Genomic DNA, 144,179 nt, shown 5'->3' with positions numbered 1-144,179 from the left:
CAACGACTGGTTTGCTCGGAGTCAGAAGAATGTGTCTGGTAGGGTGACAGACTGCTAATAAAGTTGCTTAAATCCGCTTCATTTGGACTTTGTTGGATAGTTGTCTCATTGGCAATCATACCACATCTCCTTATTTTATATAGTTATTCAGTCGTCTTCAAAAAGATAAATAACGAAACAGATTCTGAATATTATTTTCTAATTTTCTTGCTCATTACATTGAAAAACGTCACAATTTCATCCCTTAATCGTTTTAATTTTAAGCTTTTCTGTGAATATAAATAACACTGTAAATCAGTATAAGGCCACATTAATATAATTTATCTTTATTTACCTGTACCAATTTTTTCTTGTCTTTCACTAAGAGGTATTCAGATGAAAGGAATTTATACATATTTATGGTATGAATAATATATACAGAATGTATTTATGTATTTCTATAGGGAGACGGCGCAGTATGGAAATATAATCTTGAAAAAGGGAGTTGCTCTTTAAATAGTTTCCTGTCAACAGAAGATGTCCAGTGAAAACCATTTTCTTATAAAGATGCTGCTGACTAAATTCAGAAAGTGTATTCTAGAATATAATTAAATTGGGTGCAATATACTTAAAACAGTTTAAAAAAAATATATATATATATTTATACTTATTTTTTGGGGATGAATTTTAAAATGAAATAATGTAGTAAAGGTGGTATGTTTATTGCTGAATAAACAATAACGTACAATAAACTATGATTACTGACTTTATTAATTTTCTTATGTTGCCCTACCAGAAGATGCGTTAAAAGATATAAAGTTTTAGTTGTACATTCAGTCACTGTCGAACAACGTAGTATTTGAGAAAGAAAAAAGAAAATTCAAGTCATTTAACTTTAGGAGTAATAATTTGATTCTTTATGTTGACAATGCACATTTTCGTAGTATTTTGCCGGCGCCGGCAAATTACCCAATGCCAAAATTAAAAGAATAAGGTATTATCAACAATGGAACATTGCCTTGTCCGAAACTGGACATGAATTATATTGGATTCAGGAAAACTAGAAGTGTTAAAGGGGATAAAATGTCACAGTTACACTGGACTGTCAATTGATACACATGTAACGGAACCCTCGGCAAGGGCTTCAATATAGGATGATGATGGATTAATGTTTAACGTTCAGTGGCAAATCTCATGGACGAGAATAATGTTAATGTCGTATGAATATGAACCGTGCTTTGTACTAGACTGTCACCCTGTGTCGGATTATTAACTTACTAGTTCACAAAGTAATAGTCTGCAGGAAGAAATGTCATCCTACCCAAACACACTATTCTTACTCCGTGAAAACCGGTCTTTGCTCTTTTTCCTTAATCCTGCATGCTTAGCAGAAAAGCAACACATATATCCGCAAAGGGATCGAACCCAGTCTCCAGCTTTCGAGGCGTGATCGCTACCACGAGACCGCCGAGGTGGTTTCTTTATAGTCTTATTGACAGAAAGAACATCCAGCAATTTTTAAATTTCCTAAGAAAAAAAATATTTTTGATTAAATTGGAAGCACTATGCAGGTAGATTAATTCGATAAATGAGGCTTTAAGTCAGTCGTATGTGTTTTCCTCCAAGACAGATAAAGTGTTAAAAACAATGTACTAAGCTTTGGGGACAAGAATTGATAAAAAAATCCTACAAGGTTAGATAGAATTACAATTCAATTACCAAAATGCCCTAAAAAGTCAGAGACGCGTTCCAACACTGAAAGTCCATGTTTGGCCAATTATAAGATTACTCCAAAGAATTGGTGTCAAAACGCAAATATGGTGTCTGTTCGTTGAAAAGCATTGTTATTAAAAATACAATTTTCGCAATGTATTATTGTTTAAGGGGACGACCATTTGATAATCTTTGGGTTGGGTGGTATTTTTATGGGGGGGGGGGGGGGGGGGGGGGGGGTGATAGAAGGAAATTGCAAAGAACGATTATTTATTTTTAGACAATGCTGTATGACTATTTATTTTCATTCTGCACAACAGTCTAACATTTTGAGGGTCAATATAATTTATTTTGCCGGTTGCAGAATTAAGAAAAAAAAGTGTCAAAAAGGACAAAAGACATCTTTCGTTACCCCGAATAATTGTTCAAACTAAGCCATGGTCCTAACTAGGGTATTATATCAACCGAGGCAAGGTTTGGTGTTGCTCATCCGAATGAAGTTCCCACAATCGGAAAATATGTAACATATTTTGCAAATAATGAACAAAAAACGACTATTATGTACCAATACATAATATATTAACCTTTGCAGCGTTATTCTGGGCGACCCCTTGGATGTATAAATACACGTACACGTACGTTGGCTTTGCGACTACACATGCAGCCACCCACTTTTAGGTACATTTACCGAAAGATAGTTATTATAACTGAAATTACGTTTTGTGAAATTGACCACAGGTGCTATGTATTTTTTTTTCAACCTACCATTTCCATTCTTAAGTGCAAGAACCAAGTCAGGAACAAGACAGTCAATCGCCTTTTAAATCGTTTGAAAATATTTTTTTCTGGACTTGCCTGCATACAAAAATATATTTTGTTACGATATATTATGTGTATTGATTACACTTTTGTATTTCCCTATTTATACATATATGCATAGATCAAAGAACACCAAACAACCATTTTGTTCACAAAGTTTTCAAAAGTTTATTTTGAAGTATATATTGTAGCCGTTACATATTATGGATAGTTTATAAATAATTGTAACTGATACTGCTTACGGTATAACAGAAACAAACGGCAATTGTGATACGCTTTCTTTGCTATTATCAATAAACATATATTAATAAAGAGCCTTATTTACGATCATCACATTACTTATGTCTTCAGTGATATGCAAACCATTGTATCACATTGTTTTGCGGTTTGAGGTCTTTGGAATAATTCATTCTTTTATCTATATTTTATATCGTTTGTTTTATACAGTTTCCACTGAGAAGGCCATATCGATAAAATAGGAATATATACGCGTATCTTCTGTGACCCCCTCCCTTGTCCCCTCTACTCAGATACCATTAGATTGTAAAATACAACAAAATAAAATGCTTCGCTGAGCGCATCCTGATACGACCGCAGAGGTCGAACCCTGAACAGTTTGGGCAAATTTGGACACAATATTCAAGCTTGATACTGTCTGAATTTGGATTTGATCAAATTTTTGACATAATATAGGTTTCTGACACAAAATAAATGTGGTCAAAGATCTTACAAATCTATTGCGCAATACTGTGCAATTGAAGATTTCTACTTGAAACTTTTCAAAAATTCGAAATTTGAAAAAAAATAGAAAAAAAAATCCCCCCAACTTTTTGAAACCCCCCTTGGAGCAATAACCCCAAAAACTCAATCACAGCCTTTCCTTTGTAGTATGGAACATTGTAGTACAATTTCAGAGAGATCCATACACTTAAACACAAGTTATTGTCTGGAAACTAGAATGTTTTTGGCCTCTAATTCCTACATACATGTTTGGGACAATTAACCTTAAACTCAATCACAGCCTTCCCTTTGTTATATGGAACCTTGTGGTACAATGTCAGAGAGATCCATACACTTACACACAAGTTATTGTCTGAAAACTAGAAAAAATGCTTGTTTTTGGCCCCTTGTTTGCCCTTAATTCCTAAACTGTTGGCCCCATAATCCCTAAAATGAATCCCAACCTTCTACTTATGGTATTAAACATTGTGGTACAATTTCAGAGCAATCGAAATACTTATACACAAGTTATTATCCTGAAAATAGAAAAATGCTTGTTTTGGGCCCCTTTTGGGCCCCTAATTCCCAAACGGTTGGGACCATCATCCCCAAAATCAATCTTCCTTTTGTGGTATTAAACCTTCTTAAAAATTTCATAGCGATCCATTCACTTAAACTAAAGTTATTGTCCGGAAACCAATGTGTCTTTGGACGATGACGCAGACGAGACAACGCAGACGACGACGACATCATACCATTATAGATCATTATACGATCCCAAAAATTTTTTTTGCCGTCGTATAAAAGCTTTCATCGATGTTACTTTTAATACGCTCGTATTATCAAACACGACCGATCCTTTCTCAAAAGACTGTCGCGATAGTTTGTTTACACGGAAAAATGTATTCAACGTTTAATTAATACCCGCGCTTGAGCGTACTTCTTTTTGGTGTATTATCAATAATTTCTTTAAGAAAGAAATTGTTGGCTATGGGGCTTCCAAATACACAAAATATTCCTTTAAATAACCCGCCTAACTTCACTTGTAAAACATATCTAAAAATAACGATTAACAAGGAAATCCACACTGAAGATGTAACCAATCAGGACATGTTTATAAATAAAGGTTTGTTTTGTTTCAGCATGTTTGTACACACGATCATATGACTAGTATTATTTTAAAATTATTCGGGATACTTGTAAAATGTGATGTCAAAATAAATGGCTGGACATTTATTAGTAATGGTAAGCTTAATTTCTTCCTCGTTCATATTAAAGTACTTTCACTATTGTATTATTTAAATAATTGTGTTTGACCGATAAGAAAGAAAAAAAAAACACCCAGTGGTACATGAAATATTGAATACACTTGAGCTGACAAGTAATAATATTTACAAAGGTCATTTACTATAACCATGATTACAGCTAATATTTATACTTTAAGAAAAGACTACACAAGGAAGAAAACTTGAAAATTTTCACAAACTTTTCAGACATTTTGATTTTACTTTGTGATTTTTACAGATTTCTTAACAAAGTGATGAACATTGCATGACGTGACATATGAGTGAAATACTGTAGGTCTACATAAGCAAAAATATGGCTTCAGAAACTGAAGGAAAAGACACATTCAAAGATAAAGACAGGGCGAGAAAGACAAGGAAATCATACAATCGTGACACTTTTGATGTACCTCCAAATAGTTCGTCACTAAAATTGATCATAATGAATACGGGTGGAAAGAACACTGGAGAGAAACCGACAGAGAGAAGGAAACAAGCAATTTTTGACGTCATTTCCAAATCAGAAGCTAGTTTAGTTTTATTGCAAGAGTTTGGATGGGTCAGTATCCATAGTAGAGCATGGGTTGAATTTGAATGGCCAGATAATCTACAATATAAAGGACACAAGGAAGCAAGCATTATTTTTGATATAAATGAAGTTGTAGTAGTGCAATATTCGCAAAAGTTGTTAGAAAGCACGCTTGGGGAACTGATTCGGATCGGGAAAATTCAACAAGGCTTTACACCTATCCCAAGAATGTGTCTTCTAAATGTCAAGACAAAGGGTGTTCCAATCTTAGAGTTCATGTGTGTTTCGTGGCATGGCAGACATAATAAAGCAAAATTAGAGGACCTGAAGGAAGAATTTAAATATCTATTGGAATATATCCTGAAATTATCAGAGAAAGAATCGCTACCATTTGTCTTAGCCGGGGATTTCAATGTGAAGATAAAAGACATTGAAAAACTTGTACCGTCTACTTTAGCTCTGCACAGATACACACCAACAAAAAGAAGAGACGAAGAAAGCGTTATTGACTTTTACATTTCTTCAACATCTTTAATTATGTCCGACGTCAAAACACTAGAACTAAAGACTGAGACGAAAGTAGAGGGTGTACTTTCTCTTTTAGACCATGATCCAGTCGTGGCTTCGTTGACCACCGCATAAAATTCACCCAAAAGCGTTGAAGACAACTAAACTTCATAAAAACGCACATTATCCATAATTAATTTGACTTTTATTGTTTATTATGATGTTGAAGATTTTAAATATGTTTATTTTTACCTCGGTATTAGCCTACCTAAGCTTATTATGTATGGACGACAATCAGGGATCTTGTTGATCTGATATTATGAATTATTTGTTATATTAAATGTAAACTATTATTATATTAAATATATCATATTTATGAAGAAATATATATTTGACAGTATGTGATAGTTGATTTGTTAAAATTGTTGATTTTTTTTATTAAATTGTTATTTTGCTTTAAAGCAGATTGTTTCTTATATATTTGAAATATATAAATATCAAATAAATGAATGAATAAGAAAAAATAAAGCAAATTAATTCAAACTTTGTAAAGATGGTGACCAATATAACCGCCCAGTTAAGGGATCGAATCTCTGGCGTCTTATTAAATGTTATATCTTTAAATAAAAAAGAATATTTTTATAAAAGGGAGTCGAGAGATACCAAAGGTATATTCAAACTCATAAGAAGCTTAAATCATCTGTTCTGTTCTCAACCGACCCTCAATGTCAATTTCTAGATGCAAGTCAAATTATGAGGCAGACTTAATTGTATCTGTTGTATCCTTTATTTCCCCTTAGCTAGATGGGATAGATGCGTTCAACATAGTCACCAAACTTAAACTTATTTAGTATAAACCACGAATAACATTCTTAAATTGAATTGGAGATGTTTCGACGGATATCGATTATTTTGATTTACGGATGAATTAATTATAAATTAGTTCTGTAGTCTCGTGTAATTAGAATAAATATATGTATAAAATCATAGATATTGATTGATGATGGTTATTGGTTGCTTAACGTCCAGTGTCAAATATTTCATGCATGTTCAGGACCATTTTGAGTTGGCTCTCAAAAAAGTCGATCACCGTCGAAACATCCACCATTCAAGAATGTTCGTAATGGTTATATAAAATCTTTTTTTTTATTTCAAAAATATAACATTTTACATGACGTCAGAGTTATATGCTACCTGTAGAATTTCAACTGACCGAAACTCTTTATTCAGCTGCATCAGTTGACTATATACTGGGATACTATATTTTATAGTATGAATTCAATGGAGAGAAGTAATATCATTGCAAGTTTGGTGTATTACAAGTTTCTAATAGTGTGACGTTTTGTAAAAAGTTACAATATTATGGTATTTGGAGTACTGGAGGTATTGTTTATTTGGAAAGTCGGTTAACGAATTAATGATACTGTAGAATGATTGCTCTACATTCAAATATTTAAAAAAGAACCACTAGAAAAAAACCATGGAGGTGATTTATCAGTTTCTCTCGATCATAAGGTATGTATTGTTAATTTTGATTTCATTTTTGTTTAATCATTAGTTTTAAGCTTGGAATCCATTATCTCTTGTGAAAAAACATTATATTATTTTACTATATATATATGAAAATAAATTTAGTACCAGACAATCAAAATAGTATAATGAAAACGAAATAAAGGAATTGCATTAGACGAAAATAGTTCATTAGTCTACTGTTTTCAAATTATAGTTATTACTACAGGTTATTAAACAAAATTACCCAATTGCATTGCCTGCACATTCACAGGAATCTAATTGGTTGGTATATTTTATAAAAATCAGTCAATACAGAAATTATTTTTAAAAGCTTTATTTCATGTGTTATTGGTTCCGTTTACCTACTGTGTTTTCATTATTTATACATATGAGTTTTTTTATAATAAAAAGCGTGAATAAACTACTTTTGGAAAAAAATACTAAATATGAACAGTACGTATTTTTTGGTATGCTACGTGTTTTCTCTCTTTTCAATCATACATTTTTGAATTCGAAACCTAAATGAACCCCAACGATTGGGGAGGGTGTATTGAAAAAATGTTATTGTACTTTCTCCCGTTCGGCCCACAAGCACTTGTCTCTGAAAAAATTACCTAAATACTTTAGTATAACACATTAAAGTATATGGGTAATTTTGTTTTCAGGGACAAGTGCCTGTGGTTCGACCTTAAAACCAATGCTGATGGGGTCACTGTGTGGGATGTATAAATACGCATCCACTTACGATCGAAATGAAAAGGGAGATTACTACGCACTCTCAATTTTGGTAACCATGCAACAAATCGTTCAACGGGGATATTCAAGTGGACAGATGCAAAACAAAATTCGGATTCTGTCTAACATTCACAGTGACTCAAAATTCCAGTCCTTCATCGCGGTCGGTTTACTTTACGAATCTGATCTGGCCTGTGTACGATGATATTGTCAGCAAGCAAATAGATAAACTAAATGCTCAAAAAGGATAAAGGAATGACAGTATTTCCTCTAAAATGTTAAAATGGGCAAAACCTATAATTATCAGTTCTATTGAAACACTGACCAATAAGAGTTTTAAAGCTTCAGTATTTCCAGAAAAGCTAAAGGTCACCAAGGTTAGACACTATCTCAGAAAAAATGAAATGCTCAACAAAGCCAATTATCGTCAGTTAGTGTTGCCAAGTTTTTTTCTAAATATTACGAACGTGCTATATTTGATCAACTAGCTGTGTTTTTTTTATTAACATTTTAACCCCCTTTTATCAGCATTAAGGTCAAATTGCCCTCCTGAAAGTAATCGCGTATTGGAGAAGGCACTGGACGATAAGAAATTTGTCGCAGCAATATGGATGGACTTATCTAAGGCATTCGACTGTTTGCCGCATGAGTTATTAGTATCGAAATGAAAACTTATGGTTTATAAAATTATTACAGAGCTACTTACAAAACAGAAATAGGGTGTAAAGATTGATAATATTAGTGTAATTTTGAATTATGCGCAAAAGTGTTCTGCAAGGTTCTGCACTAGAACCTATGCTTTTTAAATTTTTATTTAATGTTTTGGTGTAATTGACAATAGTATTATATATAATTAGGCTGATGACAACACCTTATCCTATTCCGATCTGGAAATACAAAAAAGGTATTAAAAACTTAGAAAGTGTAAGTCTCAAAATGCTGGACTGGTTTAATGAAAGGTAACCCAGATATGTTCCAAGATAAAACAAACCTCTTAATCGTGATATTGTTTTTAACCTTAAGGGAAATAGATTCGAGTTGGAAAATAATATCTACCGCTACTGGGAGTTTCACTATATTACAGGTTAAATTGTGATAAACATATATCTGAGATTTTTAAGAAGGCCTCTGTTCTTAAACGTATTGGTACAGATATCTGAATAAACTTGGTCGTTTAACAAGTTATTATTCTTTTATATTTCGTATAATCTGAATCACTACCCAGTCACCTGACATTTTGGCAGTAAACAATACAGTTAAGATGGAAAATAATCCAGAAGATAGCCTTGATATTTGTTTATGAAGATTATAATAGCTTATAAAAGAAGATCTTTTACATATGTCAAAAAATCCGTCTCTTAAAGTCACCGCGGCAAAGATTACGAGCCATAGCTGTAGAATTTTTTTTAAAGATAATAAACAAAAAGGGTCCATCATATTAACATGATTTGATTAATGTTAAAAATCAAAATCTAAATTTATTGTAACATGGAATGATACTCCATGCCAATCGCAGGCAATGCCTATTGTTTTGTTTTAAATGTGCATGTTTAATATACATGTTTTGTTTAAAATAAAACGATATAATAGCTCAATAGATTAATGTTCCCTGTATACTGTCATTGGTTTATGAAAAATGTTTTTGAAATTGAACTTAAACTTTCTTTAGGGAGCTACCGTTTGATTTTTATGGGGTCTAGGATGAAATTTGAAAAAAAAAAAATAGGCAAGACAGGAGTTTTGAGTAAAAAAAAAGGCAGGATGAGACACTTTGCAAAAAAAAAAAGGCGGGATGACAATTTATGTAAAAAAAAGTCAGGATAAACTAAAAAAAAAAGGCAGGACCGAAAAGAGTGAAAAATAAACAGACAGGACAGAGATTACAAATAAAAAAAATGCAGGACAGAATTTTTCATCCTAGACACTTAGACACTTAGACAACTTTCTGTTGAGGTCAAGCGGAACAAAACAAAGGTCACCAGCAATGAGCTGAGGGAAAACAGTTTGGAAAGTGGACATTTTAAAATGTTGATAGTTGAAGAAGCAATTTTTAAAAGAAAAATTAAAGTCATTAAAAATGCTTTGTTTGATGTGTTATCGATGGTTTAAACATGTTTCTATGAAAAGTTTTATGCACAATACATTGTTTGCACAAAGAAGTATTGATAGCTTCAACTGGGTTGGAAAGTTGTGTAATTTTAGAACTTATCCGGATAGGAATACATAGCGATAAGGTGTATTGTAGTTAGTCATATTTGCTTTTCGTCTGTCATATTTGTTTTTTCGTTAATTGTTTTGTTATAAATTACGCCGTTAGTTTTCTCATTTTATTTGTTTCATATTTTCATGTCGGGACCTTTTAGGCTTTTATAGCCGACTATACGGTATTGGTTTTCTCATTGTAGAAGGACATACGATTGCCTATAATTGCTTACATGCACTTCATTTGAACTTTGGTGGATAGTTGTCTCATTGGCAATCATACCACATCTTATTTTTATATTAAATCATTAATATTTCTCCCCAAATTTTTCATATCAAATTAACTCTATGCTGTTCCCCCATTTCATGAGATCAGTTTTGTATATATTAACTAGGCACGTGCTTTGTTCAGATAACCTTTTCTTTTAATAAGTGAGCAACCATCAAGGAGGGGGTATGGTTTTTTGTCTGAGTCAGAAAAAGGTATGGGGAAAATCTGGATTCAGAATATTTTGTTTTGTCATCTGCTTGACCACAATATTTTTTATCATCAAATTGGGGATCAGAATATTTTTTTAGGAAAAAATCATAACCCCCCTACTTGAAGTTAAATGGTCGTTGATACTTCTTTGGGACCCGTGTCCTTTCATTTCCTTGGGTTCATGTTGAATCACTTCCGCAGTCAACCAATGAACTGACAATATGTTGGCAACAAGCAGAATATTCCGACTTTGTACACAATATTCTTTTCAATGTGTCAAAAGAAATGCATTTCATTGTTCATCAGTTCGAAGCGCAAAGGTTGCCGTGGTAAGTACTTTCAATTTAATCGATTTCTGTGTGTATAGTTCATTGTTTATCTTAAGCATGGAGGGCAATTTTTCATGTTGAATATGATCAGATAGCTTTCTCAAAAAGAAAATTTTATCGGGACGAGGCTGTATAAAATCCGGAACGCACGAGAATTCTTTCTCTTCGTTTGTATTAGTTTATATTACCACTATACAAATCCTTGATATTACAAAATAATTTGCTACAGGTATCTTTGAATGAATGCTTTATTTTGCAACAGGATATATTGAAGTTCGTTTTCAAGAACAAAAGTATTCAATATTGTTGTAATTTGTTCATTTGCAAATACTTCATGTATATTGAAGAAGAGAAAAAAACCTATTTGTTTACCATAATTGAGTTACGCCGGTTCTACAAAGGGGTCGATCGGGGCAAATGCGTTCAATATGAACTTACATTTGAAAAGAGGATTATTAGAGAAAGTCAGAAATGACAGGGTGGGAATAATTCTAAGAGAGAATATAGTTAACAACAATATAGCTACCTCAAACATTAACAAAACTAAAATGAATAAATATTATACATTGTAAAAATCTACACTACATACAGTTTGTAAAAAAGAATATTTTAATGAATTATTTTTTTTTATTCATTTAATATTCTGTATATTTTCAAACTATCAACAGTTTCAACATTTTTTTATATACATGTGGTAAACATTCTATAATATTGTGCCTGTATAATGGAAAGTTTTCTTCACAAAATTTGAAAAATTTCTCAAAACGAATAAGTTTCTATTATTTGACGACCTCAAAGAATATTTTGCAGAGTTAGCACATGTATAGTAAAGATGGTGTTGACGTTAGCATGACACACTCCTTCACAGAGTTAGCACATGTATAGTAAAGATGGTGTTGACGTTAGCATGACACACTCCTTCACAGAGTTAGCACATGTATAGTAAATATGGTGTTGAAGTTAGCATGACACACTCCTTCACAGAGTTAGCACATGTATAGTGAAGATGGTGTTGAAGTTAGCATGACACACTCCTTCACAGAGTTAGCACATGTAGAGTGAAGATGGTGTTGAAGTTAGCATGACACACTCCTTCACAGAGTTAGCACATGTATAGTGAAGATGGTGTTGAAGTTAGCATGACACACTCCTTCACAGAGTTAGCACATGTATAGTGAAGATGGTGTTGAAGTTAGCATGACACACTCCTTCACATAGTTAGCACATGTATAGTAAAGATGGTGTTGAAGTTAGCATGACACACTCCTTCACAGAGTTAGCACATGTATAGTAAAGATGGTGTTGAAGTTAGCTTGTCACACTCCTTCACAGATAGTTAAAGAACGTATGTCGATGTATCTAGCTGTCTTTGATGTTAGATTAAATATGTCAATAACAGTGTTTTGGTGTTAAGTTTTTTGGGCTTTGTATGGAGTGGATTTTAAATTAATTACACTCTGATTTGTATTATATGTTTCAGGATATTATCCGAATGGGAAATTTTCAATTAATGAAACACCTATTGTCAGAATATTGTCCTGATGTGGAGTATACACGAATGCCACCCGATAGTATTATCTTGTTCAAGTATTGTTCAGATGAGGATTATTATTTAATATCACACCGACGATGTTATCTTTTTTAAGGTATTGTCCGGATGTGGAGTATACACTATTGCCACCCCTATTGTGTAATCTTTTTCAGGTATTGTCCAGATGTTGAGTATGCACTATTGCCACCCCTATAATGTGATCATTTTCAGGTATTGTCCGGATGTGGAGTATACACTAATGCCACCCCGATAGTGTTATCTTTTTCAGGTATTGTTTGGATGTGGAGTTTACACTAAAGCCACCCATATGGTGTTATCGTTTTCAGGTATTGTCCGGATGTGGAGTTTACACTAATGCCACCCCGATGGTGTTATCTTTTTCAGGTATTGTCCGGATGTGGAGTATACACTAATGCCACCCCGATGGTGTTATCTTTTTTAAGTATTGTCCGGATGTGGACTATACACTAATGCCACCCGGATGGTGTTATCTTTTTCAGATATTGTCCGGATGTGGAGTATACACTATTGCCACACCTATGGGGTTGTCGTCTTCAGGTATTGTTCGGATGTGGAGTATACACTAATGCCACCCCTATGGTGTTACTCTTTTTCAGGTATTGTTCGGATGTGGCGTATACACTAATGCCACCCCGATGGTGTTATGTTTTTCAGGTATTGTTCGGATGTTGAGTTTACACTAAAGCCATCCGTATGGTGTTATCTTTTTAAGGTATTGTTCGGATGTGGAGTATACACTAATGCCACCTCGATGGTGTTATCGTTTTCAGGTATTTTTCGGATGTGGAATATACACTTATGCCACCCCTATGGTGTTATCTTTTTAAGGTTTTGTTCGGATGTGGGGTATACACGACTAATGCCACCCCAATTGTGTTATTTTTCAGGTATTGTCCGGATGTGGAGTATACACTAATGCCACCCCGATTGTGTTATCTTTTCAGGTATTGTCCGGATGTGGAGTATATGATGGAACAGAAGTACACGAGGCCTCAGCGTAAGATAATGTTAAGTTACATTAATATAATATTCGACCCATCATTCACGATAGAATCATTTTACAAATTACACGTTATGTAACGTATAAATTTGATACTGGTGCATCTTTGGCTGGATCCAAAATAAGAATATTAAATGTTGAATTAATTATTTTGATCCATTAAAATGTCCCGAGTCTTTTTTTTTTAATAATCACTCACCACAGTGAGTTTAATATATTTTCTCATGTAAGACATAATCTAATTTTACTTATATTCATAATGTTATCTAGATCTAATATCTATTAGTATCTACCAGGTGTTAGTAACGTGGTTTAACCGTTAAGGTTGGCCACAGTAACCCTAGCCTTGGATTTTGACCAACTTCATCTTCACGCGGTACGAGCACTATGATTGGACCCAAGGCTACAGTAACGAGGACATCTACTAAGATTGATAAATATTTATTATTACCGGCATTTATATTAAGTTTTATTGATATATAATTCAAAACAAAAAAGAATTATACGTCTGTTGGTGACATTTTGATTCTGTTGTTCACCCTGTGTGCTTTACTAAGCCCTGATATTCTTAATAATCTGCTGTCCAAATCTTCATTTAACCAAATGTTGAGATTAAAAAAACAAATAATATGGCCTAAATTTCCAAAGTTCACCAAGAAAAAAAATCTTCTCGGTCCAAAGTTTGTATCAATCCATCATGAAATAGAAATTCATTTTTTTTTTTATATAATATAAAGTGAAACTGTTCTAATATAAATTGTGTTGTTAGTCTAGATCTAAAGTATATGTTCATGCATCCAAATCATTAATTTAATCCAAATTGCTTTCAGCAATGCACTGTTCAATTTAGGCAGTATGACTATCTCGATTTTCCAGTTTAAATATGCCATCAGTTCCAGAAGTATCTATATAAGGTGATACTGTAGGGCCTTGTCCTTTCTTGAAAATCAAAATCACACTTTATGAATTTGATGTGGCCGAATCGCTTTCCCGGATTAACCTTCAACAGGAACGTTCATACCCAAAATTTGAGATCCAAATACACACGTGATGATTTTTATGACCAAAAACGACCTAAGAATAATAGTCAAATACACCTAAGGTCAACTTTGCGTGAGGAAGTTCAACTTGGATCCTTAGTTTTTAATAATTTACAATTTATCAATATTTACATCTATAAGATGCCAGCATTTGACAAGCTTGAAAGCCTAATTAATCTTACACATTTTTTGTACAGATACATTCATTAACTAAAAAATATTTGCAATATCGTACAAAATGATTTTATAAACGAAGTAAGGGATGTATATCATAATAAATCAACCCTGGTATATATAGATTTATTATTGTTTGTTAAACTTAATTTAATATGGGTGGACTCAATTGTTGCAATATCGGTTGACATGAGTTGTTCTTATATTCCCTTTTCCGAAAGCCATTGAAAATGCTGATAAAAATTGCAGATGGTCCAAGAAATATTGTGTAATATAGCATATAATATGTGTGTTTTAGTTCCTATTATTTTAACAATTTATTAAAATGTATGTGAAGTGATATAAACATAGGTATGCCCGTCTGAGAAAATGTATAAATATTTAGATGCCAATTATTATGTTAATTGTACGCACATCCTAAAATACCACAAGGACAGAGCAGTATAGATAACTGGGCTTCTTCCGTCCGGAAGAAAGAACAACGTTGAACACGGCGCTTGGCACGGGATGTGGAAATACACTTTCGCGACCGGTTTCTTGAGGTTTAATTGTATAATGCAAGACACGTGTTGAGAAAATGCTAAATAATGTTCAACTGAGCATTTTCAACACTTAAATGAATTATTCACTCGATAGTATAAGAAGCTGCTATAACACAATACCAGTGAAGTATATGTTTCTTAATTTAACCAAGTTATACAAACATCAAAAGTATGAGCAATCTTGTTTAAGGGTGGTAATGATTTGTTTGTGCAATATATTAGAAGTTGATGTCGATCATTATCGGAATGACTTTTCTTCATATGGGTCCAAATTTAAATAATCAGTCGATGATATAGATGTAGTAAATTCGCTCTCTATTAAATGAGATGTAAACGTTTCTGTCTAAGCCAGATATATTTTAATGACCCTCATATGATAGATTTAAACCTTTTTGAATGGTTAAATTTGTTTCAAACTGTTTTTAAAAGTTTGAAAAAAACATTGCTCAGTTTGCATTTCATTTTTCTGTCGGTCTGATGGTTTTTATATTCTATTCCTTTTTACTTTGTGATATTTATTTGTTTGATTTGGAGTATGTTTCTTAGTATGCATACCAATTTTATGACTATACTTTCAGCGGGATTCTATAAAACTTCGATGGCTTTAGTTCTACAAGACACACAGGCTCAAGTTATATTCTGCGTATGCTATTGTAAATATATTAGGTGAATGTAGCATCTTAGTGTGTGATTTTACTTTCAGGATATTAGTTCATCTTAGTAGAAATAAAGCAGACGTATCCATGTTTGCACCGGACATTGAACAAATGCATGCTATCGACCACACGAAAGGAGAACCAATGCCAACAAATAGGTCAGAATTTACAACTGTTTTAAATGAGTCTCAACGAATAGAAGTTTTTTTTACATTAAGAATGCAATCCATATGTAGAAACTGATCTTTGTGTAAGAAATTGCAATTTATAATGATAATAATCGATTTGTCGTAAAGCATATGAAACGAAGCTTGTAACAAACAAAATACAAATTATAACATATATCTATATACAATGAATATTTACTTTCTTCAGTACGTCCTGGATAATACAAACGCATCTGACCTATAACTTTTAATCACATGTCACCATTCTAATTATAACCTCCCTACGTATAACTTACAGGAATGTCTTAGTAGAATCAGCACGTATCGCCAGAGGCAAAGTGCAAGCACTATCAAATCTTACAGCCAATGATTACGATGCAGTCATATTTCCAGGCGGGTTTGGAGCAGCTAAAAATTTGTAAGTTTGGGATATCATAGGCGGATCCAAGGGGGGGCCTGCCCCCCCTTTTGTGGGAAACATTTGGTTGATTATATAGGGAATCACTGAAGCATGACTGGAGCGGGCCCCCTTATACAAAGTTCTGGATCCGCGACTGGATATGATATTTATGGAATTTATCAACCATTGTGAAGTTTATTTATTCTGGTTTTTTCACGTGACTATCACATTTTGCATTAAGCGTGGAAGTATTTTTAAACAATAAACGTTTGCACGAACAAATTGTAAAAATAATGTTAATTTCTTATATAGGTGGGCGGAACCAATAACTCTATATTGTTGGGTTGCTTTTACATAAATTGAAAACATCTGACGGAACGAGGTGAATAGTCTTTCCGTTTAGTTTGATTTCAAAACATCTCGTCATGCGGTAAATAGATAACATGCCACAGCCATAAGAGAAAACAAATAAGTCAGTTATTAGAAGGTAAGTTGATAGACGTGAAAGTGTAAATCCAACTCTGAAATAGGGGTGTGTCGGCTAGAAATTTTATCTTGTAATTCGCTACCTACGAATTCTCAAAATTTATATTGCAATGGGTCTTTAACGTAAGCAAAACTTTACATTCTGACAACACGGGGAGTCGTTTTTAAACATCTTGCAGAGCCATATGAATCCAGCGCTGATCTTACTTCTGGATGGGATATGTCCAGGTGACCATGTATTTCATTGTATAATCGTTTGTTCTATTGATTGAGAAAATAAATAAGGAAATGGTTAAGTATCCATGAAACTAGTTTAACTTAGTCAAGTTTATGTTTTATTTCAATTCATAAATGTTTTTGAATGGAGTCTATTCTGTCCTTCGATGAAAACCGTATAAGACCTCTAGATGTGTTTTTGTTTTGTTGTTTTATATGGATATCTCCTTTCTTTAGTCTGCGTTACCTTGTTTTTACACTAGATCGCCTTTAGTTGTTAAACAAATGTATCACAGGCTGATAATATTCCGGTTTAAAGTCAGAATTTGAATCATAGCGGATGTTCCTTTCCTAATGAGAAATATTAGCATACTTTAATTTTCCCCATTATTAGATTTATTTTGTCATAATGATTCAAATTCTTAATGTCAGACTTCGTCATTTGTACAAACGAGGGAAAGCGGTTTGAACATATGAAGCAACCATGACAAATACTTTTATCATAGTCATACATTAAATTATTACCATTAATTTTTTGTTATGTATGTATCTATACTTTTATTAACAACTGATAGGTCAAATTTTGCCGTTGATGGTGCTAACATGAAAGTAAACAGTGATGTAGGACGTATTATACAAGAATTTCACAAAGGCAACAAACCTATTGGGTAAGTGTATTGACTTTTTTTTTATGTTGACGCAACAATACCTTTGAGAATTTTTTTGTTAAATGAAGCCTATTATTATTTTGATAAAATAAGACTAACAAATCGTGCATATAATTGGAGAGATGAAAAAAAAAATTAAACAAACAACTGTGTGTCGTCATATGCGTTAGTACTAACATTATTTCTTCCAAAAACATACAAAAACTGTCGAAAATGAAAAACCATGTCTTAGAATGATTGCACGAAGTCATGCAAAAGTCGTTAAAGTCGATTGATATTTGCTACTTGACAAAAATGAAGTTTTCGGGTTTTAACTTGTTTGTTTCAAAGATTCTTAGGAGCACATAACTGATATTTAGAAAGCATTAAGATGTTTTGATTTATGCAAAAATGTTACAGGCCCAGTGCCTCTCATTGTCTGTATATCGGGGAAGAGTTCATGCATTCTTTTTTTGTCCGAAAAATCTATAAAAATACATACGTTTTAGCATAAGGAAGTATATTCCTAAAGTTTTAAAACAGTTTCTCTAAATTATTTTTATTAATCATTTAGTATTTTGCTAAGTTATTCATCTAATTTTATCTAAGGCTGTGTTGCATTGCTCCAGTTTTGGCTGCAAAAGTGATTCCCGGATGTGAAGTTACAGTCGGTTCAGATCAAGAAGAAGGAGGCAAGTGGCCATATGCTGGAACAGCCGCGGCTATTGCAACAATGGGGGCATCACATCAGAAGAAAGATGTCACTGTATCCTTTTAAACCTTACTGTGGTTTGAATATGAATGAAAAGAGATGTGTTTTCATTGGTATCTTCTATCAGTTATGAATTTGATGCAGGTCATGTGCTGCTTCCTTTCCGGTTTTTGGAAATCTTTCCAGCATCTTCAGTTCATGTGCTTTGTTTTTCAATCGTTTTTTTATCTGTGTCATAGATAACATTGTTGGTGATGGGAAATGACGCTGTATCGAAAATATTTTCAAATATGGTCTTTAATATATTATTACAATTGCAAATACATTTTCCAAAGTAAACTTGTATATAGTTTCATTCTGGAGTGATGGTCAGCACCAGACAATTGTATATCACTGTTAACTACATTTTCCCTTTCATTGACTTTGGTTTAGTTTGCGTTTAATTTCATAGCACATTCACTATGATTAGAAAAATCATGTAAACTAGTGTTTTGATGTATTACATTGTATGAGTGAAGTTCATCGTCCAGACAAAAGTAAGTTACTGTGACTTACAGTTGCCATTTCAGATAATGGTAAAGTTGAACGTCCGTGTTTATATCGGAAGTTATTAGTGTACCAGGATCAGATAAACCCTTGTGTGAAGTCATCTAGCCAAAAAATGGAAGATGTACTTGAGTTATTTTTTTTAAGTCCACGTTCATATTTCAGTCACTTAATTTATGAAATAGAATTATGTACACTTGTATATTGGTGCATGCATCAAGAAAAAGAAAGTCATTGTAGCTACATTTTACGCTTTATTGACTTTGATAGTCGTATCCAAGTTTATATCTCAGTCCTTTCAAATGATACCATCATGTAAATTTTTGTATCGATCAATCCCGGAATAGAGTCCAACTTCAAGTAAGATGTGTATTACTCTTGTTACAGTCCGTTAGATGAAAAATGTTAAAATAAGGCTTTTTTTATTTGAGATAGATTTGACATGTATGATCTCTGGTAATGATGAGATTTGACATGTATGATCTCTGGTGATGATGAGATTTGACATGTATGATCTCTGGTGATGATGAGATTTGACATGTATGATCTCTGGTGATGATGACAGGTCTTTTATTGTCTTAGCACTATTTTCTTAGAATCACGGTGATCGAGAGCTTGAAAAATTTATAGACACTTTTGTACTGCTAAATACTTTATTTGATTTGATTGTTTGATGATTTTTATTTGCATGTATGTCTCATCCGATCAATTTCGATGAGGCAACACCATAAAAGGGAAAAAAACTCCAAGCATCTAATGATTTTACAAAATTTAGAACTCCTTAACTTAATAACAAGGATGTACATGTAGATCAGAAAAACAAAATCATAACTACACCTGCCTACATGTGTGAAACTGCACTACACGAAATATTTGATGGTATTGGCAAAATGGTTACTGGTGTTTTAAAACTTACCACGTGATGTTGTTATAAGTATTTGACTATAAAACAGTATTGATGTTGAGAACAAAGAATGTGTTTTCTTTTACACCTGTTATTGAAATAAAGTGACTGTAGAACGTGTGGTATTAAATAACAGATTTCTTAACTTTTTTGTTGATTTGTATTTTAACTTGGTGAACTGTTACAGGTTTATATGACTAGCATGGAATTTTGCATTCATTTAGATAAATATCTATTGCATATTATTTTCTTCTTTAAATTCAAGCTGATATATTGTAAGTCAAAACATCGAACAGACTTTATAGTCAAGTAAACGCGTACACTTTTTGAAACTTTTCAAATCTTTACTTCTCCAAAAAATATCCAATAGTTCCTCCTAACATGCTAACCAAAGTCAAACAAGTTTGCCCAGAATTATAGGGTTGTTGTTTTAAAAATAGCCATATGTAGTTTATGGACGCTATACTATTAAATTGTTTTTGTCTGTTTCTATGTTACTTCATATCCACTAAGACACTGTATGACCATTACCTCAGACAACATCAAACAAATGATATTGACAGAGCTAGCTAGCAAAATGGCCATATCTTTACAATCATATACCGTTGTTCAATGAATAAAGGAATTATTCCCGATGACTGCCAGGCTTATGTTTGCGGTTCACCAGTCTAGTGAACCACAAAAGTTACACACGCATTCAAGAGAGATCAGAAATATAAACCAGCAAACTGAAGCCCAATATTTTTACTTGCATTTTGTTGTAAAATAATAGAAGGAAAGTCACTTGTCCAGTTACGCCATGAAACATTCAGAGAAAAAGACATTGCTTTTCTCATATGAAACACATCTTAATCAATGTATTAATGAAAACGAAACAGATCTGTTAATTCTAGACTACAAAGCTGTTAACATTGTCAAACAGTCTACTCATACATAAACTGTGGTATCAGATGAAAGACAAACAGAAGGATTAGAGAATTTCTTTCCAACAGAGCAACATTGCAGATAAAGCCAACCGAAGCCTTGGTTTCCTACATCGAAGTCTCCTTATCAGACCGAAATCAATCAAAGAGGATGCTTATTAGACACTTGCAAAACCCCAAATGGAAAATGCTACGAAAGTATGGGACCCCTATCAGCAACACCGCGAAGATAAACTCGAAAAAGGTTAAAAGGCGACCTGGAACATATGTCCTTAGAAGACATAGGAATAGATGGTGTTAGCAACATGAGAAGTGATGAAGAATGAAAAAGGCTACAAACAAGGCACAAAGAAGCACGACTTATGTTTTACAAAATACATTTTTTTGACCCAGCCATAAAAGATTGTATTAAGTGATCCTTCTTGGGTAACACTGTCAAGGACTGGAACGAACTGCCTCCAGATATATCGTCACAGCGAAATCAATTTAAATATTCAAGTCTAAAGTGACGAGCACCAGGGGCGGATCGAGAATTTTTAAAGGAGGGGAGGGGGGTAGGCGTAAAAGCCGAAAATTGAATGTATTTTGAAATTATTTTGAACGATTTTAGGGCTTTAGAAAAAGAAATATTTTCCAGTCAAAAAGGGGGTGGGGGGCTTCCGCCCTGTCGCTCCCTCTGAATCCAACACTGAGCACCACTTAATGTCCTTATTACATATTGTTTTAACTACTTTTTCTTTATATACTAGGTTTTTGCTAGTCCGTTAATTTACCCGTCTTAAACAGAGTTTAATGGTTTCCAAACTTTGAACAGGCACTCCAGTCTAACTGAACATGAGTAAATCTTAGGTCTTATAAGATAATCTTTTTAACTGGATATTTGATATTCAGCACATGTATAATTGCACTTTGGTACTGAATTCTTGTAATGTGCGTTTTTTGTCGAGCCTGCGACTTCTGTCGCGGAAAGCTCGACATAGGGATAATGATCCGGCAGCGACGGCGTTAACTAACTGCTTAAAAGCTTTATTTTTTAGAAGGTGGACGACCTGGATGCTTCATACTTTGTATATAGATGCATTATGTTATGAATGTTCCGTCTGTCATATGTCCATTGTCCTTGGCCTCATTTTCATGGTTCAGTGACTACTTGAAAAAAAAGTTAAGATTTTATCTTAATTTCTCTCTTATTATGAGTAATAGGATAACTATATTTAGTATGTTCGTACCTTGCAAGGTCTTCATGCCTGTCAGACAGTTTTCATCTGACCTCAACCTCATTTCATGGACCAGTGAACAAGGTTAACTTTTCGTGGTCAAGTCTATATATCAAATTCTATAAGCAAAAGGTCTACTATATTTGGCGTATGGAATGATTGTAAGGTGTACATGTCCAACTGACAGGTGTCATCTGACCTTGACCTCATTTTCATGATTCAGTGGTTGAAGTTAAGTCTTTGTGTTTTGGTCTTTTTTTCTAATACTATATGCAATAGGTCAACTATATTTGGTGTATGGAAATATTTTACGATGTACATGTCAGTATGACAGGTTTTATTTGACCATGACCTTATTTTCACGGTTCATTGCTCAGTATTAAGTTTTTGTGTTTTGGTCTGTTTTTAGCTCACCTGGCCCAAAGGGCCTAGTGAGCTTTTCTCATCACTTGGCGTCCGTCGTCCGTCGTCCTGCGTCCTGCGTCCGTCGTCCGTAAACTTTTACAAAAATCTTCTCCTCTGAAACTACTGGGCCAAATGTGACCAAACTTGGCCACAATCATCATTAGGGTATCTAGTTTAAAAAATGTGTCCGGTGACCCGGCCAACCAACCAAGATGGCCGCCATGGCTAAAAATAGAACATAGGGGTAAAATGTAGATTTTGGCTTATATCTCTGAAACCAAAGCATTTAGAGCAAATCTGACATGGGGTAAAATTGTTTATCAGGTCAAGATCTATCTGCCCTGAAATTTTCAGATGAATCTGACAACCCGTTGTTGGGTTGCTGTCCCTGAATTGGTAATTTTAAGGAAATTTTGCCGTTTTTGGTTATTATCTTGAATATTATTATAGATAGAGATAAACTGTTAACAGCAATAATGTTCAGCAAAGTAAGATCTACAAATAAGTCAACTTGACCAAAATGGTCAGTTGACCGCTTAAGGAGTTATTGCCCTTTATAGTCAATTTTTAACCATTTTTCGTAAATTTTTGTAATCTTTTACAAAAATCTTCTCCTCTGAAACTACTAAGACAAATTTAACCAAACTTGTCCACAATCATCATTAGGGTATCTAGTTTAAAAAATGTGTCCGATGACCCCGCCCGCGAACCGAGATGGCCGACATGGCTAAAAAATAGTACATAGGGTAAAATGCAGTTTTTGGCTCATATCTCTGAAACCAAAGCATTTAGAGCAAATCTGACAGGATAAAATTGTTCATTAGGTCAAGATCTATCTGCCCTGAAATTTTCAGACCAATCAGGCAACACGTTGTTTGGTTGCTGCCCATGAATTGGTAATTTTAAGAAAATTTTGCAGCTTTTGGTTATTATCTTGAATATTATTATAGATAGAGATAAACAGTACACAGCAATAACGTACATCAAAGTAAGATCTACAAATAAGTCAACATGACCAAAATTGTCAATTGACCCCTTAAGGAGTTATTGCCCTTTATAGTAAATTTTTTACAATTCATAAAGTTTGTAAATTTTTGTAAATTTTTACAAAATATTTTCCACTGTAAATACTGGGCCAAGTTCATTATAGATAGAGATAATTGTAAGCAGCAAGAATGTTCAGTAAAGTAAGATCTACAAACACATCACCATCACCAAAACACAATTTTGTCATGATTCCATCTGTGTCCTTTGTTTAATATGCACATAGACCAAGGTGAGCGACACAGGCTCTTTAGAGCCTCTAGTTCTTAAACTTTAAGCTATAGGTCAACTATATTTGGTGTATGGAATGATTGTAAGGTGTACATGTCCAACTGGCAGGTGTCATCTGACCTTGACCTCATTTTCATGATTCAGTGGTTAAAGTTATGTTTTTGTGTTTTGGTCTTTTTTTCTAATACTATATGCAATAGGCCAACTATATTTGGTGTATGGATATATTTTACGATGTACATGTAACTCTGGCAGGTTTTATTTGACCTTGACCTCATTTTCACGGTTCATTGCTCAGTGTTAAGCTTTTGTGTTTTGGTCTGTTTTTCTTAAACTATAAGCAATAGGTCAACTATATTAAGTGTATGGAATGATTGTAAGGTGTACATAGATATAAGAAGATGTGGTATGTCTGTCTGGCAGGTATCATCTGACCTTGACCTCATTTTCATGGTTCATTGGTCAATGTTAAATTTTCATGGTTAAGTTTGTTTCTTAGATACTATAAGCAATAGGTCAACTATATTTAATACATTGATGTAAGGTGTACATATATTTCCGGTTTGGTTTATCTGACCTTGGCCTCATTTTTTTGGATCATGTTAAGTACTGATATGTGATACTTGTAATAAAGCTTTATATTTAGGACTATCAACATAAAATCAATGATCAGTAATGACATTTCAGCGTGTGCACTCTTGTTGTGTAAAGAAATGAACAATATATCACTTTGGTATGACTAGATATACTATATTTAATACTAAATGGATCAAGTGATCAGCTGCATTAAACGCCAGAAAAAAAACGCAAGAAAACGTCTGTAATATAGTTTAAATTTCATATTTAAAATTTAAATGTTCTCCGTTCATGTTTTCTTTGAGATGAGCATCAAACTGTTCATTTTCAGCAACAGTAAACTGGTTTTTCCAATCACCAACAACACCTAAAATATAGAATTTGTTTAATTCAAAATATTTCCTAAACATTGTAGGTTTTTATTTTTTCAGTAAAAGTCTATAGATTATTTTTGCATACGGAAGACACACACAAGCGAGTGAAAACTAGCGCTACAAACTGATGCTGTTTGAACTGCATATTTATCGAGAGAAATTATTTTAATTTCATGGATTCAAAATACTATTTTGCTTAAAAGGACAAATAAAACATAATATTATTGCTAGTTTATATCACCTTAGACCTGTTGACCCCCAAATCAAAAGGTGACACTTTAATATATAACATAGATCTTTTTATGTAAACATTTTTTTATTGTAACTATAATATTAACCCTGTATGTTTCGATTGTAATTGTAATACATCATTGAAGAAATTCTTGTCTACACTTTGTGTTTTGTTGACTTTTGTAGGTCAGATATTTCTCTGAACTCTAACTATAACATGGACACCGAAAACATTTTTTATAGAACATTAAAGGTTTTTAACAGAGTCCATACCTTTTCTATATAAATCTGATACTTGTTCTGAATTGACAACCGCTGTTCCACTGTCTCTTTCCTTTTCTGCGTCTTTCATTTTATTCAAACTGCATTTTTCCTTTATTTCTTGTAATATCTTTTCATCTCTGGGATATCCAATGAAATTGGCTAGTTTTGAAAGACATGACACTGCATCCTACAAAAAAAAAAAACAGTATAATTAACCTTAGCATAAACATGAAATTGTATCATATATTTATAGTATAAACATGTCTAAGCATTTCATAGCTAACTATACGGTAAGGGTTTTGCTCGTTGTTGACGTTGGCCAAGAGTTGCTTACATGTACAACCTCGTCTTTTTGTCTCGGTGGATAGTTGTCTCATGTACAATCAAAGCACATCTTCTTTTTTTATATATACATATTACGATAAATGCTTTAAGACGTGGACGTTACTAAAAAAAACAATTCAAAAGTTCACCTAGAGGAACTTTGAAAAGGGAAAATACAGGGTTTATAGTATAGGAAAATATAAAAACGATATATGATTTTTAAAAAACATATCTTCTTCATTTAAAACAAACACATTTGCAATCTGCAAAATAAAGTCTGCAATTTTTGCAATGTACTGAAATGCTTTGAATGAAGTTTATATCCAAGAGTAAAAATGGTTTTGAGTTACACACACTGAGCTGACAAATATATTTTGTAGTTTAAGATGTAGATTCATAAACAGTTATTCCTCTTAGTCGTAATGGCTTTATTATGTGCCAACTTAACTTTAAAAATTCATTGACGGTAGTCTACTATTATTCACTTAAATAAAATTGCAATAGACAGTATCTGGATTGGTAAGCCCGTCAGTATCAAATATTACTACGGGGTCTTATAAAAAAAATTATGTATCAGTTCCATGATTGATGAGCTAGGAAATATGAGCAACATTCAGAAAAAATAAAAATACTACCAGGATGGTACAGTGTGGTTCTGACCTTTTCATGCTCTCTACATCATATTATAAAACATCAGAATGGTGTTGTTTAAACTTTAGTTTGAGGAAAACCGAATCAAAGAAAGGAGCCTGGTGATATATTTCATTATTATATACTTAGTAGTAAATACAAGTAAATTGTATGTGTAATACAATCAATGACAATCGTGCTCTATCAGCCATCCGTGATGATATCGATATCAGTCACGGTTGCAAAATTTTTATCACACCCCTAAGTTGTATGACGTCACGTCATCGATATCAGTCACGGTTTCAAAGGCTTTTTCAAACCCCTAATCTATATAACGTCATGTCACGTCTAAAAAACATCTACTTTGGGTATATAATAAAGTGTATATGATATGGCTTTTTCAATATCACACACCGCATCAACCCTCAACCAATATAATCCCTCGAGCAGAGCTCTTGGGATTATATTGGTGTCTCGGATTGATACGGATGTGATATTGAAAAAGCCATATAATATTCTCTATTAATTGTTTAGTTTCTGGAAAATTCGTCACATATATATCATGGTAAACTGTAACTTGTATATTGAAGGGACTTTCTAACTTACTATTTGAAGGTCTTCGTAATTCATAACAAATACATCAAGGTCGTTAGATGATGTAAACTCAGTCCATCTCTTGTTATAAAAGAACCAATTCGAACTCACCTCCCGATCTGAAAAGAATGTGATATAAGTGTGTTTCTCATATAAAACAAAAACCAAACTTCTTCGCCATCAAATGAAACATTACAAAATTTTAAATATTTCTCAGTTCTTTCGTAAAAGCATATACAAAGGAACATCATAAAATTCGCTTCGTCCAGTAAATTGGCTCTTCAACCGAATACGTAATTGAACTTCCAGCCTAACATGGTTATCCAATCAAGTTATTCATCGTGTACGGTGAAAGAAACACCGAATTTTACTAAGTTGAACGTATTCAACATTATTTGTTGCATATATCAGAGGTTGGATTGGGGCTTACAAGTTGATACTGGGCAAAACAAAAAACAAAAAGAAGAAAAAAAAGAGAAAAATAATGATTATAGAGTAATGGGTGCTAAATATTAAGAATACAGATTAATTGGCAAAAATATAAAGAATACAGAATAATTGGCCAAAATATAAAGAATACAGAATAATTGTCCAAAATATAAAGAATAGAGAAATGAAGACTCTCATATATGTGATAGCCACTACAAAAAAACTAGACAAAGTGGTGCCCCCGCACTCAACTCTGAAGTAACTGTTTTATAACAAAGTCAATGTAGGACTTTCTTTGAGATATTATTGTGTCTGGGAGACACAAATGATGCCTCCGCAGATGCAAAGTGTTATTTTAAAATACACAAAAATGAGCATGGGAGCACATAGGTCTATGGTTCACTGTAGGAGGAGTTATCCGGAAACGCTATGCACCTCTTATGCAAGTATATGCTCCAAAAATGACAAAGTTCAACTATCTCCCAAAAGAGCAAATAACAATAAAAATCAAAACCCTGACCACATGCACACCTTCAATATATGTACAAACAGCCAGCAAAGTGAAAACTTTCTAGCATTCCAACTGTAGGAGGAGTTATCTGGAATAGCTATGCACCTCTCATGCAAGTATGAAGTCAAAAATTGACAAAGTTCAGCTATCTCCCAAAAGAGCAAATATCAATAAAAATCAAAACCCTGACCTCATGCACACCTTCAATATATGTACAAACAGCCAGAAAAGTGAAAACTTCCTAGCATTCAAGCTGTAGGAGGAGTTATCTGGAATAGCTATATACCCATAATGGGACGGACAGACAGAAGGACGGAAAGACGGAAGGACAGAGGACGGACAGGGGTAAAACAATATGCCCCCCAACTTTCAGTTGCGGGGGCATAAAAATCCAAAATGATGACACAAGTCTTTCTTAGGAACTAATTATTCAACTATGGAACACGACAATTCACAATGGCAAAGATTTGTGTAAATAAACTAAATATGAGTGTCGAACCTACTACAAAATTGTTCGAGTCATAGGCTGTTTCAACATATCAAGAAATGAAATAAAATTTCCAAACAATTCACAGGGGCTCGTATCAAAGTTATTTCAGGGCTGGAAATATGAGCCAGTCGACTGATGTGCGTTCTAGATTGCGTATTAGACGAAACGCATACGAATCGACTGACATATTTCCGACCAAAAACATCTGTGCAATATTTAGAACAAGCCGCATGTTTAATATGCTTATTAATGAGTTAAACTTTTTTTCAGGAATACAAATCACCCCTCCTGGAAATATTATTCAGACTCCGGCTTGACCATGTTTTCCTTTATCTCTACTAATATACAAGTTTTGGCTTTCATAAAAGCTTCGGAGTGCTTCGCTGTATCATGCTTTCAATTAAGATGTGGTTGAATAAGTATGTGAGAGTACCATATGGTCTGAATGTTTCTGTTTATATATATATTATTTGGTTTCATAACATGGAATACATGTATTTTGACAAAATTCTTGAAGATCATTGTCAGTAATATATGCATTTTCAGTGTTGGTGTATATGCGTATATAGTCAGATGACCACTCAGAAACTTCATCCTAGTCCCTCCTTCTATGTATCAACATGAATTGAACACGACATTATAAAGCTAGGTAAACCAGTCACAGGCAAATGAGGAAGTTCAGTAATGGCCAAATTTGGCTCTGATTATAAAGTTCAATGTTTCAGGATAACACGTGTTTTAAGTTGACGAAAAGACATGTGAGAAAGTTAAATAAAACTATATTTTTGCCAAAGTTTTATTTTCAAGTATTGATTTTTACATCCCAAATAGGTTAAAAATAGAGATTTTTCCGACATTAGACAAAATCGTCCGGATTTCAACCAAATTAAGACCTGGGAAACATAGAGCACAGGCGTCGACATATTCAAGTCAGATATGTAAAGTTTCATAACAAACATTAGGCTAAAATTTCTTTGTTTATGACGCATGCGATCTATGTTTCCTCTCCAAAAAATCAATGTTAATTTACTCGTTTTCATCGAATTTTCGCGGAAAATCAAAATGAGTGTTATTTGTGACGTCATGAATAGAACTCAAAAACATAAATTTTCAACAAAAAGACGTTTTTCCAATTTAGTCATTATATTACCTATGATTCCTTGTGAAATTGGTCGTCAATAAATCCTAATTTCAAATTTCAGCTAGAATTAAGGGCAATTTTAGGGCCTTATCGAACCTACTCCTTTATTCATTGATCGGGTATCGGATCGGATCTTGAATACCCATACTGTAATTATGTCGTATTTAATATCTTCTCCTGTCCGGGATACTTTCCCAATTTTATATCTCATTCTAGCAAATAGGATTTTTCCCACATCATAAGGCAACCAATGGAACCGATATTTGTTACGTAATAATTTCAAGATGGTGTGAATATCGTATGAAACTAATAACTTCGCACCGTGATGCGAAGCAATAAATGTCGCCTGTGCAACTGAGAAGCAAATATACGAATTTTAGTCTGATTTCGCCCGGTCGAAGATCGAAATCACGACCCAGCATTTAAGTCGAGCACAATACCATGTAACAGAGGTTTCAGACAATTAATCAATTTGACTGTGGAATTTCTTATTTCTAATGACAGTAGTAAATCTGCTACGTTTTAGTTACTATATGTAGTTTTCATAAAGGATCGATCAGAAGCAAAAGTCACTTGAATGGTCAAAGAATAAAAACAAATAAACATCTAGCTGCAGAACTTTAAAATTTATGAAAAATGTCAATGTCTTTTAATCAGACAACATTTGTTCTGAAATAATTTAAAGGCTTTTGATGCGAAATCAACCACAGTGTAGCTAATTCAAAATTGAGCGTTTATTTTCGTTATTTTTCAGAATAGACAAAAGTGCGACTTTCTAATTTTCAAATTGTATAACACAAATTTACATGTCATGATATCTTAAACATACCATTATTGAGGATATATTGCAGAAATTGGCTCCATGATGTAGTACTGTCCATATTTATCTTCGTCTTGACCATATGGTGATACAGTGAAGTAACAATGTCCTTTGGATTTCGATGAAGTAAAATGAACTTGGATTTCTTTTCAACGGCTTGTTTTGGAAGACATACTGGTGTAAAGTGAGTGTTGAATATTCTGGGACGTGGGATATCTTTGTATTCCTCTGGCAGGTGAAATTCCACCATACATGATTCTTTAGCTTTTGAGTGGTATTCAGCTTTACCTTTTATTATCATCTGACACATCTCCCAAACCCAATGTGTACCTGAGTATATACATCTTTAAGAATAAATTATTAAACAAATAAAGAATTTTGTAAATCGGCTAATTTAAAAAAAAAAGTGATATTCTTAATAATTAAAAGAAAATGTTTTATACGAGTAAATTTTATTACAAGATTAACTCACACACAAATAAAAGTTTTTTAAAAAACTTTTTACTTAATTTTGAGAGTGCAGCATTTAACTTAACAATACAAAATGCATAATACTACATTGTATATATAAAAAAAATGCAAACATTTTATGACATCAATGTGTAGAACATTTGATAATTAACCTATTCATATCTATACATATATCTGTAATCGTATCATTTCAGGTTTTTCTTTTCTTTTCCTGTCCTTTAGACAGATTTACGCTTGGTTCTTCTAACGTAAGTAAGTTCAGGCCTTGCAGTCATAAAACTTTCGAGCACGATTTTCGTACTCAGACTCAGAAATCAACCAATCAAAATCTTTTTGTTGTTTTGAGCACAAATTTTGTACTCCGAGTACTGAAAAAAGTTTTATGGCCGAGAGCCCTGCTCTCATACTGTGAAGTCGCTGATAACTTCCCCTCACAGACTATGATGTCGATGATAAATTCTGCTCACGTACTCCGTAGCCGTGATACGATAATGAAGCATCCACCATGATCGACTGAGCAGGGAGCTATAGTTACAGATAATCACGATAATATAGAACATGTATATAAATAATGAAAACCGACATAGAGCAATAAAGTAACATACCACATTTTGGATAAGCACAAATAAATATATCGTCATCATAACACTCCATTTCTTTAAACGACGGAATAAGAATTCTTGGATCTGGAATAACCCCTAACCTTTGGAAGGAGAGTCTTATCTCTTGTTCTTCAACAATAAGGACTTCAGTATCAGCATTCCCAGGTTGTTTGATGCTTACGACAATGTCTTTTTCTGTAATCGGTCCTGAGGAAAAAATATAATGTTTTTTTTATCATTTCTATTCTTAATTTTTACTTTCTTCAAACTTTTCTTTAACTATTAAAGTTAATAGTTTCATATATCTGTATCGTTCTACCTTATGACATTGTTTAATTCTCATTTAGTATTTTACGATTTGTCAACACTCACTATAATAAACTAATCTATACGCATTTTGACCCCCCCCCCCCCCCCCCCCCCCACCCCAAAGTTGAAAATACCTTTTATTCAAGTAAAGAAAAAGGGAATAAAGCTAAGTCCTAAATAAAAATACCTCGATACGGAAGTTTATAAGAATTAAATTATCTCAGGTGCATGAACCCTCGGTGAACCACCATGCATGGTTAGCGATTATCTATTGTGTACACAATATATTTGTACTAAAAATACGACTTTGCAATCCGACCTACCAAATTCATACTTTCCTTTCTGTGGCTTCTCCATTTTCTGTGCGAGACAGTTTCAACATGTGCACATAATAAACATGATAAATATAAAAATGAACGATCACATGACTTGTACACAAGTGTGAATATCTATGTACATACCATAAATACTCACATGATCTATATTTAATAAATATTAGTCGATGGTGTTTAACCCGCGTAAATTCAAAATCATAAATTAGATAAATAAATGTGAAGTTCAACTATGACACGTGAAAAAGATGTGTCAATGTTAGAATGTTTACTCAATTCAATAAAAAAAAGTTGTCTCAGATAAAATTAGTTATATGAAAAATCATACATACAGCAGAATTACATGATGCGCGTAGAGGAACACTTTCGGCCACAACTTGCATGGCGACCTAATCTGTACTTTTAAATTTTGAGCCACAAATCCTTGAACTAAGAATACACAAACATGATGGCATTGTTTTAACTAAATAAGTATGAGTTTCTTCAGTTTTGAATTTTTATGAAACAACAAGGAGGATCTTTTGGCAGAAATTTTCAAAAATGATATATTTGAACTGCACACTAATATTACCACATTTTAAATATACTTAATCAGATCATAACCTGCAATCATATCCTATCAACATTTTCATAGATACAATTCGAATGATTGCGGTTTTTCTTTTTGTTCATGGTATTGGTTTTTTTTCGACTTACGGTTTTTGAGTGTCTTCTTTATATTTTCTACCTCTTTTTTCACGAAGGATGTTCTATTTAGATTTGGTAAGTAAAAAAAAACAGTTCTATTTCTAATAAGCTGATATATTTCCCAAATTTAAATGCTAATCAAAGTTTAAATAAACATTATATGGTGGTAAAGTCTTGTTTAGTTTATCATTAACTGAAAATTCTTCTGTTCGTTCTTATTAATCTATATTGCGACCGATTTAGTGAAATGTCAATAGACATGGAATAAAAATATAGGAAACTAGAGAAAACTGACATGTCAACAAGGGCCCCGCTTTCCGATTTTTATGTGAGGCAAAGAGATTGGTGCATACAAAGCAAATTCTCATAAATTTTGACACCAGCAATTAATTTAGGTTGTGTTCTCGATTATTATATGTTTTGTTAAAATCCAAGCACTATGTATTTTTGTGTGCTTTATGGTAAATGTTGGGCAATCGATAATTTTGACACAGAGAGTCATTTCGTAATAGCAACTGATACCTTTTTCATTTACATCCTAGCAAAAAATGTTATTCTCAGAGTTTATCATTTTTTTTAACAAAAACTAAGTTTTTAACACAATTTTGACTCGAGGAAACAATTTGAAATGCATATTATGCCTGTATTATATATCAATTTTTGATGACATCCTACCACAAGAAGATGTTTCTCAAAATTTGTGATTTTTTAACAAAAAGTAAGTTTTGACGTTTTTTCTACCACTTTGAAATAACTTGATACACCTATATGTCAGTTTTTGTTAAAATCCTGTAATAGGAAGACATTTCTCAAAATTTGTGATTTTTTAACAATAACGAAGTTTTATTCCCCAAATTAATGAGCCAAATTCCATCAAAATATAATATGCACATTTACATATGCATGACAACTGTGCAAAATTTCATTTGCCTCCTACCTTTATTTTTGGAGATTTTGCGCTTACAAACATTGTTGACGGACAGAGAGACGGACGGACAGACGGTCAAAGTGAAAACTAGAGCTCCCGCATCCTCGACGCGGAACCCTTATAACACTTTAGATATGATCAACGCATCGGGTACTACTATTGAAACAGGAACTGCTTATCTTTGGGGATCACATGAGTTCACCCTTGCTTGATGGTGGTGGTCATCTTGCTCGTTCTTTAGTTTACTGTGTAGTATTTGGTGGACAGTTGTTATCTCTTTTTTCTTTTGGTTCGGTTCAACATGAAACTATTATCAACTTATAAAACGATATCTTAATCATTTTCTTAAACTTTGTTATTCATACCAATAGCATTTATGATTTCAATTTTCCCATTATAGACTTACTATTTCTGTGTAGCAACATTTCAGCAGCACTTGCATATGTAATATATATATCTAGTATTGCCAAGACTTTAGTTTTCTATGTAGTGTTTTTGGGTTCCTATTTATCTGTTCGTATTTTTTTCTATGACCATGATGATGCCTGTCTTTATTCGACTTACAGTTTCATTACACCTTGTGTATTTTCTCCCTTTTTATTGGAAGTATACTTCATATAAAGTTGTAGTAAAGTTGGTTCATAACGCCTCTATCTTATTCATGGAAGAATAGCTGAGTATTTCCATGTATTGAATTACGAAGGTAGTAATGTCTAAAGTCAAAGATGTGTTATATGTCGTTGGGTTGCTGTATCATTGGACGTTTACCCAACATCTTTTTTATCCACACTAATAGTAAGACACTAAAAAGAACACAAATAGATCCTCAATCATTATTTTTTCAACAAAGTGGATTAAGAAACAGACTTTTAATGAAAAATTAATAGGAAATAGCGCAGTAGAAAACGTCTTTTATAATTCGTATGTATAGTTTACATCTACTCCATTCAGTTTTGTCTTCAACAGAGCTTCAAATTGTTCATTCTGTGCAACTGTAAAATTGTTCTTCCAATCACCAACAACACCTAAAACGAGCAACCATAGATAGTTTTATTACGGGTTAGATGATGTATATTATGGCAAGCCGTTCTCGTCAAAACTATGTTTAAACCATTTTTTCGAAAAAATTACACACTGAGAATTTAAAAAAATCACACTGAGATTTAAGAACCTTAAATAACACACTGAGAAATTGAAATTACACACTGAGAAATCGAAATTACACACTGAGGTTTTATAATAACACACTGAGATTTAAAAATATGAAAAACACACTCTGAGAATTTAAAATTACATACTGAGATTTTAAAAAGACACACTGAGATGAAATAAATTGAAAAACACACACTGAGAATTGTTAATTACACAATGAGATTTCAAAAATACACACTGAGATTAATATGCAAATTACTAATGAATATTCATGAGATAAATAATTCAACAGATTAATATCTTGGTCTCCCCATGGAAGTAATATTTAAAAGGTTTTGAATATTACTTCCATGCTACAACCAACATTCGTAATAAATTTAAAGACTTAACAATTTTTTTTGCTCACTCGTATTCATAAGTTTTTTTGCCTATAATTCAGATTATTACTAACAGTATATCGGAATTTTTGCTTAAAACTTTTAAGCATGGTCCCTTTTCAAAAGTCTTTCAACTGTTACCCTGATTTCGCAAGGTAATTTTTTATATTTTTGTTACGTATATATGCTATAATAGGCACTTGGGGGAAAATCACTGCATTGTTTGTATTTTTGCAGATTGTTCCAATGTTTTCTTATAATTTTAATAAAGTTTTTCACCATTTGGTTATATTTTGTAATGAGAGTGAGTGGTTATTTTTCTTGTTCTATTGGTCTTTAATAACGTAGTTTTTCTATACGTTGTATTTTTAATGTTTTTTATAAAACATTTAGCGCCAAATTGAATGACTAATGAGTTTTGTCCCCTTGTTGTTTTAAGCTTGTAATAGATTCATATTAATTATGCTAATTAGATATGTGCGCATAAAAAGTGCGCACAAATCTCAGTGTGTAATTTCAAATTCTCAGTGTGTGTTTTTCAGTTTATTTCATCTCAGTGTGTCTTTTGGAAATCTCATTATGTAATTTTCAATTCTCAGTATGTGTTTTTCATTTTTTGTAATCTCAGTGCGTTTTTATGAAATCTCAGAGTGTAAATTTTAATTCTCAGTGTGTGTTTTTAGGTTTTTTAATCTCAGTGTGTTTTTTTTTTAATTCTCAGTGTGTAAATATTTCGAAAAATGGTTTAAACATAGTTTTGACGAGAACGGCTTGCCATAGTAAATTGGCTTTATACAATATATTAAAAATGACGAAGATCAACTGTATCCAGAGTCATGCAAGAAAGATTGTACACACATTTGAGAGAGTTTATGAATCATTTTAACACTTATAATACAAAAACGTTTTACTGCCAATCAAAATCCAATTTTGTTATTGAAAGTCTCAAAGAATTATTAGTTATGGCAGATGGTAAGGAGGAATACAAGACTGCTTTTAACAAACTTAACCAGTTCAAGACTGAAATGTGCATATGCTAATGTTTTATAAACATGCTTCACCGAATTTTGTAAATAGCAGTTGAATTAAAAAAAAACACATATCAATATATGGTAAAATGAATTTAATAAACAATGATTTTGAAGGCAATCTTACTTCACATGCACACATGGATTCAAAGATATTTTATTTCAAGTTAGGAATGCGAGTAATTAATAATCGACTCAAGTCAAACTTGGGCATTGGTTTAAGGATAAAAAATTTAACATTTCAATCAAATTGGATCTGGTATTGTATTTTAATGAGACAAATCAGACATAGATTTAGGGGACAAACACTCAGGACATATACGAAATACAATTTAAAAAGAACATTGAAAAATACAGTCACTTAAAGAATAGGCAACTGCTTTAACGAATGTGTGTTTGAACCCAGCTTTTAAGTAGTCACATTGATGAGTTGATTGGTTCACAAAAACATAGTTCTTTGCCAATAGATACAAAGGTGGGCATGTATACCAAGCTTAATTGTCTAAGGCGTCTAGTCAAACCTTTTCTGTACAACTTGGACACCTGATCAGAGTTAACCAACTCAGTTCCACTCTCTCTTAGCTTTTCCATGTCTCGCATTTTTTCCAAACTACATTTCTCTTGTATTTCTTTTAAAAAAGTTTCTTCACGTGGATAACCTAGGAAATCGGCGAGTTTGAACAAACTCGCGAGTGTATTCTGTAAATTCATAAACACATATAGATTATTTATTAATAAAGCACCTTTGAACTGTAATTTTCAAAAGTACATTTGAAATCCAAATCCAAATTTGGGAAGCCATATACAAATGTATGGAAAACATTTATTGGCCTCAAAACCAAACTAGTTTACTGAAAACGTTAATGAGTTAACCTTTAGTTTTGGGAAATTATTGTAAACAAGTGAAAATATTAACGCGTCTACACACTGCATGCATTTACATGCATTACAATAAACCACATTTGAGGTCCATGTAAAGCTTTGTCATTTATATTAATCATGTGAGCAGAGAATGTCATGTATTTTCTAGTATAAGTTTTGAATTTGTATTTCAGTAAGAGACATTGTGCATACAAATAAATGTTAACAAGTTCTTTATTACAATTTATTCATTTCCGTAACTTCCATTCGTTTGATGTGGTTGTGCTTTTGATTTTGCCATTTGATAAGGGACTTTCCATTTTGAATTTTACTTGGAGATCGTTATTTTTGTTAGTTTACTTTTTTCTAGGACTAAAATGTATCAATTCCCCGAGGGTATCACCAGCCCAGTAGTCAGCACTTCGGTGTTGACATGAATATCAATTATATTATGGTCATTTTTTTAAATTTTGAAAAACTAAGGATTTTCTTATCCCAGGAATAGATTACCTTAGCCGTATTTGGCACAACTTTTTGGAATTTTGGTTCCTCAATGCTCTTCACCTTTGTACTTGTTTGGCTTATAACTATTTTGATCTGAGCGTCACTGATGAGTCTTATGTAGACGAAACGCGCGTCTGGCGTATTAAATTATAATCCTGGTACCTTTGATAACTAATTGGACCATATCAGCAATATATTTATATAAAATAAAACAAATGATTGATAAGTCTGATGTTGCTCACACGACAATAGAAATCTGTTATGCAAAAACAGTAATTTTCTAGGCAAAATTGTTTTTGTAAAATTAGAGCAGTTGACGAAAAATACATAGAGATGGTAATAGATGGCACGTTTAATCACTGATTTTGTCATTATGACGTCATTATTGCATATTTTGAATATGAAAATCATAATGTTGACTATTTTTGGGTAGCTTTTGTGTCATTTAACATTTTGACCACCATAATTTTAACATTATTTATAAAAAGAAGATTTCAGACGTACTGACCTTTACAACATTTTTACATTATTTATAAAAAGAAGATTTTGCTCCAAGGGCGTGGCTAAAAGGAAAATGCAATTAAACATAAGATTTTGGAAAAAGTCGAGTAACACCTTACTTTATAGCCTTCTACATTGTTCAATCAAGCAACGAACAAACAGGAACAATGTGTGGTTCATTTTTATTCAAGAAGTCTAAATGACTTAATTTGTTTTATGTCTATATTATATATTATTATATATACTATGTATGTAGTTATTTATTAATAGTTTACATGTCTTTAGCTCTATGAGTTTTTCTTATGTAGGTAATCATCTAAATTTACCTGTTTAATGTCTTCATATTTCAATACTAGGCATGGGTTGTCACTTGATGACAAGAAATCAGACCATTGTTTTCGGTAAAAGAACCAATTGGAACTCACATTCCGATCTGCCAATGAAAAGTTCATAAATTTGCTACTGTTTTAATACAATATCTGAATATCATAGTTCACACGGTAAATCTTAGGATGATGATAAACAATATCGAAAAGATTTCTAAATGAACTTTTTGTGGCTATATTATGATATTTTTTACACAAACAACACTATCATTGTTGTTATAAATCCATTCCCGTCATTTCAGACGTACTGACCTTTAAAGAAATCAATTAAGCATAGTAAAAGAAAGGCGAAAGATACCAAAGGCAACATCAAATAGACAGTCGTAACTCGAGAAGATATGATGTGCTTAATCTAAAATCTCATAACTTACCATTTGTATATACACTTTTAAGGAAGTCTGACCATTGTAGTGAGAATTGAGGGAATAGTTTCCAGTGGTGATACTGAGAAGTAAGAATATCTTTCGGATTTCGTTCAATGATTATCATTTTACACTTTTTCTCAAACGCTTGTTTCGGTAAACATTTTGGTGTAAAATGAGAGTTGAATATTCTTGGCCTCTGTAAATCACTGTATTCATCCGGCAAATGGAATTCCAACATACAACATTCTTTAGCTTTTGAATAGTATTCAGTCTTGCCGTTCACTATCATCTGTACCATTTCCCATACCCAATGAGTTCCTATCAATATAAATATACAGATAAAAGTCCCTTAGATACATCTGAAGGCGAGTACACATGACACATGTATAATATCTTAATAAGTGTTGAATGATTAAGATCCAAGAGTTGTCATGTGCACATTTTTTGGTTTAATTGATCAACCTAGTGTTTCGTTTTTGTCTTTTTTCTCAGTTCGATACGAAATGTGGAAAGCTTAGACGGACGGGCAGACAGGACACACTAACCTTTTTTCGAATTTGCGGTTAATCGAATAACTTAACGAAAAAATACTCGACTTTCAGCTTGAAAAATTAGTAAGAGTTCTTACCACATTTCATATAAGCACAAATGAAGATGTCATCATCGAAGACGTCCATTGTTTGAATTTGTGGTATCATAATTCTTGGATCAGGTAGTATGCCATTCTTTCTGAAGTTTATTCCTGTTTCAAATTCGTCTACAACTAAATTTTCCACTTTCATATCTTCTGATAAAGTAACTGTTACTACTTCATCCTCATCAGTAATTGGTCCTGTAAACATTTGAAGACAGCATTGAAAAACCTGGACAAAACAGTTATGTCAAATAGTATAATAACAATTTCCAAACGGAGTTTGTTTATGGTATCCAAGCCCACCGTCATTTTACATCAAATGTATGAAAATGTAGAAGTCTTTTCGAATAATTCTCAAGAAAATATATCAATGGGGTTCAAAATTTATATTGTAAATATACACAATTAAAGCAGTTATTCATAGATAAATAAAAAAATATATTGTACCCTTTCATCCAATCACAGTGCTCCTAAGTTGACTTCCTTCACTGTCTTGGATACACAAAAGGCCAAACTAAAGCCGGGAAAATGTAATACTACCTTTTCCCCTTTATATAGTCACGGCGATTTAGAAACATCAGTAAAGCACTCTTTAAGAAATGTAGGTTATCAGTTGTAAACTTAGCAGACGATTTTATTTCGTTTAATTGTCGGTAAATTATGCACATAAATCAATCGATCGGCTTCATTTAAAAAAAAAGAAGGAAAAAAAATGAAGTCCCAAAACGCATAGCATAGATCTATATATACGTTCATATAAAAACCAGCTCAATGTATTTATATCTAAATGTGAAATAGGTCATGCACAAACAAATGTATCAAAATCAATAATATTACACTTCTGAATTGAAGAAACAAATGTTAGAATGTAGATTGGCATGGTCAGTGGGTTTCATAGAGTTATTGTTCTTTGCATAGTTTCTTGCATATTATGTTCCGGATACTGTTTTGTAATTAGATTTTAGAACTAGAATAGAAATTTGATGAGAAACGTTTGTTATTGTATGTGCCTCTTAGCCTACCAAGAAAGATGTGAGCAAGCTTCCCTACATGGTGGAGGAACCCTAATTACTTTATTACAACATCGTTATAATAGTATATGAACACGAAGTAAGATTTTCCTACATAAACATTGAAAATAAAATTCGAAAAAAGTAGAGGAAAACTCACCAAAATGATACTTTCCTTTAGCTATCATTTTCCACTTGTAAAAATAAGGATACAAAATATTAATCAATTTGCTGTCATCCACAGTCTACCATGACAACCAGGGTCTTTAACAGCAGTGATGTATGCTGGGTAATTGTACTGCTTCAATTAAAATGAAATTAAACTAACCTCAAATTGTGGGGTAAAATTTAGAACTTGGTCATTAACATTTGACTTGATAATGAAAATAATAAAATCGATCCGACACTTTTTCCTTTTATTTGAATGAATATTGCGCTCTATGATGCTAATTGTTTATAAGGGGAGCAAAAGTTAATTGGGTTTGTCAATTTTCTAACATGATTGAATAACAATTCAACCATGGAAAATAATATTCATTGACAAATATAATTGCTTCCGGTGTATTGATTTGTATCAAACGACAACAAGGAAGTAAGTTTGACTATTAACAATCATTATTACTGATCAGACTTATGTTTTTTGACTAAGCATCTTCTCTTTCTTATTTATATAGAATAAGTTGACAAGAGAGAACATGGAACGGTTTTTTGATTATCTGAGAACAAAGTACTTTATAGATTATGACGATGATGAAATCAAAGATATCTGTAAAGCTATGGATATATTTATGAAAAAACTTCGTGATATTTTCAATGAATTAAGTGAGGTACTAAGCATTGCATGTTTAGTGCCGTGTGGAAGTATGGAAGAAAAAACTACAGTATGGGGAGAAGAAAGCACAACAGTTGAATTTGACCCTTCTTGTGCTATCAACACAATTGAATTTGACTGTTTGGCAGTTCTCAAACCAATTGTATCAGATATCGCAGTACAGTCATCTTGTCCTGGATATAAAAAAATAATATCAAAAACGCTGTCGAACCTTTTGTACGAAAAAACACTTATAGAACAAAGTGAATCGTATAAAAAAGCTTTTACAGATCACACAAACGATGTGATGGACACCTTAAAGTCTCTCTTACTTTCCTCTGATACCGCCGATTCCGGGGCCTCTGAATGTGCTTCTGAAAAGAAACCAATTTCATTTACAACGTTTGTTTCACAACAAATTGAGAAAAAGATTAAAACTGGGGAAAACGTGTCACATTATAAAGATCTGTTAAGACTACATAAGTTTGTAAGTGGAACTAGCAAAGCTGTTTTAAGTGAATTTACTGCAAACATCGATTTGGCAATAGAAGCTATGTGTCAGTCATGTGAAACAGAAAGTAATATTGAGGGAGAAATACTTGTATACGAACTTGATATGCCCACTGGTACTTTGCAGTATGGAAGATGTCTACCAGGATGTCAGCTTGCATTAGTTTGGAAAACCAAAAACAAACCGTCCGTTGATAAGATGATATACGCCGATTTCGTTCCAGCTTTCCAAATTTCAGAACAAACATCTAGTGAAGAGGATGACTCTACCAAGTATCTTGTCGCTAAAGGTTGTGGTAATTCGTTCTGTGATGCTGGATGCTGGAGATTGTCTCATTGTAGTTCAGAGTGTAAAGCTATCCAGACCACTTCGCAATGTCATAGGGATGTATACAAATTTATGAAAATTTTCAATCATAGCAAATTATCAAGACGGGTAGACAATGCACTGAAATCATATCACATTAAAACGGCTCTTTTAAGTCACACTAAACACTGCAAGGGCACATCACACAATATAACAGATTGCCTGTGTAAGACTTTAGATATAATTAACAGTTACGTTGAAAATGGAATGGTACCTCACTGGAAAGATCAAAATTATACATTGGAGCTGAAACAAGACTCTTGCCATAGATTTGTCCCTACACTTTTACAGTTCATATTCAACCAAACTGTGAAGCATTCACCAGTACGACTGTATTTAACCATATGTTGTGAATGGAATAGAGGCAAAGAAATGTACTTTTATAAATGTGGATCAAAGCTTTCAGATCTTGTTTGTCAAATTATTGAAGGAAAAGACTGTTACAGTAACCTTGAAAGTGAAGTTGAAAACACTTTAATTCAAGCTGCAGATTTGCCACCATTACTTCATCAATATAACCTCAGATACTCATTAGTCGTTGAAGATAAAGAAATCACACCTGACACAATTATTTATCAACGATGAGTAAACACGTGATTTTTGAAATTTCATTCAAATAGTAAATCACACTAACTCAGCATCCGTTTTATTTGATTTTTCCTACCAACTTTTTAATCGAGCACCATTGATGAGTCTCATGTAGATGGAACGCGCGTCTGGCGTCCAACATTATAAGCCTGATATATTTGATGAGTTTTTATATCAGAGTGGTGAAACCAAAACCAAAGGATTTTATTATTCTCAACAAAGAATTGTATTAAATATATAAACATGTTACATACTAAGTTAATGAAACATATTTAGGGATACACCATCTGGATCTAGTTATTCCCTAAACTCAGAACATATTATGATACATGTCTCTATAGATAATTGTTTTATTGATTTGTCACTGGAAAAGAATGATTTTTTATTTCATATATTGCTAAATTATATAGTTAAACATCTACAATGTTTTATGTTTATGTTTATGTTTATTTCATTTTTTAATTGATCTTGATATTGAAAAACTATGTGTATTGACATGTTAGAATAGAGGTACTGAAGTAATCATTTAATTTATATAAAAAGATAAAGTTGTTATTTGTACTTGTACTTGTAATCCATAAAAGGAGATATGTTATCTTAAGTACATAAAACGTAACAAAGTCAAAGATGACATTTGAATCACGTGATAGAAACATCACAATGATACCAGTTTCAAGGGACCTTATGCAACGCAATAATATTACACATTTCAAATGGGGCATTTTCAAGGATGATTCACCGATCTTATCTTTAATGTAACCACATTGAAGAAAATTTTATTTTGCGCATATAAATCAGTTTAGATTTCACGATAATGTCTATGTGACCATTTGCAAAACTATCAGATTTTATGGTAAGTCAGGCAGAATGAAATGGTCTTCGATTCTGAATTGGCGCTAAACATTAAAACATTTCCAAAAGTATCACAAAATCAGACCAAATTTTGAATGCATAGAATATAAAGGAAATACTTTTGTTCTAAATTCTTTTCACGATTCATCATTTAAAGCTAGTAGTTTAACTATGTATAAATTACTCCACTTTCTGAGATTATGCAATTAAGATCGCAAATAGATATAAGACTTACAAAAACATTACTACACATGCCAGCTTGATCATCTTGTGTATTAATATTTCGTTTCTGTGGACATTCAGACAAATATAAAGAACTAACCAACAGAAACAAGAAAAATTCTATCAAACATAATTATGTTCTCCACAAACATACTGTAGGAACTGTTTTTTCGGTAATATATCTCATGATTACTCCACTTTCTGATTTTTATGGAACAGTCATACAAACAATATCAAAATAATTGTAAACACTACCTTGGGTTCTAATTTATTACAACTCAGGCTTATTACCCGATCTATTATATTACATACAAAACTGTACAAAAAATTGTTGCAGTACTATCATCAATACCAAAGATCTAGTCAATCTCACACATAAACATTTAGATACGTACAAACTTCTAAAGATTATTACAAATATACTTTATTATATCATGCCCTACACTAATATCCATCAACCTTTTCATAAATGAACTTGATTGTTTTCCGCTTATGGTTTTTGAGTGCCTCTTTTGTATATTCGACCTCGTTTCAAACGAAGGTTGTTCTAGGTTGGTTCCCTCCGTAAAATATTCGGTATGCCTCCGGAATATTCAAATATTGTCAAACTTCTCAATAACGGACGGGTACTGTTTTGTTTTATTGCTATTTATCTGTTCGTATTTTTCTTTTAATCATGATGATGCCTGTTTTCTTCGACTTACAGTTTAATTACACCAATATCTTCTTTTTTTGGAAGTACATTTAATATAAAGTCATAGTTAAGTTGGCCCAAGTGCCTCTATCTAATATCTAAAAGAACAGCTGAGAATAACCATGCATTGAAGTACAGCGGTAATGTATAAAGTCCAAGAGTTTTCTAATTCGTTGGGTGCTGTCTCATTTATGTATTCTTTACATCTCTTGCATCAACACTGATGGAACAACACAAAAAAGAACACAAATAGATCCTTAATCATCATTACGTCCAACAAAGTCGATTTAGAAATAAACTTTTAATGAAAAACTAATAGGACACAAAGTAGTAGAAAATGTCTTTTATAATTCGTATGTAAAGTTAACATCTACTCCATTTAATTTTTTCTTCAACAGATCGTCAAATTGTTCATTCTGTGCAACTGTAAAATTGTTCTTCCAATCTCCAACAACACCTAAAACAAGCAATCATAGATAGTTTTATTACTGATAAGATGATGTATATTGGCTTTATACAATATATTCAACTTGATGATCAGCTGTATCCGGAGTCATGTTAGAAAGATTGTAAAGAAATTTGGTAGAGCTTATGAATATAAATTCATAGGTCGTATTAACACTTATGGTTCAAAATCTTTACTGCCTATCAAAATCTAAGTTTTTTATTGAAAGTCTCAAAGAAATATTCGTTACGGTGGATAGTCAGGAGAAACACACGTTTTTTTCTTACCAGACTGCTTTCAACAAACTTAACCATTTCAAGACTTAAATTTGCACATTACACTAATGTTTTATCGAATTTTGTAAATAGCGATTGAAGTAACATGCATTTGATAAACAATGATTACGAAGAATAAAGGCAATGTTGCTTCTCACGCCCACATGGAGACAATGATTATTTTATTCCAAGTTAGAAATGCGGGTAATTAATAGTCGACTCAGGTCAAACTAAACATGGACATCGGTTTAAGGATAAAAAAATAAACATCTAAGCGGAATTGGATCTGATATGGAATTTTGACGGGGCCAATCAGACACATATTTGGGGGAAAAGATTCTAGCGGTATAAGTATTTTTTCAAATATTTCAATCTTTTTGGTATATACATGTATGATAATGTGTACTCCGTATAAATATAAGATTGCCAATGAGACAACTCTCTACCAAAGATCAAATGAAACAGAAGTTTACAACTATAAGTCTCCGTACGGCCTTCAACAAGGAACAAAACCAATACCGCACTTTTTTTATACTTCTTCACCATATCTGTATCTGGACATATCCGAAATATGATCTAAGACTATCGATCAAGAAATATGAAAAGAACATAGAAAAATACACTGTCACCTCAAGAACCGATATAACAAATGTTTGTTTGCAGCGAGCTTTTAAGCAACCGCACTGGAAGTTGTTTGGTTCTCAAATGCAAAATTCTTTGCTAATTCGTGAAAAGGTGGTCACTTATACCAGACTTAATTGTCTTAGGCGTCCTGTAATACCTTTTCTGTATAACTTGGAAGTCTGATCAGAGTTAACAATCTCAGTTCCACTCTCTCTTAGCTTTTCCATGTCTCGCATTTTGTCCAAACTGCATTTCTCTTGTATTTCTTTTAAAAAAGTTTCTTCACGCGGATAATCTAAAAAGTCGGCGAGTTTGATCAAACTCGCGAAGGTATTCTATAAATGTATAAACAATATATGAATTATATATTAATAAAGCACGACTTCCAGTTGTGTAATTTTGAACAATTACATTTGAGTTTAAAACTTTGGAAAGCCAAATATATAAAACATTTATTGGATTCTAAACCAAAATACTTTAATAATAAAATGCTCCGTCAAAGCTTGATACGACCGTAGAGGTCGAACCCTGAACAGTTGGAGTAAGTATGGACACACAATTCAAGCTTGATACAGCTCTGATTAGGATTGTTATTAAATACTTCACCACATAAGTTTCTGATACAGAATGGATGTGGTCTTAAAAACTTGAACTTGGACATTTACCTATTATGGTCCAATATCCAAAATCTAAATACATGGTTAGATTCAGCATATCAAAGAACCCCAACAATTCAATTTTTGACTGAAATCATACAAAGTTTAATGTTGAACCCTTTGGACCTCAATGTAGACCAATTTGATGACGTGGCCCAAAATCCAAAATATGAATACACGGTTAGATTCAGCATATCAAAGAACCCAATATATTCAATTTTTATTGAAATCGAACGTTTAGTTTTGGACCCCGATTTTGACCGACTTGAAAACATGGTCCCTTATCAAAAACCTAAATACATTTTTAGATTCAGCATATCAAAGAACCCCAAAAGTTCTTTTTTGTTAAAGTCAAACTAAGTTTAATTTTGACCCTGTGGACCAATATGAAAACGGGGCCCAAAATAAAAAAATACACAGGTAGATTCAGCATATCAAAGAACCCATAGAATTAGATTCTTGTTGAAATCAAACAAAGTTTAAAATTTGGACCCTTCAGACCTTTTAAAATATGGATCAATTTGAAAACGAGGCCCAAAATTAAAAATCTAAATACTCGGTCAGTTTTGGCATATTAAAGAACCCCAATAATTAAATTTTTGATGAAGTCAAACAAATTCAAAATTTGGACCTTTGGACCTCAATGTGGACAAATTTAAAAACGGGGCCCGAAATCCAAATTTTAATACACGGTTCGTTTTAGCATATCAAAGAACCACAACAAATAAAGACTCTGAAATTGGTCAAGAAATGAACGCTTTATACAAAGTATTAGAAAAGTTAGGCCCCTTTTTTGGCCCCTAATTCCTAAACGGTAAGGACCATAAACCAAAAAAATCAATCACAACCTTCCTTTTTTGGTATGGAATCTTGTGGTACAATTTCATAGAGATCCATAGACTTTTACTCAAGTTGTTGTCCGGAAACCAGAAAATCCTTGTTTTTGGACCCTTTTTGCCCCTAATTCCTAAACGGTTTGGGCCATAACTACCAAAATCAATCAGAACCTTCCTTTTTAGGTATGGAACTTTGTGGTACAATTTCATAGAGATCCATTAATTTTTACTCAAGTTGTTGTCCTAAAACAAGAAAATGCTTGTTTTTGGCCCCTTGTTGGCTCCTTATTCCTACACAGTTAGGACAATAACCCAAAACATCAATCCCCACCTTCTTTTTGTGGTATGGAACCTTTCGGTACAATTTCATAATGATCAATACACTTATACTCACATTATTTTCTGAATAAGACGATGATGACGACGACGACGACGAAGATGATGATGACGACGACGACGACGAAGACGATGATGACGACGACGACATCGCCATACCATTATACACTGCAAAAATTGTGTGGTCATATAAAAACGTCTTAGTTAATCTTTAATCAGACTAGCCAGAGAAAGTAAACCGTTAGTTCTAGCAGATTGCTGTGAACAAATGAAAATATTTACGCGTCTACATAACTGCATACAGCTGAAGCCCGCCTCCGGGTGGGGGATTTTCTCGCTGTGTTGAAGACCCATTGGTGGCCTTGGGCTGTTTTCTGCTCTTTGATTGGGTTGTTGTCTCTTTGACAATTCCCCATTTCAATTCTCAATTGTATATACATTACAATAAACCACATTGAAGTCCATGTAAAATATTAGTAGAGAATGTCATTTATTATACTACACGTTAAAATGCCAGATTTTGATTGGTTAATACGAGGGAGACAATTTAATCTAACCCATAAGTCCCGCGGGAGACAATTTTTATGAATGTCACCCTTTCGTGCAGACCAATCAGAAATCGATAATATATTTGCATAAATAAGTTTAAAGACAATGCTCAAGTTCTACATTTCGGTCTCAAACTTTTTTCATCGTCTGTAAACATAAAATAATACATCTTGCTTCACTTTTGTTTTTTTTTCTTCTAATAACTGTAACATTGTTATGTACATGACGTCATAGTTAATTACTTTCAATTTTCAATTGAAAAGACAATAATGTCAGAACGTTCAGTAAAATCAATTAAATAACATATAGCTGAAAAGGGCCTCGGTTGACAATGTTTTCTCGGGATAACAATCTGCTCTATCACCCTCACAGCTATGTGTTATTTATTAAGTATTTTCTTGTATGAGGTTTGAACTTGTATTTCATTTAGAAATATTGTGCATATAAATGAATATTATCAAATCCTAATCCTAATCCACAAGTGAGGGGGGCCTCGGTGGCCGAGTGGTCTAAGTAGTTACTACTGTAATCACTAGCCAGTCAACACTGAGGTTGTGAGTTCGAACCCCGCTCGTGCGGGTGCACTCTTCTCCAATCTTATTTGTCTAGGATTGTCAGTTTTCCTATCGAAGGTCGGTGGTTTTCTCCGGGCACTCCGGCTTCCTCCACCAATAAAAATTGGCCGCCACGAAATAGCCCAAAAGCGGTGCTTAAAAGTGGCGTTAAAACACCAAAAATCAAATCAAATCATACAAGTGAGAGGTTTAGCTAACTATAACACTAGGTTTAATCCACCATTTTCTACATAAGGAAATGCCTGTACCAAGTCAGGAATATGACAATTGTTTTCAATTCGTTTTATGTGTTTGAGCTTTTGATTTTTCCATTAGATAAAGGACTTTCCGTTTTGAATTTTCCTTCGGTTCGGTGTTTTTGTTATTTTAATTTTTACATTATTAATTCCTTAACTATTAGATCTAAGATTGATAAATTGGACCATATCAGCAACAGATTTATTTAAAAAAAAATGATTGCTAAGTCTCATATAATAGTTTTAAATGTCAAAGCTCTATCAGTAATTTCAAATGATTTTGTCTTATGCAGTCAGTAATCATCTAAATTTACCTGTTTAATGTCTTCATATTTCAATACAAGCCATGGGTTGTCACTTGATGACAAGAAATCAGACCATTTTTTTCGGTAAAAGAACCAGTTGGAACTCACATTCCGATCTGCCAATGAAAAGTTCATAAATTTTCTAGCGTTTTTATGCAATATCTGAAAAAGAACTAAATTTATGATATTTCACACTGTAAATCTTAGGATGATAAACGATATAATTTTTTTTTAAATGAACCTTTTTAATTGCTATATATATGATGTTTTTTTTTACACAAAAACATTTTTTTTACACAAAAACACCATTATTATTGTTTTAGAACATACTCACCCATTCTCGTCCAATGGAAAATCAGTATTTTCCTTTCTATTTTTCCCAGTACATGGCTTTCCAATATAAAATGCTATACGTGAATGACTTCATTGTAGATTAATTATGAAAGTGAATTCTTAAAACTGCACAATCCCTGGAGGCAATTTCCATAGAAAAAGGGCAAAAGAAAAAAAATCATGAGTATTGTTGTTTATCTAATTATTATAAATGAAAACAGGAGAATAGAACTATAAAACATTTCATGTTGAGATTTCAACATTGTTAACGTTTAAATTGGCACATATTACATGTATTATATAGAAAAATAAAAGAATTGAAAAGGGGTCAAAGGTGTAGATAAAATAATATTTAATATAATTTTTATACGAAACCTTAAAATCAATGGTTTTATTTTTTAGAAACAATGACTACTGATAAAAAAATCAAAGGAAGTTTTTTTGAAAAAAAGTCAATACATTCATGATCCATAAAAAAGTAAGCATCTGATGTTGAAATGATTGTAATTTCAAAATTTATTGATAAAATTATGCAATTTTAGAAACGCTTATTTATATAACATTGTGTGCTTTTTAAAAAGAAGGAATTTTAGATATATAAGTATTAAATTGTAACTGAAGCAGAAGAAATCTCAATTTTTGAATAATTTATCCTGTTTTTGTTATCACAAAAGTATCTCATTGCTATTTCATTCCATCTACTGAAATGACCATTACATATGATTCACATCCCTTTTACTAACCTTGTTAAACTTAAAGTGAGCTCATATTAAGGTTTGATTATTACAAGAGGCTAATTTTGTTACTCAATGGTGTGAATATGTTCTAACTTTGGTCACACAATACTTGTTCATATTTTATGAATATTTAAAACCCTCGGCTACGCCTCGGTTTAAATATTCATAAAAAATTACCAAGTATTACCTTACTTATACATAATTCCATTCCCGTCATTTAAGACGTATTGACCTGTTAAGAAATTGATTAAGCATAGTAAAAGAAAGGCGAAAGATGACAAAGGCAAAATCAAATGGTAAGTAGCAACTCGATCGAGAAGATATGATGTGCTTTATCTGAAATCTCATAACTTACCATTTGTATATACACTTTTTAGGAAGTCTGACCATGGAAGTGAGAACTGAGGGAATAGTTTCAAGTGGTGATACTGAGATGTAAGAATATCTTTCGGGTTTCGTTCAATAATGATCATTTTACATTTTTTCTCAAACGCTTGTTTCGGTAAACATTTTGGCGTAAAATGACAGTTAAATATTCTTGGCCTCTGTAAATCACTGTATTCATCCGGCAAATGGAATTCCAACATACAACATGCTTTAGCTTTAGAATAGTATTCAGCCTTGCCGTTCACTATCATCTGTACCATTTCCCATACCCAGTGAGTTCCTATAAATAAAAATATACGTATAAAGTCCCTTAGATACATCTAAAGGCGGATACACATGACACATGTATAATACCTTAATAAGTGTTGAATGGTTAATATCCAATTACAATTGTCATGTGCACATTTTGTGGTTTAATTGGTCAACCTTGTTTTTCATTTTTGTTTTTTTCTCAGTTCGAAATGTGTGAAGCTTTGACGGACAGACGGACATGACACTCTAACCTTTTTCGATAATTAAAAAACTTAACGAAAAAAATACCCGACTTTCAGCTTAAAAAAGGAGTAATTTGGTGGATAGTTGTCTCATTGGCAATCATAACTCATCTCCTTATTTTTATAAGAATTCTTACCACATTTTTTATAAGCACAGATGAAGATGTCATCATCGAAGACGTCCATTGTTTGAATTTGTGGTATCATAATTCTTGGATCAGGTAGTTTGCCATTCTTTCTGAAGTTTATTCTTGATTCATATTCGTCTACAATTAAATTTTCCACTTTCATATCTTCTGATAAAGTAACTGTTACTACTTCATCCTCATCAGTAATTGGTCCTGTAAACATTTGAAGACAGCATTGAAAATTATATAACTTACTAAATGTTCTGTTTATGTAATTTAAATTATCGTTTGTCTATATAAATCTTTAAATTTCAATTATAAAGGACATATTATAAATTGTAATTGAAGCTGATAAGGAAATTTTTAAGTTTTTTTTATGTAGTATGAGCTAGTTTGGCAAATGCACATAACATAATGAAATGAATATTGGTTAACCTTTACAGGAGTAATTCACATTTGAAATGATTAATTCAGAATTTCGTAGGTAAAGGAAGGTGTATTTCTACTTCGCTAAAATGGTGTCCTCCCAATTTTTGTGTTTTCTTTTTTAAAAGCCAATAAAAAGAATGTCATTGTTATGATGACATATCGTGATTGGAACTTCTGAAAATCATATTGTGTTATAACCATCTTTAGTTGAAAGTTTGTACTTGAGATGACACCCGGTTTTTGGTGGGGTTTGTGTTACTCAGTCTTTAGTTTTCGATACTGTTGTTTGTCTTTTGGTCTTTTTCTTTTTTGCCTGTTTTGTCAGTTTATTTTCACCTTATGAGTTTGAAAGTCCTTTTGGCATCTGTCGCCTTTCTTTTAGAATTGAAAGATAACTTATTTTTCTACTTCCTAGTTCTCATCATTGATTTGTTTTGATGTTTTTATAGAAAATTTAATGATTGTCTGATTTGTATACCATATATATAGTCACGGCGAATATAGAAACATGATTAAGAAATGTAGGTTATCAGTTGTAAACTGAGCAGACGATTTTATTTTGTTAAATTGTCGTTTCATTATGCACATTAATCAATCGATAGGCTATATTTACAAAAAAAAAAAAAAAATAAATAAAGACCCAAAACGCATAGGGCACTACATGTATAGAATAGATGTATACATACCTTCATAAAAAATCAGCCTAACGTATTTGTTTATCTTATTGTGAAATGGGTCATACACAAACAAATGTATCAAAATTAATAATATTACACTTCTGAATTGAAGAAATGAAGAACAAAATTGAGGAAAACTCACCAAAATGATACTTTCCTTTTGCTATCATTTCCAACTTGTAAAACCTAGGATACAAAAAAAATATTGATCAATCTGCTGTCAGCCACAGTCTACCGTGAAAACAAGTGTCAATAACAGCAGTGTTGAATTCTGGGCAATTTTTTTACAGCTTACATTAAAATGTAACCGCCATTATTTCATCAATATAACCTCAGGTATATATCAGTCGTTGAAGATAAAGAAATGACACATGACACAATAGCTATTTACCAACGATATGTCAATACGTGAATTTTTGAAAATTTTCATTCGATTATGAACTTTGCACGTAATATTCAGTATCCGTTTTATTTTCTTTGGCCTACAACGGTTTTAATTCGAGCGCCACTGATAAATCTAATGCAGATGAAACGCGCGTCTGGCGTCCAAATTAAAGTTTTGGCCCCAGTTTCAAGGTCCACTGAACATGGAAAATGATAGTGCGAGTGGGGCATCCGTGTACTATGGACACATTCTTGTTTTTTACCTCCGATAGAAACAAATAGGTATTGAATTATTGGATGGAGAACAGGATAATCTGGACGAGATTGACTGGAAACGGCTGAATCGGGACGCTGACTGAACGATATCTGATTGTAAGAAATAAAATTCATACAATTTTTTTTTTTACAAATTTATGAATTTCAAGCCCTCATAGAAAGCAAGGTTTTAGTTTTAATTAGATTGGAAAGCTAAATTCGAGGGTTGTAAATGGAGAGCGCAAAAGGGGGAAAGGGGGGGGGGGGGGGGGGGGGTCCACATGGAATATTGGCAGTTTATCTCATGAACTCTACATTTGAAAGACATATTTATTGGAAATTTAATTAAAAGAGAGAGAAAAAAGTGTTAGACTAATTGTGAATGGTCTTTCTTCCTTTCTTCCATGCAAAGAAATTGTCTCCGTTGAAATTTTGCGACATCACATAGAGCAAATTACAGGGATGATCAATATTACGGTGACCTTTATAATTGTTAACTGTTGTATGTCATTAGGTCTCTGGTAGAGTTTTGTCCCATTGGCCTAAACAACACCAAAAGAGGTAGTCTTATTTGAATCGATCTAAAGTGAACCGATCTTGCTTTAAATGTGAACGCAGAGATCGGTTAAATCGAGAATAATGTACATGTATAGCGTCAAAACTACACATCCCTGTATAATATATCAGTGGTTCGTTGTTTAATCCATATTTCTCTGTTAACAGACCTTCGAGTACATGCAAGTAAAAGCAAACTGAAAAAATTTTGTCTTCGCCATAGCATAAATTTGCGAAATCTGTGTCTTCTTTTCTTCTTTTGTTTTTTTTAGGAACCGCAGTATTTCTTCATGTTGTAACTTCCTTGAGTACTACAGTTTTTTGTTTCAAAATTAAAGAAACCTGCAAGATCACAAGTGTCAAAATTTGAACTTGTGATTTAAGAAAAACAAATGCTAGTGTGACAGACATACTTTTTTCTCATTTTACAGCTTTATATGCTTTAAATTATATTTTTATCGATTAGTTTCGGATATCGATGCGTTGAATGCATGGGTGTCTACCAAAATGTCACAATGCAAGCGTCTTCATTTTTTCTTTGAATTATTAAGGACAAGTAGTTACAAATCTTCAAAAAATCAAGATCAGCTTCTCGAAAAACATCACCATAATGTCAAATTCCTTTGCAAAAGGAACATTTTGATATGTATTAACTATAAAGTAAAGAGTTATGTACAAATCTCCAAAATAAAGCGGTCGCATGGTGGTCTACCAAAATGTCACAGCATAATTTGACGTTCACTATAATATTATAGGCAACATAACTATGTTTGCCATTATAGTGTTTTTGAAACGCATCTATTTTACTAATAGAATACATAAAATATGAATTTATAATATATATTTTATTTACATTCGTTGGAATGTGTTCCTCTTTTGAATATAACATTATTTTTTCAATAAAACCTGATTTGAGTACATTTCAATGAGACAGCAACTCAACAATAAATATAATACATATTTACACTGGTCACTCTTCCGGAGACCAAAGTGGAAATTTAAATATTACTTGAATCATACTTATATAACGTTAATATTAGTTAATAGAATATTGATTAGTTTTGACCCATAACGAATTTATGCAAACTTTGGCACAAAAATGTATGTGTTGTACTGTTTTAACACTGTTCCAGGTTAGGGAAGGATTTGGTGCCGGCAAAGTTTTTAACTTTGTCACATTCTGTATGTGCCTGTCCAAAGTCAGGAACCTGTAACTCGTTGGCTGTCGTTTGTTGCTGTATATCATATTATTTTCCCGTTTATTGTTATGTAAATACATCAGGCCGTTACTTTTCTCGTTTGAATTGTTCAACTTTTTTTTTTATTTCGGGGCCTTTTATAACTTACTGTGAGGCATCGAATTTGCTAATTATTGAGGGCCGTACGGTGATCTATAATAGTTGTTAGATTCTCTGGTATTATTATGTATAATTATATTAGTTCTGGATTCTTCAACACACAATTAAATCGGTCAGTGAATGTAAAAATTATAAAAAAAATATAAAAAACTACATTTGAAGGGGGCTCTTTTAAGGCATTCACTGTTAGATTTTCACAAACCATTTGCTGAAAGACGCAGAATTGTCTGAATACATATTTGTTTATTTTTGGTCATAATTTTCATCGGTTATTTTTGTTTTTCTCCTGATGCAAATCAAGTTTTTAGATAAAATGTAAACTTTGTGTTATGTCATTAGAAGTTGATAATTAACGCTTCAAAATAAACATATTACCAAAACATTTGAGATTTTTGGTTTTCAGCCATTCATTTGATATACTAGTAATCATTGCCTCTGTGTTAGATAATACATAGTTAATCATAGGTCAATCTTAAAGAATCATACTGCCCCAGGAATAAAGTGTGAGGATAAAAAAGTTCTGGATCCGCCACTGCATTGTTAAAAGCAAGCAATTTTGCAAGTACATGGACAAATGTTATTTAATCATGTAAATAGCACTTGTCTTGATACACTGAGCTATTCTAAGAAGTAGAAGCTGACTCAGTTGTTTTTAATACAAGCCTTATCCTTGTAACAATGTGCGTACAAATGTAGTTGTTAATCGGGCACTGAGGAGGCTGTGATACGAATTGTTGTTGAGTCAATGTTTTTCTGCTGTCAGTTTGATCCACTTGAGCATGCTAAACGAGTGAAGGTCCTTATATACACATTGGAATGTGAAATAGCTAGTATTTAAATAACGGAATTAAAAGTTTTTAAATGTTTTTTGGCATCAAAACCTTCGATCGATGTTTTGGCAAAAACAATGAACTTTTCTATCAAAGACGGTATTTAACTTTACTCATCCTTGGCGTGAGACATAAGCCATATGATTATCGAGCATTTGATATTCTGTCACCTGTGTATTGTTCTATTAAACTATTATCACTTGTCAATTATCCGACGGCTTCAAAGTTGGTCAAAATATAAACATGTTGCATTTCAGTAATGTCAGTCATGCCGGATTCTTTCGATACACTCAAGCTTTTAAGTACGTAGTAAAAATAGCGCGGGAAAACTTTCATTCATAAAAATATTCATGAATTAAACGCTGTCTCGCGTAGATTTCTTTTGATTTTCTCTTCAGCGCATGGCAGATCCTCGAAGTAGTGTTTGTGATACTCATTTTCAAAATGAAGTTAAATTCGTCTGAATTGTCGGTGAACATTCATTCCTTTTTTATTAGCTCACCGGGGCCCGAAGGGCCCCATGTGAGCTTATGCCATCACTTGGCGTCCGTCGTCGTCCGTTGTCTGTCGTCGTCGTCGTCTGTCGTCGTCGTAAACTATTTAAAAAATCTTCTCCTCTGAAACTACTGGGCCAAATACCTTCAAACTTTAACTAAATGTTCCTTAGGGTATCTTGTTTATAAATTGTATCCCAAGTTTTGATCCATCGACAAACATGGCCGCCATGGCTAAAAATAGAACATGGGGGTCAAATGCAGTTTTTGGCTTATATCTCAAAAACTAAAGCTTTTAGAGCAAATCTGACATGGTGTAAAATTGTTCAATTGATCAAAATCTATCAGCTCAGAAATTTTCAGACGAATCGAACAACCCATTGTTGGGTTGCTGCCACCGAATTGGTAGTTTTAACCAAATTTTGCAATTTTTTGTTATTATTTTGAATATTATTATCGATATATATAAACTGTAAGCAGCAATAATGTTCAGCAAAGTAAGATCTACAAAAAAGTTAATATGACCATAATTGTCAATTGACCCCTTAAGGAGTTATTGCCCTTTAAAGACAATTTTACACAATTTGTTCATAAAGTTTGCTAACATTTAAATATCTTCTCCTCTGAAATACAGGTGAGCGATTCAGGCTCTTGAGAGCCTCTTGTTCTACCTGTAATCTTTTCAAAAGAGTAATAACTCAAAATTTCAAAAGCATCTTCTTATAGAATCAGTATTCAAACACTAGTACTACATTATCTTGGAGCAGAACATTGGAAGCTATAGCAAACTTTCCAAAAAACGCAACACATATTTTGTATATTGTTTTCATCAAATCATAACTTATATTCATGTCATTGCTTATCATGCTTCCCGTACCCCTTTTTGAATAGAAAAAAATCAATTCCTGAATTTCCTCAGATAATCAAACATGGCGGAATTCTTGACGCGAAATTAGAAGCGAATAAATTATGTTTTCTTCGTTGAACATTACCTTGAAACCTTTGCGAAGTTTTATTCAGTAAAAAGTCGGTGATTTTCCTTTTTGTCACGACTAAGAAATGAAAATTGAAATTATGTCATTAGATATTACAGACATAATTTAGTCCACGTTCTTTTGAGAACAATTTTAACCAATAAAATTACTTTTTAGTCCCTGAAACATCCGAGCAGGTAGTAATAACCCGTAAGTGACCACCTATGGACCTGGTTAACATGTAGTTTAATGTCACGCCATCTAATTCAAATTAGGCGACATCATTTGTAACAAGGAATAACTGCTACAACGTCAGGTTTTTTTTTACCAATTCGTGGCATGAATGTCATGGCAGGCAGATTTACCTCAGCAATGTTTCTCATATGGTGAAATACCACATAATCTACTGTAGAATTATTTTTTAACAATGTCAGTGTACACCGCATTGCTACAAAAACAAACTGAAATGGGTGGGAATGGGCTTAATCAGAAGGGGGAAAACTTGACTAAAACCATTTCTGTCATTCATTTAGGGATTTTTTTTACAGCTGTCTTTGCCTTTGACGATTGGCACGACCAATAATGAAGAGAAAATCAGGATTTTAGTGCATACCACATGATTTAAACTTGAAGAACTTAATAAATTCAACTTTCGAATTTCAAACTTAACTTAGACGATGAAGAAATGAATCAACTTTATACTCAATTTTGTATTGCATCCGTAATGTGTATTTTAAAACGAAAAACAAAACAAAATAATCGAGTGTTGCGTTTCTAAAGTCCTTCAGTATACTCATCAATGTTGTATAACTTTAAACCGGTTTTGTAATTCAGCTTGTTGATATTAAGTTAAATTCCACTATGCTGTTAGGCGATTCATGTTTACTGTCGAATAATGATAATAATAATGATAACAGACTTCCATTTTCACTGTAGGGCGATTCATTTGTATTGTACATGCGATGCATGTTCACAGAAGGAAATAATTAATTTTCATCATATTGTCTTAATTTAGCCGACTCTCTAACAAAATTGATGAAGTCAGAATGATTGATTATATATGCCAAATTTGTGAAAGTCTGAGGTAATATATAAAAAAAATAATCCGTTAAAATAGCATTGTAATTAAGTTTCAGCAAGCGTTTATACAAAGGAAATAAACCAACCACACGTGTAAACTACAAGCATTATGAAAATAGCAATAATGGATACATCTTATACTGTAACATAGAGCATTCGCAAAACTATCTAGAATATCTTTTCACTCTGTTTTTGGCAGAATATATTTCGCCCTTTCAACAATGTCTGATAATTGTCTCGTTTTCCGCGACAAAAATGAAACAAACTTCATTTTCAAAATGACCATGGCGAATGAAGAAAATGTGATTGTAATATTGAAGATTCTTCGTCTTCTAACATTTGCGGCATCTTGGTCGAGAGTAAAGAACGCTGCAGCCATTGTAGATGACCAATTTCATATTCGCGGAAAAACTACGATCGAGATGATTTACGTATTATTTACTATCATCTTAACTTACGACGGCTTTGTGAAACGGCTGTAAAACCTACGATTTATCAATCTAATTAAAATTAAATCATTGAATTGCTCTTGTTCTGATATGTCGCGCATCATATCAGAACAAGAGCAATTCAAGGATTTTACTTTAATTAGATTGACGATTTATTTACTATAGACGTTCGACGACACGTAGACTTACGAAGGCTTTGTGAAACGGTGCCCTGAATCGCCGAAGTTCATCTGACCTTTTTCTTCTTCTTTTCAGTTCCAGAACAGAACATATTGGACTAAGGCTGTCACAGGTTGGGGGAATTGGGCGCCCTAGATATCACATTTCACGTGAACAGTTGACATTTTTAGTTGAAATGGGATTTTCTACAAAATGCATGGCAGGCCTCCTCCATGTATCAGTATCCAGCGTAAAGCGTCGATTGAGGTAAATATCAAATTAAACTATAAACAATTGGTATAAACCAATGGATGCTTTATAGTTTACTCTAATTGCGCTTTGCACAGCCACTACTGTTGTACATCTGAGTTTGAGAGTTCACAATTGGAACATTGATATCATAATTAGTCGTTAAGTTGGATGTGATCTATAGATATGATGCAGATACTTAATCATATTTTTTGTAATTATAGATGTAAACAAAAAGAGTGGACACTCTAAAATGTCTCGCCTTCTATAGTGTTGATAATTGAATATACGTCGAAAGATTTTTTTTATACCACAAGCATTACATTAAATCAACATTTAAATGTTCAACGTACTTGAGGTCAAGGTGAGATAAACCTTTCAGTCACACATGTAGGTCGTAAAATCATTCTTACCAATTTAGTAAGCCGATTGCTAAAAGTATCCTAGTATAAAATTGAACTTTGACCAATAAACCATAAAAAGCCGGCCAAGGCCAACTGACACCTGTCAGACAGACATACACACTTTCCAATTATTCCAATCCCCAAACATTGTTCTACTATCCCTATAGTATCTGAAAATATATATCAAAATCAGAAATTTAACATTGACTAATGAACCATGAAAATAAGGTCAAGGTATGATGAAACCTGCCAGACAAATATATACACCTTTCAATCATTCCATAAATTCAATATAGTTCACCTTTACCTTACAGAATCTGGAAAAAAACACCAAACAAGAAAAAATTTCCATGAACCAATGAACGATGAAAATGAGGCCAAGTTCAGATGATTACTGTCAGACAGACAAATACGCCTTAAAAACATTCCATACACTAAATATAATTGACTGAATGCTTACACCAAGTATAGAAGACCTATTGCTTATAGTATCTGAGATATGGACTAAACCCCTAAAACTTAACCTTAATCACTGATCCATGAAATGAGGTCGGGGTCAAGTGAAAACTGCCCGACAGACATGAGGACCTTGCAAGGTACGCGCACACTAAATATTGTTATCCTATTACTTATAATACGAGAGAAATTTACATTGCAAGTAGTTACAGAACAATGAAAATAAGTTCAAGGTCAATGGTCATACGACAGACGAAAGTTCGCGACGGACGGAAAGTTTGTAACATAAGGCATTTATATACAAAGTATGAAGCATCCGGGTCTTCTGCCTTCTGGACTATTAAGCTTTTAAGTTAAGAGCTAACGCCGTCGGTCGTCGCCATTGGATCACTATCCTTATATCTCGCTTTTTGCGACTTCGCAGGCGAGACAAAAATCAGTATGTAATACGGATGTCATACTAATCAAGTACTCATTAGATGTACCTGCGATACTCGAGTACTCGCTAGGGAAAAACATCTACAAATTTATACCCGTTTTACGTATTATGGGTCGTTGTCTTATGAACGTAAAACCTTCATCAGTTACATTATTAACTAGGACTAGATAAAAGTTCAAGAAATTTTATACCATACTTTTAAAACAGCTCATTTACTAATTGTACCAAATAAGTAAACTTGCAATAATCTAATGATTCAATTTATTAATAAACATCTTTAGAGAAAATAATTAATCAAACAAAATTATTTGGTAACCGTAAAAAAACACATGTAACGATCAACAAAGGGGTACTTTATATAATAAGATGACGGAAAAAAAACGGGGGATATCTTCAAACGATCAATGCAGGATAAAAAATTCAATTCAAATATCTTTTTTTAAAGACCTCCTACCCCCTTGTTAACTTAATTTGAAACAAATCAATTATTTTGTATGATGCCAATCTCGTATGGATTTTATTCACCCTCTATGGTCCGTAGGGGGTCAGTAGTTTATCGTATAACGAATTTATCGCCCGCGAGACTTTTTTCCGCTGTGTTTTGTAGAGAACTAAACAATAAAACACAACATTAATAGATGACGTCACTATTAACAGTAGACGTGACGTCATGAACCCCTATGAAATTTACTAACCCCCTACGGATCCATAGGGGGTCACAACGTGACGGCGTTAAACCAAACACAACGTGATAATTTACCGGCGGAGCGATAGATAAAATTAGTCAGACACACGTCATCGAATGTTTATTGTTGCGTTATGGTGTAACACCACTAATTCGGGCCCGGCCAGAAAGCACATACCAGAAAGTAGTACATATTTAACACTAAATAGTTCCAACGCATGAGTGTTACTTTCAAAATATGTAGAATATTTACGTATTTTTGGTATCAAATGAAAGCTGAATGACTGGTGATCATTATAGAACACTTTTTGACTTATAATTTTGAATAATAAAAAAACTGCATCAATTTTTTTTAAAGAGGGTACATTTTGCCTGTTCGTCATATATGAAGTACCTGTTTGTGTACATCCGATGTTCCGGGAATCAGTTCTTTCTTATATGTCATATTTAAAACTTAAAACAAAAGAGTCGTGCCAGCTTGAAAATGAGTAATTTAACAAAGAAAGCAATAGGGCCACGAATAAGTAGTGTGCTTCCTTAGACTTGGGTAAATAGATGCACACATATATAATTATTGAACCTTTGTGCATTCAAGCGTTTCATTATAGATATCATATTGTTATATTTCTGTATCAGTTATTTTTTCAAATGTCTTTAATGACCTTTTGAGATATTCGATTACAATTCTACACTTTCAACAGAGAACTATGAAATTATAATTTTATGTCATAAAGTTATTCCGTTTTTAAATATTGTAAAAAATAATCCTAAAATATCTGATATCAATTTCAATTTGGAAGAAATTAAACACATTATTTTAAATAATCATACTCTTCAAAAACTTTTGAACATAAAGCTCAAATCTTTAGCTAAATATTTAGTAAACTTAAAAAATCAAAATTAAATCAACTTATTACTAGTTACACGATGTAGACTAAAAAAATATCAAAAGGAAATTGAAATGTGTCAATAAGATAACTTCAAAAAGAACATAGTGTTTGTATAATTTGTAAAATTTTATATGAAGCACTTCTCCTTACTGTCAAATCAGATGTGCATGTTTCTAATCGTATTTTATGTAATGTTTGCTTTTAAACCTGTTAGGATTTGTTTTTAAATCAAGTTTAATTGCATTGGGGTCAAACATTGATTATACAAATAAAAGAATAACAATTTACAAGACTAGAAATGTTGGAATACGAATGCATCAAATTCTTTAAAAATACATTTTTTTTAAACCGTAGATACTGCCTCTTTTAAATAAACTGTTCGTCGTAAAATAAAATACAATTAAGGATTTCTTGTTTTCAACTTGAAGAGCAAACATATAAACTGATGTCCATGTGATATCATTTTAGCTTGTGTTTATTTTCTAGGTGTCAAATAAAGGAAAATTATTTGTTGCAGTTAAAAATTATCATAATCAGTTAAAAAAGTCAGTCATTTATATATAGGTACAATATGATGGAATTCTTTAGTCTTTACTACCAAGTATAGATAGAAAATAAATGACAAAACGTTTATTTCATAACATGTGCTACCTGTAAATTGTTGATTTGTACACATTGTTTAATGTATTATATTGCTGTGGGTATCAGATAATAAGATTATCATTATTCTTGCTAACTGTTATACCCTCTCAAAATACTTTAGTAAAGAATATTCATTTAATTCACTTTTACATGTTTTGTGTTATAATGGATTTATAATGCAAATATGCCATTTTCACTCTACTATGCATTCAGGATTTTTTTTAAAGACAAACAAACAAAAAGGAAAAACAAACGTACTACAATCAATGAGACATTACATGAACAAGAAAATGGAACAGAACAAGACAAGACAATTATTTATTACAACGTAGGCACACGTATGGTACTGCAAGAGAATAACGCATTAACAATAACATAATTATCCATTTGCAAGCCAGACAAACAATATATAAAAGAGCGATATCATACAATAGAATTGCAACATACAATATTTTGTTGAATTTTTGCATCAAATTGCAACATGAATAAAAATTTATATCAATACGTATGTCTACATGATGCAAATTTTCAAACTATCTTTATGTTTTAAATACGTGCACAGTAGTTCGTTAGAACTTGCAAATTACAGTGTGACAATAGACCTGTCAATTTTAATTTGGAAGGATTCTATGTGAAATACTTAGGTATTTTCTTTTCTGTTAATGCTATCATTTGTTCGTTGGTACATGAAAAAAAAATCATGATATTCCTCCGATAAATTGACAATACATCAGAGAGAGAGAGAGAGAGAGAGAGAGAGAGAGAGAGAGAGAGAGAGAGAGAGAGAGAGTGTGTGCCACGCTGTCTGCAGTTATGAACCATTGCAACAACTCTTGAGGGACCGTCGGTGGCCTTTTGTCTGAGCCTGTTGCAAGGCAAATTTCTGTCCCTATTCGATAAAATTTCTGTCCCTATTCGATATACTTTTATTGTCCATTGACCTTTTTTTCACCCCGGGTTGCATCTATTACAGGACCTACCTGTTGTATTTATTGTTAAATTGTTCTCGTCCTGAACTTGCATGTAATATTTGCAACTGGACATTAAGCAAAATTATAATATTGTAAGTACGTTTTGAATATGTTATTATTATTTTGAGCACTCTCATGTGGATAAGTTTTATCTAATGGGATTATCCTCTTGAAATAAAGATAATTTATTCCTGTCATTCATTTTTGCTAATGTGCTTTGTCTATATGCCTTTTTTGTGTTTCCTTGATTAAGATTATAACACAATGTTGACTGCTGTATCCCTATTTTTGACAATTTTACCTATTATGTCTGTTTGTTTTGTTCACACATCGTTGTCAATATAATGGAATTTTATACGACTGTCATACAAGTGAGAGGTTTAGCTAAGATTAAACCATTTTCTACATAAGAAAATGCCTGTACGAAGTCAGGAATATGACAATTGTCTGTGCGTTTGATGTGTTTGAGCTTTTGATTTTGCTATTTGACAAAGGACTTTCCGTTTTGACTTTTCCTCGTAGTTCAGTATTTTTGTTATTGTACTTTTTTTTTAAATTGTTCAATTATTCCGTGTTGGGCTATTGAGGTATCGGACTAATGAGGCGTCGGACTATTGGAGTGTCGGACGAATGGGGTGTCGGACTAATGGGGCGTTGGAATTACAGGGCTGCCCCGTTAAAGTTACGTGGCAGAGTCTGTATCTCAGATACTATAACTATTTAAGTTCTAGGTCAATTATATTTTGTGTATGGAATGACAGACTGGCAGGTTTCATCTAATCTTAACCTCAATTGCATTGTTAATTAACAATATTTGTTTTTTTTCTAGTTTGGTCTTTTTCTCAGATACTAATAGCAATAGGGTCATTCTATTTTGTGTATGGACCAGTTGAAAGGTGTATATGTCTTTGTGGTAGGTTTCATCTGACCTTGATCTTACTTTCATGGTTTATGGTTTATTGGCCAATGATCAGTTTTCGTAATAATGTCAGTTTATGGATACTTTAAGCGATACCAGGACTACTATATGTGTTCTATGGCATGATTGCAAGGTGTACATATAAAATAAAAGATGTGGTATGATTGCTAATGAGACAAATCTCCACAAGAGACAAAATAACACAGAAATTAACAACTATAGGTCGCCGTACGGCCTTCAACAATGAGTAAAGCCCATACCGCATAGTCAGCTATAAAAGGCCCCGAAATGACAAATGTAAAAAAAAGTTCAAACAAAATCTAACGTCATAATTTATGTACAAAAAATGAACGAAAAACAAATATGTAACACATCAACAAACGACAACCACTGAATTACAGGCTTCTGACTTGGGACAGGCATATACAAACAATATGTGGCGGGGTTAAACATGTTAGCAGGATCCCAACCCGCCCCATAACCTGGGATAGTGGTGTAACAGTACAACATAAGAACGAACTATAATAAAATGCTTCGCCGATCGCAGCATGATACGACCGCAGAGGTCTAACCCTGAATAGTTGGTGCAAGTTTGGACACAATATTCAAGCTTGATACTGTCTGAATTTGAATTGTAATCAAATTTTTGACATAATACAGGTTTCTGACACAAAATAAATGTGGTGGGTGATCTTAAAAATTTGAAATGTGTTTGAAATATTTGTATTAATTTTCAATTGAAGATTTCTTGCTATTGCGCAATACTGTTATATTGTGCAATACTGTGCTATTGTACAATACTGTGATATTGTGAAATATTGTGCTACTGCCCAATACTGAGCTATTGCCCAATACTGTGAAATTGAAGATTTCTTGCTTTTGCACAATACTGTGCAATTGATGATTTCTGGATATTGTGCAATACAGTGTGAGTAAAGATATTTTGCTAATACTTTTCTAACTATTGCGCAATACTATGCAATTGAAGATTTCTTGATAATGGGTAGTATTGTGCTATTTTGCAATACTGTGCAAATGGATATTTCTTGCTATTGCACAATATTGTGCTCTTGAAGATTTCTTGCTATAATTGTGCAATACTGTGCAATTGATGATTTCTTGCTATTGCGCAATACTATGCAATTGAAGATTTCTGCTATTGCACAATACTTCATTTATCAATCTATACATCATGTTTGGTGTGTATCTCCTGTCATATCAGTATTTTTTGCTTTTATATATAAATAAGAAATAATCCATGGTAAATTGGAAAATTTTAAGAAAAAAAAAATTATAAAAAAATCACCCCTCCCGAATTGTTTTAACCTCCCTTTTAGTAATTACATCCAAACTGATTCCCAGATTTCCCTTTGTGGTATGGTACCTTGCAGTACAATTTCAGAGCGATCCATACACTTAAACACAAGTAATTGTCTGGAAACTAGAAAAATTCTTGTTTTTGTCCCCTAATTCCTTAACGTTTGGGGCAATTACCCCCAAAATTCAATCCCAGCATTCTTTTTGAAGTATGGTACCTTGCATTGCAATTATAGAGAGATCCACACACTTAAACACAAGTTATTGTCTGGAAACTAGAAAAATGCTTGTTTTTGCCCCTTTTTGCCCCTAATCCCTAAACGTTCGGGGCAATTACCCCCAAACTCAATCCAAGCCTTCCCTTTGTGATAAGGAACCTTGTGGTACAATTTCAGAAAGATCCATACAATTACATACAAGTTATTGTCTGGAAACTACAAAATTGCTTATTTGGGCCCCTTATTCCTAAACCGTTGGGACCATACCCCAAAAATTAATCCCAACCTTCCTCTTGTGGTTTTAAACCTTGTGTTTAAATTTCATGGATTTTTTTTCTTTTTTACTTATACAAAAGTTATTGTCCGGACGCCAAGTTTCTTCGGACGACGCTGACGCCGACGACGACGACATAAACGACCGCAAAATTTTTGCAGTCGCATAAAAATCAGTTGAAAAAGGTTTAACTCATCAGATGTATACAAATAGAAATACATCTTACAAAAACAGAGTGGACGCGGCCGCGTACTTGTATGTCCCAACAACAAAAAGACACTAAGTACTGATCTGAGAGTACTCGCAGTTACTGACACCTAGTTCAAAGCCACTAACAACTAATAAATAAATCATGCATCTAAGACTTAATTATCAATCAGTACACATCCAACATCCAATGGATTTAGTGTAAAGACATCATTAACAGTCAGAGAAAAACATGACCTTGTGAAATGCGAAGATATGTCAGTCTTGCATGTCTGAGCGTGACCTCATTTTCTTAGAACATTGATAATGTTAAAATAATTATAAAAAAAAGATGTGGTATGATTGCCAATGAGACAACTCTCCACAAGAGACCAAATGACACAGAAATTAACAACTATAGGTCACCGTACGGCCTTCAACAATGAACAAAGCACATACCGCATAGTCAGCTATAAAAGGCCCCGAAATGACATTGAAAATTTTTTCAAACGAGAAAACTAATTTATGTACAAAAAATGAACGAAAAACAAACATGTAACACATAAACAAACGACAACCACTGAATAACAGGCTCCTGGCTTGGGACATGCAGGCACATACATACAAATAAGTAAATCATTGTATTATTTAAAATCTTTCAATAACAGAGCTTCAACAGTCAGTCAATGATAGATAAAACCAACGAGACATTTCAGGGTGCGAATGCTTGTTTGGCAGATCTGAGTCTAGGAATAAAGTTTTTTAAGCATTAATAATCTTTTTCAAACCAGATTTTCATTAAACTGTTACTGTAACTTCTTCATAGCCATTTTGAAAGTAATAGTATCCTGAGCAATTTTGTTTTTAATTTGTTCATTATGGGTTTTTTTTACTGATAAACATGTTATATTCTGTGGCACCGTTAAAGCCAACAATTCATTTCAAGTCCACAACACCTCTAAAGTCCACTACTTATTTTCCATAAAGTCCATAACGCCGCTAAAGTCAACAAACTTTCCGCTAAAGTCCACAAAATGACCTCCGCTAAAGAACACATTAAAACGACATTAAAGTCCACAATAACAAGTTCCGCTTAAGTCCACAAAAAACACCGTTAAAGTCCACACAATTCTTTTTATTTAAAAATCAATTCTCTTTTTTTTTTATCCCGGTAGTCACGTGACATTACAAAGCATGTGCTGTTGTTCTTGGTAGTTATTTTTTAACAGTTTTATAAATGAAAAAAAATACAGTATCTGAAGAAGATTTGATAAGTTCCATTAATTTGATCTTTGTAATATGAAGATCCTATCAGTGAATCAAACAGGCCAATTTGGACATCATTTTTGAAAAGTTATCTAGCCATAGTAAATTCGTTAGTTAATACATAATTACTGCGTTCTTCCAGTATATTTTTTTTTTCTAATTCTTTGTATATAATCACTTTTTTACGTAAGTAATATGCATAGGGGTTTAGTCTCATACCATCATAAAATATATGAGAAGAACATTACACGTGTCATACCAACAGCTGGTTTTAGAATAAATGTGTTTATTTCCGATGCAAAGATCCTATAAGTGAATCAATATTAAAGCCAAAATATGTCATCTTTAATGACCTGACAACAGTATCGTAGCTATATCCCTTCTCAATAAGTCTGTTTAAAGGTTGAGTTAGCTTTTGAAGTGAATGCCGACATTTCTGTGCTTTGTAAAGAATATTACCATAAAAGATTAGATGTGAAATACCTGTATAAGATGTCTGCATGCTGATATATATTTATGAATGATGTCCTTGTACCGATGATAAAATTTAGTAAATGTTTTGACTAGTTTGTGATATCGAAAACCCTGGTGTAATAATTTTTCAGTTATGCATAGATTTCTTTCTCTAAAATCTAATACAAGTAACATACACGAGCGAATAGTACAAGTTGAGATAAATAAACACCATAAGATGGTGACAAGGGAACGTCACCATCTATAAATGGATAATTAACAATAGGAAATGACTCTTTTATCATAAATTTTGGTATTAAGCTTCCCGTTAATGATATAGATATCAAGATCCAGGAAAAGGCAGTGTTCATTGTTAGCATTAGCTTTATTTAATTAATTCAACAGGATAAATCTCTTAAGTGTACATACTGAAGTCGTGAAATTAGGGTCAAAAATCTAATTTGGCATTTACATTAGAAAGATCATATCATAGGGAACATGTGTACTAAGTTTCAAGTTGATTAGACTTCAACTTTATCAAAAACTACTTTGACCAAAAACTTTAACATGAAACTCGCACTATCATTTTCTATGTTCAGTGAACGCACAGACCAGTAAACATTGTGCCCCTCTACTATCGTAGGCGGGGCATAATTTCTATGTTCAGTGGACCGTGAAATAGGTGTCAAAACTTTAATTTGGCATTAAAATTAGAAAGATCATATCATAGGGAACATGTGTACTAAGTTTCAAGTTGATTTGATTTCAAATTCACCAAAAACTACCTTGACCAAAAACTTTAACCTGAAGCAGGACAGACAGACGGACGAAAGGACGCACAGACCAGAAAACAAAATGCCCCTCTACTATCGTAGGTGGGGCATAATTTCTATGTTCAGTGGATCGTGAAATTGGGGTCAAAAATCTAATTTGGCATTTAAATTAGAAAGATCATATCATAGGGAGCATGTGTACTAAGTTTCATGCTGATTGGACTTCAACTTCATCAAAATCTACCTTGACCAAGAACTTTAACCTGAAGCGGGACAGACGGACGGACAAACGAACGGACGAACAGACGAACGGACGAACAGACGCACGGACCAGAAAACATAATGCCCCTTTACTTTCGTAGGTGGGGCATAAAAAGTGATCCTAATAATTACATAGGAATATCCCTGATAAGTTGCTTACTAAAGTTACCAAATTGATGAATGCTGTACTAAATGAAAGATTGCTTAAATTGATGGAAAATACTGTCAGTAATACTTAATTTGGCTTTAAAAAAAATCACATAACTTCTGATAGTATATTTGTGCTTTAGTCTTTCATAAACAAATACTTAAACAAAAATAAAAATAAAATATATGCCTGCTTTGTAGATTTAAAAAAGGTTTTTGAATCTGTCTGGTGAAAAACCTTACTTTATAAACTTTATAAGACAGGAGCAGGGAACAAAATATGTAATATTAATAAAAGAAACTTATTTCATCAAGCAAAACAAAGATACAAATTTTCAAATAAAAAATCCATGAAAAAAGCTAGTATTTCATATAAAAAAGCAATGAATTGCTCATATCGTACATTCCACGAGAATATTGCAAATGACTTCAACGTTAAGTCAAAATCTGACCCTAAAAACTTATGGAAATATTTAAATAGTATTGGGAAACCAAAGTCAAGTAATAAAACCCCAATAGGTATTGAACAATTTCTTGAATATTTTGAAAGATTAAATTTGTCTGATGAGGAGGGAGACTATCCTGATATTGATTTTAATAAAGTCCCCAAAGAATATTGATCGAATTCTGAATTATGTTATTACAGAAGAAGAAATTTAAAAAGTGATTAAAAATCTTAAAAATAACAAAGCTGCAGGGTACGATGCATGGTATAGTCAATGAACATGTAAAATCTACTGCTCCTATTATGTTGCCTATCTATCACAAACTTTTCAGTATTGTGCTAAACACTGGAAAGATTCCTTCAGTTTGGTCAAAAGGTGTGATTAAACCTTTTTGCAAGAATAAAGGGGACAAATGTGACCCGAACTCTTATAAACCCATTATGCTAGTTTCGTGTCTTGGGAAAACCTTCACAGCCGCTTTAAATGGAGGACTCATAGAATTATCTGATGAAAATGAACTAATATCAGAAGCTCAGACAGGTTTAAGGCAAGGATATTGTACATAATAAGATAATAAATTCGTTCTGTATTCCCTGATATCTATTTACCAATCGTGTGGAAAATCTTTACTGTACTTTTGTAGACTTTTCTAAGGCTTTTGACACTCTATCGCGGTCCGCATTGTGGGTCAAATTACAAACATCAGAAATCACAGGTCAAGTGTTTAAAGTCATCCATAATCTGTATAGCGATGTCAAATCGTGTATCAAAGAAGTCGACGAACTGTCGTCATTCTTTAATTGCGATAATGGAGTTTGGCAAGGAGAAAACCTTTCACCCTTTCTATTTACAGTGATCTTAAATGATCTTGAAGACTTCTTTTTAGAAAACGATGTTCCCCACTTGCAAAGCCTCGAGATCAAATGTCATGAGCATTTGTCTATCTATCAAAAATTATTTCTGTTGTTGTATGCAGATGATACTATTATCTTATTGGAAACACCCGAATCAATGCAAGAAGCTCTGTCAGCTTTTGAAAAAGTATTGTCTACAATTGAAATTAAAAATAAATCTGTCGAAAACGAAGGTTGTTACCATTTGCAAGAGGAAAACCGAATTAATTGCAATAATCATAAACTTTCTTCCATTTTGTACCATACAATGTTCAAATTGAACGAATCCGGATTGCATAAGTTTAAATGGATTGAACATGTTAAACCTGAAGAGGAGTTGATGACACAAAATATGTATCCTCCTTTCTAAAATTTGCAGAAAATGACTAATATTGATAAGATGTTGAATGATTGCCAATGAGATATATCTCCATCCAAATCACAATGTATTTAAAGTTAACAATAACAGGTCAAAGTACGGCCTTCAACAGAGAGCCTTGAGAATTTGAGAACATACTAGTAACAATAACCGGGATGCAGCGTCACCCCCCCCCCCCCCCCCACAAATAGACATACACACAGCCTTCCCAACTTTCTAGGGTTGAACCTTTACCTTTCCTTCTCATGTCTTTAGCATAACGCCTAGCATTCCACAACCGCCTAATCCCCCCCCCCCCCCCCCCCCCCCCCCCGAACGTCAGATTATCAAAACCAGCTCTAGTTTCTGTTGGTTTACTAACTCGTATGTATTGACCATGCAAGGGATTAGAAGTGAGAGGATAAATTCTCAGTTTGGAAGGAAGTTAGTAATCAGATGTACTCTAATATTGTACAGTTGATCTTCTAGGTCCATTTATAAATTTCAGAAGTATGGAATTTCCTGATCATTTAATCTGAAGTCCGATGGACAAAGAATAATTGGCAGTTGTTACTAAACAAAGAGAAGACATTATATTCATTCATATAGAAATTAAAAAAAACGACCAGCAAGCAAATTTAATACTTATCGATTCGTCTGTTATTTCTGATACACACAGAAGAAAACAATTTAAATGTTGATATTGGTACACATGCAACAAATACGAATTCAGTAAAATTGAGGAAACAATTTACCTGGAACTAAATTTGTGATTGATGCGATCAAAATTTTTAATGAACTAAATGGATAAAAAATCGCTTTCTAAAATTATTCTGATTTTTAAAAGATATTATGTTCGTATGAAAATCTTCTGTAATATTGATAGGCTGTAAAAACTGCATTTATTTCTTGAACAGGCTACTGGAAATAGTTATTCAAGAAAACACACGTTCTTCGACTAGACCAGTGATACGTGTAAGTAGTAAATAATTAAAGTAGTAGGAACGTTTTTAATTATACAATTCTTTAGGGTCATTTGTTGATAATATAACAATTTATACCAGTAGATATTGTACTTAATATTAATTAAAAAAAATAAGAATTCCAACTTTTACTAGATGATATTAGAATTACAGTTTGTACTGTAACCTATATATAATTTATGCACATATTTGTTTTGTAGGGAAATGTTGTCAATAATAAAGGTTTGACATTAACACAAATCCGATCTTTGCAAGATGAAGAATACCTTGCTAGTCTAAATGCTGACAGAAAGAAGGTATCAACTTGGATATTTTTTAATATTTTTAGTTCTATATAGTTTCAAAGAAAAAAGATTTCGCAGTCATTTCCAGATATATACAAATGGTATGCAAATAAGATTACAGGGTTTTCTTCTTTTTGTAAGAGTATGGGCTGTGTATGTTCTGTAAATTAATTTCTATATCACTTGAGATGACGTAGAATGTTAATTTACAGAACATGCACAGCCCATACTCTTACAATTAGCCTCCCATTCTTATTTACAATTTTGTTATGTCGAAGCCTTTTATAAGAATATGTGGTGTGATACCAATGAGGCAACTAACCATTAGGGACTAAATGACATAGATTGAAGTAACTGTAGGTTAATTAACTACCATCGGGCCTTCAACAATGAGCAAAACCTTGCACTGAATGATATATGTTTTAACAGCACATATAGCAGATAGTTTAACATAGTTTAGCTTGATTAATTAATTAAATATATAATTCATTACTTTTTTATAGCCATTATGACATTAGTAACTTAAACTGTTGTACTCAAAGTGTATTCAAAGATTGCAAAACTTTTATGTCAGTCATACTATGATTGTTTCTTCAAAGTTTAATGGTAATGGCTAGTTTAATTTATTGATACTGTGTGATTGTTAGGACCAAGATAAAAGGGAAGAAGAAGAAAGGTTGGCGAAAGAGCAGAATGAAATGATAGAACTTGAAGAGGTACATTAACGAATAGTGCAATTAAGAAGATATATCTGAAATATAAAATGCAATTACCTAAAAGAAATAGGCTCTGATGTTTTATTGAAATCTAAAATCAAAAATAAAACTTATTTACGGAAATGCAGTTATTTACACGTTTTATGATCCATACAAGATTGTACTTTTATCTGCTTCCACAAGTTGTGATACATAAATCAAAATGTGAATTGATTAATTCCATAGTCGATATGGATTGCAACTACGATTTTTTGTATTTTCGAATTTGAATTTTAAATTTTGAATTTTGAATAAATAACATGAAATCTCTGCTAGATTCTACATCCAAGTACCTTTCAATAAAGTTGAGAAAATATTTTGAAAAAAGAAAAGTAAGCAAGATAAAAATGTCAAAACTTTCCATTGAACTCCGTCACTGTATACAGTTTAAAATTTGGATTCCTCATGCATAATTAATGGGTATATATTTTGTGAATTTCTTCCATTGTTTGGGGCTTTGAAAACCTGAAAATTATTGAAAAGACTCACTTGAAATCCTGCAAAAGGGCGCTGAAAGTTAGAAACACTACGCCTAATGTTATGGTTTACGGAGAATTGGGTAGATTTCCTCTGGAGATAAAGGTGAAAATTAGAATAATTATATATCGGTGTAAAATTGTAAATACTAGTAATGAAACAAAGCTATGCAGTTTATTGTATAGACTGATGCTTAGTTTAAAGCCTAAATCTAAATACACCTTTAAATGGGTAAATTGTATAGAAGCAATATTAAACAGTACTGGCATTGGATATATTTTGCCAATCAAACGGGCTACTGTGATAAAATGTATTTAAAACACATACTGTGTGATCAGTTTGTACAACAGTGGTTTAGTAATATTGAAAACTCATCACGAGGACAATTTTACTCAATATTTAAAAAAAGATTTTACTTTAGAAACATACCTTCTAAAACTTCCTGAATATTGCAGGCTTTGGATCAAACACTTTAGGTGTTCAAATCTGCATCTGTCTATTGAAACAGGCAGATGGCAAAATATACCGAGGCATGATAGAATATGTATTTTGTGTAGGAGTAATATTGGTGATGAATTTCATTTGTTATTTAAATGTACTTATCAAAATATTGTTGTATTAAGGGAAAAGTTTCTACCAATCTACTACGCAGTTAATCCTAATTATAAAAAATGGAAGGTCTTCTTTCAATATGTAATGTACAACCATAGATATAATAGCCATTAATGGCTATTATATCTATGATTGTACCAATATCATTTAGCATTCGTAATTTCTACCAAACTGTAGGAAAATATTCCTTCTTTAAAATGATATCTCATTTTCTCACTTTATTCTTTCTACTTTCCAATATTTAGAAGAAATCGTATTACACTCCCAGATTGAAAGACGTGTTTTGACAGAATAATGAAATTCAAAACTGAAATTTCGAAAAATCGTAGAAAATTCGGAAATGTTACCAGAAACTTAAAAAAATAGCAAAATGCTAGAATAAAGTTTCAGCTTCATAATGATATCAACTATTTTGCTTTGCACTTCGTAGTTGCCGAGCTTTTAGAAAAAAATCAAAACACTGTATTTTTTGTTTTGTAATCCGGATGAAACTCACTCAAGTTTTAAGACCGAGGTCTATTTTAATAAGAATTTTCATAATGAAATATTACAAACGTATGTTCGATGAGGTATTAAAATGATACATAAGGCCTTAACTATTCACGGAATGGAACTTTATTTTTGATTTTGGGTTTCTCTCTGCGTTATATCTTCTCAAGCAAGATGACCCCGTGAATTTAAAAGACCGATCTATATGACAGGAAATGGACCACCGTCATGTGTCTTTACATTATTCATCATACTTCCGACCGAGTAGACATGGATTATAGCTCTGCGGGTGCTCTGCGGGTATCCCGATTGATCTCGAGCCGCGTTTTCATTCCTTTTAAATATACAATTCCTTGATTTATCAAAAACATTGCCGATATGTTCTGAAAATGTTGAAAAACATATTTGTATATTATTGTTATATATCTATATGCTATATCTATGTTATTGATACCACATGTTTACTTCGTCATGTTTATGTAATGCTATCTATACTACTAAATCTAAATACCGTTTTTTGTTCACCTAATAAACGTATAACCGAAGAAAGCTACAAGTCAAACTTATATAAGGGTATACTAGTATATACTTTATAGGGTATACTGAAAATTTTACCCTTTCACATCGATTACTGTTTGAAACAATAAGCAATTAGACAAATTAATAAGTTCCGGAACTATCCGATGCGATTTCCTTTAAGTCATGTCATTTAAGGTAGCACGGTAGTATTTGCATTCCAGAACTTAGGTTGCTCTTTTGTGTACCCTACTTAAGTCAATGTATCTGAACAGTGTGATTGGACTAAAAATACAGTATCAACTGAACATACTTTCCCAAACTGAAGGATGAATCAGGTGTAGAAAAATTTGAAATAATTTTACATACAGGTGAAAATGAATTTTTGAGAATTTTTTTAAATTTTGTATTCACTGCATGATAAAAGACCTAAAAGCACTAGTGGCCTTAGGTTTTTAAAGATATCAAAAAAAGTAAACGGTCATGATACATATTCAAATTCATTTCTGAAGAGTATAAGGAAAGTACTTCAGTGAACTGTTTATGTAGAATTTTTGGCAGTGTTAGAAAGTGGTGAAAATTCTAAAAAGGCTATCATTATCCCTTATGGGCCAGGAAATACTACCGTGCCCCCTATATGTCACATGCTACCTATTACCTTATCTATACGTTCCGCATCTGTCAGGCGCACCACCAAACGGTGTATTTGGGATTTGCTATATACACGGGTCATAATCACAGGGTTGACACTACTTAATTCAATCATTGTCACACTGTTTCCTATTGTAGTATTTTAATCATCATGACTTTATAAAATGACAATACGAATACTAAAAATCTAGACTTAAAATAAGGCGTAGGTACAGTTTCCAATTTGTTAGCCGACATGCATAAACACGGCGAATCAAAGAATTCAACTTTATTTATAACTTATATATAGTACAATGCTGTTGATTAAAAATTACTTCATTCCCGGCCCTTTTGTTTTCCAAATAATTAATATTACCAATAATTGATAAGTTGCAGGTCGACGGGTTCAAACAGAAAGATTTTGAAATCAGAGAAAATCTTATAATCAGCATGACTTTATCAGATGGCAATACCAATATTAAAAATCCAGGCTAAAGTAAGGCTTACACATAATTAGATACTTTAATTCAGTCACGGACCCGCGGTATCGCGGGTGTGTTCTAGTTATATATATGACTCATGTTACACATGTATCTGTGTCTGAGTGTTCAAATAAAATCTTAAAATCTTGTTAACCGAAAAAATAATAGTTGTAGAACGATTCAATATTTAATGCATTTTGATCCTTTTTGGGTACTATTCCATTTTCCATCCTGAAATGTATAGATGAATTTAAACAACATTCATGCTAGGATACCTTCTTATCATATTTCAGGTCTCCCAGACCTGGTAGACAATTTGGATATTCATGTAAATATATGCATCCAATTCGCAAACAAGTAAATCAAATTATTTTATCCTCTTGTACAGATAATAAAAAGAAGAAAAAGAGATCTCCTTGTAGAACCAGAGACAGGGTTTATATTGAAATTAAGGACAGGTGAAAGAAGAAGATTTAGGCAAACAGATTCAGTTCATGTATTAAAACCGATTTGGAATTTTATATTTGTGCTGTCTGTCAAAGTACGGATTTCAGCATACTTCTCTTATATATAGACACAAGAACGATATAATATATGTCTGTTAATGTAATCTTTTAAGATATTTAGCGGATGAATTTAGCATCTCAAGACGATGCGTCTAGTACTTTAGTATGGAAGATGACATTTGACTTTGATTTTAACCTCCTAGGTCAACTGATTGATTTTTAAATGTCCGCCCCAAAACTTTATATACATAAACTTGTTTGCAATAACAAACCCTTCCTCTAATATTATTAATCTTTAAATTCTTAAAAATGGTTTACATCCCAACCTATAAACCATATATATTTGTCACCCGCGAAACGCATTGCGGGGACATGGAAATACCGGGCGTCCGTCTGTCCGTCCGTCCGTATGTGCGTCCACCCGGTCTTATTAGCGCTCTCAGGTGTACAGTTTTTGCCAGATTTTACATTGTAGGTTTATATCAGTAATATCTTGGACGAGTTCGAAAATCAGTGCGGATCAATTATTTTTAGGAGTAATGCCCCTTGAAAACATCAGGTATATGTAAAATTGCATCGTTAGCGCTCTCATGTGTACAATCCTTGCCAGACTTTTATAAAACTTATATCGTAGGTTTATATCAGCAATGTCTTGGACGAGTTCGAAAATCAGTGCCGAACAATTATATTTAAAAGAGTTCTGACCCTTGCAAATTTTGATTATATGGAAAATTTCATTAATAGCGCTCTCATGTGTACAATTTTTGCCAGAATTTTATGAAACTTATATCATAGGTTCATATCAGTAATGTCTCAGACAATGTCGAAATTAAATGCTGATCAAATAATTGTAATGAGTTATACCCCTTGAAAAAATTAATTATAACGTAAATCGTATTCAATTTGCTCTGAATCCTTAATTTCTTTATGATATTTATAAATTATCTTAAAGAACAAAATAAAAGTACTTGTTTAGTTGTTGCCCTTGGATAGATAAAATATATGCAAAGTGTGGACATCTGTTCTTTTATATCAATTGCCTTGTTAAGACTTTTCTAATTTTCCCATTTACTATTCCGGACAAGCCCTCCCCCTTTTTGAATCAATAGACTAATAATTGGAGATCGGCATGTTTAGAATTTGTGTAAAACATCGATGTTCAAAAAATTATATTGGAAAAATTAATTTAGAAAAATGTTGGTAATGTCCTAATGGTGAATATTCCTTTATGTTTTCCTATCTGTAACGTGTTTGAATCTAATATAAATGTATTATTGTAGATACTGATCGAATTTGTGGGATCTCAGCCCTTTTCAACTAAGGGATTTGAAATTATTGTTGTGGGCACAGAGAAAAAAATCAGTTCCTGGACTAGTAGTGGAAATCTAATGTTTCTGTCAGAAGCTGTTTGTGGACTGGATGAAATTAGTCATTTCATAATAAAAAATAAAATGTGGATTGTGTCCCCCGCTTGCATATTATATAGTTATAAAGGGACATAACTGAAGAACGGTAAAAGTTACGCTACCCAAATTAGAACTTGATCTGAGTTTTATGGTAATAAGCATCCTATTCTGACATCGGACTCGGACTTCTCTTAAACTGAGTTTTACTGTGCGTACTGTTGTGCGTTTGTTTTTTCTACATTGGCTAGAGGTATAGGGGGAGGGTTGAGATCTCAAAAAACATGTTTAACCCCGCCGCATTTTTGCGCCTGTCCCAAGTCAGGAGCCTCTGGCCTTTGTTAGTCTTGTATCATTTTTAATTTTAGTTTCTTGTGTATAATTTGGAGTTTAGTATGACGTCCATTATCACTGAACTAGAATACATATTTGTTTAGGGGCCAGCTGAAGGACGCCTCCGGGTGCGGGAGTTCTCGCTGCATTGAAGACCCATTGGTGGCCATCGGCTGTTGTCTGCTCTATGGTCGGGTTGTTGTCTCTTTGACACATTCCCCATTTCCATTCTCAATTTTAAGTCTCATAATATTTGGTTGAGGCAAACTTAAGTTAGACAACGGAAACTAAAAATTTTGCAATTTTTCCATTTATAAAGGGGCATTACTCTAGAACCATTTAAGTGACCCCACCAAAATTCAAACTTGATCTGTATTTTGTAGTAATAAGCATTGTGTATAAGTTTCACAACATTTGGTTGAGGCAAACTTAAGTTAGAGAACGGAAACTAAAAATTCAGCAATTTTTTCATTATAAATGGGCATAACTCTAGAACCATTTAAGTGACGCTACCAAAATTCACACTTGATCTGTGTTTTGTAAAAATAAGCATTGTGTATAAGTTTCATAACATTTGGTTGAGGCAAACTTAAGTTAGAGAACGGAACTAAATATTTTACAATTTTTTCCATTTATAAAGAGGCATAACTCTAGAATTGTTAGAGTGACACCATCAAAATTCAAACTTGATCTGTGTTTTGTGGAAATAAGCATTGTGTTTAAGTTTCATAACATTTGGTTGAAGCAAACTTAAGTTAGAGAACGGAAACTAAAAATTTAGCAATTTTTCCATTATAAAGGGACATAACTCTAGAACCATTTAGGTGACGCCATTAAAATTCTAACTTGATAAGTGTTTTGTGATAATAAGCATTGTGTATAAGTTTCATAACATTTGGTTGAGGCAAACTTAAGTTAGAGAACGGAAACTAAATATTTTGCAATGTTTTCCATTTATAAAGGGGCATAACTCTAGAATTGTTAGAGGGACACCACCAAAATTCAAACTTGATCTGTGTTTTGTGGTGATAAGCATTGTGTATAAGTTTCACAACATTTGGTTGAGACAAACTCAAGTTAGAGAACGGAAACCAATTTTGGGACGTACGTTCGAACGGACGTACGGACGGACGTACGTACGTACGTTCAGACGGACAAGGGTAAAACTTGATGCCCCCTCCGCTACGGCGGGGGCATAAAAATGTTCCGTTGATGAATGACCTCTCCAAAGCTCAATCCGATGATTGGTTAGTTGAGAATGAAACTTGTGAACTTTACTTTCCAAAAACAGTCAACAGATATGACTTTGAGGACAAATTTTAAAATTGAAACGAAAACTGTTATTTCATTGATCTATGGGTTTATTTAGTCTCCTACCGAATAAGTCTAGGGGGAATTTATATTTGCACTCTGTCTGTCTGTCTGTCTGTCTGTCTGTCTGTCTGTCTGTCCGTCCGTCCGTCCGTCCGGCAAATCAGTTTTCGAGACCTTTTTTTCATCCTGCCTGAAGATATTGATTAGATATTTGGTGTATTGTTATATCATGACAAGTTTCAGATCAAGTTCGAGTTTTGTTCAGGTTTAATTTTGTGCAGAGTTATGGTCCTTGGACTTAGAAAATTCACTCCAATAATCAGTTTTCCGCACATTTATTGTCATACTTGAAGATATTGATTTGAAAATAGGTACATAGTTTTACCATGACAAGTTAGAGATCAACTAGGAATTTAGTTCCGGACTTGTTATTGTGTGCAGAGTTATGGCCCTTGGACTTATAAAAAATCACTTAAATAACAGGGTTTTTTCGTCATTCTCGAAGATATTGAACTGATATATGTTAAATAGTTTACACCAAGACAAGTTATAGATCAAGTTAGAATTTTGTTCCAATACAATGCATTTTTAACCGGGAGGGGAATATGTATTGTCATGCAATACTCACAGAATGCTTGTTATTCATCAGATGAATGTGTGTGCATTTTGATGAATCTGAGAAATTGTAAGCAGCAAAAATATAAAATAAAAATATCTTGTTGTAGGAAATCTTGTTTCATTACTCATCTTATTTTTTTTTTAGATTGTCTTTTTTTACGTTTTCTCAATTCAAGTATAACCATTTTGTGTAGTTGGGGGTGCAAATGTTTTGGTAATATTTTTTTGAATGAAAGCTGAATCAATTTTATTCGTAATTGCAGGAAATATCAGGAAAATTCTATGCAAATGCTGTGGTGTTCAGCAAGAACTAACAGGGGACATGTTCATTGAGATGTGCGTTGTAAAAAGTTTTGGAGAAAGGGGGAGTAATATGCGGCAGCAATCGGAAGATGTGGCACAAAATTTTGAAAGTTTTGTGTTCGATTGTCAAGGTAATTTTTTTGTAATATTTGCTTTACAGCACACAAACTGAAAACTGCAATCTCGATGTTCATTCTAGAATATAGTGATATGTTGTTAGTAGTATCAGTAGGAAAGTAACACATAGAAAATAACCGTTGCTGAAAGACTAAGGATCAAAAGATGATCTGCTTTCAATCTGTCAACACAGAAATGCATTTCATGAATTAAGGTTTTGATCGTATTCAATAACGATTTCTTATTCTTCAATCGCTTGACGTTCAAAAATTAATGACAGTACAGTAACATTTTGCATAGCCAAAAAAGAATGCCCCTTTTCTTCATTATATTTTGCCGATCCATCTTGAAGTGTCAATATAAATGTTAAAATTGTAAATAAGAATAAAAAAGTACTAATGCTTCGTTTTCATTTCAAAAGGTAAATGTCAGTACACCGACGGGGTCATACATATTTGTGATATCCTGCAATTCCTAACAGGATGCAGCAGCATTCCACCAGGTGGATTTGACAACAAATTCACCGTAAATTTCACTGATATTAAATGCTACCCGAGCATATTAACCTGCACCTTGGACCTGACATTGCCTATTCATTTGGTGAATTATAAGAATTTTCATGACGTAATGAAAGAGGCAATTGTATCTGGACCTGGCTTTGGACTAATATAATGTACTTAACAACACAAATAACAAACCACATCTAACTATATATCGTAGTTTACAATTTCTTGTTTAAGCTACTTTGTACAATATTCTATCTTAACAAGGATTTGTATAGTGACACTATACAAATCCTTGATCTTAAGCATAATCATTAAATTAATGCTGAGTCCACAGAGAAATTTTGATTTTAGTTGAGACAATGGAAATTGCAACCACATGAGTAAAATACAAAAATCTGAGATAAGTCAATTTCAAATTGGTCACGCTAATTTTACTTTCCAATTTGATATAACAAACTATACCAAACTAATAATTTGTATATAACAGATTGTAAATTTGATATAACAGATTATCAATTTGATATAAAAGATTATCAATTTGATATAACAGATTATCAATTTGATATATCAAATTGATAATCTGTTATATCAAATTGATAATCTGTTATATCAAATTGATAATCTGTTATATCAAATTATTAGTTTGCTATATCAAATTATTAGTTTCTTATATCAAATTATTAGTTTGTTATAACAAATTGGAAGAAGCAAATTTGCATCGCCCTAAATGGCTTCCGTACAGTAGACAATAAATCGATTTAGAAACTGAAAATCTAAATTATTTATTTGTTTTCAGTTGAGAAGATACACATAACTTTAATTTTCACAAATTTGGAAACTTTTTATTTAAATTAGATTTTTGATGTGTCCAAAATATAAATTATGACTCCCTATTTTCACAGAATTTAGTGTTTATGCTTTCAGAAGCGTCATGTGTCAAAATTTTGATCCATTTCAATGACTTAATTTTTTCTTTTAATGCAATAGAAATTTTTACTCAATAGAAATTAAGGGAGATGGTGCGGTTCTTATATTGTTGAGTATAATTGTATACGTTTTCCACAGATAGGCTCTCGCCACAAATATTGATAATTATTCTATTTATAAATCTTGGTACTGCTATATTGATATTTTCATACCCACTAAAATCAACCAAATAAACTGCTCGTAGTTTGAAATATAAGGTGACTATGGCGCAGCCAGAAAATCAAAACATTTTAGCTAAATTTATTTCAGAAATAAATTGTACTAAATTATATATAGGTACATTATTTGTTAATAACACACGCGTACTTGTGTTTTTTAAATTTTTATTTTTGGCAATTATCATGAAACTTAAATATATACAGAGAAACTGCGAGCAGACTGAAAAACGATATTTATGATTGACTTCTTGAACGAGATATTCCCCTTTCTATGTTTAAATGTTTACCATTTTTTGCGTTTTTGTACACTCGTTTACGTTTTATTTCTATGGTGTATTTTTATAGCCATAGTTATCAAATAAAGCATTCTATAAATTGTGAAATGTATTTCTATTCCGTTTATTTATTGGAATTTATATTAGGAAAAAAAAAGATTGTTAACACTAATATTTTTTATAACAATATAGTTTAGCTTTTATAATGTGTTTATTGCTACTGTATCTTGTGTATTATTTTCCCATCCACAAATATTGCCATTTTTGTTGTTGGTGTTTGTCTTTTGGCTTTTTCTTAAAACTGTATTTATACTGGATAGAAAGTAACTTTATAAAAAAAATAAAAAAAATACCAACACTCTTAGATTAACAAAAAAAGTCACATATAATTAAATTGTCAATCGACTACCTTATAGGTGCTATTGCCAGGAAGGGTTACTAAAAGCAGTAAAAGAATATAATGTTCATGTAGATGGGTATTGTATTGTATTGTTTAAATGTATGTTTTATTTGTATAAAGTGCACTTTATTGGGAGAAATCCGACTGTGCCAAAAATGCGTCTTTTTGCGATAAATGCTTCGTTTGCACCACATGTTTTTGTAATACCGAGTATCATTTGCGCCAATTTATTTCAAATAGAAATTAATGACTTCACTTCTCCTTTTTAACCGGATATGGGTTCAGCGGGTTTCATTGGTGAAGTTATGATTACCTTATACATTATTTATAACAAATTTTTAAATTTTCCAGTTGATAAATTAGGAATGTATTAAGAAACTAAGGTTCCAACTCAGTCAGGCAAAGTTGACCTTAGATAAAAATGATTATTTTTAGATACCTTTCATGTCATATAGATCTGTACGTATATTCAGGGGGTATATATACTTAACCTATCACAATATCTTGATCTTAGTTTAAAAGGTCAGATGAGACTTTAAACCAAAGCACGTATTTTTTAGAATGTGTAAGTAATGGTTTTATTTTATTTTACTTTCTATTTCTTTTTTTTAACCAAGAATGATATGCCCCCATCGAGTTTTAGTTATAGCTTTTCAATTTTTCATATGGAATTCATACCCTGTTAGTTTAATTGTGTCAATATCATCAGTTTTAGTTTCTCATAAACACATTACGTCATTTTTTTTATTGATTTTTCAAATTTTTAATAGAACAATCTCTTCATAATCCCATAAAAGTTTAGACCTATTACATGACTATCTTTTACATGTATCCTTTTTAGGCAGTTAAGCTGCATTATGCGAGCACCCTAGATTTGTGTTTTACCCAATAAATGCTGAAATACGTGCCATTGTTATTATCTAGCTGGCTATTATGTTATTTATAAATAAAACCATTACTTACACATTCTAAAAAATACGTGCTTTGGTTTAAAGTCTCATCTGACCTTTTAAACTAAGATCAAGATAACAGAAAAGAAAAAGAAAACTTTGACTGTTTGTCAGATTTACTTAATTTAGAGATACCCACACCTAAACCATATTTATTCCTGTTCTTCATTTCAAAAAGATTTGAATGACATACAGGGTCAATCTCCTAGGTGTCACATATGCATATCACTTTACTAGACCAAACCAATATGAACTGGACTTTGCCCAATGTAAGGAGACCATGGGAATGACGAATCATGGGGGCTTTGTTTGGGAGACTTCGTAACGGCATCCTGTTACAATTATTTCTTGTTTATTATAAAATTTTATTGATGCAAAAAATGAGTCTAGGTTAATTGAATTTTCTTTAATTATTTATTAAATTATTTCTGGGCCTATAATAATTTTCATTTATGGCTCATTTTAAAGAAAACATAAATCTTTCAAGCAGTGTAAAGCCCGAGAATGTTTGACCAACTGTTTTATAATCACCTGTCATTTTATTCCAAACTTTGTATGGAGTAACATCATGCACTTGGGGGTGAAGATGGGGGTCATTTACATTGATATATGAGTTGCTTTTGAAAACCTTGATGAAATATTAATTAATTTGCCTTAATAATCAGTTCATTTAATGAACATAAATGTACAATATACGAATGTTTAATGTTTGTTCTTTCAAATCTTAAAAAAAATTGAAGCAACACTGCCACAGTTTTCATAATTACGTTTGACTTGGTTTTTGGTTAACTGCCTACAGCGCTTACAGTGCTTTGATTATAGTTATTTATATTAATGTTATTTACAGATGAATCATTGTTTTTTTCTAATTTTTTTCTAGTTATTAATGTATGTTATCCTTGGCATTTCTAATGAGGTGTCTCAGGACTAGACCCTGCACAATGTCGTTTGTATCGTCAATTCTGTGTGTAATGATTTGTGAATTTTGTTATCTAAATATTTATTTAATTCTGTTTTGAGAGAGTTGCATTTGGGGAGATAATGGTATTCATCACCAATATCGCTATTTTCACATAAAGGAAAAGTCCAATTTTCTCTTAGGATATTAGACCACCTCCCACATTCTATTGGCAGTCTATGGTTTACCATTCTAAATTTACAGAATGTAAAAATATCTTTGTCGCTTAGGACATTTAGAAAATTTCAGTTTTTAAAGATTCTTTAAACAGTTTGTAGTTCAGAGTTTTGCAGAGCTTTCTACACTTGAGAAGCAAGTTTGGGTAAACTGGTCTTCTAAAGAAATTTTAACAATTCGCTTAAGCCAATTTGCATCATAGTGCGGGACATCAGTGAAATGTGGACACAAATGTCTTGTTTCAAGGTCAAATATATAACCCACGCAGGCAACACAAAAATATACTATTTTTTGGTGATTATTTGTAGTACTTTCTTCCAACTTTATATATCACTATTTATAATAACTGTAAACACAGTTCAAGTGAATTGATTATCAAATTAAATTTACTAAAAATATAGGTGCATAATCATACTACTAACTTATGCAAAGTCAAAATTTTTAAATTGGAAAACACGAAAATAAGGACCATGACAATATAATTTCTCAAATCTAGGACAAGAGGATAAGTGGCTAGAATTTTAGACAGAAAAATTTACAGGAAGACAAATTATAGAAAAGACCAAATCAATGTTATCTATTCCTTAATCTACAATGCATTTTTAAAACGTCCCGTGGGTAGAAGTAAAAAAGATCTACAAAATAAACAAATATTACCTATCTTTCGCTTTATACTTTTGAATAAAACCTTCTTGTTAAAAGATGAGTTCAATGTTTGTATTCGTCTTTAATTGAAGTTTCAAGATATCGTTATTGGAAAAATTTTAAGACAATATTTAACTCACCTCGCTGTCTGTTAACTTTAACAATAATCTTCTTCTCTATTTATACTACTAGGTAAAATAAAATCATACTTGGCTTAAATCATCCTTAGGGTATCTAGTTTGAAAAATGTCTCCGCTAATCAACCAAGATGGCCGACATGGATAAATATAGAACATTAGGGGAAAAAAGGGGGTAAAATACAGTTTTTGGTTTATATCTGTGAAATTAAAGCATTTATAGCAAATCTGTCAGAAATGAAATGTTATTTATCTGCCCTAAAATTTGCAGATGAATCAGACAATCTGTTGTTGGGTTGTTGCCCCTGATTTGGTAGTTTTAAGAAAATTTTGCAGTTTTTGGTTAGTTATTAAACTATTGTAATATATAGAGATAAACTTTAAACAACAAAATTCTTCATCACAGTTAGATCTACAAGAAAGTCAACATAACAAAACTTGTCAAAAAGAGTTAATACATTTAAAAGTAAATTTTTGTAAAAAAAAAATTTAAACCAAACATTGCCTTAATCATCCTTTAAAGTTAGGGTATCTAGTTTAAAAAATGTATCTGATGACCCCATCAATTAACAATGATGGCCGTAATGGCTAAAAATAGAACATAGGGGTTTACTATAGAAGTATATGGGAAAATAGTAAAAAAAATAAATTCAAAAGGTCACAACTTATTTCAAGCAAATAATGATAAGGGGACGACCTTTTGATATTCAGGTGGGGGTGGGGTTGGAAGATTTGTTTTGGATGGAGGATTTATTTTTGTGGACCAAAAGGACAGATTATTTATTTCCTGCACTGTTGAGGCATGATGTTTTATTTTCATTAAAACAAGGACTGATTATCTATTTTCACAACTATATTTATAATATTTGAAAACATACAATTTTTAAATTCTTAAATAGATAACATAGTCAATTAAGTCAATCAAAATTAATCATCATCCTCAGGAAGTTAAATCTTCTGAATTGCTAACTGCATATATTGCATACGTACAAGGTATTAAAGCTTGGCTGTAAGTAGCCTCTTTTAAAAGTTGTCAAACATTTTCGCCGAGCGAAAAAAAAATCAGCGAAGAGTCTGGGGTGCGCTGAAGGCCCCAAGAAGCTATAGAAAAAATGGCGCAAAATCATCCATTATGCGCGTTTCCCAGACCTTATCTCAATCTAAAACGCAAGTTCTGTTTTAATTTTTTTGACAATATTCTGGTCTCAAAGCAAAATATATAGATTCAGTGTAAGACTTTTAGTTTTTAGGGACAACATCAAAAGACCAATATGTAGGACAAAGCAAAACATGTTTCAGATTGCGGAAAACCTTTTATACCTGTCAATTATGTTTTTTTCAAATTAAGTTAAGAGGGGGCTGATTATCATTGATATAACTATGTCAAGTCAGTTTTTATAACACATTTCAATTACAACTTGATGTAGTTCCTAACTGGGATACAATTTAAAGTAGTTTGTAATAGACAAAAGGTCCTTAAATATAATACAACTCAAGTTTAAAACATAATTACTAAATTACAAATAGAATGCAACACTAAGAGAATAGTCATAAAGAAGGGCAATCAATGAACAAAAGACAAACCCGGGAACAGATAAGGCACATAACGACAAACATTATAGACAATCAACACTGAAAATTAAAAATAAATGAGAAACATGGATCTCAAAAAACAGGGGCTACGTCAGAGGGTGAACAGAACTTGCTTCTTGCAAGACACTTGCCATGAAAACAATTTGATATGAAGACAAGCTTTTGTTTTGAAATTTCCAACATGAGGCATTTGCCTCAATGTAGTTACGGCCCTGTAATAAAAGTGAGGTAAATGTTCACGAGACAATATACCTCAAGTTAAATGAAACCCATTTTCAAACATTTAAAATACATTAATATTTATATTATTAAAAGATTTGGGAAGTTTTTCCCGAAAACATATGAAAAAGATGAATTTTGGAAGAATCTGGTGCCATCTCATACTTCAGAATAGCATTTATAAAATGGCTTAAAAGACCTGCCAAGTTATTCATTTTCAATACATTGTAAGTCAGGTTATATATTTTCAAACTACCACAGAACAAACCATTCATTTTTGTTATTATCAAGGCTGAGTTATTTATTTTCAAAATCCTCCTGCCCCCCCCCCCCCCCCAGAATATCAAATGGTTGTCCCCTAAGGGATCTTCAGTAACTATTGTAAATAGATATAGGAAGATGTGGTATGAGTGCCAATGAGACAACTCTCCATCCAAGTTACAATTTATAAAAGTAAACCATTATAGGTCAAGGTACGGCCTTCAACACGGAGCATCGGCTCACACCGAACAGCAAGCTATAAAGGGCCACAAAAAATTACTAGTGTAAAACCATTCAAACGAAAAAACCAACGGTCTAATCTATATAAAAACGAGAAACGAGCAACACGTATGAACTACATAAACAGACGACAACTACTGTAATCAGATTCCTGACTTAGGGGGATTCAGAGGCGGATTAAGGGGGAGGGGGCGGGCTCCCTTATGTGGGAAAAATTTGAGTGATTAAATAGAGAATCACTGGAGCATGACTGGAGCAAATATACATTTCCGTTTTTGGAAATTTCTGTATCCGCCACTGGGATTACTACCTATATTTTTAGTGGTATGCGTGTAAAGCAAAACATTGTCGCTGGTTCATCCCTGCTGATTATATCAGGGTCACTTTTTTTTTCAAATTGACTGTCTAAAACAAAAATAAAACAAGGTAAGTCTTCTAATATTTTGCTATTTAGAGCAGGGTATAAATTAAATCCAAAATGATGGCCAGTTATCCCCAGGGACTATTAATCGGCCAGAAACCAAATCATGTAATGTAACGACATTAAAAACCACCGAACGTATACCTTCATGAACTTACAATTTACCATGTAAAAAGATCGTTTATTTCCATTCTCTAGAAAAAGAAACCATTTAATATAATTTAAAGTTGGCACAATAGTAAAATAAATTTGAGGTACTAGTATTAAATATTAACCAAAGGAGCCAAACCTGTAGTTTCCAGAGGACCACACTTCTAAAGAACGAACACTTGGTGTGATTACAGTGAATCAGTCATTATTCGTTTTCATTAAGATTTTTTCAGAAAACATTCTTATAGCAATACACTTTAAAGAGATATAAGAAGATGTGGTATGAGTGCCAATGAGACAACTCTCCATCCAAGTCAAAATTTATAAAAGTAAACAATTATAGGTCAAAGTACGGTCTTCAACATGGAGCCTTAGCTCACACCGAACAGCAAGCTATAAAGGGCCCCATAAATTACTAGTATAGAACCATTCAAACGGGAAAACTAACGGTTTAATCTATATAAAAAACGAGAAACGAGAAAAACTTATGAACCACATCAACAAACGACAACTACTGAACATCAGATTCCTGACTTAGGACAGGTGCAAACAAATGCAGCGGGTTTAAACGTTTTAATGGTACCAAACCTTTACCCTTTTTCTGAAACAATAGTGTAACATCACAACATAGAAAGACACACTATAAAATATCAACTGAAATAGCTTAACTCAATCAAAGGACATATTAACACCAGTGAACATACACTGAACAAATAAATTTGACCTATGATACAATGTAAATACAAAATAAATAAACCAAGGGAAGAATAATAAAAGTAACATGTTATACCGCTATGAAATGTTAAACAATTTAAGAAAAACAATATACTCGAAAAAAAATATCAGCCATTTTCAATAACTTTAAACACAGGTAAATGAAAATAATTTTGTTGTTAGGTATACGTGTACAGTTCAAATAGAGAAATGATATATTTTTACAAAATAAATAATTTCGATGTTCATAGTACGAAGTGAAAATTTATAGTAATACCAAACACTTATCAAAGCTGGTATATAGACCAGATATAACCCTGAATAACATTAAATAACAAAAAAGCATTACAATTAGTATCAACAGGTCAAATAAACAAGAAAGTACGATTTGAGAGTACTCGCAGTTACTGACAGCTAGTTAAAAGCCAAAAACAATTAATAATAAAAAATCTTGCATCAGAGACTAAAATCAAGTAAAACACATCCCAGGGATTTAGTATTTTAACGTCATGGACAGTCAAAGAAGACATGACTTGTGCAATGCCAAAAATAAATGTATCGACAGGCAGTAGGATAGTTAGGAGTTTAACCTCCTTATAGATCAAAATGAACGTGGGTGTGTCTTTATACATCCCGTTTGAAAAGAATACAAAGTTATGTTTTAATTTGCGGATGACAAAATCGATATTAGTGCCAATGTAAACTATATTCAAAGATCTAATTACAACATTGGTAAGATAACCTTTACTAATAAGTTTGTTTAAAGGTTCGATGAGTTAACACGGATCACATAGTGATTTCTGCGCTTTAAGTACAATATTACGGTAAAATTTAGGATGTGAAATACCGTTTTTAATAAGTTTTCTACAGGTACAGCCAAATTTACTAATCAAATCTTTGTATCTATGAAAGAATTTAGTAAAAGTTTTACGTAATTTATGGTAACGAAATCCCTGACTTAATAATTTACCAATGATGCATTGATTACGTTCGTTAAAATCTATGACATCACTACACACACGGGCATAACGAACGAGTTGGGATATATAAACACCGTATGATGGAGCCAAAGGAACATCGCCGTCTAAAAAAGGAAAATTAACAATAGGGAATGAAAAGTCGTCTCTTTTGTCGTTAATTTTCGTATGGAGTTTTCCTTTAGAGATTGATGTGTCCAAATCTAGAAAAGGACAACTACTGCTGTTTATGTTAGATTTAGTTAAAGTAAGTTCTATTTGGTAAATTTCGGTAGTATATTTAGAGAACTCTGGATTATTTAACGAAAACATATCATCTAGATAACGGAAGGTATTGTTAAATGTATCAACCAAATGTAACAATGACGTGTCTTTACTAAGTTTGGTCATGAACTGAGATTCATAGCAATACAGGAATAAATCTGCTATTAAAGGGGCACAGTTAGTGCCCATAGGAATACCTACTACTTGTCGATACACTTTATCGCCGAAACGTACATATATGTTGTCCAGGAGAAAATTTAAAGCTTCAATCATATCTTCACATTTCCAGTAAGTGTATCTAGCATACTTTCCTTTTTCGTTACAGAAAAAGGCTTTAAACGAGTTACAGCAAATAGATTTGTAACGAGATTTTTCAAAAGACCATTCAATTAAATATGAAAACTTTTTCTTGATAAGATTGTGTGGAAGTGTAGTATATAGAGTAGAAAAATCATAACTGTCAACAGAATTAAAAGGAACACCAAAAGCATGTATTTTATCTAAAACCTCTAAAAAAATTTGAACACTCCAAAAATAATTAATACCATTATTTTCATAAGCTTTATTACAAAAGTTAATAACAAGTTCTTTGATAGTAGTAAGGGAGGTAGTTAGAAGCACTGATAGATTGGTAGTAGAACACTTACAAGATGCGGAGATGAAACGGAATTTAAATGGTTTTTTGTGCAATTTAGGTAACCAGTACATAGTAGGGACTTTCAAATTTTTGGAAGAGGCTTTAAGCTGGGTAGTGGCAGTGATATGCTTGTTTACAATTTGACTCTCTGTGGAGCGTACGGACCTGAATGTAGATGAATTTGTAATTTCGTTTTGGACAACTTCCGTGTAGTATATGCGTAACACCAACACTACATTATTTGCTGCTTTGTCTGCCGGTACAAACACAAACCGCTTTGCGAGTACTTGGAGTTTATTTTTTATTCTAGAAATGGGAATATCATGGACCCTATTACTGATTTCAGAATTGTTTTCAAAATGAGATATACGAATATTAACAGTATTCATAATTTTATTCAAATAACTGTCTAGAGATTTTTTATCAGATTTTTCACGTTTACACCAATGTTTACAGTAGACAGACAAATGTTTTACTTTTCAATGTTGACATTCTTTTTCTTTTATTTAAGAATCAAATGCTTCTTTTCTTAAATCTATTGGGGTGTAAAAGCGTTGACCGAAGTACATTTTGTATGAAGTGCGGATGCTCTTCATTCTAAAAATGTATGCACGGCCACGGTCAATGCTTTTGCAACCCTATAAAATTACTAAAAGAAGTATTCAAGACTTATAATTACATTTTTCATTTAGGATCATGACAACTCAATTTTATAAAGCTTTTATTTTATTTATTGTGGAAGCTCGTGTCATCACGAAAGTTACATTTTATTTGGAATTGAAGGTTGATTTTAGAAGGACACGAGATTGATGTTAGCCAATCAAAATGACGTATTATAATGAAACATACATGTTATGTAAATATATTTATTAAAGGTATTGGTCACATGACGTAGTTACGGTCAAGTGATTGTTTACTATAAACACGTGTGTGTGTTTACATCAAGCACATGGTGTGTGTTTATGTTCTATTTGATTGGATGGCATTTACCCGCAATGCGGTTTTTACGGGTATATGCGCTCATGAGATTCGTGAAAAGCATGATTAAGTATTACTTAAGGGGTTCGTTTGAGAAAATAAAGTTATTCGAAGTTTGACTATAGTTAACGTAGCAGCAATTCGTTATATGTTTACCCACCCACCCACCCCTTTTATGAGTTGGTTATTGTTAACGTAGGCATATACAAATATTACACTATATTCATATGAATTTTTCCTCTTTTGTAGATAGTTTTTGATTGTGTTACTGTATATTCTATTATATGATTGGTTTGGTAGTGTGCTTGCCTGAATTATAGTGAAGGACTTTATTTTGAAGAATTGTGAACGTAAATAATATTAAAGGCTGCTACACCTGTAGGCACACTTATCCTATTTATGTGTTGTTTTATTTATTAAATAATTTATATTCGTTTGAGCTGGCGAATTAGAATATAATAATAAATAACTAAACCCACTAAGCTCGTGCGTAACAAGAGTAAAATTGACGTTCGCACGAATGAGCTTGCAAGTAAATATTTCATCAGAGATTTATTTTAGCTTTATATTTTGATCAAACTGTACAAAACTGGCTGCTAAAAGAGGATTATAATTTCAATATTCTACTTTCATTTATGTTTGAGGCAAACAAAATATAGTTTGATTATAAGTCAACTTCACAGCTAGTGCCCCTTTAAGACAAAACACTTCCATGCAATCATTTATATAGTATAAACTCAAGTTGAAATGTCAAAAAAAAAAGAAAATTGTGACAACTTAGGAATATAATTATGAATGGGTTATGATTTTGTCATGAAATATGTAATGGTTCGTGATTTCACAAAACTTCTGTATACATGAGGGTTTTTACGGTTTGACCTTCCCCCTTATCTTGGATTTGTATTAAACTAAAAGGTTTTTTAGCTTAATTTTATCACCATGTAAACAAATGGTAGATCCGCCACTAAGTCTTTGACTGTACACAATAAAAAGAAAAATTCACTGATTACATCATGTTTAAAGCGTACTAGCATGTACTCTTCTATAGTATTCAGCATTAATACTTTAATAAGTGATTAGCATGGAGAACAATGTATATTTAATTACATGCATGCCATACACGAAATTAAAAAAAATAATTTCTAAGCTCCTCCCTACCTCCCTAAAATGAGACATCCTTAATTGTCAGTATGGATAAGCTCCTCCCATTATGTGCAATATTGACATTTGATTAGTCCTTCGCTATCGTATACTTTATTATGACAGACGCTTTTATTGACCCTTGTATGTGAATGCATTTGCGAAATGAAATTGAAAATGGTGCAAATGCTAAAATTATTTGCTTTTGCTGTAATTTACTTTTGACCCTTTTGATACATGAGAGAATAGCAAATGCTACATTAAAAACAAAAATAGCATTTGTAGTTTTAATTTTCGCATTTGGAGTTACAATTGTCGCATTTGCATTTACAATTGTCGCATTTGCAGTTACAATTGTCGCATTTGCATTTACAATTTGTCAGTATGGATTTGCAGTTGACCCTTGTATGTGAATGCATTTGCGAAATGAAATTGAAAATAGTGCAAATGCTACAATTTGTTGCTTTTGATGTAATTTACTTTTGACCCTTTTGATACATGAGAGAATAGCAAATGCTACATTTAAAACAAAAATAGCATTTGTAGTTTTAATTTTCGCATTTGCATTTACAATTGTCGCATTTGCATTTACAATTGTCGCATTTGCAGTTACAATTACCACATTTGCAGTATTATTTGTAGCATTTGCTAAATCTATTATAGCATTTGCGGTATTTAATATAGCATTTGCTACAAAATATACTTTTGACCCTAATGATACGCCATAAATATACCGTTTCTGTGGACAGATTAGACGTCACCGCTACTTCGACCCTCATAGCTACCATAATTTTGTTTTTCCAGATCTTATATGACTACCACTCGGTCAATACAACTGCTAGTGGATATTTCGTTCACGATGATTTCACTAGCTTGGTGATCCGAACATTTTGCTGAAATAAAGTATTATTGATTCGATCATTGTCTACAAATTAACTGCTTGAACACCGTCAACATCAATAGAATCAGTAATATTTTTCTTACCCAAGCTTTTGTTAGATACAACAGTAGATAACCTATGTTCGAATCTCGTTAATTCATTAAGAATATATATAAATCAAGGCAATATAAAAGAAAGAAAACCAGATGAAATTTTTCGAAGCGCTTGAACTCAGAACAGAGCACGACCGGAGGCGTTGACAGGGAAAGAATTTCCTGCTTTGCATGCATCACCAGCCATGAGGATCGTCACACTCAGACAAAATGTCACAATATGAAGCAGGACGCTATTGGTAAATTCACAGATCAGACGACTATTCTCGTATCTACAGATCTAAGACCACAAAAAACATGTCACTTGTGAAATGAGTTCCAGACAAATCGTACCCAATTCGTGATGTTTACCGTAAAACATAGGTAGTGCTGATAGCAGTCTTTCTTCCACATAATCTTGCTGGAACAGTTTTTGTGTCAGAAGCACAAATTAAATGACCTTAGCTTTTTTGTCTTTCAGAAGGTTTTGTATGACATATGCTTCATATGAGTACAAAAACGATGTATTAATTGTGGGAATCAGTATGGTTCATCAAAGTCAGATTTTTATGACCTAAGATAGGGAATTTGAGTCTACGTTTCCCATTTTTCTAGAAAAAACTCTGTTTAAGGAGACGATTATGTCGGTCTTTCAATTGAGCACGGGGAATTATTAAAAAAAGATTAAGATATTACTGCAAAATTGTAAAGATTGTATTTGAAGATTTTGGGGTAGATCTTTAGAATTTTTAAGAATCCACATCTAATTGACACCGTTGGTTGAATATACCTCATCACAATATTTCTGAAGTTGTTTACGAACTTTAGAAAGTTTTTTTCATTGAACATGCTGAAGTCCCGGCTATATATCGTTCTTTATAAGGATTAATGTTAAAGTTTTAGTATCAAGTATAAAGATTGGAGATTTTCATCGTCCTTTTTGATGTTAAAACGAAATTAAGGAGGGGAAGGTGTATTTGTGATTTTCTAAAATCTCCTCTTTAATGATTGATGTAGGTATATATCTGGGATTCACCGGTTTGCTTTGAATTCCAATTTCTTTCGTTATATATTCCAAAAATATTTTTGCATATAAAAACAACAAAGTTTGGGGCTTTTTTGGCTGTAACAACAACTTATTTGTCGTGAAGAGAGGATAAACCATCCACAACCTCGGGTTTTTTTTATAGGTCATGAGCTCATTGTACATCGTAGATTTTGAATGCGCTTCTGAATGCATTACCGAACAGCTGTGATCAATTCATATAAAGTGTTAAGTTTCGGTTCATCTGGCTTGCGCTTCACCCATTTTCATCCTTGAAGTAATCAGGTATTGGTTTCTGCGCAGGCTTTTTGTGGTATTTATTGTTAATATTGATGTTTTCATCATCTTTGGAAGTGGTTGTCAATAGTCTGAATAGCATATGCTTAATAATGTCCATAATTATTGCAACCAATAGTGAATTCTTAAGGTGTATTAACAGCGAATACTAAACCATCAAAAGGCATGGTCTGAACTGCAAGTGGTGTATATGCTCGATGACCGTGAATCCTATTGCGTCGAACAGAGGTGTTAAATAATTTAAATTTGTTTATATAATTCTACACTTTGGACTAGAGAAAATAATTCAATAGAGTTTAGACTTTTGTACCGAGGCTTTTAGTTTTGAAACATAGTGTTTATATTAAATTATTCCTTTTGTTTTTTTCTGTAATCAGCAGATGCCACGGAGTTTTTCCTTCATTCCAAAAAATAGATAAAAAAGTGGTAGTATATCTCTTAGTGAATATATTTGTTTTGACTCCGGTGTCATAGATTGTTGGAGTTTTCAGATATATCTATAAGAAGTTAAAACATATTTATTTGATATCTTCCTCTTTTTGCAGCATTACATGTGTTATACTTGGTTTCTGTTTCTTTGCAATACTTAGTTTATTATATTTTTTCTTTTACCCAGCATCTGCCTTATTCAATGCACAGATGAGTGTGATCAATACTTATCATTGAATTATGCACAAACCGTTGCAAGAGGCTGTCTTGCACTTGCAGTGAGGAAAGAATGTTTGCTCCATGTCGAGTTCTCAATGTAACCTTTAGATAAAGAACATTAATGATAGTTTTGTTCCTCTGCTATTGATTTTTCAAATGCATATAGCGGTTTTAGGGTATAAATCCTTCTTTTTCGTTAATCATATGTATTGATTTAATAAAAAAATAAAACAGGTACATTTGTTGCTAAAATCTGTTAAACTTGAAATTAATTAGGAGTATTTATTTTAGTTGTACCATGAATTTAACCATATCAATATCGGACGATTTCAGATGAAAATGTCAATCATCTTATTAATAATCAAATTGATACGCTGTTATATAACACCTAACTAATATGGGTTAAATCATACTACTAAGGAATAAATTAATTAACACAGGAAACAGGTTATCTAAACCATGGAAGTAATATTGAATTTTAAGTATTACGTCCATGTCTAAATATAATTAGGAGGCAAACATAAGTGACAGTATACGATTATTTGAGGTCAAAGGACAAGTAAACTTGAGCATTATATGTATCGTGTCTAACATAGGAGAGAGGAAATTATTTACTTATGGTAACTATATTTCATAAGTATACTGATTAAGTTTCATTTATGCTTTAAAATGTTAAGAGTTGATAAGATTCTTCGCGTTTTTTTTCATAACTTTAATTTGATATACTACGATAGATTATCTTTATTGATAGGTTATCTTTATGAAAAAAATACTACGTTAATAGTTGAACTGTAAGAATTCCTGTAATGTGTCTCATTTGTTTTCTTATAACTTTTTTTAGGTTTCTATCCAAGGTTATATCGAATAGAAAACCAATGAATTTTATTTACATAAAAGTAATTAATCATCGTTTTGTTGTTATCTCCACTGATAAAATGTGTATTCTCGCTGTGTTGAAGACCCATTGGTTGCCTTGGGCTGTTTTTTGGTCTTTGGTCGGGTTGTTGTCTCTTTGACACAGTCCCCATTTCCATTCTCAATTTCATTAAGAGGCAACACAAGTTTATCAATGTTCGTATATGAAAAGTCAATTATTAATATACAAATCAATATCCATGTATATATAAAAAAGGAATCAGATGAACTCTTAACGGAGCAGGATCAAGTGTGTTGGCTGGGCACGCGAATTTAGATTCCGTCAAAATATCATGATATGGTACAGGACACCTTCGGTAAATTTACAGTTCAAAACGACTTTTCAAGTATCTTAATAGGTTTATTAACTTTTCAAAATTTCCTACTTCAAAAACCATACCATGCTTCATACCATCAAATTATACCATGGTATAGTAATTTCTACGATACCATCATACCATACCATGGTATGGTTGTATACCACCATACCATAACACATACCATATCACCGTACCATACCATGTTTTACAGTATGTTCTTAAGGTATGATACTACGATACTATGTCTCTCGTTGGTAGAAATACAGACACATCGTTGTGGTTAACCAATTCTAGGTGTTGACCGTAAAACCTGTGTAGTATCGATTTCAGTCGTTATTTCATCAGGACCAGTTTTTGCATCTTCAACAAACAGTGTTAAGGATATCCGTACATCGTGATTATGCACGCGCGTAAGATATGAATTGAGACAGATACATACCAATACTCGGTGTTGTACGGTTAACCCAAGTACAATTAAAAATAATATATATTCATTTATTGTAATTTATTGTAATTTATCTTATTTTTGTTTGATTTTCAGTTATAGGTCAACGAGGAAAAGTTGTATACAAAATGCTACCAAAATCTGTAACATAGCGCTATCCATTTTACTGTACCTTGACCTTAACTAGGTCCTTTATTACAAGTTTATAACTTGTTGTTAATTTATGACAAAAGAAATGATATTACGTTCCCTATTATCAATTTTCTTTTTATCGACTGTGATGATCCATCTGTACTTTCTGACGTGTGTATATTTTCCATATCGTTCACTTTTTTGTGTTGATGTGACGATTAAGATTTGAATAAACCTAATATATGTATAATGGGTATATTATCAAGTCAGGATTACTTAGAATATTTTTTATATTCTGATGGATTTGGGTTTGGAAGTTTTACTGTGTCTGTAGAAAGATTATTACAAACGGGATATCACAACTCAAATTTTACGTTGATGTTGCTTGTAGAGCCGGTAAATTTAGAAAAGATCCATGTTAAAATATTGATCCAGGAAATACATTTATTCTTTAAGGTTTTTAAGTTTAACACTTTAGTAAGATCTTTGAATATTGTCTTTTTATGGTATTAATATTGATTTTGTTTTTATGATTTAAAACATTATTAAATGTGTATTGCTATACAGTTATGAATACTAATGGTGCTACATCCTGTCGATACTAATATTTTGGCATTACACAATTTATTACTTTTCTCAGACTGTTGGTGACGTCTTTACACTTAATCAGTTGATTGTGTGCTGATAGATATTTTGGTCTGGGGAAACATGATTTATTTATGAGTTGTAAATTCTATATTGACAAATTATTACATTATTAAGAAACTGAGGTTCCAACTCCCTCAAGCAAAGTTGTTCTCAGACAAATTTGTCTATAATATTTCGGTTTAGGTCTTTTTTTTGTCAATATCTCCTAGTGTTGCATCATATTTACACATCCCTGGCTCAAATGTTAAGACTTGAGCGTTCCTGATGAATGTAAATCCAGAAATGTGCTTGGGAAGCACGACATTTTAAAGTGCTTATTTCATTTAAAACATGGAGCTTTTATTTTGGTAACTTACCAGATGGGGAATAATTGAACTGCATAATAATGCGAAGAAAATATATATAAAAAAACTGTTTAAAACTAAAATTAATTTTGAAGGACCAATAACAGAAAAAGATGAAGTTGTTAACGTCGCCTTACCAGGAGGCAAAGTGTCCGAGTATCTCCTCACAGATGAATATGAGACAAGGATAATTGATAGAAAGGTTGGATTTTATCCTGATCCGAGGGTCTTAATACCACAAATTCAAAACATGGACGTTTATGATGATGATATCTTTGAATGTGCATACCCCAAATGTGGTAAGTATGATTTTTTTCTGTAAATTTAAAGCTGTACATAGCTATGCATATATCTGACAGTGAGACCATAAAGACAATGATGGATTGTCGTTTAATACTTTATGCCATATCTGAAATTAAAGATTTTGCAAGAAAACATATATTTATATATATTTGTATGAAGGTGTAAAATATAAAATATATAATAACAAAAATACCGAACTCCAAGGTAAATTCAAAAAGGGCAAGTCGATAAAACTGACAAAACCAAACGCTTGACTATATCAACAAACGGGACGACTTGAAAACATCTTTTATTATACTTTTTTGAGTTGGAAATCTTCTGCAATTAATTGTTTCAATTTTACGAATATTTTAGAAATGAAGGGAGTTACTGGGGTAATCATGAACGGTTCAAAGAATAGACAATCTTACTGCAGTTTTCACCAATTTGAAATGAATACTAAAACACTCCTCCCCAAATAAAGACGTGTACAAAGTTTCCAGTTTAGACCAAATTAACTGCACTTCGTAATTAAAGATATAGAGCCCATGTATACAAATAATCCTTGTAAAAACATTTTACTATGTGCATTCTTGAAAATAATCTTTTATAATATTGAAAGGCATGGAAAAGTTCATGAATTCCATACACCACGGAATTTTTTGAAATCTTATAGCCTAAATATTTTTAGGAACCCACTGGGTGTGGGAAATGTGCCAGATGTTGGTAAAAGGCGAGGCTGAATACCATCAGAAAGCTAAAGAATCTTGTATGATGGAATTTCATCTGCCAGAAGATTACAATGACCTACAGAGGCCAAGAATATTCAATACTCATTTTACACCAAGATGTTTACCAAAGAAAATCATTGATACAAAGTGTAAAATTATCTTGATTCTCCGTAATCCTAAAGACATAATCACATCATTGTACCATCATATACTTGTGACGAAATTGATGGATCAGAATTTAGATTTTTCCCAATTTTTGCAGTACACTTTTGAAAATGGTAAGTATACAACCATTTGAAAGAACTGTGTTTAAAAAGCATTACATTATTACAGAGACATATTTTAACTAGGGCTTGTGACAATAAGGGGGTAAATTCACAGGAATTTAAGTTGACATCAATCTCCATATTGTTTTCCGTAAAAACAATAACGTATCATTTGTGTCACTGTCTCACCAGAAAATTAAAATAAATGAAGTGATTGGATGAATTTTGCTTCAAAAGCGGATAGTTTGGACAAAACGTCAAAAACAACAAAGTGTTCATAATATATTACACCCAATATGTACATTATTAGAGAAACGTTTACCTACCCAATCAATGCAAACGCCTGCAATTATTATTACTGTATAAGTAATTTGATTAAATTATATGTATAACTTGATTCTTTGGTCTGAATCACGCTAGACTGAAAGCGCACGAATTTTGAAATACTTACTAAAACAATGAATCCCTTTTGCAGTTTGACCATTTTAAGGTGGTACATAACACTACAGGGAGATAACTCTGTAAAAATCAGCTCAACGTTACGTTTTAATCACGTTCTATTGTTAAGGAAATATTAAGCTTCTCAATGATCAAAATTAGTGTTTGTCAAACTGCTATATATCCAATGAAATTTTTCCGATAAAGTGTGTGGTTCAAGTTTTTTGAAATTTTTATATTTTTGTCAAAGGATCAAAGTAAATATTTTGTCAAAATTTTATATTTTAAACGAGCCAAATTTATTTTAGTCAAGGTTTTTGGTACCACCTTAGTATCTTTTTTTTTTGGAATTTTTAGTCATTTCACTCGGTAGAGTAACTTACTTAATAATATTTCATTGAACATTTTCAATGATTGTCGAATTTTTATTTTCAATTGTTCGAGAAAAAATCGACTCACAACGTAAACTGTCTTCAGGCATTCAGAAAGTGGTGGCCTTAAATTGCGAGAAATGTCTTTATTAGTCTTAGCAACACTATAAATAATTCTCTTTAAGACAGACAGCTAGATACCATAAACATACAAAGTATACACAGGCCAGAGTCGGAGCTTGATTTGCTATATGATATAAAAACTAAACTGACGAAAAAAGGTCATTTATTCAAAATCATAAAATGCACAAAATACATTTTGCAAATAAAACATTTGACATAAAAGTTCATATTTAATATGAAATAATAATACATAATGAATACGAAATTACATCAACTAATATCATATCAATTGAATAAATGACAAAGAATAGCAAAGGTGGGGAGAAAAATCTGCCCCACAAATAAACATAAATACATATCTACTTCAAAAGATAAAAATTAAGGGAGGTATGTGGGTGGGAATTTTTAACAAATTGACAAGAATCACAAGGTAACACATCAAATGCTGATGATAAAAGGAAGTGACCACAACGCACTTACACGTGAACTCGTGCTGACCCCGAAAGATCAGTGACCAATAAGAAAGATGTAATCCAATGATGCACTGGTCATAAGTGAAATTTCTCTGCACGTGAAAACATGCTATCTAATTTCAACAATTTATCGTTTGATTAAGTAGGACACTGTGACCCTTTGACCAGACTAGAGACAACATAAATTTACAGTATAAATAGCTCACTCTTTATTTAAGTCTTAGTAATAAACAATTAAAACAGAATTATCTTCTCTGCTGTCTTAAATTATTTTATTCAGCTTAATTTTCAATTAGCAAATAAAATTGGTTTTAAGACAGACAGCTAGATACCATAAACATACAAAGTATACACAGGCCAGAGTCGGAGCTTGATTGCTATATGATATAAAAACTAAACTGACGAAAAAGGTCATTTATTCAAAATCATAAATTGCAAAAAATACATTTTGCAAATAAAACATTTGACATAAAAGTTCATATTTAATATGAAATAATAATACATAATTAATACGAAATTACATCAACTAATATCATATCAATTGAATAAATGACAAAAAATAGCAAAGGTGGGGAGTAAAATCTGCCACAAATCCGATCTTAAGCTGAAAGAGGGGATCCCAAAGCCACTCTAAGGCTAAAAGAGTGGATCCCCCACCCGAGGACTCTGGCGACGTGAATACAATTTATATGTTACTTGAAAAATTTACGAGCATGACATTCACATACATGTACACCAAAAAATAACACTTTATTTTTGTAAAACATTGAGCAGAAATATTAAAAGTTCATATGATCATAAAACCAAGATATTACTTTTAAATTATCTCTTACTGATAAAAATTATTAAAGGTGTAAATCTTATTCCGGTCAGGACCTCAGCAATAAAATTACAATATAATCGTCGTTAAGTATATGTTTCAGAATTCATAAATCGTCTTACATCTAGACATTTAAGAATAGTATCCACTAAATATTTTAGTACGGACAATTAGTACATTAATTAACCGAAACTTTATCTTTAATCTTAAATCTTCAAACAAAATAGAAGTACATTTTTACGAAGCCCTGGATCCTTTCTAAATACGAAGTTTTATATCTGACTTTTTCTATATGGGATCATGAGCAACTGATTCTCATACTACACATGACATTTTTCAATCAAAACTGTATAAAGATCATAGACTTATTTAATTTCTTAAGGAAAGAGTTTTTAAATTGAAATTAGTAAATAAATATCTAATATAGACCTTTTTAACTCACATTTATTTTTGTTATTATTGATATGAGATTTTAGAAATATTTTGCGTAACTCATTATTCGGTAAAAAATTAAGCTTTAGTCATAATCGTGAATATATACAGCTTTTTAGAAATTTAATGACTGGTGAATACCACCATTCAATATTAATAGTAATAATTTATATCGATAATACAACTATAAAAATAACGGGAATCCACCAAACTTACTTATCCAGCACTGATAAGCTTGGAGACTTTTAATTTACACTTCAAATATACTTAATATACATCGGGAATTTGATTTTTCTATTGAAAAAAAAAAATAATAATAATGAAAATAAATAAATAAATATATAAAATAAATAAATTACTATACATCAAATAAATTCATATTAATTTTCTTCCTGACATGCTACAGAACTTATTCTGAACATACTAATATTCCAATGCAATAAATTTTAAAAGGTTTATATTGTATATGGTCGTAATAAAGTTGTAAAATGAAAAATATCTTTGAAATAATATTCCGGCTTTAAGTGATTTTTCGTATAATTTTTATTTACCTTGCGATGAACATGATGAAAGGTAAATGATGTAAATTTTAACCGAGTAAATATTTATAATTTATGACACATACTCTAAATTTTTTCTCGAAAGAGAAAGAACCCATTAAATTAATAACCATTTTAGTTAAATATCAAATCTTTAGTTTGTGATGGGTTTACCTCTAAAGACCATAACATTTAGTACATCATTGGGATAAACCATAAAGTCCTTATATATATATATCTGGTGATCAATTTATTTGGCAATCGCCAATGGCAGTCAGCAGGGTTTAAGAACATCAGTTGTTCGACCTGTTAGTCAAATGCGATTTGTTAAAATAGACTTTTTCACTTTTTTTGGTCTTTTGGAAATTGTTGTTTGTGCTGTATTTAGACCCCTCTACCAAGAAATTTGTTTTACATGCACACGTATGAAAATTGCGGTTTTTATCCAACGCAATCATAGGTTTGAACGTTGTTTTCAATTTAGACTTTTATATATATATATATATATTATATATATAACTCGTCTAATCATCAGCCCAACAATGTTAGATCTGTAAATTTGCTTTCGCAAATTTTTAGTTCTTCCCTCGCCGGGATTCGAACTCATGCTACTGAGATATCGTGACACCAATTCGCCTGCACTGTATCCGACGCGCTAGACCACCCGACCACCTAGGCTTCACAAATAATAAAGCTTTCGGTGGCTGGGTGTTACCTTTCCTCGTCAGTTTTAATCTAGCGTCGTAATACAGTACATGATATATAAGGCATGAAGATGGAATAGTTACAGATCAGCTGAAATATCTATTGTAAAGGATCCTACAAATTAATGCAAAATACAGTCACAGAAATAATTATATTTATAAGTACGTCTGAACCAGTGACAACTCTACAACAGATTTATCCATCGGATCACCAGCAGTGATGGTGATACATGGCTGTGTACATTCTGTATATACAACTCGTCTAAACATCAGCCCAACAATGTTAGATCTGTAAATTTGCTTTCTCAAATTTTTAGTTCTTCCCTCGCCGGGATTCGAACTCATGCTACTGAGATATCGTGACACCAATTCGCTTGCACTGTATCCGACGCGCTAGACCACCCGACCACCTAGGCTTCACAAATAATAAAGCTTTCGGTGGCCGGGTGTTACCTTTCCTCGTCAGTTTTAATCTAGCGTCGTAATACAGTACATGAAATATAAGGCATGAAGATGGAATAGTTACAGATCAGCTGAAATATCTATTGTAAAGGATCCTACAAATTAATGCAAGATACAGTCACAGAAATAATTATATTTATAAGTACGTCTGAACCAGTGACAACTCTACAACAGATTTATCCATCGAATCACCAGCAGTGATGGTGATACATGGCTGTGTACATTCTGTATATACAACTCGTCAAAACATCAGCCCAACAATGTAAGATCTGTAAATTTGCTTTCGCAAATTTTAGTTCTTCCCTCGCCGGGATTCGAACTCATGCTACTGAGATATCGTGACACAAATTCGCCTGCACTGTATCCGACGCGCTAGACCACCCGACCACCTAGGCTTCACAAATAATAAAGCTTTCGGTGGCCGGGTGTTACCTTTCCTCGTCAGTTTTAATCTAGCGTCGTAATACAGTACATGATATATAAGGCATGAAGATTGAATAGTTACAGATCAGCTGAAATATCTATTGTAAAGGATCCTACAAATTAATGCGAGATACAGTCACAGAAATAATTATATTTATTAGTACGTCTGAACCAGTGACAACTCTACAACAGATTTATCCATCGGATCACCAGCAGTGATGGTGATACATGGCTGTGTACATTCTGTATATACAACTCGTCTAAACATCAGCCCAACAATATATATATATATATATATATATATATATATATGTAATTTGAATAATTACGAATTTGAATTGAATAGGCAACATTAAAAACCATAACATGATTTACGAACAATTCATGTAAACATACAGGAGGTTGAACAGAGCCATAAAATTTAAAAAACAATTTAATGGTAGCCTATCAAATGTCCACACTGACAGTCTGAATAATGTGTAAAGACAGCATCGGCAGGAGGGCAGGCAATATAGATCCCAATCGTATGAAATAAAGATCATAAACGTTTTGGCTGGCAATACTGACCCAAAACAAGCATAGCATTTTATTACTAAAGATCAAATACTAGTAAACGTTTTGGCAGGCAATGCTGACCCAAAACAAGACATTCGCAATTATATGAAATAAAGACCATAAAACGTTTTGGCAGGCAATGCTGACCCAAAACAGAAGCATAGCATTTTATTACTAAAAATCATATAAACCGTTTTGGCAGGCAGTGTTGACCCAAAACAAAGTAGTTGTAGTTGTATGAAATAAAGAGCATAAACGTTTTGGCAGGCAATACTGACCCAAAACAGAAGCATAGTATTTTTTTTTACTTTTTTTTTTTTTACTAAAGATCATATACTAGTAAACGTTTTGTCTGGCAATGTTGACCCAAAACATGACAGTTGTAATTATATGAAATAAAAATCATAAAACGTTTTGGCAGGCAATGCTGACCCAAAACAAGACAGTTGTAATTGTATGAAATAAAGATCATAAAACGTTTTGGCAGGCAATGCTGACCCAAAACAAGATAGTTGTAAATGTATGAAATAAAGATTATAAACGTTTTGTCAGGCAATACTGACCCGAAACAGCTGAAGCATAAAGTTCTGTTACTAACTTAATTCTGTTTATGCTGTAAAATTCCATAAATGCATTTGACTTCAATCCTAGAATCACGGATAGGACAATTCCATCCATGAACTGCAGCAGAAGTCTTTGTTTTTTTCTTTTTCTAAAACTAAGCGCTGTATAGTTACGAGAGTCAAGACAATTAACGACATAGCAAACTTTACAGAGATGGTGGAATAATAGCAATTGGTGCTTTGGACTTTCATTTGAACTAGGGTCCAGTTGTGTATCCAAATGCTGATCGAAGTCGTATTTTGTTAATTTGTATTTATAAAACAGTCAAAGTAGGCTTTGGTAAGTCAATGATTCTTGTTGATATGACAAGCACGTCTGGATCAAAATCCTAATCTCGAAATTAGGTATGTGTTATTAAGTAATGTCAGTGAAACAGCAACCCATCAACATTCGTATGTTTGTATTATCGGAACTATGGCATACCGCTCAGCTGATATATGAAAGTATATGTAAGTTGTTGATATCACGCTTTATTGCACATTTCCTTCAATGGGAAAAAGTTCTTTCGTAGATCAATGCCAGACTCAGTGCTCTTTGTCCATAGTTAAAGCATGAAATGAACAAAATTAGAATGTAAAAGAATGGAAAAACTTAAATTATCATTAAAAAACAAACTTGATCGACCTCTAGGACCAGAAACATAACGCATGTTAAGGAATAGTATGCGATTATTTAATTATCATAGTTTCTTCTTCTTCAATATTCAACCATTAAACAGACATGATTTTTAAATATTATGTATTAAATGAAGAGTTTGAACTTTAAAATATTATAAGTATGTCTTGTCCATTGTTATTTTTAATAATAAATCTAGAATAAAGTAAAAGCAAACGACCTTACAATGCATAAGTATTGGCATAAAAATTATCAATTACGTTCATCGCAACCATAACTATATCATGTACATGAATTATACTAGTAAACATAATTATAATAAAATAATACATTAAAAACATGTATTATAAACTGACAAACATGTGAATCTAGCTACATGTCTCAAAATACTGGCAATTTTGTACGTAGCAAAAAGATTGATTACAAAAATAATTTATTCCAAACCAATCACCATGACGAAATAATAATTAAAAGTTGCATGAGTTTCATGACGAAGCATAAAACAATACAGAGATCATAGACCAAGCTACTACGACCTCTGCAAAAAAAGTAGCATGAGTTTCGTGACGAAGCATAAAACAATACCCACTACATACTAACATATTTACAAAAGCAAATACGCAGAGGTCATAGACCAAGCTACTACGACCTCTGCAAAAGTAGCATGAGTTTCATGACGAAGCATAAAACAATACCTACTACATAATAACATATTTGCAAAAGTAAATACACAGAAGTCATAGACCAAGCTACTAGACCTCTGCAAAAACAATACACAGAGGGCATAAGTACAAGAAACCTCGCCCTCTGCAAAAATTAAAATATCGTTCACATTACCCAAACAGGCAAAGACAGGTAAATTGGTTCGTAATAAATAAGCATTAGGTTGCGATATAGGTAAGAGACATATCCTTTTTATACCGTTAACATTAAGCAAACAAGGTACACCTGCATAAACTAAAATACTAACAATTATAGCGATTAGGCTAACTTGCAAAATTATAAGCTCCAAACAAACCACCGTGACGAGATTTACGAAAGTAGCATGAGTTTCGTGACCTAGCATAAAAAATGAACACTAAATAAAACATAATTGCAAAAGGAAATCATGACACAGAGGTCATAAGTACAACATTGTACAAGCAACCAAGCTCTCTGCACAATTTGAAATATCGTCCACCTTACTCAAACAAGTAAGGCAAATGGGATTGTAGCCCAATAAATAATAGCATAGCCTTAAAAAACTTAAACTGTCTTGCTCTTTCATATGAGAGTGTTTAAATGTATGGAATCGTGAATAACATCGTATATAAGTGTGTAACTTTGCATTCTATCATGTATGGTATTTTTATCGTTATGCAAAAATTTTTGCATTTGTAGTTAGATTTAAATGAACCATGTCTCCTACAGATACACAAGGCGGATATACGTTCTGCAAACATTAGGATGCTATCAAGGATTCAGTAACTTGTAAAATTACAACATCGGGTTAAACATCAGCTATCATTTTTTATAAGTATGGTAAATAATTACATTTTGATCGCAAACGCACAGTGTCGCCACCAACACCAAAATTAATTAATAAATCAAAATCGTTAGATCTATCCGAATGGAAGAATGGTAAAAAATTAACTGTACGTTTGTTCAGAATGTAAGCATAAAATATCTAAAAAATAAAAGTAAAGTTCGATTTTACCTCAAATTGCTAAAAGGAAATCACTCCAGTCCAAAATTATCCATAAAATTAAAATTTTTAACAAATTGTTTGATAAGAATCACAAGTTAACACATCAAATGCTGATGATTAAAGGAAGTGACCACAACGCACTTACACGTGAACTCGTGCTGACCCCGAAAGATCAGTGACCAATAAGAAAGATGTAATCCAATCATGCACTGGTCATAAGTGAAATTTCTCTGCAAGTGAAAACATGTTATCTAATTTCAACAATTTATCGTTTGATTAAGTAGGACACTCTGACCCTTTGACCAGACTAGAGACAACATAAATTTACAGTATAAATAGCTCACTCTTTATTTAAGTCTTAGTAACAAACAGTTAAAACAGAATTATCTTCTCTGCTGTCTTAAATTATTTTATTCAGCTTAATTTTCAATTAGCAAATAAAATTGGTTTTCCTCGAATGTGATATAATAGAATTAGACTTAGCCTTTAGTTTTCTATGTTGTGTTTTGTAAACTGGTGTTTGCCTATTAGTCGGTTTTCGTTTTTTGCCATGATGTCGTCAGTTTGTTTTTGACTTATGAGTTTGAATATTCCTCTGGTATCTTCCGCTTCTTTTTACTCTTTTGTTTTTGTTATATTTTATATGAGCAGATCGCAGTGTTGGTTCAAATTGGTTCTTCTACAATAAGAGATGGTCAGAATTCGTGTCATCTACAGACCAGCCTGTGCTAATACTAAACTACGAAGATCTAAAAACGGTAAGTAGTTCAAGCTTTCATAGTTTAATCTTTTAAAAATCATAACATCAAATCTAAATTTGTCAAAGCTATATAAACTTATTTATAACGTTGATTCTGATTGGACAACATCAATACTTCTCTGCTATAAAACCAGTAGTATGTCTTGTCTTTTGCACAGGCAATTTTTTGTCATGAGAATTTCAAATTAATTCATCATAAACATAAAGTTAATATGAAACATTAAAAAGCCAACCTTCTTGCGTTTTCAAAAAAATTCGAAATATTTATTGGTCTCTGACAAATATGACCGCTTTTAATTAAATATATGAAACCTTCGGAGTATCTTTCATGATTTTTTTCTTTCAGTACCAAAGAAAGAGTTGTTGATATCTTAGTTGGCTTGCAAGTAATAGTGAAGAAATTTTAGTTTTATTTTCAAATAATATGCCGTCATTTTTAATTTACTTTTATCAAGTTTGTAACAAATGGAAACAGCACTTTATAAATGTCTAGAGTCCGAAGTGCTATTCTGGATCATAAACGATCAAAGCCGAATATAAGAAAGCCAAGGATGTATAAGAACCGAACCAGTTGTAAATATCTTATTGGTAGACTTGCTGACTGGGTTTTTCTATGATCAGGTTTACTCTTTCAATATATTGTCTGAATAGTTTAATCTTACAACATATTGTCTGAATAGTTTATGTATTTCCTATTATGATTTCCTTGATAGAGGGTTGCTGCTAACAAGGAAGCTATTAAACCAAGAGTTTCAAGTGGTGAAGTTGAAATCATCCCTTCGTAAGTTTTACGGACGCCATCACGAGTTGGTTGACCGTTATGGAATATCCGTTTCACAGATGATAGCGGATATGTTCCTAATGTCGTAACTACAATCCCGTCCCTTTATTCCGAATGTGACCTACCGAATGAGACTTATTACCGGGTTTGTACTAACATGAGCAACACGACGGGTGACACATGTGGAGTAGGATCTGCTTACGCTTCCAGAGCACATGAGATCACCCCCAGTTTTTGTTCATGAAGCTAATTGAACGACTTTTCCTATACATTGAATAAAAGGATATGATTGGTATATGTCAATGCGACAGCAACCTTAAGACACACAATCAAAAGACATCCAGACATCAACATAAAGTCTGTTAAATATTACAAGCTCTAAATAACATCAAGTCTAAAAATAAGATTAGATGTAACAAAGACTATCAAAGAACTGCTTTAAGCATCGAATTCTGTAGTGAGTAGAAAACACTAAGATAAGACAACCGCTGACAAGGTTTCTAACTAGTGACGGGCATATTCACATGTGGTTTGGTTAAATGTTTCTAACTAGTGATAGGCAAATTCACATGTGGTTTGGTTAAAGGTTTCTAACTAGTGATAGTCACATTCACATGTGGTTTGGTTAAATGTTTCTAACTAGTGATAGGCACATTCACATGTGGTTTGGTTAAAGGTTTCTAACTAGTGATAGGCACATTCACATGTGGTTTGGTTAAAGGTTTCTAACTACTGACTGGCTCATACACATGTGGTTGGTTAAATTTGTTTTATATTTTATATTATAGTTCGTCGTCGTGTATATTTTTCTTGGGTGAGTTATTTATCAGCCATAAAAACTCATCAAAGATAAAAGGCTGTAACAGTTGGTGCCTATTGTTTTAGTTTTAAATTCTTACCTTTTGTATAAATTATAAAATGTATAAGAAAAATTAGATATATTGTATTATGGCATTTTCAGAACATTATTGAATGTTTATCAGAGATTGGACAGTTTATTGGTTATCCAAGGGATATAGAGCTACTAAAAGAAATAGAGGACAAATGTACCGTAAGCAAAATGCGGGAAATAGAAAAAATACGAGATAGTGGAACAGAGGTAGCGACTGGTGAAAGATTTTCTAATTTATATAGAAAAGGTAAATTTAATATTATTATGGTATGTACAAATAAATCAATGACACGAAGTCCTTGGGTAATCAGTTTGAAGACTTCTGACTCTAGGTACTATGATGTTGTGTGCCAACCTTGCAACCTCCTGTTTTTTTTATTTGTAAGATTTATACAGTTCTGATTACATATAAAAAAAATGAATGAACGTTGTGTTTTTAAAATTATAATTGTTAAGAACAAAGAGTGACCGTCATACAAACTGAAAGCTGAATGCCAAAAAGCCTTATCGACTGCCGTTTTGGTTTATTGCTGTTAAACTTCAGAAATTTCGATTTTCAATTTCAGGTTTGAACAACCCAAACGAAAAATAAAATTTTCAACAGTTGCATATGATATATCAAATTAACATTAATTATTTTGTAATTAACCAACCTCTTTCCTTTGCCTTGAATATATTTGAGGTTACCTGTAATGGCCCCAAAACGCAAACAGTAGAAGACCAATATAGCTGATCGAGAATCTATACCACGGCCAATACGGATAGTTCATAGGAACTTTATTAAACGATTCTTATTCTTCAAGTAAACTTAGAAATTACGTATGCAGGTAGTCATATATTTATTTAGATGCAAATTACATTTATATAAGTCAATGCAAACTTAACAAAAAAACAAAAAAAAAACGCGTACAACAAAGAAATAAAGCAATGAACATACATTAGTTAGGCCGTTAGTTTTCTCGTTTGAATTGTTTTACATTTGTGATTTCGGGGCCTTTTATAGCTGACTATGCGGTGTGGGCTTTGCTCATTGTCGAAGGCCGTACGGTGATATAGCTGTTAATTTCTGTGTCATTTGGTTTCTTGTGGAGAGTTGTCTCATTGGCAATCATACCACATCTTCTTTTTTATATATACAAACTTATAAAGTACATGTGTTTTAAAAAAGAATAAACTTTGACTGATATGAAATCATATTAACTTTATCGCTATTCGTATGCTAACTTATAGTACCAACTGTTGTGTTGGTCAGTCTTTAGCTTTGTATTTTCGTCGTCCTGATTTTAAAGATGGTTATTTTGTTGTTTTTCAACGATAGATAAGGCAACACAATTTTAAGATCAAGTTTTCATTGATTTATCTATGAGAAGCAATCTTTGAAACCATATTGATGTAGAACATAAGAAGTCCTATGATTTCTTACTAAATTCTGAATGGAAATCTTACTTTGAAATGAAAAACTTTCTATCTACATTGGTTTTTTTTCAAATATTTTGGCCTCGAGCATCACTGAAGAGACATTAATTGTCGAAATGTGCACCTGAGCAGTAATTGGTACCGTTAATGTTATTGTATACACAATCTGCCTGTTAAATATTACAAAGTTGTACTTCTTTTTGCAGGGGTAATCGGAGACTGGAAAAACCACTTTACAGTTGCTGATAATGAAAGGTTTGATGCTTTCCTGAAGGAAAACATGGAGGAAAAATACTCTTTGTACACTTTTAAACAAAATTAAACGTTATTACTTATACATGTTATTACCATATATCATTAGCGTGTCTTTTTTATCAAACAAAGTTTGAAAAAATTGTCGTAACCGATAAGAAGCCGTGGTAAAAAGTCAGATCTCGGGAGTCAATGTGAGGAAAATACTATACAAAAGTTTCTTTAGTAAATAATAGGTTTTCTTAAGAATAAATGGGTTCTCTTGAATTTAATTGGTTAAATATTCATCAACGATTTCATTGCCAAGACAGCATAAAAATCTTGGCAGTATGAAGCCTTGTATTTTGACTCACATGGATAGTTTAATGTTTTATATTATTTATCATTGCTTCATATCATTATTAGAATAATTTAAACTTCGAGTTGAAATTATAAGTTTCCTTTGAGTTACAATATTGGATTTGTTATACATATTGTAGATAACAAAACTCAATGCGAATAATTACTTTGCCTTAATGGAGCGATCATTATGAGCGGAATATAACAACTAATGAATTGTGGTAAATCTAAATTATCCAATAAAGGTCCATGCATGTGTGTGTGTGTGAGTGTGAGATTAGTTTCACTTAAAAATGATTGCAATCACACGGTATTATTAGGTCTTTATTAGTTGTTATTGTTCTTGTTTTTAAGTGAAACCGGGGAGTGGTATAAATAAATCATTAAACGGAAATACCTGCAACCAGGACGACAATATATAAAGAACACATAGCTGAGAGGTTGATAGAGCAGATTGTTACCCCGAGAAAACATTGTCAACTGAGGCGAAGCCAAGGTTGATAATGTCTTTTAGAGGGGTAACAATCTGCTCTATCACAGTCTCAGATATGTGTTATGTTATTCAATATACTGAATGTTCTGTTATTACTGTCTATCAAAAGTGGCATTTTGACATGAAGTATAATAACATAAACTAAACAATGCCTTTACATGCCCCCTCAAAAATTTGATATTAAGATCTGTGTCTTTTGATAAAAGTTGTAAGTCCAGGAAATTTTATGTAAACATCTATCGTTTGTTAGATATTGTGGCAAAGTTTATGTTAATAGTGGCATTTGTTATTTTTGGTGTTAAAAATTTGGAAGTCTAGGATGAGCAACGTTCATTGAAATCAGTTTGTCTGTTGACATTTATGAATTTTACTCTGTATACTTCATTACCAAATAATCAAAAATAGATTTTCATTTATGTAAAATAGTATTCCGATAAATCTGTGTGTAACTCTATCTGTTCCAATGATAAAAACTCCTTTTTTGACATGCAGAGATTTTGGCCAAGTTTATGTTGGTAGTGGTATTTGTTATTTCTTGGTGTTAAAAAATTTGGAAGTATAAGATAAGCAACGTTCGTAGGTTCTTGAATAATTAGAAGGTATCTGTTAGATTTTTGGTTGATAATATTCTTGTCCGTATCAAAAAATCATGTATACTTTCTAATGGTTATTGGATTAACTCTGCCTCTTATGTTGAAATTCTTTATAATTTGCACTGGACAATATCGTGTTTTTCTGAATTTAAAAAAGGGAGACTATCCAATTCACATCCATTACATTCAAACAAGTGAATTACTCTATAACATCTACTCCTAAGTACACCACATATACTAGAATAAAGGACGGAATATTTTCATATTTCAGCAGGTTAAGTACTTTAAGCTTAAATTCATAATCTGTGAGCTTTTTTTTTTATCTTAACGCGTGATTGGGATGATTTAGGGCTTACATATTTTGAAGACAAATGTCTGTAGTTTAAGACTGTAAATTCAGCCCCAAATGCATGTCTTTTGAGTGATTGTATCGTATGCTTGTTGTCTCATTATCGTATAACCCACAAATATTATTATTAAAATTGCAATTGATTAGATGTCAACTTATCAAAGATAGACATTAATTGTGAATCGATGTCCGTCTTTTAGCATGTAGAACGAAAATGTGAACATAGAAACTTTAGGTAGAGTGTTTATGATTACAAATTATATCTATTCGAATAATACATAAACAGGGATAATAGGTATCGGCAAAAAAAAAAAATATGACACACATACCACATCAACAATCAACACTGACTCAGGACACGAGGTTTCGAGTTTTAAGCAGTCCTTTTTTCTAGTATTTTTATTGTACAAACTAATTGGTCAATACTCTCGTTGGCGTGAGTGATCTTGCTTTAACATCGTCTCAGGCCAGGTGAGATGGTTTACAAACAACGAAGCAGTGACAATGCCTTACTTTTCTACGCTTGATACACTTCTTTGAAAAGAAGCCGATGTGATCAAACAACGAACGTATAAAACCCATTGTTTGAGTTTCACCGTATCTCTCAAAGTTTTAACTGATCCTAGATATATTTTGGTTATATCTGTCGTTGCTATTTCATTTGAGTATACCCAACATTTCCTTTTGTATCCAATATATATGTAACACTCCCAAACATGTCCATCGCCCTAAACGTGTCCGATACCCCCAAACGTGTCCTTAAAATCCCAAATCGCCCAAAAGTGTCCGATTTCACATCCCCCAAACGTGTCCGATAATTGTTTTTCGTCAAGACGTGTCCACTTTAAAACACTATAATTTAATTTTGGATGTAACGCGTCTTCTGATTGGCTGACGTTGTTTTGTTTATCAGCTCATAGACATAATTTTTTCATGTGACCGTGACGTCATCAACGTTTTTTCATGATTTACTCCAACTTCCGAAGCAAGGTTGTCGGCTCTCCGGAATTTCCCGAAGTCCTGCGTTTAACACCCTTGCCATCAGCCGTACTCACAATTACAAGATCTTGTTATACGTAGTCATCCGCAGCGCAGGCATACATTTTTTCATTAATTGCATAAAACGCTGTTTAAAACGAGTTGTTGTATTAACTTTAACGATTCAATTTTAATCTAACGACAATTTGTAGCCATTTGACTATTCTGCTGAAAGTGCGTACATGCGAACTACTTTGTCTACGTTTTCCAAGTTGACGACCGCCAGCGTACAAACCATACAGGTATGATTATTACTTATTTTAAACGAAATAACTGTTTGAATCATTGCATATGACAGAATTCAATTGCATAGATGTTAGGTCTGATTGCCAGTGGATTATTATACAGAATTCTCGTTTCTTGATAGCAAAATGTACCAGAAATTTAAAAAAGGGGGAGGGGCATTTCAAACAAGTATCATACTTTATTCTAGCTGCGGTACCATAAATAACTTTATTCGTGGACAGAAAATAAGAGTTTGCTGGACATTAAAAATTGTACCCCATCAATCAACCCCCCCCCCAATAAAAAAAAAACAAAACAAAAAACACTGCATTTGGAAACAATTGAGAAAGCAATCAAAGGTTGCCTATGAAATATTATAGTGTCAATATTCATTTGTACATGTATGTCACAGTAAAAAATTTCTACTTCACAGGTTTTGAAACCTAATGTATTTTTGTCTATGTCTAAACCATTGATAGTAATGTTCTAATGCCAGAATCATAATTATATATATATTTACAAAAATGTATAATCACCCATTTTTCTTACAATGTAGGTGTCAGACCACCAATTAAAAATCCCTATCTGTTCAACCAAATTTTGCAATTTTCACAGCTTTCTAAATATTTTACCTTAAGTTTAACTTTATAGAAACCAGGTATATCCTGAATTGTACATGTATCACCTTTCTACATGCCAATATTCAACCTACCTTTAAAGACTAATAAGAAAAATCTGACCTTGGGAACACAGGTACTACCAAAAAATATCCTGGTTTTCTGGAAATCTTAAATTAGTACACTATGGAGCGCATTAATCCTGAATTTTTAATGCAAACTCATAGACAAGTAAATTTTGGCTCAAAATGGTCTAAATATATTTCTCTTTCACCAAAAGTTTCATTTCTTCAAATTTGTTGGTTAGTTTAAGTAAACAAGGATATCGAAAGCACTATTTTGTGTCAGAGTAGGGCTACTTTTACATACGTTCTAAATTGGTGGTCTGACACCTAAAGAGCAAAAAAAGTTGATCAGAAATCTTTTGTTTTGCTTTATCCTTAATCCTTGGTCAATTTGTAGTAAAAAATCCTATCTGAGCAAAATGCGACTTATATTACAAAATTCACAGCTCAATTTAAACTGACTGTAATGTATGACTTTAATAGAAAATACTTGAAAATTTCATTTTGGACTACAGGAACATAAACTTTCAATATCAAGATCAGTTTTGGTTGATTTTTCCTTGTTTTTTCTACTGTTTTAAAGACTTTCCACAATTTTTACAATGAGTTTAGTAAAAAATCCAAGGTATTGAAGAGTCAAGGAATATTGACCCCACTTTTTTCACCAGGTGTCAGTAATGGGACTACTAGTTGATCAAAAGTGCAGTATTGGTCATTAAACTGTTTTTATTTACTATCAGTCAATAAAATTTAAGGTAGAAAACTTTCATTTGAGACAATAAATGGGATTATGGTGAGTTTATGCAGTGTTTACATTAGGCTATGTTATCTGCCAAATACATGGTATGACGCAATGATATCAGGGGTAAAAATCAAATAATTTCATTAAATCTTCATGACGACAATTTTTTTGGCTAGTAAACAACCTATGTTTTAATGTTTAATACCACAGAAACAACTTACTGTGCATTCATAACAATTTAGGACATTTTTTATATGAAAGCATATTGTCAGGTCGGGAAAAGCTAAAAATAGCACAAATTCAGGTTTAAGGCCCAAATTTGCAATATGTGACTTTTTGCCAAAAAAAGATTGATATGTGGTTACTATCATTTCAAATGATCAGTTAAGACAAAAAAAATCAATTGTTTTCTGATTTTGGGGTTTCACCGCTTTTCGCTTTAAAGGTGTCAGACTGTCACGAAATAGAAGTTCCTTCATAATATAAATTCCAAATGGAAAAAGTATTCTGGAATATTATTTCCAGCGGAATAAGCATTACAGTATATGTTCCGAACGGAATAAATGGTATAGAATATTTGTTCCAACAGGAACAGATATTATGGCATTGTTTATAACAAAGTTTCTAGTGGAATATCTGTTAGGCAGAACAAAGTTTAACTTCATAGAAACCAGGTATATCCTGAATTGTACATGTATCACCTTTCTACATGCCAATATTCAACCTACCTTTAAAGACTTATAAGAAAAATCTGACCTTGGGAACACAGGTACTACTAAAAAATATCCTGGTTTTCTGGAAATCTTAAATTAGTATACTATGGAGCGCATTAATCCTGAATTTTTAATGCAAACTCATAGACAAGTAAATTTTGGCTCAAAATGGTCTAAATATATTTTTCTTTCACCAAAAGTTTCATTTCTGCAAATTTGTTGGTTAGTTTAAGTAAACAAGGATATCAAAAGCACTAATTTGTGTCAGAGTAGGGCTATACTTTTACATACGTTCTAGATTGGAGGGAGGTATTGGTGGTCTGACACCTGTACATGTAGGAAGTTCATAAGAAAAAAAAAATATCATAATGAATGAATTTGTTTGTAATTTTCATATTTGCATATATACAATTCAATTTATATGCATGAATTTTTCATTTATCGGTTGAATCATCCACTATGGGTTATTTACAGAAAACCAGGCATCTAAAATACTGTTATATAGCGATAAGCATATTTTCCGGATAAAATTGAGCCTAGTTTGAACTCAACATAAGTTATTAAAGACCAAACAGCCTATTGTTGATGCGCATCAACTAACGCAACTTGGTAGTGACATAAAAGCTCTATGACGTTGTTTCTAGCCATGAAAAACACCGTCAAATTATAACGTCCTATTTCGCGTTTTTCACGGATTCCAACATGGTGTACGCTTAAAACTACGTCTTCCAAGAAAAGTGGAATTAAGCGTCGCACTGATACCTAGTGGAAATTAAACACAAATGGACACAAAAGATACTACACTATCTGTAACCTCCGTTCTAATAAAAATAATAATCAAAATATAAATTTTGAACTCGGCTTTTTGCATTTGCGCCGATCTGCATTTCACTTTTTTTCTTTCACTTGCGCCGATTTTGTCTTTCATTTGCGCCGATTGTGTACAGGTAAATTATAGGTGAAAGTTATTTTTTTATTTATCATATAAACCTCTTTCGTTAGCCAGTTGTACATATGTTATGAATTGTCAATTACAACATGTATATAACTGTTGTTTCCTGCTCACAAAGGGGAGGTGGGAGTAGAATTTCGAGCAGGATAAGTCAATTTAAAAGATATTTGTGCACTCTCTTTACATCCACTAAAATCACGGAGTAAAATTCTATTTACAGTATTTCAAAGCACCACAATAAAATCCATAAAAATGTAATACTAGTACAATGAATTATTATCTTGCCGAGAATTTATATGCCACACATCTGATATATTCCTTTCTTGTCATTTTATCTTTTCTATACTTGTTGTACTTGCCAATAACGAAGTCCATCTTTTCTTTCTCGTGTCAAAACGAAGTTCTCGAACAATATGACTAAAATTATCTTAAACATAAGGGAACACTATTCATATCCATATATTACCATGCAATATACATTCTAAGTTTACTACATGTACATGTATTTACTCGTATAGCAAATAAAGTATCGGGGCTAGTGATAAAAAAAATAAAATAGGCGCTAATGAAAAAATCAAATCGGCGCAAATTAAAGATCGAAATTTTTTTAAATCGGCGCAAATCTCGTACGCCCCTGTAACTTTACACTGCAAAATTTATATGACTTACGCTTAGAATTTTAACTTAATATGTGATTTTCAAAACTGAGTTTTCAGAAGGTTAGGCCGATAAACAATACTTTCTAGAAGTTTCGATATACTGACAACGTATGCATGTTGAGATTAACTTATTTCTTTAAGATTCTCGTAAAATAATGGTGATCTTGCAATGAAGTTAAATCTTATCTATACTGCTTAATTGACAAAATCTTATAGTAAAAATAAAAATGATAAAGGTTCATTGTCTTTTGTCATTTGTTTCATTTCAAATTGTCTCAAGGAGAAATGATAAAGATTTCGCCTGATCTCACAGAAGCTTAAGGCAAAAAATATAAGAAATTAATATATTCAGTGAATGTGAATTAAAATAAAAATTTACAGTTTTTAAAACTAAACTTGTTGTAAATTTAACTTATGACAAAAACAATTGCTTCAAGAATAAGATCCAACATAAAATTTCTCACTTTCAAAAAGCTACAATGACCGGAAAGATTGAAAACAAATTTCGATTTTCAATGCCAGCAATCAATACATACAACCTTGTCTTTGTTTTAATTTCCAAAATGAGCTATTTAGATTCATAATATTTCATCCTGTTTTGAGAAATACTTTTCAACGGAAATTTATTTCTTAGATTCTATATCAATTTTTGAATTAAAAACTTATTTGTATTTTATATTTACTGTCTCGTTTATTCAAAACACGTAAGGTAGTTATAACGGGGATCGTATTTTATGATAGGTAAAATGGATGTAAAACGTTTTAGAATCAAAAACTTTTATTCATATATTATACCTATAATTCTAATTTTCTTATTATAAATATTCAGAAATAATGAATCCACAAACTAGATGGAATAATTTGTATACGCTCGTCTTAGTCGTGACACATAATGGTATAAAGAAGTCCGTCCGTGCTAATGTCTGTCAACAGTAGCGAAAGCCTGAGTGCGCTAGGGCGAAGTTCTGAAATTGACGCGACAAAAAAACCCACACATCTAGTCTAATATAGTCAAATAGTCTGTAAGTTAGCCAGTGTCATCTTTCATTTCTCTTTTTATTTTCAATGATTTTGCTAATGAGAGGGAGATGACAAAAACAGACTTTCCTTTCTAAAGCGTCGTAAAAGTTATTTCGAACAATTTTTCATTCCGACGGATGATGTTTCTGAAGGTTAATTTTGTGCGGCAACAACATCATGAGATCTGATACTGATACATACATGTGATCTCTTGTATTACCGGATAATAAAGTAGGTGAATATAGTTGTTATTCTTGATTCTTGAAAATTTAAATGTGGGTTTCAAACGTCTAATTTGCAATTTTTTTCAAACAGTACGCCAGCAAGGAAAACTTGTACTATGACGTCAGATTCAATGTTCTGAAGAAAGACAACTCTTTTCTTCAAAACGAACGAGAAAAAAACATGAAAATTAATCATAACTTTTTTGAAAGGTCGGTGACATATACATTTTTTTGCTTTATTTTGAAGAGTACACATGGCACTTCCCTTCTTGAAATTTTTATGAAAAAATCACTGGTAGATATTTTTTAATACTTGAAACGTTTTTCATTCTTGCGTTTTATTTTTGGCGGGAATGAAATAAATCATATTTTTTAAGATCAAAACAATAAGAGTCTTAAACTCTTGAACCTGTATTTGATAGACACAAATCTACTGTTTAACATGAAACAAGAATTATGCTTGTAGGTTCGATATAATGGGATTTTTTGAGAGTTTAAATAACAAGCAAATATCATGTTAATATTAGGGAAAACACGAAACTGCGGTTGCTATAGTGACAAAACTAAGTCGGTGACCCCCAATTTTTTTTATCATATTTTGTTCCTCAAATCATGAAATACCTTCACACAAAATTTGAAGGAAAAATCACTGGTAGAACTGAATAGGCTGTTTGGTCTTTAAGCAAATGAATGTACTAATCTAATGATATTTTTTTAAATATTTAATACCAATCATGCACAGTGTTCTACATGTAGATAATTTAAGCATGCATAGAACTTAAGAAAGGCACAGTTTAAGGATGAAGGACACCTAAGACTGATGTTTTGTCTGAAAGGGAACATGTTTATATTGATAGAACCGTGTTTTTACTCGCTTGGCTTTATAATAATTAATAACTATATTTCTGATCTAATTTTCTATTCTATAAACTACATATATACATTTACGCTACAAATCTACAACTTTACTCTGCTTGGCTACACGTGCTGTCCTTATCTATAAAGTCATGAATATTCATCAGCTATGTAGGCGTGTCAGAATCGTATCATACGCGATAATGACCAGCCAGCAAACACTGTATTATGATTTCATTAACCAGTATTAAAAAGATAAATATAACATCCCCGCCCACACATTAGAAATTTCTAAAAATTTCTTACTGGTAAATGAAATCTGTATATATAAAAATTATGATTATAAAAAAAATCTAAAAAAATCGATATGCAAATGAATTGTACTTAATATACACACATTAAAAAAAAAACCCAAAAGTTCTCATTAAAATACTATGTTTTAAATTTAGTAACTGCGAAATTTGGTCATCAAAAATAAAAAACAAAAAATATAAAAGAATTCGAATAAAAGGTTTCTTTTTCTTCGCTAAAATATTCAGTTAAAACAAATATATATGAAAACAGAAAACAATAAAAAAAATTATCATGATTTAAACTTAGTTACCAGTGTAATTAACTTGTAGTCTTGAAACGGAAATTCTGTAGAATATATATTGTACCCTTACATCTAATCACAGTGCTCGGTAGTTGACTTCCTTCACTGCCTTAGATACACAAAAGGCCAACCTAAAGCCGGGAATATGTAATACTACCTTTTCCCCTTTATATAGTCACGGCGATTTAGAAACATCAGTAAAACACTCTTTAAGAAATGTAGGTTATCAGTTGTAAACTGAGCAGACGATTTTTTTTCGTTTAATTGTCTGTTAATTATGCGCATAAATCAATCGATCGGCTTCATTTACCAAAAAAAAAAAAAAAAAAAAAAAAAAAATGAAGTCCCAAAACGCATAGGGCACTACAAGTATAGCATAGATCTATATATATATGTTCATATAAAAACTAGCTCTATGTATTTATATCTAAATATGAAATAGGTCATGCACAACCAAATGTATTAAAATCAATGATATTACACTTCTGAATTGAAGAAACAAATGTTAGAATGTAGATTGGCAAGGTCAGTGGGTTTTCATAGAGTTATTGTTCTTTGCATAGTTTCTTGCATATTATGTTCCGGATACTGTTTTGTAATTAGATTTTAGAACTAGAATAGAAATTTGATGAGAAACGTTTGTTATTGTATGTTCCTCTTAGCCTACCAAGAAAGATGTGAGCAAGCTTCCCTACATGGTGGAGGAACCCTAATTACTTTATTACACCATCGTTATAATAGTGTATGAACACGAAGTAAGATTTTCCTACATAAACATTGCAAATAAAATTCGAAAAAAGTTGAGAAACTCACCAAAATGATACTTTCCTTTAGCTATCATTTCCCACTTGTAAAAATAAGGATACAAAATATTGATCAACCTGCTGTCAGCCACAGTCGTCTACCATGACAACCAGTGTCTTTAACAGCAGTAATGTATGCTGGGTAATTTTACTGCTTCAATTAGAATGATATTAAACTAACCTCAAATTGTGGGGTAAAATTGGTCATTAACATTTGACTTGATAATGAAAATAATAAAATCGATCCGACACCTTTTCCTTTTATTTGAATGAATATTGCGCTCTATGATGCTTATTGTAAATAAGGGGGAGCAAAAGTTAATTGGATTTGTCAATTTTCTAACATGATTGAATAATAATTCGGCCATGGAAAATAATATTCATTGACAAATATAATTGCTTTATAGATTATGACGATGATGAAATCAAAGCTATCTGTAAAGCTATTGTTATATTTATGAAAAAACTTCGTGATACTTTCAATGAATTAAGTGAGGTACTAAGCATTGCATGTTTAGTGCCGTGTTGAAGTATGGAAGAAAAAACTACAGTATGGGGAGAAGAAAGCACAATAGTTGAATTTGACCATTCTTGTGCTATCAACACAATTGAATTTGACTGTTTGGCAGTTCTCAAACCAATTGTATCAGATATCGCAGTACAGTCACCTTGTCATGGATATAAAAAAATAATATCAAAAAACGCTGTCGAACCTTTTGTATGAAAAAACACTTATAGAACAAAGTGAATCGTATAAAAAAGCTTTTTCAAATCACACAAACGATGTGATGAACACTTTAAAGTCTCTCTTACTTTCATCTGATGCCGCCGATTCCAGGGCCTCTGAATGTGCTTCTGAAAAGAAACCAATTTCATTTACGACGTTTGTTTCACGACAAATTGAGAAAAAGATTAAAACTGGGGAAAACATGTCACGTTATAAGGATCTGTTAAGACTACATAAGTTTGTGAGTGGAACTAGCAAAGCTGTTTCAAGTGAATTTACTGTGAACATCGATTTGGCAATAGAAGCTATGTGTCAGTCATGTGAAACAGAAAGTAACATTGAGGGAGAAATACTTGTATACGAACATGATATGCCCACTGGTACTCTGCAGTATGGAAGATGTCTACCAGGATGTCAGCTTGCATTAGTTTGGAAAACCAAAAACAAACCGTCCGTTGATAAGATGACATACGCCGATTTCGTTCCAGCTTTCCAAATTTCAGAACAAACATCTAGTGAAGAGGATGACCCTACCAAGTATCTTGTCGCTAAAGGTTGTGGTAATTCGTTCTGTGATGCTGGTTGCTGGAGATTGTCTCATTGTAGTTCAGAGTGTAAAGCTATCCAGGCCACTCCGCAATGTCATAGGGATGTATACAAATTTCTGAAAATCTTCAATCATAGCAAATTATCAAGACGGTTAGACAATGCACTGAAATTATATCACATTAAAACAGCTCTTTTAAGTCACACTAAACACTGCAAGGGCACATCACACAATATAACAGATTGCCTGTGTAAGACTTTAGATATTATTAACAGTTACATTGAAAATGGAATGGTACCTCACTGGAAAGATCAAAATTATACGTTGGAGCTGAAACAAGACTCTTGCCATAGATTTGTCCCTACACTTTTACAGTTCATATTGAACCAAACTGTGAAGCATTCACCTGTACGACTGTATTTAACCATATGTTGTGAATGGAATAGAGGCAAAGAAATGTACTTTTATAAATGTGGATCAAAGCTTTCAGATCTTGTTTGTCAAATTATTGAAGGAAAAGACTGCTACAGTAACCTTGAAAGAGAAGTTGAAAACACTTTAATTCAAGCTGCAGATTTGCCACCATAATTTCATCAATATAACCTCAGGTATTCATTAGTCGTTGAAGATAAAGAAATCACACCTGACACAACAATTATTTATCAACGATGAGTAAACACGTGATTTTTGAAATTTCATTCAGATATTAAATCACACTAACTCAGCATCCGTTTTATTTGATTTTTCCTACCAACTTTTCAATCGAGCACCATTGATGAGTCTCATGTAGATGGAACGCGCGTCTGGCGTCCAACATTATAAGCCTGATATATTTGATGAGTTTTTATATCAGAGTGGTGAAACCAAAACCAAAGGATATTATTATTCTCCAACAAAGAATTGTATTAAATATATAAACATGTTACATATTAAGTTAATGAAATATATTTAGAGATACACCATCTGGATCTAGTTATTTCCTAAACTCAGAACATATTATGATACATGTCTCTATAGATAATTGTTTTCTTGATTTGTCACTGGAAAAGAATGATTTTTTATTTCAAATATTGCTAAATTATATAGTTAAACATCTACAATTTTTTATGTTTATGGTTATTTCATTTTTTGATTGATCTTGATATTGAAAAACTATGTGTATTGACATGTTAGAATAGAAGTACTGAAGTAATCATTTAATTTATATCAAAAGATAAAGTTGTTACTTGTACTTGTACTTGTAATCCATAAAAGGAGATATGTTATCTTAAGTACATAAAACATAACAAAGTCAAAGATGACATATGAATGATGTCAATAGAAACATCACAATGATACCAGTTTCAAGGGACCTTATGCAACGCCATAATATTACACATTTCAAAAGGAGCATTTTCAAGGATGATTCACCGATCTTATCTTTAATATAACCACATTGAAGAAAATGTTATTTTGCGCATATAAATCAGTTTAGATTCCCGATAATGTCTATGAAACCATTTGCAAAACTAACAGATTTTATGGTAAGTCAGGCATAATGATAGGGTCTTCGATTCTGAATTGGCGCTAAACATTAAAACATTTCCAAAAGTGTCACAAAATCTGACCAAATTTTGAATGCATAGAATATAAAGGAAATACTTTTGTTCTAAATTCTTTTCACGATTCATCATTTAAAGCTAGTAATTTAGCTTTGTATAATTTACTCCACTTTCTGAGATTATGCAATTAATATCGCAAATGGATATAAAACTTACAAAAACATTACTACACATGCCAGCTTGATCATCTTGTGTATTAATAATTCGTTTCTGTGGACATTCAGACAAATATAAAGACCTAACCAACAGAAACAAGAAAAGTTCTATCAAACATAATTATGTTCTCCACAAACCTACTGTAGGAACTGTTTCTTCGGTAATATATCTCATGATTACTCCACTTTCTGATTTTTATGGAAAAGTCATACAAACAATATCAAAATGATTGTAAACACTAGCTTGGGTTCTAATTTATTACATCTCAGGCTTATTACCCGATCTATTATATTACATACAAAAAGGTTTTTCTTGGTTGGTTCCCTCCGTAAAATATTCGGTATGCCTCCGGAATATTCAAATTATGTCAAACTTATCAATAACGGACGGGTACTGTTTTGTTTTATTGCTATTCATCTATTCGTAATTTTCTTTTGACCATGATGATGCCTGTTTTCTTCGACTTACAGTTTGATTACACCTTTATCTTCTTTTTTTGGAAGTACATTTAGTATAAAGTCATAGTAAAGTAGGCCCAAGTGCCTCTATCTAATATCTAAAAGAACAGCTGAAAATAACCATGCATTGAAGTACAGCGTTAATGTATAAAGTCAAAGAGTTTTCTAATTCGTTGGGTGCTGTCTCATTTATGTATTCTTTACATCTCTTGTATCAACACTGATAGAACAACACATAAAAGAACACAAATAGATCCTTCATCATCATTACGTCCAACAAAGTCGATTTAGAAATATACTTTTAATGAAAAATTAATAGGACACGAAGTAGTAGAAAATGTCTTTTATAATTCGTATGTAAAGTTAACATCTACTTCATTTAATTTTTTCTTCAACAGATCGTCAAATTGTTCATTCTGTGCAACTGTAAAATTGTTCTTCCAATCTCCAACAACACCTAAAACGAGCAATCATAGATAGTTTTATTACTGGTAAGATGCTGTATATTGTAAAGCAATCTGATAGAGCTTATGAATATAAATTCATAGGTCGTATTAACACGTATAGTTCAAAATCTTTACTTCCTATCAAAATCTAAGTTTTTCATTGAAAGTCTCAAAGAAATATTCGTTACGGTGGATAGTTTTTTCTTACGAGACTGCTTTCAACAAACTTAACCAGTTCAAGACTTAAATTTGCACATTTTACTAATGTTTTATAAGCATGCTTCATCGAATTTTGTGAATAACGATTGAAGTAACATGCATTTGATAAACAATAATTATGAAGAATGAAGGCAATGTTACAACTCACGCCCACATGGAGACAATGCTTTTTTTTATTTCAAGTTAGAAATGCGGGTAATTGATAGTCGACTCAGGTCAAACTAAACATGGATATCGGTTTAAGGATAAAAAAATTAATATCTAAGCGGAATTGGATCTGATATGGAATTTTGACGGGGCCAATCAGACACATATTTGGATGAAAAGATTCTAGCGGTATTTTTTCATATATTTCAATCTTTTTGGTATATATGCTAATGTGTACTCCGTATAGAAATAAGAACGTGTGGTATGATTGCCAATGTGACAACTCTCCACCAGAGACCAAATGACATAGAAGTTTACAACTATAAGTCTCCGTACGGCCTTCAACAAGGAACAAAACCCATACCGCACTTTTTTTTATACTTCCTCACCATATCTGTATCAGGACATGTCCGAAATATGATCTAAGACCATCGATGAAGAAATATGAAAAGAACATAGAAAAATACACTGTCACCTCAAGAACCGATATAACAAATGTTTGTTTGCAGTGAGCTTTTAAGCAACCGCACTGGTGAGTTGTTTGGTTCTCAAATGCAAAATTCTTTGCCAATTCATAAAAAGGTGGTCACTTATACCAGGCTTAATTGTCTAAGGCCTATTGTAATACCTTTTCTGTATAACTTGGACGTTTGATCAGAGTTAACAATCTCAGTTCCACTCTCTCTTAGCTCTTTTTGTCCAAACTGCATTTCTCTTGTATTTCTTTTCAAAAAGTTTCTTCACGTGGATAACCAAGAAGTCGGCGAGTTTGATCAAACTCGCGAAGGTATTCTATAAATGTATAAACAATATATGAATTATATATTAATAAAGCACGACTTCCAATTGTGTAATTTTGAACAGGTACATTTGAGATCAAAACTTTGGAAAGCCAAATATATAAAACATTTATTGGATTCTAAACCAAAATACTTAAATAATAAAATGCTCCGTCAAAGCTTGATACGACCGTAGAGGTCGAACCCTGAACAGTTGGAGTAAGTATGGACACAACATTCAAGCTTGATACAGCTCTGAATTAGGATTGTTATTAAATACTTGACCACATATGTTTCTGATACAGAATGGATGTGGTCTTAAAAATTTGAAATTGGACATTACTTATTATGGTCCAATATCCAAAATCTAGATTCATGGTTAGATTCAGCATATCAAAGAACCCAAACAATTCAATTTTTGATGAAATCAAACATAGTTTAATGTTGGACCTTTTGGACCTCAATGTTTACCAATTTGATGACGTGGCCCAAAATCCAAAATATGAATACACGGTTAGATTCAGCATATCAAAGAACCCCATATATTCAATTTTTATTGAAATCAAACGTTTAGTTTTGGATCCCGATTTTGACCGACTTGAAAACATGGTCCCTAATCAAAAACCTAAATATATTTTTGGATTCAGCATATCAAAGAATCCAAAAGTGCTTTTTTGTTAAAGTCAACTAAGTTTAATTTTGACCCTGTGGACCAATATGAAAACGGGGCCCAAAATAAAAAAAATACACAGGTAGATTCAGCATATCAAAGAACCCTAAGAATTAAATTTTTGTTGAAATCAAACAAAGTTTAAATTTTGGACCCTTCAGACCTTAGTATGAATCATTTTGAAAACGGGGCCCAAAATTAAAAATCTAAATACACGGTTAGTTTTGGCATATTAAAGAACCCCAATAATTAAATTTTTGATGAAACCAAACAAAGTTAAATTTTGACCTTTGGACCTCAATGTGGACCAATTTAAATGCGGGGCCCAATATCCAAAATCTAATACATGGTTTGTTTTAGCATATCAAAACACCACAAGAAATAAAGACTCTGAAATTGGTCAAGAAATAAGCACTTTATACAAAGTATTAGAAAAGTTAAGCCCCTTTTTTGCCCCTAATTCCTAAACGGTTAGGACCATAAACCCAAAAAATCAATCACAACCTTCCTTTTTTGGTATGGAATCTTGTGGTACAATTTCATAGAGATCCATGGACTTTTACTCAAGTTGTTGTCCTAAAACAAGAAAATGCTTGTTTTTTGGCCCCTTTTTGGCTACTATTTCCTACACAGTCAGGACAATAACCCGAAACATCAATCCCAACCTTGTTTTTGTGGTATGGAACCTTTCGGTACAATTTCATAATGATCAATAAACTTATACTCAAGTTACTTTCTTAATAACAAATGTCTTCTGACGACAACGACGACGATGACGACGAAGACGATGATGACGACGACGACATCGCCATACCATTATACGCTGCAAACATTTTGCGGTCATATAAAAACGTCTTAGTTAATCTTTAATCAGACTAGACGGAGAAAGATAGCCGTTAGTTCTAGCAGATTGCTGTGAACAAATGAAAATATTTACGCGTCTACATAACTGCATTCAGCTGAAACCCGCCACCGGGTGCGGGAGTTTCTCGCTGTGTTGACGACCCATTGGTGGCCTTGGGCTGTTTTCTGCTCTTTGGTCGGGTTGTTGTCTCTTTGACAATTCCCCATTTCCATTCTCAATTTTATAAACATTACAATAAACCACATTGAAGTCCATGTAAAATATTTGTAGAGAATGTCATTTATTATACTACACGTTAAAATGCCAGATTTTGATTGGTTAATACGAGGGAGATAATTTACTCTATCTCATAAGTTCCGCGGGAGACAATTTTTATGAATGTCACCCTTTCGTGCAGACGAATCAGAAATCGATAATCTATTTGAATAAATAAGTTTAAAGACAATGCTCAAGTTCTACATTTCGTTCTCAAACTTTTTTCATAGACTGTCAACATAAAAAAAAATACATCTTGCTTCACTTTTGTTTTTTTTCTTCTAATAAATGTAACGTTGTTATGTACATGACGTCATAGTTAATTACTTTCATTTTCAATTGAAAAGACATTAATGTCAGAACGTTCAGTATAATCAATTAAATAACACATAGCTGAAAAGGGCCTTGTATTTCATTTAGATATATTGTGCATATAAAATGAATATTATCAAATCCTAATCCTAATCCACTGTCATACAAGTGAGAGGTTTAACAAACTATAAAACTAGGTTTAATTCACTATTTAAGGAAATGCCTGTACCAAGTCAGGAATATGACAATTGTTTTCCATTCGTTTGATGTGTTTGAGCTTTTGTTGTTGCCATTAGATAAAGGACTTTCCGTTTTGAATTTTCCTTCGGTTCGGTATTTTTGTTATTATAATTTTTAAATGATTAATTCCTTAACTTTTAGGTCTAAAATTGATAAATTGGACCATATCAGCAACAGATTTATTAAAAAAAAACTGATTGCTAAGTCTGATGTTGCTCTTTTGACAATAAAAGTCTGTTATGCTAAACAGTAATTTTCTAGGCAAATTTGTTTTTTGTAAAATTAAAGCATTAGATGAAAAATATATAGAAATGATATTAAATGGCACGTTTTGTCACTGATTTTTTTCATATGACGTCATTATTGCATATTTTTCATTATGAAAATCATAATGTTAACTAATTTTGGGTAACTTTTGCGTCATTTAACATTGTTCACTAAATGTGACTGAAAGGAAAATACAAACAAACATAAGAATAGGAAAAATGCGAATAACACCTTATTTTCTAGCCTTCTACATTGTTCAATCAAGCAGCGAATAAACCGTAACAATGTTTGGTTCATTTTCATTTAAGAAATCTAAATGACTTAATTTTATTATGTCTATTCTTTTCATATGATAGTTTTAAATGTCAAAGCTCTATCAGTAATTTCAAATGATTTTGTCTTATGTAGTCAGTAATCATCTAAAATTACCTGTTTAATGTCTTCATATTTCAATACAAGCCATGGGTTGTCACTTGATGACAAGAAATCAGACCATTGTTTTCGGTAAAAGAACCAATTGGAACTCACATTCCGATCTGCCAATGAAAAGTTCATAAATTTTTTAGCGTTTTTATGCAATATCTGAAAAAAAAACTAAATTTATGATATTTCACACTGTAAATCTTAGGATGATAAACGATATAAAAAAAAATTTAAATGAACCTTTTTAATTGCTATATATATGATGTTTTTTTTTTACACAAAAACACCATTATTATTGTTTTAGAACATACTCACCCATTCTCGTCCAATGGAAAATCAGTATTTTCCTTTCTATTTTTCCTAGTACATGGCTTTCCATGCACTATACAATGCTATACGTGAATGACTTCATTGTAGATAACTTATTAAAATGAATACTTAAAAACTGCACAATCCCCGGTGGCAATTTCTGTAGGAAAAGGACAAAAGAAAAAAAATCATGAGTACTGTTGTTTATCTAATTATTATCAATGAAAACAGGAGAATAGAACTATAAAAACATTTTATGTTGAAATTTTAACAATGTTAACGTTTAAATGGCACATATTACATGACTTTGTATTATATAGAAAAATAAAAGAATTGAAAAGGGATCAAAGGTGTAGATAAAAAAAATTTTAATCTAATTTTTATACGAAACCTTAAAATCAATGATTTTATTTTAGAAACAATGACTGCTGATAAAAAAATCAATGGAAGTTTTTTTTAAAAAAAGGCAATACATTCATCCATAAAAAAGTAAGCATCTGATGTTGAAATGATTGTAATTTTAAAATTTATTGATAAAATTATGCAATTTTAGAAACGCTGATTTATATCATTGAGTGCTTTTTAAAAAGAAGGAACTTTAGATATATAAGTATTAAATTGTAACTAAAGCAAAAGAAATCTCAGTTTTTGAATAATTTATCCTGTTTTTGTTATCACAAAACTATCTCATTGCTATTTTATTTCATCTACCTAAATGACCATTAAATATGATTCACATCCCTTTTACTTCTTAAATTTAAAGTGAGTTCATATTAAGGTTTGATTATTACAAGAGGCTAATTTTGTTACTCAATGGTGTGAATATGGTCAGACAATACTTGGTCATGTTTTATGAACATTTTAAACCCTCGACTACGCCTCGGTTTAAATATTTATAAAAAATAACCAATAATTATCTAACCTATACATCAATCCATTCCCGTCATTTAAGACGTATTGACCTGTAAAGAAATTGATTAAGCATTGTAAAAGAAAGGCGAAAGATGCCAAAGGCAAAATCAAATGGTAAGTAGCAACTCGATCGAGAAGATATGATATGCTTTATCTGAAATCTCATAACTTACCATTTGTATATACACTTTTTAGAAAGTCTGAGCATAGAAGTGAGAATTGAGGGAATAGTTACAAGTGGTGATACTGAGATGTAAGAATATCTTTCGGGTTTCGTTCAATAATTATCATTTTACACTTTTACTTAAACGCTTGTTTCGGTAAACATTTTGGCGTAAAATGACAGTTAAATATTCTTGGCCTCTGTAAAATACTGTATTCATCCGGCAAATGGAATTCCAACATACAACATGCTTTAGCTTTAGAATAGTATTCAGCCTTGCCGTTCACTATCATCTGTACCATTTCCCATACCCAGTGAGTTCCTATCAATATAAATATATATGTATAAAGTCCCTTAGATACATCTAAAGGCGGATACACATGACACATGTATAATAACTTAATAAGTGTTGAATGGTAAATATCCAATTACAGTTTTTCTCAGTTCGAAATGTGTAAAGCTTTGACGGACAGACAGACATGACACTCTAACCTTTTTTTTCGAATGTGCGTATAATTAAAATACTTAACGAAAAAAATACCCGACTTTCAGCTTAAAAAAGGATTAATCTGATGGATTGTTGCCTCATTGGCAATCATACCTCATCTTCTTATTTTTATAAGAATTCGTACCACATTTTTATAAGCACAGATGAAAATGTCATCATCGAAGACGTCCATTGTTTGAATTTGTAGTATCATAATTCTTGGATCAGGTAGTATGCCATTCTTTCTGAAGTTTATTCTTGATTCATATTCGTCTACAATTAAATTTTCCACTTTCATATCTTCTGATAAAGTAACTGTTACTACTTCATCCTCATCAGTAATTGGTCCTGTAAACATTTGAAGACAGCATTGAAAACTATATAACTTACTAAATGTTCTTCATTTCTGTTTATGTGATTTGAATTATCGCTTGTCTATATAAATTTTTAAATTTCAATTATAAAGGACATATTATAAATTATAATTGAAGCTGATAAGGAAATTTTAAAGTTTTTTTTTATGTAGTATGAGTTAATTTGGCAAAAGCACATAACATGATGAAATGAATACTGATTAATCTTAACAGGAGTAATTCACATTTGAAATGATTAATTCAGAATTTCGTAGGTAAAGGAAGGTGTATTTCTACTTCGCTAAAATGGTGTCCTCCCAATTTTTGTGTTTTCTTTTTTATAAACCAATAAAAAGAATGTCATTGTTATGATGACATATCGTGATTGGAACTTCTGAAAATATTATTGTGTTATTACCATTATTAGTTGAAAGTTTGTACCTGAGATGACACCCGGTTTTTGGTGGGGTTTGTGTTACTCAGTCTTTAATTTTCAATATTGTGTTTTGTATACTGTTGTTTGTCTTTTGGTCTTTTTTTTATTTGATTGGTATACCATATATATAGTCACGGCGAATTTAGAAACATGATTAGGAAATGTAGGTTATCAGTTGTAAACTGAGCAGACGATTTTTTTTTAAATTGTCGGTTCATTATGCACATAAATCAATCGATAGGCAATATTTACAAAAAATTAAAAAAGAATAAATAAAGACCAAAAACTCATAGGGCACTACATGTAAAGAATAGATGTATACATACCTTCATAAAAAAAAAATCAGCCCAACGTATTTGTTTATCTACATTTGTAATTGTGAAATGGGTCATACACAAACAAATGTATCAAAATTAATAATAGTACACTTCTGAATTGAAGAATTGAAGAACAAAATTGAGGAAAACTCACCAAAATGATACTTTCCTTTAGCTATAATTTCCCACTTGTAAAATCTAGGATACAAAAAAAATATTGATCAATCTGCTGTCAGCCACAGTCTACCGTGAAAACAAGTATCAATAACAGCAGTGTTGAAATCTGGGCAATTTTACTGCTTACATTAAAATGTAACCGCCATTGTAGACCGTGTATATTGACGCCAAACATTTTTCATTTTAAGCTGAAAAAATAGATTTTGCAAAATACGCTACAAATTTTAAAGTTAATTGGTTTGATAAATGTAACAAAAATCTGTTGAAGTCACTTCTGAAAAATCATTTTCGTTATGAGATTTGAATTTGTAATTTTCATGAGATAACATTATTTGATTTCACGAGGATAATCTAAAAAGTAATAGTAAGTTTGTCTTAAAAAGATTTCATCTTATCAACAGCTTGAATAAATTAAAACATTCGAATTTGATTGTTTTAGAAAAAAACAAATTTCAATCTCCTTCTAAAGAACAAAATATTGAAATTGCTAACCTTGAGCATTTTTCAATTTGCCTTAAAAAATTGAAAAATGAAAAATGCTCCAACGTGGAGCATTTTTCAATTTGCCTTTAAATATTGAAAAATGAAAAATGTCCCGTATTGGTTGAATGTTCGTCTTTAGAAAATTTTCTCAAAAATGAAAATGTTTTTGTGTGGAGCATTTTTCAATTTTTGTAATCGTTTGACAAAATGAAAAATGCTCCAAAGAGGAGCATTTTTCATTTTTCAAATTTATCAAAGATATTGAAAAATAGATAATCAAATTATTTTTTCATTCATTGTTAACACTTTAGAAGTTTTGTTTTTATGCTTTAAATATAATACACATGTGTGTATGTGTGAACCCGTATATACACATTTATTACCTTACCGCGAAAAGATAGAACAACAACGCACCAGCAAAATTATTTGATGTGGCGCAGGATTATTATGCAATTGTTATTTCCCTTGTTTAAAACCATAAATTTTATATTTCCCTATTTTGTAATTTACATTCAGGTTAACTAAATATTCTCTATATATATGTTAAATCAAATAGATATTGGTATGTTGAATTCATTGATAAAGATATTTATTTTTACTCTCAAGTTTAGTACACTGTATTTACATCGTTGTAAAACATTTGTAAACTTCTTTTAAAAGTTAATGTACATTGAATAAAAGATCTGAGCAATTTGCCTGTGTGTAGATCAAAGCATAACTATGTCTGCTCTTAAAAACACGTATTTGTTGTGGCTATCCAAAGGATTATGCATAGTTGATCATAGTTGAAAGCAATAACAATGTGCCCTTAGCTTTACCTTAGTTTACCCGAAGCCGAGAGAGTTGACCTGAATGTAAAGTAAATATAAAAATATTGAAACAGAAAATTCTATTAACATAAAACATAAATTTCGTACTTTCATGCACTGGCTACGGGTTTGGTGATACCATTGGTGTCAACCTAGAAAAGGTGTAAAGATAAAAATAACACATAGGAAAGCTGTTCTTTTCCCAGTCTCCCTGTATAAGGTTGATGAATATGCCATATTCCATCTAAATACGGCTTATTTTGGAAGTCATTGAATGCTCCATTTCTTAACTAGATAAAATGATATAATTTTCACTGTTTTTGGTTTTTATTTACTTAGCTATTTAGATACCAATAGTGCTTTAACATTTGGCATCCATCGTCTCTGTTTACAACTAGAACAAGCTGTGGTCCACATCTCCGAATCTCAATCAAAATTACTCATGCTACATTTTGGTCCCGCGAGTTGGATGTTGAATTTTACAGCAATTTTTCTGTTTTTAACTGATCAGAAATACATTATTTTGGGAAAACTAATCAGGAATGAAGCAGACATTTAAGTCAGTGCTCGGTGGAACTAGATACGACTGTCTTTAGGAGACAAGTTTTGAAGATTTAATTGTTCCTGTGGTCTTTTATTTTTATAGTATGGTTTATTTGGTAAATGTATAGTCATAATAGGTTTGATGTTGTCAACACTGATATTGCTGATTACTTTGTTCATTTTGAGACAGATTTTCTATTATTTGGAATGAATTTGAGATGTCATTTCAGTTAAAAACGAACTTCAAATGTCCAGCTAGTTTACGTTTCTCTAGATATAAGAAGATGTGGTATGAGTGCCAATGAGACAGCTCGCCTTCTAAGTCACAATTTTTAAAATAAAAACCATTATAGGTCAAAGTACGGTCTTCAACACAGAGTCTTGGTTCACACCGAACAGTAAGCTATAAAGTGTCCCCAAAATGACTAGTGTAAAACTATTCAAACGGGAAAAACAACGGTCTAATTTATATACAGAACGAGAAACACTTATAACCACATCAACAAACGACAACAAAGAACATTAGAACAAAACCTTTGAACAGACTTATTAAGAAGGGATATAGTTACGATGCTGTTGTCAGGTCATTAAAGATTGCATATTTTGGCTTCAATATTGATTCACTTAAAGGGTCTTTACATCGGAATTAAACACATTTATTAAAAAACCAGTTGTTGGCATGACACGGGTTATGTTCTTCTCTTAAATATTTTATGATTGTATAATACTGAACCCTTACCGGGAGTTGCCTGATATTCCTATGATGAAGACATACTCTTTCAATCAGTTTAATTGAGGTCTGGAGCTGGCATGTCAGTAACTGCTAGTAGTCTGTTGTTATTTATGTATCATTGCCATTTTGTTTATTTTCTTTTGTTACCTCTTCTGACATCGGACTCGGACTTCTCTTGAATTGAATTTTACTGTGCGTATTGTTATGCGTTTACTTTTCTACATTGGCTAGAGGTATAGGGGGATGGTTGAGATCTCAAAAAACATGTTTAACCCCACCGCATGTTTGCGCCTGTCCCAAGTCAGGAGCCTCTGGCCTTTATTAGTCTTGTATTATTTTTAATTTTAGTTTTTTTGTGTTTAATTTGTTTAGTATGACGTCTATTATCACTGAACTAGTATATATATATATGTTTAGGGGCAAGCTGAAGGATGCCTCCGGGTGTGGGAGTTTCTCGCTGCATTGAAGACCTATTGGTGACCTATTGGTGACCTTCTGCTGTTGTCTGTTCTATGGTTGGGTTGTTGTCTTTTTGACACATTCCCCATTTCCATTGTCAATTTTAGAAAAGGGTATTGTCTGTTTGAAAAAATAGATGGTACAAATATATTATGTCTGAACAACACTAAAATCTTATTCCGACATTACAGATGGAATTTTATTTCATTAACGTGAATGAGGTCGGAGTGACTCGGTGTGCGCCTTTTCCTAAATTTCTCTTTTTTTTCTCCAGATCCCACCTTTGTTGTCCCCTTGATTTCATTACTCCAATTTTTATAATCCTATATCCAACATCCCCTTTTTGTAACCTCAACATTACCCCCTCTCTATATCCCACTTCGAGGGCTACTTGCAAGATTCATTTTGATCAAGATGAATTTTATGCCCCAAATTATCAGCCTGATATAGAACAGGATTAAAGTTTCATGGTCCCTGTTAAAAAACAAAACAGTTGTGACTTTCTGTTTACATAACGAATATAAAATGGGAGCGGACGAGCTACAAAAAATATAATAGTATCAACAAAGAGGCAATATCGATAAATATTCTAATCAAATTATTTAACATTTCTCAAATTACGACAAGAGTGCGCACGCTGAAATGTCTCGCCTTCTTTACTTATCATTGATATTATGTTGAGGGGGTCGGATGGGTCCTGATCCCGAAATCCCGGGCTTAAAAACATGAAATCCCGAGGTCCCGAATTAAAAATAAACAGCTGCGCCATTAGCGCATGATACGCCCTTCGTCTTGTGTGCAATAATCATAAATAGTTTCTGAGATACAGCGTGACATATGAAAACCCACCTTTTTTAACAAAAAACTCAATACTCCTAATCCAAAATTTTGAATCATCACCAAAAAGTATACAGATCTTAAGATAAATATAACTTAGAAGTGTGTAAAGTCTTAAGCAATAATCATAAATTGTTTTGGAGATACAGCATGACATGTGAAAGCCCCCCCCCCTTTTTTTTTTTACAAAAAACTCAATATTTCTAAAACAAAATTTTGAATCAAAACCAAAAAGTATACAGATATTAAGATTAATATAACTCAATAACTCAAAAATAAAATTATGAATCATCACCAAAAATTGTACAGATCTTAAGATTAATATAACTAAGAAGTGTGTAAAGTTTTAAGCAATTATCATAAATCGTTTTTGAGAAACAGCGTGACATGTGAAAGCCCCCCCCCCTTTTTTTTTTACAAAAAACTCAATATTCCCAAAATAAAATTTTGAATAAAAACCAAAAAGTATACAGATCTTAAGATTAATATAACTAATAAGTGTGTAAAGTTTTAAGCAATAATCATAAATCGATTTTGAGATATGGCGAGACATGTTAAAAACCCCATCCCCCTTTTTTTACAAAATTCTCAATAACTAAAAAAAAAAATTTTGAATCATCACCAAAAATTATACAGATCTTAAGATTAATATAACTAAGAAGTGTGTGAAGTTTTAAGCAAGTATCATGAATCGTTTTTGAGATACGGCGCGACATGTGAAAAAAAAAAACACACCCCTGTTTTAGTTAACTAACTTAACTTTAAGTCCTGTAACTCAAAAAGTTTTAATCTTATTTTCACCAAAAAGTATACAGATCGTTTGACCATCATGAGGAACACCTGTATTAAGTTTCATAAAATTTGGATAAGTCGTTCTCAAGTTACGGTGCGACATGTTTACGCCGGACAGACGTACAGACGGACGGACGGACAGACGAACGGACAGACGGACGCCGGACATTTGTATACCATAATACGTTCCGTCAAAATGTTGACGGGCGTATAAAAATTAAATCCCGACATCCCGGAATTTGAAAAAAGAAATCCCGGATCCCGAAAGGGTCAATCCCGAAATCCCGAGCTTAAAAACACCCAATCCCGACGTCCTGCCCACCCTCTATGTTGATAGTCCTAAATATAAAGCTTTACTACAACTATCACATAAACTTAACATGGTCCAAGAAAATGAGGTCAAGGTCATATAAACAAAACAAGAAATACATGTACACCTTACAATAAATCACTAAGTATAGTTGACCTATTGCTAATAGTTTCTAAGAAACAGACTTAACCGAGAAAACTAAACACTGACTAATGAACCATAAAATTAAGGTCAAGGACCTGAACCATGGCAGGCAGAAGTGTACAGCTAACCTATAATTGCTTATAGTTTAAGAAAATCAGACCAAAACTAAAAAACTGAACACTGAGCAATGAACAGTAAAAATGAGGCCAAGGCCAAATAAAACCTGCCAGACTGACATGCACATCATTAAATATTTCCATACACCAAATAAAGATGACATATTGAATATAGTGTTAGAAAAAAAGACCAAATATCAAAAACTTAACTTTGACCACGGAACCATGAAATTTGGTCAAAGTCTGATGAGCACAACCATGCTTGACACATCTATACCATTTCCTCTATTGTTCAATAAAATATCGTCATTTGATCTCGATGGATCAGCCAACGAGTTGTGACTCAGTTTAGATTGGTTGATCCGACATGTCTACTTGATCAGTATTCGTATTAGAGGCTCCTCTGATCTTACCTCTATTCCTACCATCATGCCCACTAGTTCTGGTATATTTTGGTGGTATGCCTGTGTTGTTTTCGAGAATTCTACGTATTAATGACAATTAGAAGGAATTAAATGGAACAGTATTTATATGGAACATGATGTTGACGTTATTGACGAGAGCGTAGTTAGATCACGGTATGAAAGTGGAAAGGTCGTAGACTGATCGATGTAAGAGCGTTCTATAATCGCAGAAAAAGCGTGTTAAGATCGTGTTGCAATCGGATAAATCGTGCATGTATTGTCGTTATGAAAACGTGATTAGCGTAAGAAGAAAAAATTACACAACTGTACAACATCAAATCAGAAATTATATAAAAAAACAAAAGGCTACTTAGTTTAATAGATATAAACTAGTCACCATAGTTTCATCATAAACTGCTGAAAGCATTTTTGATTTATTATCCGAAAAACTGAAAAAAGCCTCATATTTTTATGAATAAGACTGCATAACTCCAAAAATGTAAATGTTTCATAAAAGTTGGTAAAAGTGTTTTTGAGTTATTGTCCAAAAACTGGAAAAATTCCCCTTTTTTTAATATAAAAATTCATAACTGAAAAACGTAAAATCTGAAATTTATAAAAATTGAAAGGTAGCTTAAGTCAACAGATATAAACAATTCACCAAAGTTTCATAAAATTTTGTGAAAGTGTTTATGAGTGATTGTCCGAAAACTGGAAAATCCCCCCTTTTTTAAGCATAAAAATTCATGACACGGAAACGTAAAATCTGAAATTTATAAAAATCGAAAGGGAGCATACGTCAATAGATATAAATAATTCACCAAAGTTTCATTAAAGTTGATGGAAGCATTTTTGAATTATTGTCCTAAAACTGGAAAATCCCCCCTTTTTTAAGGATAAAATTTCATTATATGGAAACGAAAAATTTGAAATTTATAAAAATCGAAAGGGAGCTTACGTCAATAGATATAAACAATTCAACAAAGTTTCATAAAAGTTGGTGGAAGCGTTTTTTATTAATTGTCCGAAGTGTGGACGACGGACGGACAACGGTATACCATAATATTTCCCGTCTTAGACGGGCGTATAACAACCAAGAAACAAGTTATAAAAAAGGCTAAACACATAGTACAGATACAAGCGTGCTCGAAGTTTGTGATAGTAAGTTCAAAGCGAATAACAACCTATAAACCATCATGTGTCTGTGCCTACAAAATCAATCAGTACAATGAGGGGCCTGATGTGGGGGGGGGGGGGGGGGGGGGGGGGTCTCATCACGATTCACGAGTTGATTTTTTTGTCAATCACGATTCACAGAAAATAAATTTCTATGATCACGGATCACGAAAATATAAGAAAAAAAAATCTGTAGAAAAACGGATCACGATAGCGAAAATGCGCCGATCACGAAGAACAAAAATAACCCATCAGGCCCCTCTACAATTGCAATGGATTTTGACAAAAAAAATTACGGTAATTTTATTATCGACACCTGTTACGATTATAAATCAATTATGTATCAAATATATCGACAGTTAATTTTTTTATCAATTTTTTTCTGTAAGTATTCTCAGCAGAATCTCTATTAAAACTATGGCTTTATAATTCTCTTCATACCTTTTATCTATTACATCGCAACACGATGATTTGATATATACTGATATGAACAGAAAAAGATGTCGCTAACACGGCAGCGAAATAACAACCCAACTAAACACATAACCAAAAGTCTCTTGCGAAGCACTTATATTTTTTCAACAGAATACAGGTGTCTCTATACATATATTATGTCAACTTCCGAATCGTTTGAAAAGTATGATATACCTTAAGCAACTATCAAGTTATTTTTGAAAGTCACAAACTACTTATAAATAAGTTAAGTACTATAATAGAATAAAAAAGAAGAAGCTGGTAGCCTTAGTTCGTTTTGTATATATTTTTTTTTTATTTACGTTTATTAATATGTTTCGGAATTTAATGTTACGTCCATTTTCGATGAACTAGTACACATTTGTGTAAGGGGTCCAACTGGAGCACGACTTCCGTATTTTCACGCTGCATTGAAGACCCACTAGCGGCCTTTGGCTGTTTTTGCTTTTTGGTCGGGTTGTTGTCTCTTTGTCCAATTGTCGTTCCTATTCTGACAACAGAAAGGAAAGTTTGATTTTTATTTATAATTCAGGGGAAAGTAATTAGTATGAAACAGTTGATTTTACCCTACAGTGGTTAAAGTTCCATAACTCTTAAATATTGTCACATAAAAACGAGAGTAGTGACTGCTATGCTACAAAGTATATGAACTTTCTGCCATTTACATTAAGTTAAACCTTGCACAATTATATTTCCGTAAGCTTATTACAAAATGATATGAAACAATATTCCAAAACATCGTTCCCTGCAGAGAAATAATAATTATAAAAAAGGACCATTATATCACGGCCGACACTCGGCTAACCGAGAGATTGATAGGTTAATCTATATTGAGTATGCGGCTATGGGCGGTTGGTCTGTTAATCGGGTCGGTTATACGTCTGTTAAGAGTAAAACGCACAATTTAAGTGTTCAACTCTGTTAAATATACAGATTTTTGGCATATTATAAGAACCAAATAAAAAAAAAAGAAAAAGTGTCTGACAAAATGATATCTATCATAGAACATTTTCCACCTGTAAAAACACTTCATAGTCTGCGCAAACTTCAGTAAAACTAAAAGGCGTCGCGCAAGTATGTGGTATTTATGCTTATACGCATAGCAATTGTTTTAATAAAAGGCGAAACAAACAATTTTATATATCATTTAAAGGACACAAAATAGTAGTTTGGTTCTAAAAAATAAATTGACATTAGTAAATATTTCATAATTGTAATATAACGTGAGTAATACCACGTTTTAGTAACTATTAGGGGAATAAAGTCTGTTAATGGGTTGGACAATTAAAATTGTGTCAGTTAATAGTTATTAAGCCACGGCAATAGTTTTGCTACCTTTATAATTACCCACTAAAAAAAGTTAAGAATGAGATGTACTTGAGTAAATAAAAATGACAATACGGTGCAACAGTATCCTTGTAGTAAGAGCATTTTTATTTTGACTTTCTTTGCATTTTATTGAAAGGTGTGTCACTGCAATATAGCGTGATATGGATTGGCCGCTGGAATATGCATGAATTTATTATTAACGTTTTCAATCAGCCTTGATTTTTGTGTCTGTTCAAAGAAGCACATTCAAAAATCCGACTGAAAGTGTCTGTCTTATACAACACCGGGTACATATAACGTGTTGTCGTTCTCATATGGACATGATATTTGCCACTGGACGTTAAACCCTAATTCATCAGCATCATCCAATTGGTTCTTTTGTTCTATTACTTATTCATATGTTGTTTACAAAACATTCTAAAGAAGTAAATGGAAAGAAGCGACTGCAGCATATGATTATCTTAAGTTTTAATTCATTTTATTCCGTTTAGTTCCTTTCTACATAAGTGCAGAGGAGAACTGTAGTTGTGCGCTTGTAAAATTCTAGCATTTGTCACCAATTTGAGTACATCGCAATCCGTTACTGTTTCAATCACCCCCTCCCCTTGTAATTTTGTTTTGTTTGCACTTTACAATATTTACTGAGCTATCAGATTCAGCGGTTGACAGGAGGCCAATGTTTATCGGACTCCAGTCTCAAATAACATAAAGTGATATACAGTAAAAAAAATTGCAAAGCATCTATATAGATATTGTTGTCTATACTATTAATTTAAAAATAACGAGATGTGGAATAAATGCCAAAATTGTTTTAACAATCATCTTGGAGGGTCTAAATAGTAAAAAGGGGTGTTTCATGTCTGTATTCTTAAACAATTGTTATTTTGCTCTTTTTTTTTAGCAATGCATCACTCTCTAATGTCCTTA

At 32.3% G+C, this 144,179-nt stretch overlaps 4 protein-coding genes and 1 long non-coding RNA gene across 11 annotated transcripts in view; 2 read left to right on the top strand and 3 right to left on the bottom strand.

Moving 5' to 3' along the window:
• LOC127735624 (fucose mutarotase-like) overlaps window positions 1–745 on the top strand; it is a 4,764-nt gene extending 4,019 nt beyond the window's left edge. The window contains exon 6 of the mRNA XM_052245860.1: window positions 444–745. Within this exon, the coding sequence (XP_052101820.1) occupies window positions 444–495 (52 nt within the window). The 3' untranslated portion in view covers window positions 496–745. The remainder of the gene's footprint in view (window positions 1–443) is intronic.
• Window positions 746–10,663: 9,918 nt separating this feature from the next.
• Window positions 10,664–20,017, top strand: LOC127735620 (glutamine amidotransferase-like class 1 domain-containing protein 3, mitochondrial). 2 transcript variants are annotated; one of them, XM_052245855.1, is made up of 7 exons: window positions 10,664–10,809; window positions 13,327–13,379; window positions 15,842–15,952; window positions 16,260–16,379; window positions 17,639–17,731; window positions 18,320–18,476; window positions 19,766–20,017. In XM_052245855.1, the coding sequence occupies exons 1-7, from the start codon at window positions 10,702–10,704 to the stop codon at window positions 19,889–19,891; spliced, it is 768 nt and encodes a 255-aa protein (XP_052101815.1). In that variant the 5' UTR covers window positions 10,664–10,701; the 3' UTR covers window positions 19,892–20,017. The 2 variants fall into 2 exon arrangements, with proteins under 2 accessions (XP_052101815.1, XP_052101814.1); XM_052245854.1 differs by having other exon boundaries at window positions 13,270–13,379.
• A 4,400-nt stretch (window positions 20,018–24,417) lies between these two features.
• LOC127735617 (sulfotransferase 1C2-like) lies at window positions 24,418–33,368 on the bottom strand. The gene is made up of 6 exons (XM_052245845.1): window positions 31,782–33,368; window positions 31,153–31,356; window positions 30,086–30,406; window positions 26,698–26,804; window positions 25,147–25,324; window positions 24,418–24,635 (listed from the first exon to the last, which is right to left on the bottom strand). The coding sequence occupies exons 1-6, from the start codon at window positions 31,813–31,815 to the stop codon at window positions 24,523–24,525; spliced, it is 957 nt and encodes a 318-aa protein (XP_052101805.1). The 5' UTR covers window positions 31,816–33,368; the 3' UTR covers window positions 24,418–24,522.
• An 891-nt stretch (window positions 33,369–34,259) lies between these two features.
• Window positions 34,260–123,454, bottom strand: LOC127735618 (sulfotransferase 1C2-like). Of its 6 annotated transcripts, none has more exons than XM_052245850.1 (6): window positions 123,388–123,454; window positions 51,193–51,396; window positions 50,530–50,841; window positions 38,155–38,261; window positions 36,484–36,661; window positions 34,260–34,430 (listed from the first exon to the last, which is right to left on the bottom strand). In XM_052245850.1, exons 1-6 carry the CDS (start codon window positions 123,413–123,415, stop codon window positions 34,318–34,320), a joined length of 942 nt encoding a protein of 313 aa, XP_052101810.1. In that variant the 5' UTR covers window positions 123,416–123,454; the 3' UTR covers window positions 34,260–34,317. The 6 variants fall into 6 exon arrangements, with proteins under 6 accessions (XP_052101810.1, XP_052101809.1, XP_052101808.1 ...); XM_052245849.1 differs by lacking the exons at window positions 50,530–50,841; window positions 51,193–51,396 and adding exons at window positions 38,586–38,897; window positions 39,208–39,411; XM_052245848.1 differs by lacking the exons at window positions 50,530–50,841; window positions 51,193–51,396; window positions 123,388–123,454 and adding exons at window positions 38,586–38,897; window positions 39,208–39,411; window positions 52,432–52,600.
• Window positions 123,455–128,420: 4,966 nt separating this feature from the next.
• LOC127735635 (uncharacterized) lies at window positions 128,421–132,903 on the bottom strand. Its single transcript, XR_007998536.1, has 3 exons — window positions 132,884–132,903; window positions 131,496–131,602; window positions 128,421–128,470 (listed from the first exon to the last, which is right to left on the bottom strand). It is a non-coding gene; the product is annotated as an uncharacterized LOC127735635 (long non-coding RNA).
• Window positions 132,904–144,179: the final 11,276 nt, after the last annotated feature.

This window comes from Mytilus californianus, unplaced genomic scaffold (assembly GCF_021869535.1).
Source record: "Mytilus californianus isolate M0D057914Y unplaced genomic scaffold, xbMytCali1.0.p SCAF_3, whole genome shotgun sequence".
NCBI classification, from domain to species: domain Eukaryota; kingdom Metazoa; phylum Mollusca; class Bivalvia; order Mytilida; family Mytilidae; genus Mytilus; species Mytilus californianus.
Note: the sequence above shows the minus strand (reverse complement) of the source record. Positions and strands in the feature narration are given on the sequence as shown.

What these genes read in the sequence shown, in the direction of transcription:
- LOC127735620 (XM_052245854.1), top strand. Translation starts at nt 10,702, where the DNA reads ATGTTGGCAACAAGCAGAATATTCCGACTTTGTACACAATATTCTTTT. An exon ending in GAAGCGCAAAGGTTGCCGTG is followed by an intron (nt 10,810 to 13,269) that starts GTAAGTACTTTC and finishes GTTATTTTTCAG; the next exon opens with GTATTGTCCGGATGTGGAGT. An exon ending in GAACCAATGCCAACAAATAG is followed by an intron (nt 15,953 to 16,259) that starts GTCAGAATTTAC and finishes TATAACTTACAG; the next exon opens with GAATGTCTTAGTAGAATCAG.
- LOC127735617 (XM_052245845.1), bottom strand. Translation starts at nt 31,815, where the DNA reads ATGGAGAAGCCACAGAAAGGAAAGTATGAATTTG. An exon ending in GAAAGGAAAGTATGAATTTG is followed by an intron (nt 31,357 to 31,781) that starts GTAGGTCGGATT and finishes TTTTTTCCTCAG; the next exon opens with GACCGATTACAGAAAAAGAC. An exon ending in ATTACGAAGACCTTCAAATA is followed by an intron (nt 25,325 to 26,697) that starts GTAAGTTAGAAA and finishes TTTTTTTTGTAG; the next exon opens with GATGCAGTGTCATGTCTTTC.
- LOC127735618 (XM_052245850.1), bottom strand. Translation starts at nt 123,415, where the DNA reads ATGATAGCTAAAGGAAAGTATCATTTTG. An exon ending in TAAAGGAAAGTATCATTTTG is followed by an intron (nt 51,397 to 123,387) that starts GTGAGTTTCTCA and finishes AAATGTTTACAG; the next exon opens with GACCAATTACTGATGAGGAT. An exon ending in AATATGAAGACATTAAACAG is followed by an intron (nt 36,662 to 38,154) that starts GTAAATTTAGAT and finishes ATGAATTTACAG; the next exon opens with AATACACTCGCGAGTTTGTT.